The 144179-nt window shown below is 41.2% G+C and overlaps 2 protein-coding genes and 1 pseudogene across 2 annotated transcripts; 2 read left to right on the forward strand and 1 right to left on the reverse strand.

Annotated features, from left to right (window-relative positions):
* Window positions 1-24867: 24867 nt before the first annotated feature.
* Window positions 24868-28371, forward strand: SPMIP9 (sperm microtubule inner protein 9). The gene is given in 4 exon segments (XM_025994665.2): window positions 24868-24929; window positions 25847-25939; window positions 27844-28099; window positions 28102-28371. Coding segments are annotated over 4 exon segments (540 nt in total). The 5' UTR covers window positions 24868-24902; the 3' UTR covers window positions 28266-28371.
* Window positions 28372-48731: 20360 nt separating this feature from the next.
* EIF2AK3 (eukaryotic translation initiation factor 2 alpha kinase 3) lies at window positions 48732-112369 on the reverse strand. The gene is made up of 17 exons (XM_025994384.2): window positions 111841-112369; window positions 100786-100915; window positions 79839-80033; window positions 78709-78839; window positions 76822-77056; window positions 75396-75558; window positions 74257-74397; window positions 73266-73388; window positions 71260-71480; window positions 70791-70903; window positions 68893-69015; window positions 66197-66346; window positions 64402-65179; window positions 59985-60152; window positions 54874-54975; window positions 51708-51770; window positions 48732-49927 (listed from the first exon to the last, which is right to left on the reverse strand). Exons 1-17 carry the CDS (start codon window positions 112143-112145, stop codon window positions 49727-49729), a joined length of 3342 nt encoding a protein of 1113 aa, XP_025850169.1. The 5' UTR covers window positions 112146-112369; the 3' UTR covers window positions 48732-49726.
* A 10309-nt stretch (window positions 112370-122678) lies between these two features.
* Window positions 122679-124498, forward strand: LOC112916872 (eukaryotic translation initiation factor 4B pseudogene; annotated as a pseudogene).
* Window positions 124499-144179: the final 19681 nt, after the last annotated feature.

Consider the following 144179-nt stretch of genomic DNA (forward strand, 5'->3'; position numbering starts at 1 on the left):
CTTGATGCAAAAGGCCAGGTCTTACTCTGCTCGTCCGTCAGTGTGGGCAGGTAGCTGGTTAGTACCATGGTATTTACTTTCTGGGAGAGGTTCATGTTACCTAACAGCACAAAAGTGGGCCAATAACAGAAAATCTTGGACTTAATTATCCATTTTGGAATGATTGAACTAATGACTCATTTTGTAACCAACATAATGTCTTTTAAGCATATGAAATGTAGGCATTACACTCAATTTAGAATTTCGTGCTAGAGAACCTGAATAGACATTTTTCTAAAGACAGGCATATGGCCAACAGACACATGAAAAAAAATGTTCAACATTTCATCATCAAGGAAAAACGCATTAAAAACACGATGAGGGGTGCCTGGGTGGCTCAGGAGGCTAAGCACCTGCCTTCGGCTCAGGTCATGATCCTGGGGTCCCAGTATTGAGCTCCAAGCAGGGCTCTCTGCTCGGCAGGGAACCTGCTTCCCCTCTCCGCTGCCTATTGCTCTCTCTCCTTGTGTTCTCTTGTTCGCTTGCTCTCTCTCAAATAAATAAATAAATGAAATCTTTAAAAATAAAATAATAAAATCACAGTGAGATATCAGAATGGCTAAAATAAGAAACACAATAAATAACAAGTGTTGGCAAGAAAGTGGAGAAAAAGGAACTCTTGTGTACTGTTGTTAAGAATGCAAATTGGTGCAGCTACTGTGGAAAATAGTGTGGACGTCCCTCAAAAAATTAAAAATAAAATTATCATATGATCCAGTAATTCCACTACCAGGTATTAACCCAAAGAAAATGAAAACAGTAATTTGGAAAGGTATATGCTCTCCAAGATTTATTGTAGCATTATTTACAATAGCCAGGATAGTCAAGATAGGACCAAGTGTCCATCCATAGATAAGTGGATAAAGAAGATATGGTACAATGGAATATTATGCAGTCATAAAAAGAATGAAATCTTGCCCTTTGCAACAACAGGGGTATAATGCTAAGTGAAAGAAGTCAGAGAAAAACAAATACCATATGATATCACTCATATGTGGAATTTAAAAAACAAATGAACAGCAAAGAAAAAAAAAGAGATAAACAAAAAACCAGACTCAAATACAGAGAACAAACATGTTTGCCAGAGGGGAGGGTGGGCTTAAATAGATAAAAGGGATTAAGAGTACACTTATAGTGATGAGCACTGAGAAATGTATAGAATTGTTGAATCCTTCTATTGTGCACCTGAAACTAATATTACACTGTTAATTATACTTGAATTTTAAAAATTTACTGAGACACACCAAAAAAATAGAATTTGATGCTAACTGTATGCTTAGGCTTAAAAAAAGGTCTATAATTAAATTGTCAAATTCCTTACTTACTCTGACATGAAACTAAAATATTCTCTGCTAGTTCTGTTTGAGCATCAATCCACTTTCTTTGTCTCAGCTTCGAGTTTTAGGAACATGAGGAGTTTCAGTAACGGCAGCTCTGTTTAAGGATAAAGTCACAACATTTCTGCTTGTAAGGGCAGGAGGATACTTTATAAATAGCAGTCCAAGTCCAAACTGAGGCCTAAGAGGCAATGTAATAGCTGAAAAAGAGTGGACTTTTAAGCCAACAAATGGGTTACTTTCCAGCTTTGTGATCTTGGGTTTCAGTTTCCTTATCTGTAAAACTGGTGTTCTGATAGATTACAGGATTGTTATGAGGATTATTCATGGGGTAGGAAGTACATGATCACTTTCTAATGGCCTTGGGTAAAGATTATAACAATGGCATATTAAAGTTGTATCATATTATACCATATTATGGTTTACCCATTAGTACGCTAATTATAAAATGCAACTCCAGTAAATTTAGGAATTATAAGAGTTGTGCTTTCAAGTCAAATTTTGACCTACCGATTAGATATTTTGTTGGAAGTGACGTGTGTATGAAGCACTTTTAAATTCAAAGTCCCCTGCAAACAGTAACCAGAAGAAATGACTGTATTGTTAACCATTTGTATTTCCCTTGGAAGAACAGGTGGACAGCTTTTGTAATAAAAGTATAACCTATCCCAACTGCCCCCTCCAATGGATCTGGTTTTTAGAGCTCTGGAACTGTAGCAATACTGAAGGAGCACTGCAGGACATCTACAAACCAGTTCAAAGGCAGGTTCAGATTGAAAATTAAAGGTCTTCACATTAGCGGCAGCATCAGTTCAGCCAAAAGACATTGCTAAAATTTTATGTTTTGTGAGATTGAAGGGTTGGTTATAGTAACATTTTTTTTTTTTTTTTTGAAACGCAGAATGTAAAAAAGGAAAAACTGCTCTGTGATTCAAAAAAAAAGGTAATGGTGCAAGCTCATGAGACAATATATCATAATATGTGTGTGTGTAGGAAGGGAGAGACAGAGCAGAGAGCACAGCAGTTATAAAATGCATGTCAGAGGAAGAATATTTGCTTCATAAAAGATTCTCTGTTTAAATCCAAAAAAACAGCTTATCACTGGAGTCTGTGGATTGCCCCCCAAGGCTCTGGGAATTCCTCAAAGGTGTAGGTATGATTTTTTTGCATGTGAATAAATTTCCACCTTTCTGAAGAAAACGTCCATGGCTTTCATCTGATTATTTTAATAATAATAATAATAATAATAATAATAATAATAATAAAGAAATGTGGAGGGTGGCAATATAGTTGCTTTAAATATTGAAATTTAAAAAAATAAAATAAAAAATATTGAAATTTTATTTTTTATGTCTTTAAAGATAAAAAAAAATTTTTTTAAAGTAATCTCTACACCCAACATCGGGCTCAAACTCACAGCCCTGAGATCAACAGTTACATGCTCTACCGACTGAGCCAGCCAGGTGCACCTAAATATTGAAATTTTAGAAACATTTCAAGTGAGTTTCATTACCTATTTATGGGAAATGTTAAAACTGACTATAAATAGCCCTTGTATTATGATTCACCAATGAACACCTTAATTTTAAATGCAAGTCAAGGGAACTTGGGGACCATAAGAGTTGTGATTTCTTTCTTTCTCTCTTTTCTTTTCTTTTCTTTCTCTCTTTCTTTCTTTCTTTCTTTCTTTCTTTCTTTCTTTCTTCTTTCTTTCTTTTTCTTTCCTTCTTTCTTTCTTCTTTCTTTCTTTCTTTCTTTCTTCTTTCTTTTTTTCTTTCTTTTCTAAGATTTTATTTATTTATTCATGAGAGACACAGAGAGGCAGAGACATAGGCAGAGGGAGAAGCAGGCTCCCTGTGGGAAGCCCGATATGAGACTCGATCCCAGGACCCCAGGATCATGACCTGAGCCAAAGGCACTCAACCACAAGCCACCCAGGTACCCCAGGCATTTTCCTATTAATATCTCCTATCAACATCAGGATCTGTTAAGCTGGACGCTATTGGTTGTTTTAGGTTGAACAAATAAAATTCACTAAGTTGTGTGTAAAATATAAATGCCCCTGTTGGAATGGATACAGCCATCGGTGGATCTGGAAATGTGCCTCATGGCTGGGTTACAGGGGCTCCTGACTAACCAGCAGGGAGCAGTGCCCGGAACCAGCACAGAGTGGATTATCTATACCAGCTAGCAGGACCCTGTAACTGAACTGAATTCCGTAGTGGTGGTGGAAGCCCCAAAGCAGAGGGAAGTCAACTGAGTTTGACACTCAGTGTGGCATTTCATTACCTTTGTAACTTAGGGCAAGTTTCTTAACACTCTGGGCCTCAATGTCCTTATCTATAGGATGGGCTTGATAATGGGAGCTCCCCCTTAGTGCTATAACAAGGATAAAAAGGAGGTAAGCCTTTTTAGGGTATTTTGCATAGTACCTAATACTACATAGTAGATACTAAGTTGTGTGAGTTAAGAAGTACTTACTGCAAAAAAAAAAAAAAAAAAAAAAAAGTACTTACTGCATGTCTGACTTGATGCTGAATTTGAAAATCTGAATTAGCTCTTATAAAAGTATCTCTGAGGTAGGTGCTAGTAATATCCCTGTTTTATACAGAAGAAATCTGGGCATAAAGCATTTGAGAAAGTTGCCCAGAGTCAAGCAGCTAGAGAAGGAGGAAGGCAGATTCGTCAGGATCTGCTGGATCCCAGCCATGGTCACCGCACTGTCAGCCAGGTCTTTGTTAGATCAGGATTCCTCTATGCATGGCACTGGCCTTGAGGTTCCAAATCCCTCCACACCCAAAGTGGTGGCAAAGGAGGACAGAGAGTAAATCCCTTAGCCCAGAAAACTGTCCCTAGATCACTCAGATCCCACAAAATGTACCAAATGGACACACAAACAATTATGCATTAGGTTTGTCTAGCATCTTCTCTATGTGGGGACAAAAAAAATCTGTGCCTAAGGAGTTTATGTGTTGGAGGAATCTGGAGGAAAGCTAAGCTTTAAGTAGTAGTGGGGGCTCTGGTGAAAGGGTCAGAGCACTCAGAGAAAAAGGATCAGCAGCAGCAGTTAGGGGTTTGCCTCCTTCAATGTATGATTTGCCTAAGGCGAGGTCTGAAGGAAGTTTTCAAGAAGTGCCTCCTAATTGCAGGATGACTCCCCACCCTCTTCTGCAGCCACACAGGCTCTACTTTGCCTTTTTGGCCCAATCAGTATCCTCGGAGTTAACAGTAGGGAGCCTGGCCTTTGTGACTACCCAGCCCCCAGCCCAACAATCCTATCTTTCTGGCTATTAGTGGCAATATCAGTGTGAAGGCCTTCCCTAGATGGAGCCCTTCATTTGGCCACATGGGTGGGCCTTGTCATTTTAATGAGATCGAGTCACTCAGAAGGGGAGACAGGCTGTCTCAGGGCAGCCCAGGTTGAAACAGCATTCCTTTTAGCCGATCACGTCTCCTGGTTTTAAGAAGCAGAACTTATACTTCTGCAGAAATAGATGTTCTGCACACCCACTGATGGATTGAATCATGTTCAAGTTATTTTTCTGGAAATATGTATGGAAATACACTTGATATTTCAGATTTCATAAGTGGTCAAATGAAGCAAAACAGAAAGGACATCTGTGCAGCAAGAAGATGGTAAAATCGTCTTCAAATATTTATAATATTGAAGTGTACATAATGGTGTTATGGATGTCCCTCCTTACAGCCTCAAGAAGGGATTGGGTTTAAAGGATGTGAAGAACTGGCTGTATTCAAAAGCTGAAATCTTTGAATTCAGCAGTTCACTTGGATGTGTCATACCTCATCAGACTGACCATGTTTAATGCATACTTGGAGGATAAACTAGAAAGAAAATCAAGGAGGCAATATGCTGTAATCAGGGTATCAAAAATAATAAAATAAAATAAATAAAATCAGGGTATCAATTACCTTGGTGGGAGGGATGTTTGGGATCAAGAAGAACCTTGGAAGATCTGGTGATTTGCAGGGTTCTATTTCTTGACTTGGGTAGAGGTTATATACATACAATGTGTTAGAATAATTCATTAAATGGTACATGTATATCTTAAGCATTTTTCTTTACATGGACTTTTTCACAATGACCAAAAAAGAAAGATGTTACCCATATAAGACTAGGCCTCCCTCCATTCTCTACCATTTCAGTCATCGGTGGCACCACCATTAAGGATCTAAGGCCTGAGCATTATTCTTGACTCTTTCCTTCCATGCCTCCATCCATTCCATCAACAGCCCAGAAAGTTCTCTCCTCGCTTCAGGCCTCAGCATCTCCAACTGCTCCCACACTGTTCAACCTCAGCCATGTCTTGCCTGGATAGCTGGTCTCCTCTTATCCACCTGTTCTCCCCACACAAACCATGAACTTATAAAAATACTGTCTATTTGAAATGATTATAGGTTCACAGGAAGTTGTAAACATAGTAGAAAGAGGTCTCATGGGCCTCCAGTTGTTCTGAGTGTTAAGGTCTTCTGTAACTATACTGTACCATCAACACAGGAAGGTGATATAGGTATAATCCCTGGAGCTTGTTTGGATTTTATCAGTCTCACTTGCTCTTGTGTGTGTGGAGTATGTGTGAGTGGGCAGGTGGGTCTCAGTCTTTAATTTTATCACAAGTGTGGTTTCATGTAAGTACACCACAATCAAGACATAGCCTAATGCCCTGGAGATCCGTTCACGCTGCTGTATTGGTAGTTGGCTCCTTTTCAACGCTGAGTAGTATTCCATGATACGGATGTGGAGTAATTTTTTTTAAAAGATCTTATATATTTATTTGAGAGAGAAAGAAAGAGAGAGACAGCACAGAGAATGAGTGAGAGACAGACTGCTCGCTGAGCAGGGAACCCGATATGTGACTTGATCCCAGGACCCTGGAATCATGACCCGAGCTGAAGGCAGACACTAAATGGACTGAGTCACCCAGGTGCCCCTAGAGTAATTTTTTAAAAAAGGATTTTGGCTCAGGTCATGATCTTGGAGTTGTGAGATCGAGCCCCATGTTGGGCTCTGCACTGGGTATGGAGCCTGCTAGGGATTCTCTCTCCTTCTCCTCCTGCCCCTCCTGTGCCTCTGGAAAAAAAAAAGAGAGAGAGAGCACAGTCTTACATCATTGCAAGATGCCTACCAGTAGTATCTGCAGCCACTTGCTTTATATTCAGGGAGGGGCCACCATAAATCTGCGCTCCCATCCCTGACTCAGTTGTAAGGCAAAGGAAATAATATACCCTGACTAGTATAGACCTGTGCTTCTCTATGTCTGGTCTTTGGGCCAGCAGCATAAGGATTTGCCGAAAATACAAATCCTTGGGATCAGAATCTGAATGAAGGACTCAGGGGTATGGTCCAGCAATCTGCACTTAACAAGCCCTCTAGGTAATCCTGATGCATAGTCAAGTTCGAGAACTGTGCTTGGAAGTATCAGATCCCATCTGTGGAGCTGGTGGTGGAGTTTTTCTACCCAAACTACATAACCATTACACAGTGGCAGAAGGACAGAATGGATAATGTGGAAGCAACCCTAGTGGCCACTACCTTTAGTGGTTATGACAACTATCATGATAGCCAGCTTTTACTGAATATCTATCATATGCCAGGTCACTCTGATGAACACTTCATGTGCAGGATCTCATTTGATCCTCACCACAACCCTGTGAGTTAGGTACTATTATTATCTGTGACCATTGAAGAAACTGAGGCCCAGTGCAGTTGAGTAAAGTTATTTAGGGTTGCACAGCTAAGTATCAGGGCTGTAGTTTGAGGCTATGTGCTAATAAAGAGCCAGTTGCCACGATGTGAAGTGAACAAAACAATAGAGGAAGTTCCGGGTGTGTTAGGAGCACTATGGAGGCACCTAACATGCTCTAGTGGGGGTCACAGAGGACTTGCTGAAGGAAGTGACAAGCTGAAGAGGAGTTTGCTGGCTGGGTAAAGAGGAGGAGGAGGAAGAGTATGCAGGGATGTGGAGTCCAGAGATGTGCTTGCCATGCTTGAGGGACTGGCTGGCTTCAGTGTGATGTTGGAGGTGGGAGGCAGGGAGGGGGGAGAGAGGCGGGCAGAGGCTACACCTAGAAGGGCCCTGTGGACCAAGTGAAGAGGTTCAGCTTTGTCCTAAGTAGGAATAGTAGGGAACACAGGGAGTTCTAACCCTGGGGGGATGAATACTTGGGACAAGATCTCTAAAAAGATTATCCTGCAGGGTAGAGAATTGAGCAAAGACAGAAAAGCTGCCCCTTTGCAGGCAGGGGTCCATCTCCATAAAAATGATGGTGGCTGGAAGAAGGGTATGGAGAAAAACTGACACATTGAGGACTTGGTAATTAACTGGGTAGCTCTTGATTGTCTGGCTTGGGCTGATGGGTGACCTTCTTCACAAAGACCTCATCACAAAGATAAGAAAGAGAAGATTTGGGAGAGTGAAGCTCAGTTTTTGACCTGATAGATTTAACAAAAATTGCAATGAATTATATATGTAGGATTTTTATTAGTAGTATTCAGTATAATTGACATACAGTGTTGTATTAGTTTCAAGTGCACAATAGAACGATTCAATAATTCTGTATATTTCTCAGTACTTAAGATAAGTGTATCCCTTTTATCTATTTCACCCTCTCTGGCAACCCCCAGTTGTTCTCTGTATTTAAGAGTCTGGTTTTTTGTTTATGTCTTTTTTCTTTGTTCATTTGTTTTGTTTCTTAAATTCCACACATGAGTTAAATCATATGGTATTTGTCTTTCTCTGACTGATTTCTTTCACTTAGCATTATACCCTTTCGGTCTGTCCAGGTTGTTGGAAATGGCAAGATCTCATTCTTTTTATGACTGCATAATATTCCATTATACCATATATTCCATTATGCCATATTTTATCTGCTCACCTATAGATGGACACTTGGTCCTACCTTGGCTATCTTGGCTATTGTAGATAATGTTGCAATAAGTATAGGTGTGCACATAACTTTTTCAATTAGTGTTTTTATTTTCTTTGGGTAGATACCCAGTAGTGGAATTACTGGATCATATGGTAATTTTATGTTTAATTTTTTTTTTAATTTTTATTTATTTATGATAGTCACAGAGAGAGAGAGAGAGAGAGGCAGAGACACAGGCAGAGGGAGAAGCAGGCTCCATGCACCGGGAGCCCGATGTGGGATTCGATCCCGGATCTCCAGTATCGCGCCCTGGGCCAAAGGCAGGCGCCAAACCGCTGCGCCACCCAGGGATCCCTTATGTTTAATTTTTGGAGAGACATCCATACTGTGTTCCAGTGGCTGCATCAATTTGCATTCCTACCAACATTGCATGAGGATTCCTTTTTTCTCCACATCCCTGCCAACATTTGTTATTTGTCATGTTTTTTATTTTAGCCATTCTGATAGGTATAAAGTGATATCTCATTGTGCTTTTAATCTGCATCTCTCTAATGATTAGTAATGCTGAGCATTTTTCATGTGTCTGTTGGTCATCTGCATGGCTTCTTTGGGAAAATGTCTATTGAGGCCCTCTGTCCATTTTTAATTAGATTATTTATCTTTATATATTTTAGATATTAATCCTGTTTCAGATATATCATTTGCAAATATCCTTGGAGAAAAAAATTTGAAGATTACACAAACAAATGGAAAGACATTCTATGCTCCTGGATTGGAAAAACCAATATTGTTAAAATGTCCATACTACCCAAAGCAATCTACAGATTTAATGCAATCTCTATCAAAATATCAATAGCATTTTTCACAGAACCAGAACAAATAATCTTAACATTGCATGGAACCACAGAAGCCCTGAATAGCCAAAGCTATCTTAAAAAAGAAGAACAAAGCTGGAGGTATCACAATCCCAGATTTCTAGGTATACTAACAAAGCTGTCATAAGAATCAGAATAGTATGGTACTGGCACTAAAATAGACACATAGATCAATGGAACAGAATAAATAACCCAGAAATAAACCCAGATTATATGGACAATCGATCTTCTATAATGGAGGCAAGAATATGCAATGGGAGAAAATCTCTTCAACAAATGGCAAAACTGGGAAGCTACATGCAAAAGAATGAAACTGGACCACTTTATTACATCATACACAAAAAACAAATTCAAAATGGATTAAAGACCCAAAAGTGAGGCATGAAACCATAGAATTCCTAGAAGAAAACATAGGCAGAAATTTTTCTGATACTACTATAGAAAAATTTTTCTAGATATGTCTCCTCTGGCAAGGGAAATGGAAGTAAAATACATATTTTTTAAAAAATATATAGAGGGACACCTGGGTGGCTCAGCAGTTGAGCATTCTTAGGGCATGATCACAGAATTCCAGGATCGAGTCCCCCAGGATCTTAAAAAATAATAATAATAAAAAATAATAAAAATAATTTAAAAAATAATAATAAATACATAGAGTTGAGGATTTTTTGGGGGGATAACTATCAGTTGGTGAGTTTTTACTGTTCAGCAGATGCTTTATATATACATATATATGTATGTATATATATATAATTTTGAATGCATTCAACTATTCTACAAGGCAGATATTCTTTTAAAAAAATGTTTATTTAAATTCATTTAACACATAGTGTATTATTAGTTTCAGAGGCAGAATTTAGTGATTCATCAATTGCATATAACACCCAGTGCTCTTTACATCAGGTGCCCTCCTTAATGTCCATTCCCCACCCTCCTCTTGCAACCTTCAGTTTGTTTTCTTTTTTTTTTTTTTTAAGATTTTATTTATTTATTCATGAGTGATACAGAGAAAGAGGCAGACACATAGGCAGAGGGAGAAGAAGCAGGCTCCACGCAGGGAGCCAGATGTGGAACTCAATCCCGGGACTCCAAGATCACGCCTCAGGCCAAAGGCAGGCGCCTAACCGCTGAGCCACCCAGGGATCCCCTATATCCACATTTTCTTTATCCATTTATCTGTCTTTGGACTTCTGGGCTCTTTCCATATTTTGGCAGTTGTGGACATTGCTGCTACAAACATTGGGGTACATGTGTCACTTCCTATCACTATGTTTGTATCCTTTGGATAAACACTGAGTAGAACAATTGCTGAGTCGTAGGGTAGCTCTTTTTTTTTTTTTTTAAGATTTTATTTATTTATTCATGAGAGATACAGAGAGAGAGGCAGAGACACAGGCAGAGAGAGAGGCAGAGAGAGAGAAGCAGGCTCCATGCAGGGAGCCTGGCATGGGACTTGATCCTGGGTCTCTAGGATCACGCCCTGGGCCGAAGGCAGGTGCCAAACCACTGAGCCACTATCCACTAGCTAGTTGCTAGATAACCACTAGCTATCCCCATGGGTAGCTCTATTTTTAACTTTTTGAGGAAACTTCATTCTGTTTTCCAGAGTGGCTGCACCAGTTGATGTAGGCATTCTTATCTGCATTTTCTGTAAGAGGAAGCAGAGATAAATTATCTTCCCTGGGAATCACACTCAAGTGGTGGGACAGCTGAGTTGAACCTAAGTCTTCATCCCATGCAGGGAATCATGCTGCCTCCCCAAACCACAACCATCACTAAAGCCTTCTATGGATCAGGTATATTCATGAGTTATTTCTAATCATTTCTATAATTATACTTACATGATTAGTTATGTCTATAAAACCCACTCCAGAAAGTGAAAGGGTGGGACATGTCCCTTGTTCACTAATACATGTCCAATGCCAGGCATATATTGGGTGCTCAATAAATATTTGTGAAAAAAAAAAAGAATAAAGGTAGGAAGGAGAGAGGGAGGAAATGGTGAAGGTTCCGGGCATGTTACACCTAGGTGGTTAATCAGTTTTAACCAGTGAAAAGGTTACATTCAAGGTTTCGATTGAAAGAGTAGGGAAAAACAAAATTCTTACCTGTGTATACTACATGTTACAAATGAATACAAATAGAAACTCTCTGGGAACTGAAGATAGGTTTTTTTTTTTTTTTTTTTTCCCACCAAGCTTTAAAACTTTTGTTTTATTTTATTGTATAAACAAATTCTTGTTTACAGCTGTGAGCTGTTTAATGTTTACTAATTAAGTGAGTCAATAAATGGCATGTATCTACACAATATGACTTGATGTCTTCTTATTTTTTGTTCTAAATTTTTTTTTATTATGTCTGATATTGCTGGACTATAACAGAGGTGCCACTTAAATCAGGGTTCATTTATTTTTAAATATTCTCTACACCAGGGGAATGGAGTACTTGACTAGGGTCACTAGACTACTTGCAAAAATGCTTCACACCAAGATATGATCAGTCGTAATGGGATTTTGAAATACTTACCTATGGACAAAATATCATTAAGGCCTTCCTCGGTTGTCCCCGAACTTCAGGGCACAAAGGAATTCCCTGAGAGCAAGTTTAACATGTTGATTCCCATACCTGACCCCAGTCCCCCATCAGATTCTGATTTGGAAGATACGTAGTAAAGTCTTGAAACTGTGTTCTTAGCAGTCACTTCGGGAGGTCCGAGGACCACACTTTAAGATCGACCAGATCTTAAATACTAGAAAGTATTTGTAACCGGAAGAGTTACAAAAAGTATTTGTAGCCCACTGCCAGGTTGCGTTATGAGGTGCGAAGGGGCTGACCTCAAATTGACTGGCCAATCTGTCAGCGCAATTCCTAGGAGAGATGCTCCTCTCGGCACTTCATTCCAATGTGATGGCATGAAGGGAGATCCCCTCACAGATTACACCACTGGTGCCAGGTCAAGCAGGGAGGGACAGAGGTGTGACTTACTGGTCACCTTACCCTTTCAACATCTAAATGGCCCGACCCACCACTGACCCCAGATTCATGGCCCAAAAGGCATTTGGAAGGACTTAGGAAAGTTGACAGAGGCACAAGGAGAAAAATTACACGATGCTAATATGTTGCTGTAACTGCTAGGCAGAGTAAGATCTCTAAGGGATAATATTCTTCTAATTCTTTTGGGCATTGAATCTTCACCATTACCATCTTCATCTTCATCATCATCATCATCAAAAACAATTACAATAATCAATTGTTACTGAATACCTATAGAATGCATCTTAGATTTATTATGGGCAAGAGATCCTGAGGGTTATGAATTTCCATTCCATTTCCAGACCTTTGAGCCAAAGCATCTTATCCAGCCATCTCCAGGGACAATGAATCATTCTTTAGTATCTTCACAGAAATGGTTTTCTTCTTCTCAAGAACATGGACATCCTTCCATTTCAGTTCACCTGAAGATCTATCTTTTTTTTTTTTTTAATTTATTCATAAGAGAGAGAGAGAGAGAGAGGCAGAGACACAGGCATAGGGAGGAGCAGGCTCCATGCGGGGAGCCTGATGTGGGACTCGATCCCGGGTCTCCAGGATCACGCCCTGAAGGTGGCGCTAAACCACTGAGCCACCGGGGCTGCCCAAGATCTATCTTATTTTCTTTAAAGAACACTAGTATTTCATAGTGTGGGTGGACCCATATCTATTTAATCAGTTCCTGCTGATATAGATTTAGCTTGTTGCAGGTATTTGTTATTTCAAGCAATGCCATATGAACATGTCATGCCTATCTTTGTACATGTGAATGAGTGATCATTGATGTAAGAGCAACATCTAGAAGCATAATTGCCAAAGGTCAAAAGGTACAGCCATTTCAATTTTTGGCAGGTACCTCCTGTTGCCTTCAAAAAGATTATGGCAGCCTATATTCATAACAATAGTGTGTGAGACAGGGCAGCCTGGGTGGCTCAGCGGTCTAGCGCCCCCTTTGGCCCAGGGTGTGATCCTGGAGACCTAGGATCAAGTCCCATGTCGGGCTCCCAGCATGGAGCCTGCTTCTCCCTCTGCCTGTGTCTCTGTCTGCCTCTCTCTCTGTGTCTCTCATAAATAAATAAATAAAATCCTAAAAAAAAAAATAGTGTGTGAGGCAGTGCCTGTTTTCTTCACACCAGGACTGGATATTATATTTAAAACGTTTTTGGCGCTCTGATAGATGGGAAATTGCCTGTTTGTTTGCATTCCTTTTGATTTGTGATGATGTGGTTATCAGTCATTTGAGTATTTTAATTCTGAGAAATGCCTGATCTTCTACTAAACATTTGAAAAATTATTAAACAAGTTAATTTTTTGGAAATATGTCATTTTAAAAATCATAAGCTTCACTTAATGAGAAAATGTATGCTATAAGGCCACTGAACACCTCACCCCTCACCTTCAGCACATATTTTGAGCTTTATTGTAATAGAAGAGAGAAGCTGATCATCTGAATGGATTTTTTTAAAATTTTATTTATTTATTCATGAGAGAGAGAGAGAGGCACAGACACAGGCAGAGGGAGAAGCAGGCTCCATTCCATGCAGGCAGTGGGACTCGATCCCCCACTGAACCCCCCGGGCTGCCCTGGATGGATTTTTTTTAAAAGGTTTTTGGTTTTTATTTTTTTAAAGATTTTATTTATTTATTCATGAGAGACACAGAGAGAGAAAGAGAGGCAGAAACACCAGGGCTGCCCTAAAGTGTTTTTGAACATTACTGAAACAACAGTAAAATAAAACAAATTATGGGCAGGCCGGGTGGCTCAGCGGTTTAGCACCACCTTCAGCCCAGGACGTGATCCTGGAGACCAGGGATGGAGTCCAATGTTGGGCTCCCTGCATGGAGCCTGCTTCTCCTTCTGCCTCTCTCTCTCTCTCTCTCTCTCTCTCTTTCTCTCTCTCGTGAATAAATAAATAAAATCTTTAAAAATTAAAAAAAAAAAACAAATTAAGAATTGTAAGGGTGCCTGGGTGGCTCAGTCGATTAAGTACCTGACTCCACTCAGATCCTGATCCTGGAGTCCTAGGATAGAGCCCCTCATTGGGCTCACTGCTCAGAGGGGAGTCTGTTTCTCCCTCTCCCTCTGGCCCTCCCCACTGCTAGTGTTCTTTCTCTCAAATGAGTAAATAAAAATCTTAAAAAAAAAAAAAAAAAAAGAATTGTAGTCTGAGTTCTCTCTGCCAGTCGCCATGGCCTCATGTCCTAGTACTAAATCTTCTTAACAGTTCTTTGATGTTGGTAGGATTCTCATCCTCACTTCAATAGAAAATTCGTCCCCCCTTTCTACAGAAGAGATTAGAGAAACACAAAAATGAAGCAACCAAAGATGAGGACTGTGAGGCTTTCCAAGGCCCCAGCCATGGATAGGACAGTGTTTGGTCATTTTTTGTGTCTAGGACAATGTTCCTGGCTTATGTGTGTTCAAACATAATTATCCAGTTGTCTTGTTTTTGTCATGATCCATCTTGATCACAGTGGTCTTGTCTGACATGGGTATTGTGGGAAATTGTTTGTGTTCAACTGGAGAACACCACATCCTCAGTATGGGTGCCAGCTTCCAGGATCAGGGGCTGCTTTTCACTTTGTGAGGGAATTCAGGACATTGTTTGAAATGAAGACTATCCCCCAAATTCCAGCATATAACTTGTCCTCTTTAGAACCCCATCCTGGGACGCCTGGGTGGTTCAGTGGTTTAGCGCCTGCCTTCGGTCCAGGGCATGATCCTGGAGTCCCGGGATCAAGTCCTGCATCAGGCTCCCTACATGGAGCCTGCTTCTCCCTCTGCCTGAGTTTCTGCCTCTGCCTCTCTCTCTGTGTATCTCTCATGAATAAATAAAATCTTTAAAAAAAAAAAAAAAGGAAAGAAAAGAAAAGATAGGACCCCATCCTATTTCTGTCCAGGGCTACAGAGGCCATAGGGCCCAGTGATTGAAGACATGAACTCTGGCTGCAGACAGTTGGGGCTGAAATCCTGCCTCTGTCACTTACTAAATGTGGGGGACCCTAAGCAAGTCATCTATCCTTTCTGTGCTTCATTTTCCTCATTTACAAAATGGGGAGAGTAAGGAGAATCTACATTGTAGGGTTATGGTCAAGCTGTCGGGACAGAACCCAGCACAGAGATGTGCTCTGTTGTTACCACTATCACCAAATGTCCATTCAACTCTCAAGTGCCTGGCCGAGTGTAGGAGCCTCTGGCTGCTATCATTTCTTCTGTTGCCTTCCCCCTTCTCTGTCTGTGTTGTGCACCTCCCCCACACTGATCTTCTTTTAAAAGTCCCTTTCGTCATGTTCTTTTCTTTTCTTTCTTTTTTTTTTTTTTTGTAAAGATTTTATTGATTTGAGGGAAAGAAAGTGAGCAAGAGAGAGCACCAGCAGGGGAAGGGCCAGAGGGGGGGGGGGGAGAAGCAGACTCCCCACTGAGCAGGGAGCCTGATGCAGGGCTTGATCCCAGGAGACCGGGATCAGGACCTAAGCCCAAGACAGACATTTAACCAACTGAGCCACCCAGATGTCCCCTTTTTCATTATGTTCTGTTGAGTCATATGTTCCATACTCTTGTTTATTGAGCATGTGCTAGGTAGGGGCCAGATGTGGGGCTTGAGCAGGGCATTTACAGCATTCTCATCCATTCCCCTGAAAGGTAGGGGCTTTTAATCCCTTTTACCCCGGAGAAGGAAACTGAGAAGATACTATAAGGAACTTACCCAGGGACACCTGGTTTGTAAGCGGCAGAGCTGGGTTAAAATGCAAAATCATCTGACTCTCAAAACTCTTTGCTATCTATACTAAGCCTCCCCGCTGAAAGTCCCCACCTCTTTGCCCTGCATGGAAGGTGTTTGGTGTGCAGCCCCAGCCTGACTGTTAAAAAGCCCCCAAACAACCAAAGAACACTCTTGGAGGGTCTAGCATTTATGAGTCTAGTCTGGCATGCTCAAGAGAGGCAAAAGGCAGTTAAATCTTTTGGGGCAGTAAGAAATGCATACCTAAATAAAGACATGGAAATGGCATCAATTAAATGAGAGATATCTCCCGGAGTATTATGTTTAGAGACAAGGGATGTGGATGAGCATGAGCAGGCAGGAAGGGATTCTCTCCAGAGAGAGGGGGTTGCCTGAACCTTCAGAGATGAGCCAGATTTGGACAAAAGGAGGCTTTTATTTAACACTTGATTTCATCCCATCGTTTCTGCCACGTGTCTCTCTTATACCAGATGGCCATCACTCACTTCTGGCCCCCCTCCCTGGGCCTACTCACTCTCACTTTGGGCACTTCCTCCCCCCTCCCCATCACCAGTTTGTAAAGTTCTTGATGGCAGGAACCTTTTCTTTTCCATCTTTCTTTATCACGGTGCCCCTTCCTACTTCTACCCATCCATCCTCCAGGGACACACATAGCATCTGACATCATGCCTTGCTCACCTAAGGGAGACAACAGTTGCATTTGTTGTTGCTGTTTTTTAAAGATTTTATTTATTTATTCATGAGAGACACACAGAAGAAGAGACATAGGCAGAGGGAGAAGTAGGCTTCCCCCGGGGAACCCACTGGGGACTTGATCACAAGACTCTGGGATCACGACCTGAGCCCAAGGCAGATGCTCAACCACTGAGCTGCTCAGGCGTCCCCAACAGTTGCATTTTGAACAAATGAAGCAGAAGACCCTAAGTTCTTAGCCCAGTGTAACAATTTTCCAGGCTTTTTCTGTATCACTTCTGGCTTCCTGTGTGCATCTACCACCCTGCATGCCCCCCAGGTTGGGCCCTGATTGGCTTTCTGCACTGGTACAAGTCCTTGGAAGACTGTGGTCCTCACCTCCATCCTCTATAAAGAGCTAGGATGGCCCGGCCATAGTTTGCTTGTAGGTGAGTTTAAGAATCAGAAGAATCTCCTATGAAGCTCCTTAAAAGGTAGACTCTGGGGAACACCTGGGTGGCTCAGTAGTTGAGCGTCTGCCTTCCCCTCAGGTCCTGATTCCGGGGGTCCTGGGATCGAGTCCTGTATCAGGCTCCCTGAAGGAGCCTGCTTCCCCCTCTGCCTATGTCTCTGCCTCTCTCTGTGTCTCTCATGAATAAATAAATAAATAAATAAATAAATAAATAATCCCAGAGCCAAGACTCTGGGCTTGGCTCCTTCTCCCAGAGTTTCTGACATGGAAGGTAGCAGCAGAAATCTAGGTTTTAATGCGTATCCAAGGGACTCTGAAACAGGTGGCCACTGGGGGGCCTTTGGAGAGCGCCTACACTAGGTGACTCAGCTAGGGCCTATGAATCCAGAATGAAAAAAGTTGGCAGACCCTGTGTTTGGGGCCGATGAAGGCATCTGTGGGAGGACAGACCTCTCCGAAGCACAAACGGGTCTTAATTTTCAGAGCTGTCCACTTGAAAGCTAATGAGCTGGTTGTGTGAGTCCCCAGGGGAAATCTAGAAGAGCTGAACTGTGGGCCCATCTAGCGTCCGGCCCCCTCTGGAAGACACGGTCCTTCCGCTTGGCCTCTTGCCGCCTGAGCTGCGTGGCAGGGGCTGATCTAAGACCACGGATCTGTTTTTGTTTGTTTGTTTGTTCTCCACGGGAAGAGGTGTCCATTTCTGCGGAGGGCCCTCCCGGCTAAGGCACCCTGTTTGGGAAAGGCGACGTTGGCTAAGCCCTTTGGAGGCTCCTGGCTCCCGGAGAGGGATCAGTATCCCCATCCCTCTGGGAGGAGGCCTTTGTAGTGTCGACTTGCTGTTTGTGTTTCAGGCTCTAAGGGAAGGTTTGCTCCTAATTAAAGGCGTAAATGCTTTAATCCCTGGCCTGAGGGCTTCCCATAGCGCATTAGCCGTATTAGGAAGGAAATGGATTGTAATCCCTTTAATATAAGCCTGGAGGAACTCGAAGGCTTCTGGTTTGGGAAAAGAATTTCCTCCTGTGATTTAACAATATTAACATGCTGAATTTGCATAGACAGAAACCTGAGGCCCAGCTTTCCCTCCAGAAAGAGCCAAGCTGATTCTCTCGCAGATGAATGAATACTACAGTAATTGAGCTCCTACAGCATACCAGACCCGATGCCAAGGCACATATTTTTCTCCTTTAGTTTTGTCATCCAACCCTGTACATATGTATTTTGTCAATAAGGAAATGAATGAAGATAGAGAAGTGAATATTCTCACAGGAGGAAGGGGAGGAGGATCTCCGTGAGAGCCTTTGGTGTGCCCTGTGCTTTTTGTATACACTGCTTATGGATTGCTGTCCACACGATGTTTTTTATTTATTCATGAAAGACAGAGAGAGAGAGAGAGAGGCAGAGACACAGGCAGAGGGAGAAGTAGGCTCCACGCAGGAAGCCTGACATGGGACTCAATCCTGGGTCTCCAGGATCCTGCTGGATGGAAGACGGCGCTAAACCACTGGGCCACCCAGGCTGCCCTGTGTGTGCTTTTAAACAATGTTTACTTCACCCTGACCATGCTTTTAGAAATACATTCATGTCGGGATCCCTGGGTGGCTCAGCGGTTGAGCATCTACCTTTGGCCCAGGGCATGATCCTGGAGTTCCGGAATGGAGTCCCGCATCGGGCTCCCTGCATGGAGCCTGCTTCTCCTTCTGCCTCTCTCTCTCTCTGTGTGTCTCTCATGAATAAATAAATAAAATCTAAAAAAAAAAAAAAAAAAACACTCATGTCAGTTTCATTTGTGCAATTTAATTTGTCTTACCCTACACAGTTTGAACCCAACACTTGTATTCAGGTTTAAAAAAAACAACAACAGGATTTGTTGTCTGGCTTATTTTTCAGCCCTGACAAATGCTGAAAAGATCCCTTTTGCGTGCTGCTAAAGGAGACAGCAAGGACCATGAGAAACTTACCTGTGTTATTTCAGAGAAAGAACACGGGTCATACTACGAAAACTTAAACGTTGGTACATGGCGATTTTGCCAGGCTTCAGGATGAGCTTACAAAAGTCCCTAACTCTGTCGTAGTGTGGATGGAGGAAGTCTCGGTGCTTCAGTTCTCAGTGAAGAAACGAGGATACAGGCTCTCCGAGGGGACCTGCCCACCGTTACAGGATTCGTGATGCCTTAGCACTCCTGGTTCTTGGTCACACCGCTTCAAAGGATGAAGACCAGAGTGATGGGCAGCAAAGCAAAGTTTATCGAGCAAGGTTATAAAGCTCGAGGAGAGGGAAGGGGATCCGAGTAGGTTGCCCTCGGAGTTTCTAAGTTTGGGGGTTTTTATGGGGTCTTTTGAGGAACTCTTTTAAGCAATCAGGGTGTGATGAGTCGTGCCAATCAGGGCTTTGGTCACATATCTGCCTAACTGTTAGGTTAATGTCCGTGTGCTGATGGTCCTTTTTTTGCTGATGTCTGGGGGCTTACGTCTTAATTGCCCCTTGCCCGTAATATTGACAAAAGGTTTGGTGGTTGTCTTATTTTAGGACAGTTTGCAGAAGTCATTTCTGCAAAGGCTGCAAAGCAGGATGCCAGTGTGGTCCTGTCTAAGCTGCAGAACAGGATGTCAGTGCAGTTTTCTTTTAGCTGTCCTGACTCCATATTTCCTTGTAGGGGACCCCAGCCCTGACTTCCTCACTGTCCAACTAACCCCTATCACCATGGACCGGTGGCCTCAAGTGGCCCAACTGAGGCCCCGCCCAGCTCCTGCAGGTTGTCACATTGATGCTGCTGTATTAACTCTGAAGCCCAGAGATTCTGCAGAAACCTGACCACAGTGAAATCGGCAAACACCGGAAACCAGAGAGAAGACTGAGTACTGGACCCCTCTCCATCTCTTCACTCCCGTGGCCTGATTTCCTGTCCTGCTGCCCTTAAGGAGGGCAGCAGAGAGTTCTTCAGGGCAGCCTTGCACTGCGGGGCCACGTGGGAGGGAGGCTATGCGCCCCAAAATGCGGCAGATCCTCTCTGTTCACTTCAAATGCTGCCTATATCACCAGCAGTTCCAGAATGTCTGGAGCTTTCTTCCCAGGGCTATAGATTCTCTTACCCAGGTGTTCACCCCATTTCTCCACTCGGAAGCCACGGAGGCTGCACAAATGCAGTCAGTGGTCTTACTCCCAGGCTGGCTCCTCTGCCGGCATTTCCTACCTTACCAAAGGGCAATCAACCCCTAACAGCTCATTTCAGAAATCTGAGAATCATCTCTAATACCTCTCTCTGTCTTGCCCTTGCCAATTCGATAAAGATGATATTCTATAGAGTTTACTTCCAAAATTTCTCTCCAATCTACCCCATTCTCCATACCACTGCATCTCCTCCAACCTGTCCCAGCCACCATTGTCCATCAGCCAGTCGCCTAATCACCAGGATCCTGTCTCATCCTCCTCCCAGCCCATTGTTCACCAGTGATGTTTTTGATAAGTTGCTTCATCCTTCTGCTTAAACTCCCCAGTACTTCCCACTATTTTCAGGATAAAACCCACTGATCCTCCCGTACCCCACTGGAGGAACCACCCCCACCCCTAGCCGCATCTGGAGCCACACGTGGCCTAGCAGAGCAGCCTCCATCTTCCACATAGGACCAGGCTCCCCTTAGCTCTAGAGTGGTCACACAGGCCAGAGCATCCCTCTTCCTCCCTAGGACTGAGTTATAAAGTCACTACTTGACGCGGGTCTTCCCTCCAAGACTGGGTCAGGTCCCCTCACCCCACTTCTCTTCCATGGCATTGTCACAGTTATAATTAAAGACTCACTTGCATAAGATCTATCATCACAGTGTAACTTCATGAAGGCAGAGGCCTCTTCTGGCTTACTTCACTCCTCTGATTATAGGCCCTATACAATGCCTGGCAGAGAGCAGAAACTCAGACAATGTGGGTGAACCCTAACATGAAGAATCCCAAGGACCACCAAGGACCATCACAGACACATCCATTTGACTTTCTACATTCATTTCCGGTGGAGATTACACCCCTGTTTCACAGATGATCACACTGACTTCTATTGAACTTACATGATTTGCCCAAGGGTGTGAAGATAGCAAGTATCAGGGTTTATTATTTTTTTAAAGATTTTGTTTATTCATGAGAGACACAGAGAGAGGCAGAGACATAGGCAGAGGGAGAAGCAGGCTCCCCACTTGGAGCCCCATGTGAGACCTGATCCCAGACCCCGAGATCACGCCCTGAGCCGAAGGCAGCAGACGCTTAACCTCTGAGCCACCCAGGCATCCCGCAAGTACCAGGATTAAAGGCAGAACTCCAAAATCAACTTGGTAATATTTTCCTGAAAATGTCCTTGAGGCACAAAAATCCCTTGCTGTGGCCCAGTTGTCCCCTCCACTTTCACCTCTGCAGCCTTTCTGTTCTTCACTCTGTCCTTTGTTTTTTTTTTTTTTTTTAAGATTTTATTTATTTAGTCATAGAGACAGAGAGAGAGAGGCAGAGACACAGGCAGAGGGAGAAGCAGGCTCCATACAGAGAGCCTGACGTGGGGCTGGCTCCCAGGTCTCCAGGATCACGCCCTGGGCTGCAGGCGGCGCTAAACCGCTGTGCCACCGGGGCTGCCCTGTTCTTTGTCACTTTCTTCAGTATTCTGTTCACACAAGCACTTCGTAAATCCCTACAAGTCAGTAGCAGTGCACCATGGGATGAAAAGGTGACTAAGACCAAGTTCTTTACCTGAAGGATACTACAGTTTGTTAGGGGGATTAACTACTTCAGCTCTCCAACCTTGAATTTGTTGGAACTGCTTCAGTTGTTAGCTACGTAAACTCAACTAAAACGGGCCTCAGCAGGAAAAGGAACCCAATGGCTCACGTAAATGCAAAGTCCAAATGTAGTTAGGCTTCAGGCATGTTGTATCCAGGGACTTAGTGTCCTCATGATGCAGTCACTCTCTGCCTTCATCCCTTGGGTCTTCTTTTCTGTGCTGATTTTATTCTTGACCAGGCTCTCTCCACTTGGTGACAAAGATGGCCCCAGACAGCTCCCGGGTTCCCACAGTTCCTAGTACCCACTGTCTCAGAGAGAGACAGACTCTGCCAGGAGCTGGGGGTGATGCTTCTCAGCCCACCTTGGGTCACGAGCCTGTCCTTGAACCAATCACGGTGGCCTAGGAAATGGAATATTCTAGGGACAGCACACCCGTTTAGAGCTGGAGAAGAATCAGTATCATACAAACATGATCCCGATAGGGAAGAAAAATAGTTCTCCAAAAGGAAACCGGCATGCCATTACAGAAAGCGGAAAATCAGAGATTCACAACACCCTTGCTCTTGGCCTCTTGCCCTCACCCACTCCTCTCCTGGGCCCTTCTCATTCCACTTTGTTCCTGTCTTACAGGCTTTGCACTCACTGACCTGTGCTGAGAAGCCCTATCCTCCAGATCTTTCCATGACTGGTTCTTAAGCTTCCGATCTCTTCTCTAATGCCACTGTCTCCGAGAGGCCTTCTCAGATCCCCCTGAAGTGCCACTCATGAATTCTCTCACACTTCTTTTTTTTTTAATTTGCTGGATCTAAAGGAGCAGTTAAGCAATTATTATTTTGTTTGCTCTGTGTTTTGCTCTCATCAGAATGTAAACTCTGTGCAATCAAGGGGGTTCCCATCTATTTTGTTCACTTGTTGTATCTGCACAGTTCAGAACAGTGCCTGACACCAAACAGCGCTCAGTAAATATTGGTTGGATAAACGAAAAGAATCTAGTGGCATCTAGTGAGAGACCAAGGAGAGCTTCCTGGAAAAGGTGACCCTTAAAGAGAATGAATAATTTTTATTGTCTTAAATACATAAAACAGGGCAGCCCGGGTAGCTCAGTGGTTTAGTGCCACCTTCAGCCCAGGGCCTGATTCTGGAGACCCAGAATCGAGTCCCACATTGGGCTCCCTGCATGGAGCCTGCTTCGTCCTCTGCCTGTGTCTCTGCCTCTGTGTGTGTGTGTGTGTGTGTGTGTGTGTGTGTGATGAATAAATAAATAAAATCTTTTTTTTTAAAGATTTTATTTATTTATTCATGAGAGACACAGAGACAAAGAGAGGCAGAGGGAGAAGTAGGCTCCATGCAGGGAGCTCGACGTGGGACTTGATCCCAGGTCTCCAGGATCAGGCCCTGGGCTGAAGGCGGCGCTAAATCGCAGAGCCACCCAGGCTGCCCAAGTCCCTTCTTTCAATTCTTTGGGTCACACACTCAAAGGAGGAATTGCAAGATCGTACGGTAATTCTATGTTAATATGTAAGTTTTTGAGGAACCACCATACTGTCTACCATAGTGCTGCACTAATTTCCATTCCCAGCAGCAACACACAAAGGATCCAACTTCTCCATATTCTCAACAATGCTTATTTTTTCTTTTTTGGATCACAGCCAGCCTAAAGGTGTGAAAGAGGGTGAAATTTTGATGGAGGAGGGACAAGCCAGCTTTTCAGGCCCTGGAGGGGCCATGGTATGCAGTGGATGGATTCGCACACGATCTGATGTGCAAAAAGCCATGTGGAGTTCTGTTTACCTCCCTCTCCTGGAAATGACTGATTCTGTAGAGTATTGGGTAGCCGGGGTCTCCCCGGTACCTTCTAATGCTGCTGCCAGAGTTCACATGGGATCAGGCCTTCTGGAACACCAGCAGCTTGCCGTGGGAGGGTGAGCCAGGAACAGAGGAACTGACACCCAAGAGGTTAGCCAATCACCCATCACAATGACCAGGGACTATGACCAAAGCAACCTGCATTACATAGGTGGGGGTTCATCTCAAAGACAGGTGTGGCAGTGGGACACAGTGGCAGCGCTCTTCATGCAGCAGGGGCACCTGGAGTTGCAGGGGCAGGAGCATCGTCGTCCCCCTGAGAGAAGGAGTGGTAGGTGCTGTTTGCACTGAAGCTGGCCCCCAGCCCCAGGAAAGGAGCTGTCTGTGCACCAAAATAATGGGACACGGGGACTATTTGAGGTCTGGCAAAACCACCGTGCTGAGCCACAGCCCACTGAATGGAGTGAGGCTCAGGGACCTGTTCCGCGGGACTGAAGCAGAGTACCCATCAAGAACCTAGGGGTCTGTGCACACTGGATAGGATGAGCTCAGATTGCTCCCCTGTGCCCAGCTGTAAGGCTCCCCACTAGGACTTCAGGGCTGGGGGCAGTGAGGGGCAGGATTGGACCTATCTGCTGCTATTGTTCAACTGGGAATGCGGAGCCCTGCAACTTTTTTCAACCTGGTTATCCCCAATCCCTGCTAGAAAACATAATTTGTGTTTCTGAATCAGGCAGGGCGCCTCTAAGTCCTGGGTCTGCAGCCTGCTTCCTCAGGCCAGACCAGAGCCCTGATTCGGTGGGACCATCCTGGCTCTGGGAGCCCGTTCTGTGTTTATCTTTGTGACTGGGCATTAGTGACATTATGCTGATGGCTTGAAATGGGCCAAGGTCAGAGCATTTACACCTCAGGAACTGGTAAATGCTATCAATCAGTGTTTATTCATTTTCCTAAAAAAAAAAAAAAGTGGTTGTTAAAGATTTTACCAGCACACTAACTGCCCTGCTTGAGAGGTGAATCTGATGTTCTCATCAGCTCTGATTCCTGCTGGGCCTTCTCCTGCCCCTTTGTCCCAGGACCCCTGTCCACCTGCCCATTTATCCTTGCTGCTGCCATTAACCCTTGGATGACTGTGTAATGTGCAGGGTGGCGCTAGGAGGATTGGGGTGGTTGTGCTTGGTGGCACAGCTTTGGGGATGATGGCAGTTTTCCCCGACCTTTCCTGATAAGAGACCTGTGGCAGAAGCAGGGCTAACCAATTTGTCTGTGTCTAGGTTATCTGCTATGGCAGGTGTGGTGTACCCCAGACAGGTGAGTATTGTGGATTTCTGTCCCCTGTGACCACATCAACATTGAGCAGCTTTAGCAAACAGGCCCTGGCATCTTGGGGCTCCTTCTGGTCATCATTCTGGAATGGTGTGTGTGTGTGTGTGTGTGTGTGTGTGAGGAGGGATGCCGGGGTGGCTCAGCCGTTACGCATCTGCCTTTGGCTCAGGGCATGATCCTGGAGGCCCCTGGATCGAGTCTCACATCGGGCTCCCTGCATGGAGCTTGCTTCTCCCTCTGCCTATGTTTCTGCCTCTCTCTGTGTGTGTTTCTCATGAATAAATAAATAAAATATTTTTTTAAAAATAGGCAGAGGAAAGTAAGGATTTACAATTTTCTGGGAGTTAATTTATGTATTCAGCATGCATTTATTAGCACCCTCAGTGTGTCAGGCTCCATGCTAGGCTTTGAGGCTGCAGAGATGAAAAAGATTAGGTCCTAATCTAGTATACTTCATTTAATCAATTACAATTACCATAGTAAGTGCTGTAATGAGAGATGCTAAATGTGCTACAAAAGCAGAGGAGAAAGAGTTCAATTTGGGGGGTGATAAGGAATAAAAATGTGGGATAGCTGTTTTGGGGGAGAAATTTCATCCGGGTTTTGGAGGCTATGTAGGAGTTTGCCAGGCCTTGAGGAATACAACTAGCATTTCCAGCAGGAGATAAGAGCATGTGCACCTGTGAAAAGTGGAAAGTAGTGAGATTGGAGAACAGAAGGCATGGAGGGGAGCCAAGCAGGGCAAGATGGTAAAGGTCAGTAGAAGCCAGATGATAAAGGCTCCAAATGCCAGTCCCAAAACTTGGTCTTGGTCCTATAGACAATGAGAAGCCGTTGAATGCTTTTGGGTGGAAGAATAGCAGGATGGGATCTCCTGTCTTATACTCTCCCTTGCTCTGCAGGCCCCTGTGGATTTAGACATATACCAAAGCTCCTACATGGTTGACTATCAACCCTACGGGAAAGACAAATACTCCAGGGTCACACCACAAGAGGTAAGAAGTCACCCAATCTTATCTTCTTTTCAATGGCCCACTGAAATTATCTTTACTTCATTTTTATTATGTGTGGATATTGGGGGCACTGATTTAGAACAGTATCTGTTGCCAGGAGATCTAAAGAAGTCTTTTATGGGTATGCTTTGGGTATATGTTTTAAAATGTACATCAACGCTAAGTCATGCACATGAGAGGTAAATAATATACATTCACAGTTTAAATAACATTGACAAAACAAACACTAGTATACGCATTATCAGCCAGCTGAAAACAGCACATTAGAAGTCCCCTATATGGGACCCCTGGGTGGCTCAGCAGTTGGGTGTCTGCCTTTGGCTCAGGGCATGATCTGGGAATCCCAGGATCGAGTCCCACATCGGGCTCCTGCATGGAGCCTGCTTCTTCCTCTGCCTGTGTCTCTGCCCCCCTCTCTCTATGTCTCTCATGAATAAATAAATAAAATCTTTAAAAAAAAAAAAAGAAGTCCTCTAGAGCTGCCATGGCTCCTCCCTTTTCCCACCTCCCGAGGTAGCCACTATACTGACTTTTGCATTAATCATTCCCTTGTGTGTCTTTTAAAAAATCACCTAAATCTGTATGTATGTATCTCTTTAAACAAATATTGAGGTTTGCCTTTGAGCTCTATTATATACTGGATCATACTATTTGTACTTTTCTGTGACTTTTACTTTTTGCTGAACATTATATTACACATAATACATTATTCATTTTTTGCTGTGTAGTATCACATTGCATGAATGTGCCACCATACATTTGTCCCCTCTCCTGTTGGACATCAGAGTTTTTACTTTTTTGCTGCTCCTCCCACTGCCCCATGCCACAAGGCAGTTTGCACAGCCCAAGGCTCAAGAGTCCACCGCCCCAGGAAGGGCAATTGCCTGTCACAGGGAACATCCCTATTTGTCAAAGTGGCTGTGTCGATGCAGTAGAGGCAGCCTGTTCTGTAGTTCTCCAACCTTGCTGCCAACTCAGTATTAAAAGCCTTTCCAATTTTGACTCATTTGGTGGGTTTGAAATGATATTTTTCTTGTGCTCATAATTCTCATTTCACTGCTTATTAATGAGGTTTGGCATCTTTTTGTTTGCTTACGGATATTTATTGTTCTGTGAGATATCATGTCTTTTGCCCATTTTTTTTAATTGGGATGCTTGTCTTTTTCTTCTTAATTTGTAGGAGTTCTTTAAATATTCTAGACATGTTCCATTTGTCAGTTATACATGTGGCAACACTTTCCATGAATGGAAATTTTCACTTTTACATAGTCAGCTGTTGCCATCTTTCCCTTTATCAGGTGTTCTTCTTAAGCCTCGTTCAAAAAATCCTTTCCTGTCTCAGATAACTCCATTGAAAATAAGAAGAAAATCTGTATAAACATGGAACAATTTCTGGAATATATTATTTAGTGGAAACAAAATGCAGAGCGGGATTATAACATGCATGATTTGTGTACAAACTGGGGTGTGTGGAGGAGGGGTGAGAAAGAGACTTCTTTTTCACTAGAAACCCTTTTCTATTATTTCAGTATTTCCCTGGATCATAGTATATATCACCATTCAAAAACCAATTTAATTAAATTAAATTAATTAATTTATTTAAAGATTTTATTTATTTATTCATGAGAGACACAGAGAGAGAGGCAGAGACACAGGCAGAGGGAGAAGCAGTCTCCATGGCAGGAGCCCAACGTGGATCTCGATCCTGGGACTCCAGGATCACACCCTGGGCCAAAGGCAGGTGCTAAAACCACTGAGCCACCCAGGAATCTCCTAATTTTTTTTTTTTTTTTAAATAAAGAGAAGTGTGCTCTGTCTCAGATGAGGCCAAGGAAGCTTCACCTCTCACCTCTCTCAGCCCTCCATGCATGTGATTTATTTCACAGCAGGTGAAGCTGGATGCCCAACTCCGGGACAAAGAATTGTATAGGCCCATCCCCAGCTCCAAGCCCAAGCTAGAGGATGGGTACCCCGCCTTCAAAACACTCCACATGACCGCCAGAGACCTGGGGCAGCCCGGCTTCTTCCCCCCGCAGGACCATGGGACCGCAGCAGAGGACGAATGCAGGTTCACCAGTATCTGCCGTTCCGTGTACCCCGCTTCCCACACCCTGTACCTGGCCCAAGGTGATCCCAACCGGGCCGCCAGAGCACCGGCTTCCCATGCCTCCTGGAGCCTGAGCGCCAGCCTGCGGCGGATGTGGGCAAAGGCTACTTTCTACTGCCTGGCTGTCTCTGTCCTTATCACCACAAAGTCAAGTTCCCCATCTTGAACCGATGGGGCCCCTTGATGCCATTTTACCAGTAGGAAGGGCAAGAGCCCCTTTGGGGGTGCCGTGGCAATCCTCCCTCTCCCAAGGAAGCCCCCCACCCCGCCGTGGCCCTGGGAGAACTGAAAATAAAACCCTGCAAAGGTGTCACCTTGTTCGCTGGCCAGCCCTGGGACGGCATCCCCACCGTGGCACCACTTGCAGAAGGAGGGGGAAGGGAAAGCTGGTGCATGGAGCCTGGAATTTGGGTAGCACCTCATTACAATGAAGAGCCGTGCTGAAAAGGTTCTTGCTGTTTTAGACATTTTCTTACAAAGTGGGAAAAATCGTGCTTCCCGTAGTTGTCTACACGTCGAGTGTGATTGTAAAATGCTGCTGGGTCACTTTCCCTGGGTATGCTTAGTTTGCTCACCGCCCCCACCCCTCAATGATCAGTGTAACCATTTCCAGGGCATCATTTTATACTTTCCTTCTTGGTCAGTGGAGCTTTTGTAAACATATCCCTGTGTGCGTCGGTGAGGAAGCCAGTGAAGCCACCGAACAAAGAGCTGAAGAGCCGTGGCTTGAACAACATACTAGCTTCTCCCCGGTCTAAGAGTTCAAAGGGAGGCCAATGAGCAGGGCGGGGCATCACTGCTGTGGCCCCCATCTCTGGGTCGATGGTGACTGCCATAGACTAAATTGTGTCCCTCTCCAAATTCATAGGTTGAAGCCCTAACCTCTCATGTAACTGTATTTGGAGATAGGGCCTTTAGGAAGTAATTAAGGTCAAATGAGGTCATAAGAGTGCGACCCTGTTCTGATACGATTGGCAGCCTTCGGAAAAGAGGAAGAGGAAGAGCTCTCTCTCTCTCTCTCTCTCTCTCAGCACACACACACACACACACACAGACACACACACACTCTAAGGAAAAGCCATGAGAGGACAGACATAGCAGGGAAGGCAGCCATCTGCAAACCAGGAAGAGAAGCCGCACCAGAGACCACCTCTGTCAGACTTTGATCTCAGACTTTCAGCCGCCAGAAGTATGGGAAAATAAATTTCTGTTGCTGAAGCCCCCTGGCCTGTGATATTTTGTAATGGTAGCCCCCAAGCTAAGACAGTGACTCATTCAGGTATTGACATTTTCCTGTTAGCAGAAAGTGAGAAATACCCAGAGGAATACAGGTGTATTCCCTTTTAGGGCCACAAGGCAGAAATGATATTCTTCACTTCCAATCCTGTCCTCTTGGCCAGAGTTCAGCTCATGGTCCCATCAAACTGCAAGGCAGGCTGGGAGATCTACCTATATCCTGGGTAGCCATATGCCCAGCAAAAAATGAGAAGTTAGCAGAATAGAAGGAGAGGATTATTTGGATGGATGACTATCCATTTTTGCCACAACACATGAGAAGGCTTTCCCATTGGAATCACCTTATACATCAGTGCTTCCCTAGTGGATCTTGTTAAAATGGAAATTGGGAGTTGGTTGACCTTGGGTGAGGGCAAGATTCTGCATTTGCAACAAGCTCTCAGGTGTGCGGTGCTAGACAGGAGACCATACCTGAGTAATGAGGGTCTACACAATACTCTGCATCTTCCTTTTCTCTCAAGTCATTATTTATGGGTCTAGTTATTTTTAATGGCTGCCCGATATTCTATTGAATTGATGGATCTTGATTTATTAAACTGCTTCCTTATTGGGGGGCAGTCATGCTTTTCCAATTTGCTTCCTACAAATTATGCAGCAATAACAATTCCTGAACATATATCCTTACAAATGATGCTTTTATTTTTCCTGTAAGACAGAGTCTCACAAGTGCTGGGTTTGCGCTGGGTGGGGTGGGTGTATGGTGTTAACAGATACCACCAGAACGGTCCCCTTCCTCCCAGCCCCTTATTCCCATCTCCTCACCAGCGTATGGATATTAGCAATCTTTTTTATTTTTGCCAATCTAATGAATAGTAAATGGTATCTCATCATGCCTTTAATTTGCAATAACTTGGCCACTAGTGAGATACAGGATCTATTTTATATCATTAGCCATTGGGCTTCCGGGTCACATCTTTTGTCCTGAATTATCTTTTTCCTTATCAACTTATAGGAGTTTTTATGCACATTGCCCACGTTAGCCTGTTATCTAGCACATGTTCCAAACATGTTCAGTCTTAACTTTTAAATATACAATTTTAAATATGTAATCTGAACATATTTTTTTCTAACATAAAATTAATACCTTCAGTAGAAAATGTTGCAAAGTGAAGAAAGGTGTGAAGGAGAAAAAGAAATCACCTCTAATCCCACTGCTCAGTCAGTGACAACTACTGTTAACATTTTGATGCCCAGGGCGGCAGATAATGGTTAGATCCTTGGGCTGTTGAGCCAGACAAATCTCAATTCACCTCTGAGTTTACTCTGTGCAGCTGAAGGGTATTCTGGAAAGTTATTTCATGTCTCTGAACAGCAATGTGCTCACCTGTAAGAGGCATTAATTAATTAATTAATTAAATCCTACCTTCTGAGTAAATTTGCACAGCATCTGAGATAAAGTCAGTGTTCAGAGAGACCTTTTATAGACATTTTTACAAATCTCATTACTGAATACATAATTTTAAATCCTGCTTGGTCTTCATTGTACTAACTATAAGCATTGCTTCTCAACCTTAAAACTTTATAAATATCCTTGCACGAACATACCATAATTACTAATGTTAAACATTCAAGTTGTTTCCAGTTATGTATTTTTCTCTACAAAATAATCTTTTTTCTGGAATTAGGTAGAAAAAGAAACGAAATTACTGTGTCAAAGTGTATGGATATATCCTCAGTGAGTATTACCAAGCTGCTTTCTAAACAGGTGTATCTTTAATATTAAGGTATCAGGGATCCCTGGGTGGCGCAGCGGTTTAGCGCCTGCCTTTGCCCCAGGGCGCGATCCTGGAGACCCAGGATCGAATCCCACGTCGGGCCCCCGGTGCATGGAGCCTGCTTCTCCCTCTGCCTGTGTCTCTGCCTCTCTCTCTCTCTCTGTGTGTGTGACTATCATAAATAAATAAAAAAAATTTTTTTTAAATATTAAGGAATCATGTGTTAGGTGCCATGGTCGCATTGTGGTTATGTTAGAGAGATTTCATTTTTAAATATTTACAGAAGAGTTTATTTATTTTTTTTTGAAGTTTACTTTAAAATGCTATAACAGGGATCCCTGGGTGGTGCAGCGGTTTGGCGCCTGCCTTTGGCCCAGGGCGCGATCCTGGAGACCCGGGATCGAATCCCACATCGGGCTCCCGGTGCATGGAGCCTGCTTCTCCCTCTGCCTGTGTCTCTGCCTCTCTCTCTCTCTCTCTCTGTGACTATCATAAATAAATAAATAAATAAAATTTAAAAAATAAAAAAATAAAAAAAATAAAATGCTATAACAAGGGCATCTGGGTAGCTCAGTCCGTTGAGCGGTTGAGCATATGCCTTGGGCTCAGATCATGATCCCAGAGACCTGGGATCAAACCCTGAAAGGTGGGAGGGGGCTCCTTGATCAGCAGGGAGTCTCCTTCTCCCTTGCCTTCTGCCCCTCCTCCCTGCTTGTGTGTTCTCTCTCTCAATTAAATAAATAAAATCTTTTTTAAAAAAATGCTGTAACAGAGCAGTTTTATAAGAACAAGGGAATAAGTAAAACAAGATCAGTGACAAAATAAAAGCTGTAGCTGATGATGGATGCTCAGAAGTCCATTGTCCTATTCTCTCCACTTTTGTGTGCATTTGAAATTTCCCATCACAGACATTAAAAACAGGAGGAAATGAGGAAGGGAGGGAAGGGAAGGAAGGGAGAAAAAAAAGAAATATGCACCCCTTTAGACTACTGCTAGCCATTTGTAAGCATATCTAATTCATAATATTCTTGTTATCATTGCATCTTTCAGCAAGAAAGAAAAACACGAAGGAAGGTAGGAAAGGAGGGAAAGATGAAGGAAAGGAAGGGAGGGAAGGGGGAAGGAAGGAGGGAGGGAAGGGAGGAGGGGAGGGAGGGAGGGAGGGAGGGAGGGAGGGAAGGGAGATGGAGACTCCCTGCTGATCAAGGAGCCCCTAGACAGTTTTAACACATAGTTATTTACACAAAATGATTTAGGTGAGGTGAAAACATTCCTAACAATAGCCACCCTTTAGGGAGCAGGCTCTGTGCTGCACACATCACACACATTATTTTGTCCTCACATAACGGTGAAGAAACAGAGGTTCAGGGAAGTTAAGTGACACTTGGGAGGCACACATGGTAAAGCCAGAATTTGAATCCTAGATTTATCTGATTCTAGCCCCAATGGCCCAGTCATTTTTAGAATGTTGCATGCCATTTTTATTCTAAACAAATGATGGAAAGCCCTTCAGTATGATAGCTGTCTTGCTCCCTAATGTCCAAGTTTCCGGGATTAACCACCCATTGGGGGAACAATCATTCAACCAAGATGGACAGATGCAGAGCTGCCTCTGGATTCTAAGTCTGAGGTGTTCAGGAGGTCATAATCCCCATCAGATTCATGAGGGCTGTGACTCCCTGTGCTTAAGATCTGAAATGGACCACAGAGACATGCCCGAGGGCTCCCTGGGAGGGGACATGCCCTAGGGCTCCCTGGGAGGGGTCATGGGCAGACCAGGGTTCTGGGCCTACAGGTGAGGGCAGGAGAGCATAGGGAGGGACTGGCTCCAGTGACCAGGATGACTGGAGACCCCAACACGCCACACTTGAGACGCTGGCCACACAGTCCCACGGGGAGGCTTCATGGTGACCCTGAGCTGTGTCTGGGCAAGAGCCACTGAAGTCCAGAGAGCCCCCCTCAGCAATCTCTTTCCGACTGGGCCGTTGTCCCCACCACACGCACTCAGGAGCACCTCCTGCAGGTCCTCCCCATATCCCCCCCCACCCCCACCCCAGCGATCTGAAGGCACAGGTCATTATTCCTCATCTCCTGCCTAACCTGGCTCCATGGCCCTCCACCTGCACATGACCCTTCCCACCCCAGGTCCCCGCTTTCCCCAGGCGCACACTGCCCACCTCTGTGCCTGTGCACTTGCTGTTTCTTTCTGTCTGCTAGAAACACGCCCCCCCCACCCCCCCGCCACCTGTGCTGAGTTATTGTCTCCTTGGAAAAGCCTGTCTTGACAATCCCCTGTCCCTAACAGTTTGCCTTTCCTTCGAGAGTTCCCAAGTCCTGTGAGTTCCCATGTCTCTCAGAGGGGTGCTGTAAGGCCAAACACCTAGGGCCCAGCAGAGAAGCTCAATCATTGCTAGAACTTTTTAATTTGTCTTTTTATTGGTCTTTAGAATTATTACGGTTTTATTTATCTCTGAGAGTGTTTTATTTATTTTTGTTGCTCCTGGAACTTGGCATACAGTAGAGGCTCAATAAATATTGAAGGAATGTAGGGGGTAGGAAGGAGGAGGGGCTTTCCAACGGGAAGCCCAGCAATAAGGTGGCCCCAGGCCTGACCTCCGGGCACTTTCTCCAGCAGCTCTCCTGGCTCTTGCCTCTAGAAGCTTCAGGCTCCCTGCAGGGTTGTGAATCCACCTTCAGCCAAGGAAGCTCTCAGTACCTGGTGATGTCAGGTGAAGTTACCTGAGTGACATTCCTCAGGATGGCCCACAGCTTTGCCCACTGAATTCTACTCTTTACCAGATGGAGTTGTCTTTGGGAAGACAGCAGGACTGTGGGAACTCCACACTGGCTTTGGGCCACCCTCATACATTTCCCAGTCCCTACTTTGGCCCTAGTGCAATAGCTATGTTTAATTAATAGATTCAGGAGAAACCTGCTTTGCTCAGCAACATTCTAATACTCGCAGAAGAAGATTCCCAGGTCCTGGTTCAGTTTACTCCTGGGGCAGAACACGGCTGCACACCAGCAGCCATCCCGGCCGTCTTTATTCCTCATGCATTTTTTAGAGCCCCCAGAAGTACCTCAACATAAGTGAGAAAGCACATAGTGCCACTGGGTGTGCCAGCCCATGTCAGGCACAGCACAGATCTTACCCTATTACAAACCTACTATAAGCATCACTTAATACAGCTGTCAACCCTATTTGATAGCTGCGGAAACCGAGGGCTCAGGCAATTTGGTCAAAAGTTACAGGATTTGGAGTTAGGCTTCTTTCTTCCATGAAATCTCACTTCCATAAAAGCCTTCACTTTTGGGGGTACCTTGGCTCAGGGCATGACCCCAGGGTCCTGGGATCAAGTCCCACATTGGGCTTCCTGCATGGAGCCTGCTTCTCCCTCTGCCTGTGTCTCTGCCTCTCTCTCTGTGTCTCTCATGAATAAATAAACAAAATCTTTAAAAACCAAACCAAACCAAACCAAACCAAAAAACCCCTTCAGTTTTATCATCTATAAAAAGAGAGTAATTATGTTCCTTTCACAAGGTACAAACATGAGTGAACTAAAAAAATTTTTTTTCAGGTTAATAAAGTGCCCCTTTCAACTATTAACATAAAAGACAAGGAGCTGACACCTGTTTTGCTGCCCTTGCTTGGAGATTTGCCTGGCCCAGCACCGTGCCCCACCCCCAGCATGAAGTCAACCTGAAGGGATGTTTTTGTCATTCCTTGGCCTGGGGAGGAGCCCTGATTCTGATGCTGCAGAAACAGGATTGGGAGGCTCCAAGATAATGCTAACAGCCCTTACATGTGTATATTCTTCTGAGTTTACAAAACACAGCCATAGATGGTATCTCCCTTCAATCTCATTTCATCTCAGTGACATAGGAAATCTTACTCCCATTTCACAGAGGGTACCAGTAGCTAAAGGCTGAGTGGGGATGCAGACCCCCGCTTGTTTGTACTGTGCCTTTTCTAGATCAAGCAGCCATTCACCACTGATCCTTAGCTCTGAAAGAGTGCCTTGTATTTGAGCACCTCGGTAAAATGCTGATTCCTCAGTTCCACCAGGTCTGGATGGAGGGTCACCAGGTCTGAAGCAAACTCCAAAAATCTGTATTTTTATCCAGGTTATGTGAAGGTTGGGTCGCTGGTGCTATGTGGGTCACACTTTGAGAAGCAGCAGAGGAGGATGCGGAATTCTTGGAAGTCTCCGGGCAGACACTAGTAAATCTCGGCTGGTGATAAACATAACTGGAGTGGGTGTGGGAGTGGTGGGCGGGAGGGCTGGAGGAAGATCAGAGCAGGTGTGCATATTGAAGTATCTCAAGAATGTTTGGACCAAGCACCATGCCGGAATGTGTTCATTTATTTCCAAACATTAAATATATATTTTGCTTCTATGAGGTACCTAGAGTAGCCAAACCTGCAGAGACGGAGGGTAGAATGTTGGTTGCCCATGGCTAGGAGGAGAGGGGATGGGAGGCACAACAGTGTGATTGTACTTACTGCCACTGAACTATACACTTAAAAATGGGTGAAATTGGGTACCTGGGTGGCACAGTGGTTGAGCGTCTGCCTTCAGCTCAGGTTGTGATCCTGGGGTCCTGAGATGGAGTCCCGCATCAGGCTCCCGTGAGGTACCTGCTTCTCCCTCTGCCTCTTTCTCTGTGTCTCTCATGAATAAATAAATAAAATCTTTTTAAAAAAATGGGTGAAATGTACCTTTTATGTTAGGTGTATATTTTATCACCATATATATATATGTGTGTGTGTATCTATGTATGTGTATATATGTGTGTATATATATGTGTGTGTGTATATCTATCTGTCTATCTATCTGTCTATCTATCTATCTATCATCTATCTATCTATCTATATATTCCCCATAGGAAAGGGAGCTTCTCTAAGTATGACCTAATATCTGGAAGCTATAAATTAAAAAAAAAATAATACATTGCCTACATAATAATAAAAATTTCTGCATGGAAAAAATTACACAAAATCAAAATACTCAAAATCAAAAGGCAAGAACAAACTGAGAAAATATTTGCAATACAAATGACAAAAGCATCTGAGTCCCTTGTATACCAAGAAGAAAAAGACCAACAATGCAAGGGAAAAAATTCCTTTTTAAATTCAATTATTTGTGCTTTTAGCAAATATTTGTTTAACACATGTGTGGCTGACAGAGTTCTAAGTGCTGGGAACCTAGCAAGAAATAAATAAACAAATAAAAATAATATTCAGATGAGGAGATTCCATACCAGTTGGGGAAAATGACAATAAACTAAATCAGGAAAGTATATAATAGGTTGGAAAGTAATGAGTGATAGGGAGGAAAGGAGAGCAGGCGTGGAGGACAAGACAGCTGGGCTGAGGGGCATAGGTTAAGTGGTTCATCAGAGCAGGTCTCACTGTGAAGGTGATATTTGAGCAAAGCCCCGAGGGGGAGAGAGATATTCTCACGGTGATGAGTGGGGCCAAATGACCAGGAAAGACCCTGAAGGGTCAGGCCTGGGAGGCGTCAGGGCAGCACAGTGAGGTCAGGGAAGTCACAGGGTCCAGCACAATTGTCTACAGATGGGTGAGCGGGTGCAAAGGCTCTTAGTATTCTTTCACATGAGATGGGAGCCACTGGCAGGTAATGAGCAGAGAGATGACATAACCCAATTTTTGTTTTTGTTTTTGTTTTTTTAAAGATTTTACTTATTTCAGAGAGTGACAGAAAGAGAGCACACATGGGGGGAGGAGGAAGGACAGAAGGAGAGGGAGAGGCAGACTCCCTGCTGAGGGACTCTATCCCAGGACCCTTGGATCATGACCTGAACCAAAGTCAGATGCTTAACCAACTGAGCCACCCAGGTGCCCCCCTAAATTTTTCCCAATTTTTAAAGAAAGATCTTGGCCACTGGATTACAAAAAGTCTCAGAGGGACAAAGGCAGAGGCAGAAAAATGGATTAGGAGAATCCAGGCAGGAGATGCTCGTGACCGGGACCAAAGCATCAGCCATGGAGAGAGTAAGTGGCTGGCTTTGGGATGTCTTTGAAGGGACAGCCAGTGGAATTTATTAAGAGATTGGCTGGGAGGCACGGGAGAGAAAGAAAGGTGTCAAGATGACTCCATGTTTTGGGCTTGTGCAAAGGGGAAAGGTGAGCTGCTTTTCTTTGAATTGGAGACTGATGACAATTGAAATGGGTTTTGGAGGGAGATCAGTTTGAATCAGGCAATATTAAATCCAAAATGCCTCTAGAACATCCAAGTGCAGATTTGAAGAGGCAGTTGGCTACACAGGAGAGGTCAAGACCAGCTGGAGATCGGAACTTGGCAGTCAACAGCTTATGGGTGGTATCGAAAACCAGGAGACCTGACGCCATTGCCAAGGTGAGGAAGTGGTCCAAGGCCTGACGTCTGGGGCAGGTCAAAGTTGAGAAGTCAGGGAGATGGGGAGGAGCTGTTAGGTGGGAAGAGAACCAGGGGAATGTGATGTTCTGGAAACCAGGTGAAGAGAGGTGTCAGGGAGGAAGGAGTCATCGTAGGATCTGTGGGGTCAGTTGCTGCTTCAGGGCCAGCAGGTGAGAGCACTGAGGATTCCTGCCGGATGCAGAAAGTTGTTGACAGCCTGGCAAGGAGCCTGGGGTGGGGCTGGGGGAAGAAGCCTGGCAGGAGAGATTGAGACAGAAGAAATGGGAGCACTGAGAACAGAGAACAGTTGAGAAGCTTTGAAGTAAAGGGTGGTGGGGGGAGGGGAACAGAAAAATGGGCAAGGATGTGCAAAGATCACAAAAAAAGAAATACATATGGCTTTTAAACACATGAAAAGATGCTGGACTTCATAATCAAATAAACCCCTGAGATGTCATTTTACACCTAGTATTAAGAGAAGTTAATACTATATCGTTGGGAGGGCAGAGAATCCAACCATCATTCCTTGTTTTAGGACTTTTAAATTAGTACAGCCTTTCTGCTAGGTAAAAATGCATTTACTCTTTAACTGGGTAATTCTACTCCTTGGAATGTCCCAGTGCATAAAGTCACACAGATATTCAATGACTGTGTACAGGTATATGCACAGCATCATTATTTATAATATTTATAATAAAACCCTGGAAGAAATCCAGATGTCCATCAACTAGCCTCACGGCGCAGCCATATATGGAACACAAGCAACTATACATAGATGTGACAGGATCGTTCTGGACCAGTAAACAAGGAAAGCAAGTGTGTATCATCTCTCATTTGTGATGAAAGGCGACACCTACATACATGCCTGTGCAAGTCTGGGAGGCTTCTAGGAACACACACAAGAAACTGAAGACAGGGGTGACCCTGACCCTGGAAAGGTAGACTGGGGTTCAAAGGTGGAGACATATTTTCCTTTTGCACTGTTGGAAATTTTACCCACAAACATGTACTGTGTTAAGAGTTCATTTTAAAATAAAAACTTCCGGGGCACCTAGGTGGCTCAGTGGTTGAGCGTCTGCCTTTGGCTCAGGGCGTGATCCCGGGTCTTGGGATTGAGTCCTGCACTGAGTTCCCTGTGGGGAGCCCTCTGCCTATGTCTCTGCTTCTCTCTCTGGGTCTCTCATGAATAAATAAATTACAAAATAAAATAAAAAAAACTTCTATAGTGAGGTCATACCATGCAGAGTTGGAGAAGACTTTCGGGTGATCTAACCCAATGGTTCCCACACCCCAGTCCATGGTCGGGGCTGCATCAGAATCACCGGGGGGCTGTGAGGACACCAAGCTGATGTGCAGAGTCGCATCTTGAGGCCCTGTCTAATTGTGTAGGTAACCGCTCCTCAGGCCATTCTGCAATAAGGCAGAAGAATTTGGTGGGCACTGTGCTCACCACAGCATGTCAAGCATGTTAAGTGTCAAACACTGCTCTGGGGGCTGTCCTCCACCCCCAACCCCAGGAACAGTCAGGTAAGAAGACCCCAGAGAGCATCCCTATTGATAAGAAGAGACCGTTGATAAAGCAATATAATAGCTTGCATGAACTATTTTACAGAAGATAACTCATGCCTTTAGCAACCCTATGAGGGCGGGCACTCTTACTATCCCTGTTTTATAGATGAGGAAACAGAGGCATAGAAAAGTCACAAGCTAGCGGCAAGCAGTTGAGGTAGGATTTGAATCTCAGCAGTCTCGCTCTTAAGATTATAAATATGATGAGGGGCGCCTGGGTGGCTCCAGTAAGTTAAGCATCTGCCTTCAGCTCCGGTCATGATCCCAGGGTCCTGGGATTGAGCCCTGATGGGGCTCCCTGCTCAGCGGGAGTCTGCTTCTCTCTCTCCTCCCAGCTTGTGTGCTCTCTTTCACATAAACAAGTAAAATATTAGGAAAAAAAGATTATAAACATGATGAAAAGAAAAAAGAAAAGGATTTGGCCTGACAGAGTGGAAGAGCCCCTCCGGTAGGTGGTGAGAGCAGATCTCCTTGCTAACCCGAGAGACAAAGACTGCAGGGGGACAGACTCGTGGCAAACACTGGGTCCTCTGATGGAGCCGATGGCTGGCTGCACTCATGGGACAGGAAGAAGGCCAGCATGACTGGCTGTGCCAATTGAGAAGGACAGACTGAGTGAATATCTGATCACTTTAAAGCAGCATGTCTCTCTGGTGTGAACTTCCTTAGGTGGCGGGGAATACCTGCATTGCCTATTCCATTACATGCCAGTCCTGTTCTTTAGGAAAGTCTTCCTTGGCTTGAGTTTTGCTGACTTCCCCCAACAGCCACTCTCTCTTCTGGATTAAGAGAACCTCTAAGTTCTTTAGGGGGCCATGGCCACCTGGACTAAAAGCCTACATTTCCCAGTTCCCCTTGCATAAAATGTGGCCATCTAAGTTTCAGCTGAGGGGCCATAAGTAGAAGTGACGTGTGCATCTTCCCCTCCTCCATCTAGTAGCTTAGACAAATTGTGAGCCAGATGAACCTTGTGGATGGCAAGACAAGAGAGAAGGAGGCTGGATGTCTGAGTGGTACCCAGCAGTCATATAAGCTCTGGAATGTCCCGTGGGAGAGAAACAAACTACCAAAGGTTCTCAACCTTGACCAAACATTAGACTTACCTGAAGGAGCTTAAAAAAAAAAAGTTTATTAATTGTCCCCTCCTCCTCAATTTCTGATTTAATCAGTCTGGGGTACAGCTTGAGCATTAGATATTTTAAAAGTTTCCAGCCATGGTTGAGAACCGATGGTTTGGGTGCCTGGGTGGCTCTATTGTTAAGCATCTGCGTTCGAGTGAGGTCATGATCCTGGGGTCCTGGGATGGAGCCCTGTATCAGGCTCCCTGCTCAGTGGGGAATCTGCTTTTCCCTCTTCCCTTCACCCCACTTGTGCTCACTCTCTCGCTCATTCTGTCTCTCAAATAAATACATAAAACCTAAAAAAAAAAAAGAACCTGGGATGCCTGGGTGGCTCAGTGGTTGAGCGTCTGCCTTTGGCTCAGGGTGTGATCCTGGGGTCCCGGAATCGAGTCCCACATTGGGTCCCCAGGATCACATCCTGGGCTGAAGGCAGCCCTCAACCACTGAGCCACCCAGGCTGCCCTCTCCTTAGTTTAAAAGTCAAATTCATGGGACACCTGGGTGGCTCAGTGGTCGAGCATCTGCCTTCGGCTCAGGGCATGATTCCAGGATCCAGGATCAAGTTCCACATGGAGCTCCTTGCAGGGAGCCTGCTTCTCCCTCTGCCTGTGTCTCTGCTTCTCTCTGTGTGTGTCTCTCGGGAATGAATAAATAAAATTAAAAGTAAATAAAAATTTGAAAAAAGGTTGAATTCATGAGCTTGGCATTGGAGGCCCTGCACCAGGTTACCAGCTAAGCCTCAATTCTGAATAATCACCCTGTGCTTGCTCAGCTCAGGAATAATGACTGAACCTCAGTCTTCCCTCAAGCTGCCTAGCTCCTCAGCTTCTCTTTTTGTCACCTCTTTTCTCCTCCCTCTATCCACATGAACCCTCCCCTCCTCCAAAATCCCTGCTTCCTAGATTAGATCTCAAGATTACAATCTCTGACTCTCTTCCTGATCAGCCTTCATCCCAATGATGGCAGAAGGAGGAGGCATGTCACCTGACGTCAGATTTAAAGAACCGTCCAGCAAGAGCAATGGGACTATTTGCTGGGCACAGCTTTTTAAAAGCCAAAACTCATCAGAGCCAGGACTAGTTAGGATACAGGTTTAGGTGTGTATAACACAAGCCCAAATCAACAGTGCCATAAACCATAGGTTCTTTTTTTTTTAAAAAAAAGATTTTATTTATTTATGAGAGACACAGAGAGACAGAGACACAGGCAGAGGGAGAAGCAGGCTTCCTGCAAGGAGCTTGATGTGGGACTTGATCCTGGATCCTGTGATCATGCCCTGAGCCGAAGGCAGATGCTTAACCACTGAGCCACCCAGGTGTCCCATGAATTTGACTTTTAAACTAAGGAGAGGGCAGCCTGGGTGGCTCAGCAGTTTAGCGCTGCCTTCGGCTCAGGGTGTGATCCTGGGGACCCGGGTCAAGTCCTACATCTGGCTCCCTGCATGGAATGGAGCCTGCTTCTCCCTCTGCCCGTGTCTGTGTTTTCCATGAATAAATAAAATCTTAAAAAAAAAATTAAGGAAGACTAGGAGCTTTCAGAGGATAGTAAGTAGGGAATAAATCACATGGCCAGATTTGTGCTGTCATATCAGTATGAAAATTGGAGGGGGGGGGGCAGTTTTGAGGTCCAGTGAAAGGTAATATATAGACACAACTTACTTGAGTCTTAAGTTTTACTAGATGCCTCACGTTGATTTACTTGAAGCTTTAATCACCCTAGAGTTCTGGCTGAATGCACTTGTATTGCTTCCAGGTTGCTTTTTCCCCAACCTGCATTGGTCCAGATTTTAGTGATCTGGAGGAAGGTTAGAGCTCCGTTCCCCACAGGGGTTGCTTGGGAGATACTAGCAGAATTATTTGTGGCCCTACCGCTTTTTACTGATGCAGCCCAGAGTTCCAGCCCACTCTCTCAGCAGCTGAGGCTACAGGAGGAAGATTGAAATATAGCTAAAGCCTCACATACAATCTATTGCAAATATTAATGTGCATATGGATCACTTGGGGCTCCTCCTGAAATGTGGGATTCTGACCCAGCAGGTCTGGGATTGAACCCGATTCTGCATTTCTGCCAATGTTCCCAGTCCAGCAGCCACACTGCAAGTGGCAAGGCCTACGCTTCTCAGCCTTGACTGCACCTGGGAATCACCTGGGAGCTTTAAAAACTCCCAATACCTGGGCCAGACACCCAGTGCTTATGTTAGAGGGCTGGAGCCTAGCCTGGCTGTCGGCATTATTTTTAGAGGACCCAGCTTTTTAAACTGCCTTCAAGATCAAGAAGAGTGCTTTAGAATTATCTAGGAGCTTTTTTTTTTTTTTTTTTAAATGTAGGTTCTAGGGCAACCATTTTATTTAAGTGCCCCCGGAGATACTGCTGCAGGTGAATGATACTTAGACTTGGAAGCTTTCCCCTATGAAGATGCCTGAGGGCAGTAATTCCCGAGAAAAAGGCTGGCAGGGGGGTGGGGTGGGTGGTAGTGGGGGGCGCTGATTCTCAGAATTAGCAAGTGCCCATTAGACTCCGGGCCTCTACAGCAGCAAGGCAACAAGGAGTAAATCACGTTTAAAGAAACAATCCCTTGACTTGCCTTTCCCACTAAGGTTAACACATCTGTGTGACTGTTTCTGTAGAACAGATCCCAGAAGTACAATCGCTGCATGATGAAGAATCAGCTTTCAGATACGACAGATACGTACCCAAAAAAATTCACTGAAACGCGCCCAGGTGAATCTTTCTGCCACGTAGGGAGGACGTGGCTTTCACTTGCAGCTCCCGGGTGAGTAGCGAGGTTGAGCTCTTGTCACTCGCTGACTTACTTACGACCCGCCTGGTTTGCGGGACTGTACTCTTGGGGGAGAAGTCCCTGCACTTAGTACCCCCCGGTGCCCCTCCGTCAGGTGGGGGCGGTAACCTCTCCCGCGAGCCTAAGGCTGAGCTCGCCTCGGCGCAGGGCCGGCCAGGCCTGGGTGTGCGGCGGGCGGCCGAGGGCCGCGCAAGCCGGGGGTGGGGGGTGGGGTGACCCTCCCCGGCCCGCGGAGGGCCCGCGGCTCCCGCCACCTCCTGCGGCCCCGCGCAGCCCGTCCCCCGCCGCAGTTCCCCTTCCCGCCGCGGCTCCGGGAACCGGCCCCAAACCCGAGCCTTCCCTCGGTGTCTTGTCGCCCCCTCGTGGCCAGTGTGAGCTCCGCTTCCCTCCCGGGGCCGGTTCCTCGCGAGCCTTTCCCGGCGCCGCTCCCGGCTGCGCGGGCGCTCGGCCCGACCCGGGGAATCCGGGGGCGCATCCACACACATCTGGGATCTCCAAACCCTCTGGCCACACTGCGCCCGGCTCCCCGCGGGGACCATCGAGGGTAGACTCCCAGGCTGCCCTGTTGACCGGCAGCTTGGGGTCACAGTCCTGGAAGAAAGCAGGAATTAGCAAACTCGAACCCCTCGCCCTGCCCCGCGGGCAGCCCTAGACCCCTCCGGATAACCACGGACGCTCCTTGGTTGCTCTAATCATAACCATGTTTTCACATCAGCATCACACGTTATCCTCACGCGATCAAACGCCAGCCTCTCCAGACCTTTGTCACAGGCATATCCAGTATCTACATTTTTGCAGAGTCATTTTAATGCTGCATATTTTACTGTGCGATGGTTTTTCTTTCCTTCTTCACCTCCCGGTTTCCTTCCTTTCTGCTCCTTGAGTGCCCAACAGTAACAGCCGGCACTTCTCTCCGTATCTTTCCCTCTGGTCTTATAATCCTAGAATTGCACATAGGCACCTATTCGTGTCACTCTAACCCCTACTGCTGTCATCTGGTCCTCGCAATAAGTCTTGCCCAAATATGGCCATTTTGGAGTTCAGGAACCTGACGTTATGACTTCATTGATCTATTTGCTGAGTGCTTACTACTTATCAGGTTCTGTGCTAAATATCACTCTTAGCTGAATCTTCACAGCGTGTTATTTGCAGTTGAGGGAATAGCACAAAGAAAACTGTAAAGCAGTAAATAGTAACCTGGCCAACAGTGATGCCAAAGCCCAGTGAGGTCTTGTCACCTGTCACTCCTCTAAATGCCCTCTGGATTGAAGGGAACTCAGTGAAGTGGAATTGTTATGCTAAGAGGGTGGTGGGATGATGAGGGCATTATTACCAGTTTCCTGCTGTGTTTCTCCGGTTATTTTAATAATTGCGTTCCTTCCTCACATGCAAAACAGCAATCAAAAGGTCTGGGTTGCAGAGGTCCTAGTAGAATTAAATGAGATCCTCTTAAATCTTTCTAAAGACAGAGCAGGATACAAAGATGAGATCAATGGACATATTGCAAATGCGGCTTATTGGTTTCCTTTTTTCTCGTCTTGTTAATATTATCAATCCTGAAAGTAGTGTATTCATTGGAAGAAGTCAGACAATACTGAAATTAAGTTAATTGAAGTTAATACTCTCCTCCTCATTCCCCTCCCCCAACTCTAGTCTCCTGAGGTAACCAGCGTGGTATCATGTAGTGTGTAGATACTTCTAAACTCTATGCCTGCAGAAATATTTCATTTAAACAGATGCAGAAGCTGTTGCATCTGGACTATTCACACTCCTCTGCTACTTGCAGATTTGTCACTTATCTGCTTAATAGACAGTTGATAATCCCACTCATGCTGCTGACTCTTGCATGATATCCATAGTATGAATGCATCCTTACTTATTTAGCCATTACCCCGAGTATTTCTTCAAATTTTTAAAAATATTTTATTTATTGATGATAGACATAGAGAGGCAGAGACACAGGCAGAGGGCGAGACAGGCTCCATGCCGGGAGCCCAACATGGGACCCGGGATCGCGCCCTGGGCCAAAGACAGGCGCTAAACCCCTGAGCCACCCAGGGATCCCCCGAGTATTTCTTCAAATGGAGACAGAACATCCTTTCCCCTTCATTACTTCCCAGCATCAGACCCTCTCCTCTCCCTGCCTCTGGGCAGGCTTGTGACCTTTCTGCATAGGGAATATTGTCCCAGGCTGTTTCTGGAGGCACCCAAGCTCTGTGCCGGCAAACCACATTATTCTTTCTCCTCTTCCCACCCACATTCTTGCTGCTGGCAAGATAGGAACTGATCCCAAAAATGCTGTCATCCCAACAATGTTCTCTGGGTGCTCTTTACAAGCTCATGTCATTTCAGCCGGAGGCAGCTAGGGAGCCACACACTGATGCCCCGCCTTTGGAGAAATCCTTCAGAACGCAGCAGCACAGAGCAGTGGAGGAGGATCCTCCTCTGGCCGGTTGGGGACCCGCGTCTGTAAGGCTTGCCAAGGGAGCTCTCTGGGCTGCTACTGCCCTGGCTTGGGCGGGGCCTCTTACTCCCTCTGCATAAAGGCCTCCTGCCTGGTTCTCCAGCTCCAGCTCCTTCTCCTCCAGCCAACCCTCCTCCTCACTTACCGTAGTGATCTTGGCGATCTTCAAATATTGTTACATCATTTTATAGCTCAGCCACTTTCAATGGCTTCCCATTTTCTCCAGAATAAAGCCCTAACTTTTTACCACAGAGTCCTAGGACTCTGGGAAACTCCTCATTTTTCAAAGGGCACTTCTGTCCCCAAACCACATCCTTGTTCTTCTGGATTCTATCCAAGTTCCTGCACCCGAAATTGGGGAGCCAGCTTCTTCACCTATGGTCAGTTCATTCCAGGGTCCTGGCCTTTCTGCCTCAAAAATCATCCTCAAATTCACCTATTCTTTCCACTCCCACTACTGAGGGCTGTCTTCCTCATTCCTCCTCTTCCCCACAAGCCTTCCCCTGGGCTGTCCCTGCTATCTTCCCCAGTCTTGTCTTTTTTTTTTCTTTTGTTTGTTCCCTTCCCCTCCCTTTTAAAAAAGTATTTATTGGGATCCCTGGGTGGCTTAGCGGTTTAGTGCCTGCCTTTGGCCTGGGGTGTGACCCTGGAGACCCGAGATCGAGTCCCACATAAGGCTCCCTGCATAGAGCCTGCTTCTCCCTCTGCCTGTGTCTCTGCCTTTCTCTCTCTCTGTGTCTCTCTCTGTGTATCTCATGAATAAATAAAATTTAAAAATAAAAATAAAAAAGTATTTATTTGTGAGAGAGAAAGATAGCAAGAGCAAGCATAAGTGGGGGTAGGAAAAACCAGACTTCTTACAGAGCAGGGAGCCCGATACAGGGATCCCAGGACCCTGGAAACATGACCTGAGTTGAAGGCAGATGCTTAACTGACTGAGTCACCCAGGCACTCCGTCCACTTGAATTTAAAAGCAGCTTATGGCAAAAGCATTCTGAGACATCCTGTGGTCGAATTTTATCATATCTGGTATGTTTATGTCAGTCATGTGTGGATACACGGGTCTCATAATGAGTTGTTTGGAGGAGGGAAAAGAGCTCTACCTCAACCATTTCCTTCTTGGTGGGGAAAGAGCTGAAAACGAGCCCCCTGGTGGCAGCTACTGTAGTTGCATGGGTAGAATCTGGAGGGGGATGTCTCCTTAAGCAGTGCCGCGCAAATCTAGTTATGGAAAGATCGAATGTCCCCAGAAGTGGACCAGAAAGCATTCAGAGTTTTTGCTTAGCCCTTGACTTATGCAGGAGTAGGGCCGAGTCACTCTATGGCCCGTGGTTAGGTTGGAAACTTGTTCTGTCTCCACTTTCTCATAGAAATGTAATTGCTTTTAGTGCAAATGCAACCAGAGAAAAGTTATCTGTGAGAAACCATATGGACAAGAAGACCACCCCCCCAAAATCACAATGTCTGTTTCTCAGTCTAATACTGGAAGGCAGAGGGCAGGGTAGGTAGCTCGTTTTTGAAGTTCTCACAATCCTCCTGACCTCCAGACCAGCACTCACTTCAAGACTGTGGCCTCCCAGGAAGGTGGAACCTGAAACCTGGAAGATGTGCCTGTGCTTTCTTTCCCCTGGCACCGTGTCAGTAGGCATGCGTAGGAAGCTGAGGAAAGAGCTACAGGGGGCCTGTACTGGGCAGAGCCACACGGTGCCAAGTGTCCCAGCCATTTCTTTTTGTTTAAATGAAAGCAGAAAGCCCCCATCCTTTAGGACACTTCCAGGGTTTGAGACTTCTGTTTTTAGCATTAGGATTGTTCAACCATCTTTTCTCCATTTTTGCCAAATATTTATTGCAGTGACGGGTACGTGTCTTTCCCTCCTCATCTAGCCACTTCTGGAGGGCTGCAGCTGTGCCAGACATACCGGACGTTCTCCCAATCCAACCGCACAGCTGTCATCAGGCACCAAGCTTTATGCTTGATTTGTTGGGATGATGAGAAGGTGCACACCTGCTCCCTGGGCCTTGGCTATTAAGAAGGCTGATCTGCAGCAGAGGACTGGCTCATCTGCGGCTTGACAATGATGAGTGATATTAAGTACAAAGTGCTAGAGGGAGAGGCAAAGTGTGGAGGCAGGGAGCTCAGAAGAGTGCTAGAAAAGCAACAGTTGGAAGGGAGGGGTAGGGTGTGGAGTCAGGAAAAAGGGTTTTTGTGTGTTTTTAAAAAAGGTTTTATTTATTTAATTCATGAGAGACACAGAGAGAGAGAGGCAGAGAGACCTACGTAGAGGGAGAAGCAGACTCCTTAAGAGGAGCCCAATGTGGGCCTTGGTCCCGGGACTCTGAGATCACACCCTGAGCCAAAGGCAGATACTCAACTGCTGAGCCACTCAGGTGTCCCTGGAAAAAGGGTTCTGAGTGAGAATACAGGAGACTTTGTCCTGGCTACACTGAGGACTTACTAGGTCCTGCTGGCCCAGCCCCTGAACTCCCCATGCCTGCTCTCCCACACAGAATTAAAATGAGGGCAGCCCGGGTGGCTCAGCAGTTTAGCGCTACCTTCTGCCCAGGGGGTGATCCCGGGTCCCACGTCGGGCTTCCTGCATGGGGCCTGCTTCTCCTTCTGCCTATGTCTCTGCCTCTGTCTCTGTGTCTCTCATGAATAAATAAATAAAATCTTTAAAAAAAAATTAAAATGAAAGTAGGCCTGGAGTGCCTGAATGGCTCGGTTGGCTAAGCAGCTGATTCTTGGTTTCGGCTCAGGTCAGTCATGATCTCAGGGTCGGGGCATCAAGTCCTGGATTAGGCTCCAGGCTCAGTGGGGAGTTTGCTTGAGATTCTCTCTCCCTCTCCCTCTGCCCCTCCCCTGCTCATATTCTCACTCTCTAAAATCAATATTTTTAAAAAAGGCTTGGTTTTGTCATAAATGAAAGGAGTCCCAGTGACTTTTGAAACAGACTTTGGGAAAGAGCAGAGAAGACCTGCTTGGAATAGATTAGGTAAACTTTTCTTGAAAGTAGGGTTATGGGGCACCTGCCGGCTCAGTCTGTTAAGTGTCTGCCTTCAGCTCAGCTCATGATCCCGGGGTCCTGGGACTGAGTCCTGAATCACGCTCCCTGCTCAGTGGGAGCCTGCTTCTTCCTCTCCCTCGGCTGTTCCCTCTCTCAAATAAATAATAAAATCTTAGAGAAAAAAAAAAAAAAAAAGAAAATAGGGTTATGACCCTCCTAGACCTATGATTCCATTTTATAAATTTGAAAAGCGACCACTTGGGGGCTAATTCCCCAAAATAAGAGTCAACTATAAATAATTTTTTAAAGTTTTATTAAATCATTTAGACTTGAAAGAAGTCACAATACTTAACACACTTAAGTGCGTCTGTACACCACCAACCCAAATGGATTGAGTTCAGAATTTTTATAAATAAAATATAAACATATTTACAGTGAAAAATAAAAACATGTTAGCAAGTTAGATGATGAAACTGTTACCTATAATCAGTTTTGGGAAAGTACCAACCTACAGGATTACACATAAAACATTTAAGATTTCATTAGGTTTTTAAAAGTCCATAATTGAAGAAGTTAGTTGTAATATATGATTCATATCTTACTACAGCTTTTTACTTCCCCAAACCAGAACTTTTGGCCAATTTACACAAAAAGCTTCATTTTCCCTTTATTGGAGGTAAAAGTACAAAAAGCTCTTAAACTCTCCCTAGAACCATCTAAGGAATAAAGCTATGTAATGCTACAAATATCACTATAAAACTAGCTATGGACATAAACCATTATACAATTTGTGCTACTTGTCCTCCAAAATAGTGCAATTTCCTCATTTACACACCAGGACAAAAATGGAGTCAGCTTTTTTGGAAATTAGTTTCAAAATCATCATCTTATCTCTAGAAAGCATATTTCTAGAACAATATAGTTACCACATGTAGAACTCTCTTCTGTACTATAAAAATATTTCCCTTTTAATTCTCTCTCTGTATTTTAGGGATTGTTTCTACCTTCCCAGGCAAAGGTGAGGGCTATAAAGCTTGGCAGTCACTTTCAAGAGACCAACGAAGAAGAAGGACCACACGTGATTTACTGATAGCCCTCTCCTAGAGTTTAGCAGTATAGAGTTGGCTCAAATTAGGTTATGCCCCCAAATCCAGTTTAAATATGACTTAGAAAAAGCAGTCCAAAGTAAAATTGAGCAAAGAACAGAATTTTCAAGTTCATAATTTTGGAAAGCCACATTCCTAAGAGGCTATTCTGTGCCACCTGATAGGGGTGCGAGCATACATTAAGGCTAATTGCTTGGCAAAGGGCTCCGGGAGTTGCTGGACTGTCTTGAATGCTTTGTTCCCGATGAGCTCATGGAGCGAGACCTCTGTCTGAGAACTGTTTTTCCCGGAAGCTCCAAGTCTTCAAATACAGCATTTTCAATGATGTTGGTGGCTTCAGGCCGTTCCATGGGGGATGGAGAAAGCATGTCTTGAACCATCACATGCTGAAATATAAAAATCATTTTATAACAAAGGGCCAGGTTTAGACCATGAAACAGTCTATGAAATCAGGAGTTAGAGAACTTTTTCTGTAAATATATTAAGTTTGCAGGCCAGTTTCTGATGCAAGTTCTCAACTTTGCAGTTAAAATACAAATGCAGCCACAGATAATAAGTAAACAAATGGGTACGGGTGTGTCCCAATAAAACTTTATTACAAAATTAGCAGACTGCATTTGGCCTGTGGGACATAGTTTGCTCACCCCTGCTCCAAATAGACACAGCCCATTTTGTGGTAATTGTCTGTTTTCTAACATATAATAAAGGGTCTTAAATCATATCCTTGAAATACAGACATAATCTGACTTTAAAAATAATTCCATCTTATAACGGCATGTGAATGTACAATTGTCTTAATAAAAATTTCAATTAAAAATAACCATGCCAGAGATCAGTACTTAATCCCTTTCCTCAATTTTTTTTGAGTCCTTCTTAATGTAATCTTATCCTTATAAGCCACCTTGGAGGGATGCCTGGGTGGCTCAGTGGTTTAGGGCCTGCCTTCAGCCCAGGGCGTGATCTCAGGGTCCCAGAATCAAGTTCCACATCGGCCTCCCTGCATGGAGCCTGCTTCTCCCTCTGCCTGTGCCTCTGCCTCTCTCTCTATGTCTCTCATGAATAAATGAATAAAATCTTTTTTTTTTTAAGATTTTTATTTGTTTATTCATGAGAGACACACAGGGAGAGAGAGGCAGAGACACAGGCAGACGGAGAAGCAGGCTCCATGCAGGGAGCCCCATGTGGGACTCCATCCTGGTCACCAGGATCATGCCCTGGGCTGAAGGCAGGCACTAAACTGCTGAGCCACCCAGGCTGCCCTAAATGAATAAAATCTTAAAAAAAAAAAAAAAAAAAAAAAGCCACCTTGGAAATTGATTCTTTGACTTTGCAAAATATTTAACAAAATAAATTTTAGTAAAACATATTTCATCTTAGCTTAGTGTATCTTTATATTATAAAGTCTCTTTTTAAAATGTTTTATTTTATTTTATCTTTCAATGCAATCCTTCATTATGCTTACAATACTGACAGGTAAATTTAGATTCTTCCTAATTTGATAATTAACAGTTTAATTTACTTCAATTTAATTATTTAAGAAAATTCAAGATATATCAATGTGTAAATATTTTAAATGATGTGTTTGTGGACCAAACATGGTATGGGATGAAAATAACAGAGGCAGCACAAAACAAACTTCAAAGATTCATTACACACAATTTTCAACATTAGGACCAGTTTAATTTCTACTTCCTATTCTTCTGAACCATTTTACTGTGTCACTCTGAGTGCTTGAACTCCAAACACATAATCAATGTGCCCCCCCCCCTTTAAAGAAAGAAGCCAGTTTTTAAGTTCTCTCCCAAATTCACTAAAATAAATTAATGGCACAGTCAGAGCAGCAGCTCTATTCCCTAGAGTGCGTTAGGAGTTCAGCCTTACTGAAGCAAGAGGATGCTACAGTGCACACACAGGAAATCACCCAGTGGGGAAAACAGAACACCCAGTGGGGAAAACAGAATCACCCAGTGGGGAAAACAGAACACCCAGCTCAAGTTCCTGTCTGTGATTTTTAATAAGTTGTATGCTCTTTGGGATCAGGTCCTTTTTCTCTCTACACCTTGGCTTCCTTGTCTGTAAAATGGGAAACTGAAGAATTAATTGCTAAGAACCCTTTAGGTTCTAAATTTGATTCTCAAGAAAAGAAAAGATTATAATTATACAAACCTCACGAGGATATTTCTGAGTAAATAGTGGTGGAAATTTGAGATTTCTTACATCAGTTAAGACCTAAAAAGAGAAAACTGTTACTTGTTTTTAAATGTTTCAATACATGTTATTTATTTAAACATATTTTTGATGCTCTACTGGAGTGACAAAGGGGAAAGGTTGAATATTAAACAGATGGAAAACTTATCAACAGCTTTTCTTGACCTGATGATAATCTACACGTTAATGCTTCCTGACCACAGATGTACATGCCATCAAATTACTGAAATCTAGGAAACAACTCAGATATAATTATGTTTGAATTGTACATATTATACTGATACCTGAATTCAATGGAGAATGGACTGATTTGTGTAAAAAATAACTCATTTATGAGTACACATTTGTGACTTAAGTGGGTAACCTTTTCTATTAGTATCTAGCCTCTTTGTATATGATATGAAAGAGTACATTCTTTCTTCCTCTTCTTCTTTCTTTTTTTTAGTAATCTCTACACCCAACATGGGGCTTGAACTCATGATCCCAAGATCAAGAGTCACCAGCCAGGTACCCCCTTCTTTTTTTTTTTTTTGAGTGAAAGAAACCCACTAAACCCAAGTCGATTGTGCTAAATTCTGAGTATAAAACTAAGCTTTTGAAATCTTACTGGAAAGTTTTCATATATATTATCATTCTCTTTATGTTCCAGAAGAGACAATATTTAAAGCATATAAATATATATAACTGAGATTCTCAAAGAGAAGATACTGAGTCCATGTAAAAAGAATGAAATGTCATAAAAAGGAACAATCTTGGACATTTAAAAACTGGATTGTCAAAATACAAAATTAGGAAATTAGAATAACAAATTAAGGAACTCTTGCAAAGAACAGTATATGAAGAGACAAACAGATGGGAGGTAGGAGAAAAAATTAGGCATTTATAGGAGTAAGTCAGGAGTTCCAGAAAAAGAAAACAGAAAAAGTGGAGAAGAACTTATCAAAAACACAAGAAATTTACTAGAACTGAAGGAGTCCCATCTTGTAACTGAAGAAACCTACCAGTTCAAAAATATTCAATAGGGCAGCCCGGTGGCTCAGCGGTATAGCGTCGCCTTCAACCCAGGGCATGATCCTGGAGACCCAGCATCAAGTCCCACGTCAGGCTCCCTGCATGGAGCCTGCTTCTCCCTCTGCCAGTGTCTCTGCCTCTCTCACTCCCTCTCTCTCTCTCTCTGTGTGTGTGTGTGTGTCTCTCATGAATAAATAAATAAAATCTTAAAAAAAATAATAATAATAAATGAGAGGGAAAAAAGGATCAGTGAAAGGGCTAAATGTCATAACAGCACTGATAAAGGAAGAGCCCTAAGAGTTTCCAGAAAGGAAAATAAAACAGTTCCAAAGATCTCACGTCCAAGTGGCACCAGCTCTTCAGCAGCAGTGCTGGGACTATAAGGCAGTACCCTTAAGGTTCTGAGGGATATTATTTCCAATCTAGGATTAGAACCTGGCCAATTTATCAACAGGTTGAAGAATATAAAATATATTTTAGAAACCTGCAGATGCTAAAAATTTCTCTCTCATATGTTCTTTCTGAGGAATTTACTGCAGAATGTGCTCTAGCAAGGGGCAACATGAACTCTAGGAAACAAGGGATCCATGCTGGGAGCAGGAAGTATGTCCTGGGAAGACAACTTATAAAAGGTCTAGAAAGTAATCACTTCACACTGGAGGACAAAAGCTTTGGCAAGAAAAGACTCCAGGAAAGGAAAAAAACAAAACAAAAAAAACCCAGATATACAAGCTATACTGAAGCATGGGGGAAAACATTTTGGACATGTGACAGAACATGCTAAAAATTACAACAAAGGTTCATAGAAAACTCAGCAATTGAGAAAAGGAGATTCTGGAAAAAAAAAAGTTGTATCAGAAAGAAAAGCAAGCCAGAGTACATTTGCTTTAGCACAGAATCATTTTCATGGTCAAGATAAATACTGACTTCATTTAACCAAAATTTTTTTTACACAACTATACTTTTTAGTCATTTTTTATTGAAAAGAAAATTCACTGTTTCAGTCACTTCAATGCCCTATTCAGTGATTCTTATTCTATCCACAATGTTGTATAACCACCACCACTATCTCATTACAGAATATTTTCATCACCCTGAAAAGCAGCTTATTAAGCAGCCACTCTTCATTCCCTGGCAACCACTGATATACTTTGCCTCTGTAGATTTGTATATTCTAGATATTTCATATAAATGGAATCAGACAATATGTGGCCTTTTGTGTGTGGCTTCTTTCACTTAGAGTAACATTTTCAAGGTTCATCTGTGTCATAGCGTGTGCCAGTATTTCATTTCTTTTCATGGCTAAGTAATATTCCATGGCACAGGCATACCACCTTTTGTTTTTCCTTTCATCAGCTGATTGACATTTGGGTTGTTTCTACTTGCTGGTTATTATGAAGATGCTATTATGAACACTTGTTTGTATATGGACCTATGTTTTCATTACTGTTGGGGAAATCCTAGGAGTGGGACTACTGAATCATGTGTGACTATGTTTGATTTTCTGAGTAACGGTTGAGTTGTTTTCCATACCAGCTGCACCATTTTACATTCCTGCTGGCAAAATATGGGACTTCCAGTTCTCTGCATCCTTGCCAACACTTATTTTCTGTTTTGTTTTGTTTTGTTTATTACAGCTGTCCTAAATTCTGTAAAGTGTATCTCATTGTGGTTTTGATTTGGATTTCCCTAATGAATAATAATGTTGTATTATTACATTTGTGTATTTTCTTTGGAGAAACGTCTACTCAAAGCCTTTGCTCATTTTTTAATTGGGTTATTTGTCTTTTTGTTGAGTCATAATAGTTCTTTGTATGCTCTGGTTTACTAGAGTTTTACCAACTATATGGCTTACAAATATTTTCTCCCATTCTGCAGGTTATATTTTTACTTACTTTTTTTTTTTTAAGGTTTTATTTATTTATTTATTCATGAGACACACACACACACTGAGGCAGAGACACAGGCAAAGGGAGAAGCAGTTACCCTGCAGGGAGCCCAATGCGGGACTGGATCCCAGGATCACGACCTAAGCCAAAGGCAGATGGCTCAGCCACTGAGCCACCCAGATGCCCCTATTTTTCCACTTTTTTTGAGCAGAGGGGGAACTTACCCTGACTCTCTCCATTTGAGTGCCGAATGGGTACAGCAATTCAAACAGAATGAGGCCTAAAGAAAAGATGTCCACTTTATGAGAGTAGTTGTTCCCATGAATCTGAAATACCATATAAGGAATAAATATTAGAAAAAAATTAACAGAGATCATACAACTGATACTTTGGCATTTGTGAATCCCAAAGCTGACCTAGTCACTCCTTGGTTTACATATAAATGTATGGGTAAAAACGTGAGAAAAAAAAAAACAAAAACATGAGCAAAGAGTTAATAATCTCCGCAGCCTCTTTTCTTCAACTCACTACAGCAAGAGTAATTAAACTACTCAGCATTACAGAAGGAAAGCCCAGGTACTGCTCTGAGATATGCATCAGTAAAATAGGCCCCAAGAAACCTGGAGCCTTGCAATGCTAAAAAAAGTTTGTGGGAGCCAGTAAAAGCTACTCAACTACCCCTGAGGTGAAGATTTTCAAAGCCAACACTATCTAAAGCAGATCTCTCATTTCTAATCATCTTAGACCTCACCCATTTTTATGAGAAAATCTTCATTACTCCAAACCACTAATCAACTGCGGTTAGCCCTCATTACGGCACTTAATTATGGACTACTTTGCATTCTTAGTTGTATTTTACGTGTGCATATTTCTTATTGTTCACAACTAGATTATAAAGTCCTGGAGGGAAGGAACTGCCTCTTTTGTGTTCCATCATCCGGCACTGGGCTAAGTATAGAGAAGGCCCTCAATAAAAACTTATTTGTTAAAATGAACAGACGAATTACAGCCCAACTACTCTATTAAACAAAGCCTCATTCAAATTAAAAGTGACCTCCTGGGACTTAGAAGAACCCTTTTATTTGTGAAAATTACCCTAGGCACAGAACTTCATATTTGGCAAACATTAGCAGAAGGGCTTCACTTTGAAACTGCTCCATACAGGCATTTCTTTTCTTTTTAAGGATTTTATTTACTTATTCATGACAGACCCAGAGAGAGAGAGAGAGAAACTAGGCAGAGGGAGAAGCAGGCTCCATGCAGGGAGCCTGATGTGGGACTAGGTCCCTGGACTCTAGGATCATGCCCTGAGCGAAGGCAGACACTCAACCACTGAGCCACCTAGGCATCCCCATAGAAGCATTTCTTAATGAGGGGACTCCAAGCCCTCCACCACCTCCTGTCTACACTGCAGTTGACATTCATCAACCTGGCTCCTTTCACCAGCCAGCCCACCTCTGCGTGCAGGGTGTATTAGATAGAATGTTTCAATGAAAGTTTCAATGACCCCATCAGTGGCATAACCTTCCCCTTTTCCCCTTACCTTTATCTTATCCTTGGGGTTTGGGAAGTGTTCAAAGACAGTATGTTCAAAAAGAGAGCTTACAGAGGTGCTGTGATAAGAACACACCTTCTGCACTATTTGGAAAATATAAACTAACACACTTTCATGAAAAGCAACTCAGAAATAAACGATTCCGTTTAGTAGTCCTCTTTAATCTTGTTGCCCAAAGACAGTGAAAAGTGGACAGAGATTTGTACACTGGGATAGTTACACGGCAAAATCTTTAAGTAACTAAAATGTCCAAAATGTTGAATGAATTGTTTACCAGAATACTATAGACTATTCTCTAAAAACATTTAATAATGTTGGAAATGCTTGATTTTAATATTTTATCCAAAATTTTATGGATGAGAATCCCAATTTTGTTTTCCAAAATAAGATACGTATAAATACACGTTGTAAGGCGTGTGTGTGTGTGTGTGCACACACACATATATGGAAATATAACCACTGTTAATGTTTTAGAAAAGTAAGTGATTTTTATTTTTTCCTTACACATTCCTGTATTCCCTCTATAGAGAATAGATTCATATATAATGAAGGGGGGAAAGTATTATTAAATACACTTAGAAAAAAAAAATGTAGTTTCATGAATACAAAGTGGTCTTTACAAAATATCTAAAAAATAAGGAATTAAGTTGAAAAACACAGGGGGTAGGATATAACATACCCTCTGAAGGTTTAAATTGATTGCTTTATCACTGTGCAATACTAGAATGAACTATATTTCTTGGTAATTTCAACCAAGTAAAAATTAGCTGCTCTGTGCTCATTTTCTCCTAGTAGGATAAGAAAATTAAGAGCTTTGATAAAATATATTTTAAAACAATGTTTTAGTACAGCTTCTGAAGTTTGAGTAAGACAATTCTTAACCAACTGAGCCACCCAGGCACCCTCTTGAGAGACTTTTAAAGGGACATTTTATAAAGTGACAATTTCTATATTTAAGAATGTAAAGTTTAAGAATGTAGAAGAATAGAGAAGAATAAGGAAATTATTAAGAGAATTATGGCTGTCCATTTTTAACTACCATATTTTCACTATTGTGTATTGTCTATGGCAACATTTCCCTAGCTATCCTTGTTTTTTAGTATCATCAACAACATAGTATCACTTATCAACATAGTACCACTTATCATGAATCTCTTCCTTTCTCAGAATGGCAACCCTTTCCTCCAACAAACACATACCCACATGTGTGCACATGCACACATCAGCCGCAAGCCATGATCCAGTCAACACAGCAGTGTGTGGGGTGGCCAAGACCACCTAGTGTTTATGTTCTTACTGACATTCACATTCATTCATCGACCAAACATTTCTGCACACCTGCTGAATTCTAGTACCATTGCAGGTGTTGGGAATAAAGTAAAACAAGAGAAAAAGCAAGGTCTCCCTTCTTTCAGAGTGTTAAAAATGCTTACTGAGTTTTGATGTACCATCATAGACAAATACCCACAATTACCTGAAAATGTTATTAAATATTCCTCTCTTTCCAACCATCTATCTGTGTGAGGTCAGATTGTCTTCATTTATTTTAGCCAAAATAACAGAGCAACAGATTAAATACAAAAGCAGATATGAGACTCCAGCTCATTTTGTTGTTGTTTTAAGTAGACTTATACCCAGAGTGGACCCCAACATAGGGCTTGGACTCATGGCCTGAGATCAAGAACTGAGCTGATAATCAGAGTCGGATGCTTAACCAACTGAGACACCCAGGCCTCCAGAGAATCTAGCTTTTTCTTTTTTTTATAAATTTATTTTTTATTGGAGTTCAATTTGCCAACATATAGAAGAACACCCAGTGCTCATCCCATCAAGTGCCCCCCTCAGTGCCCGTCACCCAGTCACCCCCACCCCCTGCCCACCTCCCCTTCCGCCAACCCTAGTTCGTTTCCCAGAGTTAGGAGTCTCTCATGTTCTGTCTCCCCCTCTGATATTTGCCACTCATTTTTTCTCCTTTCCCCTTTATTCCCTTTCACTATTTTTTATATTCCCCAAATGAATGAGACCATATAATGTTTGTCTTTCTTCGATTGACTTATTTCACTCAGCATAATTCCCTCCAGTTCCATCCATGTCGAAGCAAATGGTGGGTATTTGTCGTTTCTAATGGCTGAGTAATATTCCATTGTATACATAGACCACATCTTCTTTATCCATTCATCTTTCGATGGACACTGAGGCTCCTTCCACAGTTTGGCTATTGTGGACATTGGAATCTAGCTTTTTTTAAGTCAGATATTAAAGAGATCTGCAAAAATCTTTTTTTTTTTTTTTAAAGATTTTATTTATTTACTCATGAGAAATACACAGAGAGAAAGAGAGGCAGAGACACAGGCAGAGAGAGAAGCAGGCTCCATGCAGGGAGCCTGACGTGGGACTTGATCCAGGGTCTCCAGGATCATGCCCTAGGCTGGAGGCGGTGCTAAACTGCTGAGCCACCCGGGCTGCCCAGATCTGCAAAAATCTAAATAAATGTCACTCTTCTTGCTAATTTGTTTTTGTTTTACAGAATATTTATTTTTCATAAAAATACTTTTAAGATGTGATAGGTTTAATATTGCTAGTTTTAATAAATAACGTTTTTATAAATTTCTCAATTTTATCCTCTAATATAGAAAATATCGATAGATAAAATCCAATAAGAAAAACTCTTAAAGGACGACTGGGTGGCTCAGCAATTGAGCTTCTGCCTTCAGCTCAGTACATAATTCTGGAGTTGCAGGATTGAGTCCTGCATCGGGCTCCTGCATTGAGCCTGCTTCTCCTTCTGCCTATGTCTCTGCCTCTCTCTCTGTGTGCCTCTCATGAATAAATAAATAAAATCTTTTAAAAAATTAAATTAAAGAGAAAAGAAAAACTCTTGGGTTTTTAATCACGTTTACAAGTATAAACAGGTACTGAGACCAAAAAGTTTGAGAACCACTGATGTAGAAGCATATATAAGCTTGTGAGTATCATTAGCTGGACTGGGCATGCTTCTCTGATGATCCCAGAATGCCCTGTTCCCACCACTCTTCCAGGCTGTGTCCTGTTCACAGTGCTTTTCCTTTGGTAACTAAGCATTCCACAAGGCAATAAATCCCAGCCCATCTATCTCTATTTTCTGCCATGGTACATTCTAGAAGTTGCTTGTGAATTACCAGAATGAGCAGCTCAGGACAGTACCTCTGGCTCTAGCTGGTTCTGAAACAAGTTTCTACACAGCTTACACAAGAAGAACTGGAGTGACATTTGGGAGAGAGGCATTCAAAGTCTTTTTCTAAATTTCTGGTTACTATCAGGTTCTTTTTTTTTTTTTTTAAATATTTTATTTATTTATTCATTAGAGACAGAGAGAGAGAGAGAGAGAGAGAGGGGCAGAGACATAGGCAGAGGGAGAGGCAGGCTCCCCTCTGGGAGCCTGATATGGGACTTGATCCCTGAATTCCAGGATCACTCCAAGATGAAAGCAGAGCTTAACTGCTGAGCCATCCAGGTATCCCGTATCCGGTTCTGATTCAGGGGTAAGCAATGGTTTTATGCGTAGCGTTTTTCTTAAGCCAGCCCTAACTCAGGTTGTAGAAATTGCACCTTACCTCTGCTGCCTGTGAACACTACTACCAGTTCTCATAATTTTCAGATTTTATTTTATTGGGTATTTTAAAAAGAATGTGGATAGAGATTCATGGGGCACAACTAGCTTGCAGCCATGCTAACTAAAAATCCATTTTTAATTCATTTTTTTTTTCCATTTTTAATTCAGAAGGAAAAGGGAAAACTTGCCTGTTCTGGGCTCATATACAGTTTGGTCCCCACTTGTCCTGTATGTCTGGCATACGCTGGCATTGGGGTCAGAACCGTCTGCTCTTCTTCATCCTGGTCCATTGCAGTCACTAATCCAAAGTCTCCAACCTTGACCACATCATCCACTGTAAAGAATATATTGGAAGGCTGGAAAAAAGCAGACAAAAAGTATGATTAAGTGTGTATGGAGAAGTAGAGAAAGTGAAGAGAGATTTATTTATTTATCTATTTATTTATGACTTTATTTGAGAGAGAGACAGAGCATGAGCATGAGCAGAGGGGAGGAGGCAGAGGGAGAGAGGAGCGGACTCCCCGTGGAGCAGGGAGCCCAACATAGGACTTGATCCCAGGACCCTGGAGCCTAACACAGACCAGACACTTAACTGACTGAGCACCCAGGTGCCTGTGAAGAGAGTAATTTAAGTGACTATAGAAGATAAATACAAGAAACTAGGTACTCTCAAGCATTAAACAGAGTAATATGAAAATAAAAGCAATCCTTTCGATGCTAAGCAAGTACCTCTGAGTAAGGAAAAGGGAAGGGTAGCAAAAGTAGTGAGTATTTATTGAACATCTATTTAAATTCTTAAAGGTTCACATTCTCTAGGGCCCAGTCCTCAATCTCAGTATTCTATATAATCTCCTTTGGCTAGCTTTTTATGTTTATGACTTAAGCCATGATAATAATAGTAGTAATACCAGCAAATGCATATATAGCACTGGTAATGCACCGGGAGCTGTTCTAAGCAGTTTACTACTATTAATTCATGTAATACTTAACAACCCTATTAGTCCTCTTAGACCCTCATTTTAGGATATGAAAACTCATGCCGAGAAGTTAAGTGCCCAAGGTTTTCCTCCTAGCAAGTGGTGGAGCAGAGATTCAAATCCAAGCAGTCTGGCTCCATAAGAAAAAGACTTCTGGTTCACTGCCACATGACCAGCATTCAGTACAGTCCATACCCTATGGTAGCTAATCACTTCTATTTGATGAATGAATGAAACAGACTGACCTTTCATTTGTGTCTGAGCGGGGGAAGTAGGCTACAGAGGAGAATAAGAGCTCTTCACTAGCACCCTCTTCTAATAGGTGCTACCTCTTCTAATACCCATATGCTCCCATTTACTCCCAGACCGGTCTTGAGTTCTAAACTCTGATATGTAACTGTTTATAGGACATATCCAACCAGATGTCTCATAGCCTCCTCAAACTTCCCTGTGTGAAATATATCATCCTTCCTTCAGCACCTTCTCTAATTCCGGCTAACATAATCAAAATTCAGAGCCCTGAAAACAAGGAAAAAGGAAGCCATTTAGTTCATGAAACTGAATTGCACTGGGCTTCAAATACTGCAGGACAATTAACATTTTATTCCTGAACTTCAAAATATGATTCTACAGTGTTGACTTTGAAACAATTAAAATTATTGCATACAACCAAAGTCTATAGTAATAACCTCCTGCTCTCCCACAAATGACCTTATGTGAGAGACAATGCAGACTGTGATGCCTTAAATTTCATGTTTCCTCCTCCTCTCTCCTACCTTCTAGTGTCAGTTGTTATTTACTAAACACTATAATAGACTTTTTTGGGGAAGAGGGGTTTCCCAGTATCTATCCCCTGTGCTTCCACCAGAAATACCATGACTTGATTTTGGGAACTCCCTTTTTCCCAAATGTGCAGCAATCCCATGGTTCAGGTGGAAGCTATTCTGAGGTTACACCCAGAGGTTATATAAATCAATCAGCAGGATTCCATCTCCTGGCCAGGAAACTGACTTAGGGATGGATATGTGTCTTTGGCTTATCAATTAGAAGGAAACCAAGGACTTCTGATCAGTACTGGGGAAAAGAGATACTTTCTCTCACACCCTATCCAACCATCTCTAAAGATTTATATAACATGTAGTCCTGAGAATTGTTGGCTGCTATCCTGGGACAGTGAAGGGAGAGCATGCCTGAAAATGGAAAAAGAAATGGCGATGGGACAGGGGCAGGTTCTGGCTGCATCACTTGATCCTAGATAAAGCTTTACCTGAATCTTGGACAGTTCAACTACATGGGCCAATAAACTTCCTTTTGGCTGCAGACAAAAAGACTATTCAGAATAAAATGATAAGAGAATATAGAATGTGTCAGGCACTGTGCTAAGGATGTAACAGCTGAACAAAACAGACAGGAAACCAAAGGATAAATGATAAAATTGTGATGAGAATTTAAATGAGAAATACCAGGCTCTATGAGGCCAAGATGTATTTACGGAACTGGGAAAAGCCCAGCATGAAGCCTAGCTAGAGTGAAGAGAAGAGACTGGAAAGAAGTCTGGAGAATCAGGGTGCTGGAGAGTGCCAATGACAAAAACAAATGTGGGGATGGTCCGAAGGTTAAACATGGAACTCAAAGACATGGGTCAGAGTGAACAGAATGTAGAGCTATTTAAACTGGGAATAGAGGGATCCCTGGGTGGCTCAGTGGTTTAGAGCCTGCCTTCGGCCCCAGGCGTGATCCTGGAGTCCCGGGATCGAGTCCCACGTCAGGTACCCTGCGTGGAGCCTGCTTCTCCCTCTGCCTATGTCTTTGCGTCTCTCTCTCTCTGTGTCTCTCATGAATAAAAAAGTAAAATCCTTAAAAATAAATAAACTGGGAATAGAAATTTTGGAGGTAATTTTTTTGGCACCCTAGAATTCCTTAAAAACAATGTACCTTTACAAAGGAATAAACTTTTTGATTTCTAGAAAAACTAAGGGGAAATGAATTTTCTTCCTGGAATTTTTTGGTGCACAGATAAGCATGAAAAGAAATCTTTAGACAACACTGTAGCATTTAACAACTCTTCACTAATATCTCATTAACATTATAAAATCAGCAGAAGAGTACTCATTGTTAGTGACAACATAATTACATTGTCTTTCTTTTTTTTTATACATTGCCCTTCAACATAGCATCTTGTGTGTATAGTAAGTAGTAAGTACAAAAGGAATGTGTATACCACTTAATTGTTTCTCACCAAATGAAAAATGTTTACTATATTCAAATAGCCAACACTCTCTCAAGTTAGGGGTATCTGGCTTCCTGGAAGTTGGTTGTCTTCTCCTTTCCAACCAAAAGAAATAATCTCTGAACTATTCATTCAGTGCAGAATAATTCCTGTCAGTCTGTTTGGGCCCATATCGAAACCACTGAAGCACAGTGATAATATATAATTCAATAATAATTACTTGGGAAAATAGGAACTAATTCTAATTCTTGTCTCCCTTTATTCCAAACTCTTAAGATATATTCAAGGATTAAAACACATACTGCCAATAGGAGTAGAAAATAACTTGTCCAAGTAGCTACTTTGGTGCCTGAAACAAAAGTTTTTGGTTACATGACACAAAACTGAAAATACTTCAATAATTGAAGCTACTTCCATCAGAAAAGTACTTATATATTCACGACACATTTACTGATGATCATTCTGAGCATATGAAATACAGCAGAAATTAGCCAAGTAAGAGTTTCATATAGTTATTTCAGAAACACATATCTAGGAAATATTGAGTATTTCATGTAAGAATCTTATATAATTTAGCATATCACATTGGTACAATATTCAATATCATACTTAATGAAAACAGAATCAAAGGCTTTAGAACTGCAAACAATAACCTGGCTAACTATTTGCTTTCTTTCTCCATCTAGTTTTTCTTTGTCCTTCCCCAAAGCCTAAATGGTTTAGGAATAGGGGCAAAAAACCTGGAGATGTGCCCCAACTCGGAGCTGGCTAATGAAGGAAACTATGTCTCTCTTTCCACTTGGGTCCCTTTTCACCATGCTACCTTGGGGCTTTCAGGAACTTACATCAGAGTTACCCAAAGCCATAGGAAAAACAGGATAGATCTGTTCATGGTAGATTTGTCTTTTTCAGTAGGAGGACTGGGAATTCTCTTTATAGTAAAACGAACCTAAACACATAGTGGAAAAGAAAAAGAACACATGCTCTCCCTGAAATTTTCTTTCTTTCTTTTTTAAAAAAAATTTTATTTATTTATTTATTCATGAGAGACACAGAGAGAGTGAGGCAGAGACACAGGCAGAGGGAGAAGCAGGCTCCCTGTAGGGAGCCCGATGCGGGACTCGATCCTGCGACCCCCGGATCACGCCCTGAGCCAAAGGCAGACACTCAACCACGGAGCCACCCAGGCGACCTTCCCTGAAGTTTTCAAAATACAAGACTTCTTTCTCCAGCAGGTTCCTCAGGCTACTTCCCAGGCCTCTCCTCCCCTATCTGATACCTTTCATGTCCTTTGCCCTTAAGGGCATTTCAGTTAAAAACTGACAAATCCTGAAAGTACTGTTCTCAATCACACAAAATCAGACTGAAACCCAGGGCTGATGTTCCATGAATACAGACCTTGAGATCCCTGTGCATGAGCCCTTTACTGTGCAAAAACTCTACTGCCTCTGCGATCTGTAGGAAGATGTGCAGACACACGCTCCTCTCTCGCTCCTCTATGGTACACCGGCTGTTCATCCAGTCTTTGAGGTTTTCCTTTCTGCAGAGCTGCATCTGGATGTAAAGATATACCTTCGGGGAACTGGGCTGGAGTTTTTCTGCAGTGTTTTTGCTGAGATCTAAACTTAAAGTGGTCGGTCTTGGAGGAGAAACAGAGAAAGTAGGTTCAGAAGAAGATTTGCTACTGGAATGCTTGAAAGCAGTTTGTTTATTAGCACAATGGTTGCCAATATGCAGTCGCTTAGTTTTGAGCTCTTCTTTGCTGGATGCGTTATCACAGCCGGAATCTTCAAACACTATGGAAGAGGATGTTCTCTCCCTTGATCTTTCATAAGGAGAAGCTCCAGAAGGACAAAGTTCAGAGGAGTGTCCTTCGACATTGCCATCCAGAGTACCATCTTCTATATCACAGTCTGTGACACAGCTGTCCTGGAGGTTGCATGCTGCATCCACTGACTCACTGGTATCTCCATGGTCTGTTCCCAAAAATTCCAGTGGAGAGAACTGGCTTTCAGAGGAACTTGTCTGGCCACAGGAAATCCCTACTGAAAAAGACCTCCTTTGTGAAGAAGGAGCTATGATTTCAATATGTTCCTTTGTAGAGAAAGGATCCATTCTGCGTATTTTAACTGATGGTGCGTCCATTGGACTAGGAGAGCTGAGTGGCCAGTCTGTGCTACAAGTGGGACAGATACAAAGGCAAGAGAGGGAATTTGTGATTAACTGATCTGAACTACAATCTTTATTCTAAAAGCTTTATCTATAAGAAAGCCAGTTATCAAGTGACAAACACAGATTAAATAAAAACTTGCTATATGAGACAAAGAACATTATGTCCCATTCATTTCTTTCAAAAAATTTAAATTGGAAAGCTTAATTTTATAGCTGAAACAGTTACCTGGGATTGTCATGCCAAAGCAGCCAGGGCCTTTGTGCAAAACACAAAGCACTGAGGGACCACCAAGGTCAGGATTCTTCAGTGGCCACAATTCTGAAGCCCTAGTCTGAATTAGGGCAGCAGCTCACAGTGCCTTGACCATGGGGCCACCTCACTTGGTCCTTCCGTGGTTTGGCTACTGACTGCATCTATAAATGTTGCCTTAACAAGTTACTTCATGTGGATGTAGGGCTATATTTGGTACTTTTAGGCAGGAATTTTACTGCCAACTATTTGGTAAACAGTCTATACACAGCTTGCTTTCTCTTTGTTCGCATTTAGTCATTTTTAAAAGAGCCTTCCTTCCTATTGCAGAGCATATGTAATATGGGAATTATCTTCATGTTGCCTAAGTTTAAGTATTTTTAACTGCCAATAGCTTTAAACTAGTTTAATAGTTTCAAAGGAGTTGTAAATTTTTAACTACTGAGAAACTAAAAATCTAAAATAAAAATGGTGACAAAAGTAGACAATATCTCTTAATGAGAAAAGCCACTGTACTGTAAATCCCTTAGTGACTTATAATTCATAGAGCCCTATCTAAAAGTTATTTTTAAAATTCATGTTCTTAAAAAATAAACTTTTCAATTAATAAGTGACTAGAGAACATTTTAAAAGATGATGACAGAGAATAGCATTTTTTCCTAAAACAAACAAAACTCCTCTCTAGTTATGGAAATGTATTTTATTCACAGAAGCAAAAAAACTAGCCTAAGAGAAAGTACTAGTTTTTAAGTCTATGACTAGCCAAGTTACCTTTCATCTTTTACCCAAATTTCATCCATTTTTTCTTGCCACTTCTCTGGTGGTGCTTCCAACCAAGCATTGAAATATCTAACAATCCCTGGATGGTCAAGCTTGGCTAGGGCTTTAACTTCTCGCATTACCTTTTCCCGAGCCAACTCTCTGAAAGAAAGAAGACAACACTGAAGGTTGCTCTTACCTGAAAAAAGTCATCATATCTAACAGTGAGAAGTAAGAAAATAAAACTCTCTCTTGAATCTAAAAGCCACATAGTAGGTTTTATAGTTTAAAAGATACACATATATTTTAGGGTTTTCTTTTCCTTCTAGAAAGAAGTGCTATGAATACATTGCCTCATTGAAATAAAGCTTTCTTGGGTGACTAAAAATGAATGACTATAGACCATTAAAGATTATTGCTTAATGTCTGTTAAATCTATAGGACAATGAATAGGTATAAATGAAGTATTCAGAAAAGAGCTCAGGATGGCTGCTTAGGAGGATGGGGAATGACCATACTGGTATAAACATAATTGGTACATATTGCAATCCAAAAAACCTATATTAGAATGTTTGTTTTTTTAAAACAAGTCTCAAATACCGAATATCACAGGCAATGCAGTTTAATTAGAAAAGCATTTGGATTTGATTTTCTGCTTTGATAGCTTTTCTGGTAGAACTAATCTTACATTTCTAGGCCTCCCACTATCACTGAAGCAACATCATAAATACAAGTTACATCCTCCTCCCTCTCCAGGAGATGGTCAGCTCCTTCCACTTTGCCCTGTGCGCTTGGCTGTTGGTCAATGCCCCCACTCTCCCAATCTAAGAATTCTTGGATTTTTGAATTCTTTAACTTCTAGGTGCCCACATTCAGTATCCAAGTCCTATCAGCTGCTCCTTTTCAATTCATTATACTCATTCCTTTCTCACCCATCCCCACTTCTCCTCACAAATGTTCTGTATCTTGGGACTAAACTTCTGGAAAAAAAAAAAAAACTAACATTCTTGTCTCTGACCCTTTGCTCATGTCAGCCATCCACACACACCACCTCCAGAGCTACCCTCACTTTGATCACATCATTGCTCTTCTCAAAGACCTGACTGTCTACAAAATAAAATCTGAACTCCCTTGCTTGGCATTTAAGGCTCTGTAACTCTTCTCCTCCATACTCCCCCATCCTTATCCTTTATTTCACCCATGTCAGAACACATATCGTGCTCTACACCACCTCCAAGTGTTTTGCCTAGAGCCTTTCTTAGGCCATTTCACATAGTCGGCCATCCCTTCCTTACACATCTGTCTACTACGCAACAGGCTACTTTTGAATACCCAGAACAAATATCACCACCTCCATAAAGTTTGTCTTCCTTGATTTCAGTTACATCTGTACTTTTTTCATCAGAAGCTATTTACTAATCTGTCACCAGGTCACAACCTTCCTCGCATTGTAGTTATTTGAATATATATGCAAAAGCCTCAGATTTTTTGGTTCTTGGGGGTAGAAGCTTTGCTTAATTTCATATCCTATGTGGTGCCTTGCACATATGAATATTTAAACTACTCAAAAATTATATACCAAGGAAAATAATTAGTTCCATAGTACACAAATCCCTCCTAGTCCTGTGTCCCTAACTGTTGGACAGAATGTTTAACTACTAATTACAAGGACAACACAGCAATTAGTGCACATTTAATCAAGAATCAACAGGAGCTTTCCAAAATAGATGGAAAAGAAGGCATTATTCAAAGCCCATCATCTTAAGCATAACACTGTTCTGAGTCAGAAATGCTACTTCTAGCTCTATCTTATGGAAACAGATGTGGTCAAAAATTTATATAAAAGATGGACATGGGACTTCTGAGTGGCTCAGTGGGTTAAGCATCTGCCTTTGGCTCAGGTCATGATCCCAGGATCCTGGGATTGAGTCCCATATCAGGCTGCCTGCTCGAGGGGAACCTGCTTCTGCTTCTCCCTTGCCCTCTCCTCCTCCTTCCCCTGATTGTGCTCTCTCTCTCTCTGTCAAGTGAATAAACAAAACCTTTTGTTTTTTTTTTTAATTTGGACACTGCAAAGTTGTTTTTAACTCCAACAAATTTGAAACCCAAATGTTTAACAATAAGAAATAGTTAAAATATTTCACATGTATCAATTGGAGTGTTATCTAGCCATAAAATACTTTAAGTTTATTTTAGCATTTTAATAAAATACTCTTAAAAACATGGAAAATGCCAAGGATATAATAAAGGAAGCAATAGATACAACTGCACTGTAATGGTAAGTATGCTACTAACTGGATGAATTTATGATCAGATAAAAAATTATCAAGGGGAAAACCCTAACATGGTAACAGTGAGGATTATCGGGAAGAGAAGACACAGATAATTTTTGTTTTAATACTTTTCCCTTTTCCACAATAAACAGATTATTTTTAAATGGTGCTATGTAGTAAATATGATAGTCATCATAATTCACTGTGGAAAAGTCCTGATTAAGAATCAAAAACAAGGGCAGATTTTTTTTTAAGTTGAGGCAAAGCAATCTAAAGAGATTACCCCTTTTAGGACAGCTGGTTACTTGGTGGCACTTAGAGGCTAAGATTCAGGAGGTTGGAAACTGTTTTTGGAGTATAGCAAGAAGGACATATTGCCTATGGGATGAGCAAGATGGTGCTAGGTCCAAGCCCACTAACAATGCCTTCCCTTACCTGTTGGGGAGGCGGATTCTCTTGATAGCATAATTGCAGTCATCTACTTTGTTTTTGGCTTCAAAGACTACTCCAAACCCGCCACGACCCATACACTGAACTGGTTCAAAATCTGTCAGATAGCTTAAAAAAAAAAAAAAAAAGGAAAATTTAATAATAATTTATGATTTGCACACTCATATTAATTTAGTAGTTGGCTCAGCTGATTAAAGCATGGAGTTAGGAGGAGAGGCAATTGATCCCAATCTTCCATGGGCCAATTACCTTCACAGAGAATGAAGAACAATAATCTATACCCCTAAAAATAGCTAGTCAAGGCACTTTGGTACAAATTCACATCTCCCCAACTATAAAGCTCATGAAACTCACATCCTATTCCTACTATCTACTTTGTTTTTGGCTTAAACTGAATTACTGTCCTAAAGAAAATAAATGTATCTTCTGAAACAAGAGATATCTTATGTATGATTATAGATTCTATAAAATATAAGTATCATCTTGCCTAAGATCCTAAGTGACAAATGATGAAGTTGGGACTTGAACCCAGAGCGCAGGTTCTTCATAATGCCTACAATATAGCAGGCCTTCAGTAAACATTAGCTATTATTATTATTATAGAGCTTCCTGTCTTTGAAAAACAATCAGTTGTACTCTCCATATTGAATAAAATTAAATCTAATTCAATTTCAGAGTACACAACACATATTCTGGTTCTCTTCTCAATGGCCTTATAGATGTATGTTTACTCACTCTACCCTACTCCTCTTGTCTTTACCTAACTCTTCCTTATTCATAATTTACAGTTCAATGAAAATGCAACCTCATTTATAATGCCTTCTGGAATCATTGCAACCAGACTGAGTCACTTAGAGTTCATGGCTTTTTTTCTTAGATGTTTGTTTTGCCCAGTATTGTCTTCTCTCAGCCCCTCCAGGATAGGCCCAGTCATTTTATTTGTCACAAAGCTGAAAATACCGCCCTGCATTCAGTTTTTCAGAGTAAATGTTGAGTGAACAATGAATGGCTTCAGTAGTGGATTACCTCGTGAGAGCCGTCACATCCCTAGTTCTCTTCCCTCTCTGCCTGCTGGTATTGCCGGCCACTGACATATTAGTCAGCATCCTTATCAGAAGGGTACTAAAACTTCTGCCATTTCTAGTCACCTAGGTAAGTTCTGCTTTGGAAAACTTGTAGCTAAAACAAACTGATTATAGTCAATTTTCAACTTGTGATAATACAGTATGAAGGCAGCTTAGATAAATTAGGTCCACACATAATCCAAGCGTCACACATTTTAGCTGTAATTTTCATTTGGTTCCGTCATACCCTAGATGTTATGCAGTAAGGTTATGTATAAGTTCCTTGTCCCTATATCACCAAGTGCTAAGTATGATATCAAAACAAAGGGGAAATGTAGGAATAAACCATGTAATATGAAAAATGAACCACAGCACCATTCTATATCAAAAAGCATAAAAACCCCTATACTTGATAGCTGCTGATTCCCTACTTTTACGTTACCTTCAAATTATCTGAATTGCCTACTTTTTAGGTGACTCACCTCCCTCTTCTAGTTTTAAAATGACCTATTGGTGTATTTCCCTCCATTTTTCTACTTCTCATTCTAGATATAGACGAAATAAATAATGAAGTCATCTCAATATGAACTTAATTCTGAACTTCTATAACACTCTATTTTTATCCTTCTTGGGGTACATATCATTTTGAATAAATTCAAGTCACTTGAGGGTTAAGTTTATGTCATATTTACCTGGATATTCACACATTAAAAAAAAAGTTAAACAAGACCTTAGAGGTCATTTCTTCCTTGATTCAAACAGTTGCCACCAGAAGCTGCAGCACACATGTATATACTTTATGTATGACAAGACTCTTACCGTGATACATATCCAGAATTTTTTATGTCATTCCAGCTGCTGTCCTTAGCTTCTCCACTTACAGAATCATATTTACTTTCAGTTTGACACTGAGTTTCAGATTCCTTCCTTTGCTGATAAGGTGGGGGGAAAAAATCAGTTTCAAAGCTGACTTGAAATTAGCTAACAATCTTAAGCTATAAAATAACATTAAAAAAATAAATAATATGGACAAAAATAAAAGTATTATAAGAACACAGAAGATAGCATTTCCCTTGATAATGGGAAGTGAAATGGGAGGGGTGAAAGCCAGATTGCAGCAGGCTGAGGAGTGAAGGAATATTAAGTTAGGAGAAATGAAAGGATGGGCAACAATGATTTCATGGTGAAACTTAAGTAAATGGCTTCTTGCCCCTGCATTCCCCGCACCCCGCACACACACTATTCTCCCGACACTCTGAAATATATTAGATTCTAAAAAATGTCTTACTCTGTGAGGATGAGGATGGAAAAGTCTACGGACAATAAAAGTTGTTGCTATGATACAAAACAGAATCGTTCCAACTATTTCTTTCCACCAGTGTAAGAGGAGAACAGGATCCTTTTTGCGAATGTTCTTGTTGTAATTTGGGTTATCAAGAAATCGGACTGTGATATGTGTGCTCCGTTTGCTTCTCTCCCTCTTGTAGTATGGTAGATAATAACCATTATCTTCAAAAACAAACATTAAAAGTTTTTTTTAAAAAAAGATAAAGCAATACAGATCCACCTTTGTTAAAAATTATTTTCCTATCACTTCTATTACTAATTCATTTTATTAAAATTTCATCTCCTCTTTAACACTTTTCGATAGCCTCATTACCCTTTTTTATTTTTTCTACACTAACATATTTTCCTTTGTTCCATAAGCATCACAGATTTTCTTTGTACAAATAATAAAACTAGAAAAAAACCCCATAAGGGCCATCCTATTCATGACCTTCTTGATAATCCAATTATTTAAATATATAAGGGGGATCCCTGGGTGGCGCAGCGGTTTGGCGCCTGCCTTTGGCCCAGGGCGCGATCCTGGAGACCCGGGATCAAATCCCACGTCGGGCTCCCGGTGCATGGAGCCTGCTTCTCCCTCTGCCTGTGTCTCTGCCTCTCTCTATCTCTCTGTGACTATCATAAATAAATAAAAATTTAAAAAAAAAAATTAAAAAAAAATAAATATATAAGGAAGATTCAGCAGTATTCTATCTTCCTTCAAAGACTTTAAACTTTAGTCTCATTTGGCATCAATTAAATACACATTTTATTGTAAATCATTCTTTGTAAACTCAGAAGAAAACATCTCTAACGGTCTCCTTGGTTCATTTCAAGCTGTCAAAATGAGGCTATCCTAGAAAGCATACTGCCTGTTTGTCTTCTATTTTGTACCATGTGGACAGATAATTCTCTCTTAACCTGTATTTTAATTGACATCAGATAAAGACTGCTACCTCTAGGTTAGAACCTTCTGTGTTTGTCAGTTTTTTATTTTTTATTTATTTTTTATTTTTTTTTAAGAAAATCAGTTTTTTATAATTTTTTAATTTATTATTTATGATAGTCATACACAGAGAGAGAGAGAGAGAGGCAGAGACACAGGCAGAGGGAGAAGCAGGCTCCATGCACTGGGAGCCTGACATGGGACTCGATCCCGGGTCTCCAGGATCGTGCCCTGGGCCAAAGGCAGGCGCTAAACCGCTGCGCCACCCAGGGATCCCTGTTTGTCAATTTAAATTTTACAATAACTTCCCAGTTCTAGCATCTAGGTGATTGATGAGGCGTTTGTTTTGTCTAATGCAGATTTGACAATTTTGTTTAATATCTAACTGTTGAAAATATTTTCATATCTGAATACACCCTAACTTCAAATACCCAGGAATGTATTTCATGGCAAATTTTACCTACTCTTGACTTTTGCACTAATTTCCCTTATCAGAGGACAAAGTTAAAATCCCCTCATTTTATAGCATTTTCATATAGCAGTATGGGAAACACCTATTTTCTTCATTATACACGCTGATATCATATAGATTATATTAAATAGGTTAATAACCTACATGAAAGCTAATCATAAGAATTAATGCTTACTGAACACTTACAATTTGTGAGACACAGCGTTAGTTAAGACTATATGTGCATGATCTCATTTAGACCTCCTAACAACCCAATAAATAAATATTATAATTACTATCCTTGCTTTACAGATGAAGGAACCAAGATGCAGGTAACTTAGGTGTGCCCAACCTAGTATGTGGCAAAACTGGGTTTTGAACACTGGCAATCTAACTCTGGAACCTGCACCCTTGACCACCATTCCTACTATTCCTCTGAAGGTATTTTATATTTTCTACCTTCCAATTAACTACCTTTCATTTGAATCCTACTAATTAATTTCAAACTAATAAATAAACTAAAACAAAAAATAAAACTTGATATTTTCAACACAAGCTTCATCACACTTACCATATGGGTATTGCAAGATTGAAAGTGCACCATTACTGTACTCTTCGTGAGAGAACTTATCATTACTAAGACATTTGTCAAATTCGTCAGACCCTACCAAGACAGGAGTTCTGGAAGGAGAATCTAAAAGAAAATGGTAAAATCTTAATTGTTAAGATGTCAGTGAAAATGCACATATCATATTCATTCAAAAAACAGATATTTAACCATAGTTCTGCTCAAATATGTTGTCAAACAAATGGCTCACGGTTCTTTAACAAGCATAGTCTTGTAGAGAAGATAAGTCACTTAAAACAAGTAACTAAAATAGGATGTGATATATGTGATATAAAACATACAAGCTATGGAAAGATAACTGAAGGAATTAGATGGCCTAGTATTTGGATTCAATTCATTTAAGTGTTCAAAGAACATGACATAATAACCAGATAATGTTTCACAAATACTCTTTAAATTTTTTATTAGATACTGAGAGAGAAAAAGCATGAGTGAGGGGTGTGGGGGGTGGGGGAGGGAGAGAGGGAGAGAGAGAGAGAGAGAGAGAGAGAGAGAGAGAGAGAGAATATCAAGCAGGCTCCACCGTCAGTGCAGAGCCGGATGGGGGGCTTGATCCCACAACCCTGAGATCATGACCCGAGCTGAAATCAAAAGTTAGATGCTTAACTGATTGAACCACCCAGTGCCTATTTCATAAATATTCTTAATATGTTAAGACCTAAATGATACTTAGTCATGGTCAGTGAATGGTTAAGGAAGTTTCTATGTTGTCTAGAAATATTTTTTAAGACTGATTTCTTTAGAAGCAGCTTCTGTTTCAATGAAATCATGTTGTAAAGGATAATTAAAATTCACTGACTTCTGAAATACCAGTTTGTCAGAAAATAAAGAGGACATAACAGTTGTAATCTCTGTAGTATCCATACTAGGACAAAGAAGATGATAAGGCCTCTGAACACTTCAATAATATTACAAAAGTTTATAATTTACTTACGAATTAAGGGTTTCCACTTGATGGTTGGCAAAGGCATAATTGCATATTCATTATTGACAGATTCCAAAGCCTTGGGACTTGTAGGAAACTTTTCTGAAATTCTGACTGATGACTGGAGATACAGCTGACCTCTGTACATTCCTGAATCAACGAGAACACTGTCAATTATATTTGGAATCAAGCACCAATGATTTTTTTCAAAATTATTCATTTTGATTTAGTAAAATTAGATTAATCTGTTATTTCTTCCTGTGGTACATAACTCTTTTCAAAGAAGAATCAAGCCTGAAGTACTCCAATGTGACCCAAAGGTTATTTAATAAAAACAGAAGAGGAAAGTTACACACAAATTACAATGTTTCTCACTGAATAATAATTTCCAGCAATTACTGAAACATTTCCAGTAGGAAAGTTCAAAGAAAAAAAAATCACTATATACTTATAATAAAACTCATAGCTCGGATGAAGTAACTTTCTTTTTAAGGAAACCAAAACATCTGTAATTTCAGACACTGCTAACACACCAGTTAAATACTATCATGGTACATGTGTAACATGTTATTCTTTCAAAGTCTTGCATTCCATTGAGATTGAGGAGCAGACAGCACATTCATTGAGCTTAAAAAATTTTATAAGTACTTGACCACCAACACTAGTACAAATAGTTAGACTCAAAGATTTGCAAATTTTATTTTGCAGAGGCCTTCAACCACCCAGTAGCACACCAGAATTCTGTTATTATTTCTCAGATAAGTTTTAAAGACAAATAGAAACAAACCTAATCTTTGGGAGAGGGGGCCAAATTGACATAGATGCTGATATAAATGTAGAAAGTTTCAGCCTCTGAGGATATAGGAGTAACAGGATACAGCATGCTGTATGTTGACATATTCCTAACCTTTCTAATATAGGTCTCAGAAGAAAAGAATATGCCACAGTATTTGGAAGTTTCAGAATTGGATAAATGGGAAAAAAACAGCAGGGATGGAAACCAAACTATAAATCTTAAGGGCAACCTAAGCCAGAGAATGTATTTAGGAATTAAAACTACTACAGGCACATGTGAAGTAGGCAGGAACAACGTGCGAATAAACCTTAAATATTAATGTCTTATCACTAGATGAGACACGTCTACTCACCCAGGTAAACACTGCTTTCTGTGGCTCCTCGAGCAGCTTCTACAATGTCTTCTTCATCTTCTAAAACTTCATCATTAGATGCATAACTTGTATCATCAAAAAGACTGATGGGAATGACTTTTCCATCTTTAACCAACCAAGCAGATGCAATGGGAGTACAAAACTAAACAAAAATGTAAAAGAAATTTCACATTATTTCAAGCAGTATTTATGTAATTCAACTCCTAACATGACATTTAAAAATCACATTTTACAATTTCTCCAGCTTTACGAGGTATGATTGACAAATAAAAATGAATATGTTTACAAAATGCCATGTTTTGACATATGTACACATTATGAAATGATTAGCACAATCAAGCTAATTAACATATCCATCACCTCGCAGTTATTTTTTGTGTGTGGCAAGAACATTTAAGATCTACCTCTCTCATTTCACAATGTATATGCATATCAAATCATCATGCTGTACACTTCAAATGTATATAGTTTTTATTCATCAATTGTGCCCCAACAGACAAAAAAAATTTTTTTTTAAAGATTTACCCTTGGGGTGCCTGGGTAGCTCAATCGGTTAAGCATTCGACTTTTGATCTCAGCTCAGGTCTTGATCTCAGAGGGGTCATGAGTTCAAGCCCTGCATTGAGATCTACTCTCAACAAATATTAAGTATACAATATAGTATTATTAACCTTCGTCACCGCATTGTACATTACATCTCCAGAACTTATTCATCCTGCATTACTGAAATCTTGTACCCTTTGACCAACATGTCTCCTATCTCCCAGCCCCTGGCAATTACCATTCCACTCTGTTCTAGGATTCCAATTTTTTAAAATTCCACACATACGTAAGATCATGCACTATTTCTCTCTCTGTGCCTGGCTTATTTCACTTAGCATGTCCTCCAGTTTCATACACGTTTTTGCAAATGACAGCATTTCCCTCTTTAAGGCTAGATAATATTCCACCATGTACATATACACATTCCATTTTCTTTAACCATTTACTTACTGAAGGACACTTAGATTCCTCCTACATCCTGGCTACTGTGAATAATGATGCACTGAACACGGCAGTGTAGATATCTCTTCGAGATACTGAGTTCACTTCCTATGACTATCTTCCCAGAAGTGGGACTGCTGGATCATATGGTAGTTCTATTATTAATTTTTTGAAGCACCTCCATACTGTCTTCCATAGTGGCTGCACCAATTTACAACCCCACCAGCAGGGCACAAAGATAGAAAACAATCTCACCAGCACTTGTTTTCTGTCGTCTTTTTCAGAAGAGCCACTCTAACAAGATGTGGAACTACAAATTTCTTAAAGCATATAGAACAGGCTGAGGATCCCAAGTGACAGTTATTTCCCTCTACCTGATACATCTGATCAAACAGGGAAAGGAAAAGATGTTTTCAGGTACCTGGTATTCCCATTCCAGCTGTCCTCCTTTCTTACTGAACGCCATAACCTTCCAGTCAGCAACTGAGACCTTTATCACTGTGTCCAACATGGCAGCTTCCTGTTCTTCCACATCTGAAATAATTTTAGACCCTTCTTTGTTCCCACTGGGCTTTAAGGTGCTTTCAATAAATCCAGCTCTAGTTTCCATGTCTGGAATATACCGAAGTTCAAAGTGGCCAACACTGAAATTCCACCTTAAATTTACAAAGGTTTGTTTTAGAAATATACACTTAAGTAAAGGGACCAAATAATAAAGAATCATCCTAGATTCGAGAAGCAAACACTAAAATTTTGTCAGGAGGAAAAAACAGAATTTTCTGGGAGTGCTCTGCTGACTTATGCCACAAGAGGGCATCACTTTGTCCTGATCCTTTAGAAACAATGGTTCTGCGTTGTAAACTGACAATGGCTATGGGACAGATTTTCTCTCAAAAATTAACAAATGTTCCTATGTCCAAATCAGAGCGATTTTCTCTAGACACATCAAAGTTACCTTAAAATGAGGGTAGCAGCAGTCTGCTTTCTTTATTACAGTCTGGGCACATTTCATTCAAGTGCAGAAAAATTAATTTAAAAAAATAGTGCAGAAAAATTAATATATCCTGATAAACCAATGTACACAGTAAGATGAATGCATTGATTTTATATTTATATGAAAACAGCCCCAAAAGGCAATGAGACCCAGTGTACCAAGCCTGAAGGTCATACCACCTCAGCTCCAGATCTCAGATCCTGAGATCTCCTGAGATCTGGCAAGTCATTGAACCTTTCCTGAGTTTCACTGTCTTCATCCACAGAGTGACAGTAATAATGTTTCCCTTATAATTAATATACAGAAAAATCACTTAACTATTAATAATATAATAACCTGTCACTTAGATATAAAATGGCTTGATAAGTCTGAAATCTATTGCAAAATATACTTAAGGAACATGACTCTTCTTATTCTGGTAACTCTTAGATCCCAGACTCTTCCTATTTTGGTAACTTAAGTTGGTAAATTAAGATGGTTATCTGTTCCTATTGGTGGCTGGACACCCAGCAAGCACTGAAATACTTAAGGAAATAAAATCCCATCAGGATAAGAAGGTCAGGTTGCCAGCAGATGCAAAGCCCTATTCACAGTCCAGTGAACATAGAAATACTTTCTTAACTGAGTTTGAGAAAACAGGAAAGGAAACTGAATTATATTGCATCAGATTAGACAAAATCGGAAAGTCTGGTTCACTTTCAAAAGATAAAGATGAGATCTCAAATGATTTTTACTACAGAGACAAGTTAAAATTTAAAAAAGCTTTAAAAAAATCAAGCATGTCATTTAGGACCAGCCATTATCTTACTTGTTAACCACATATTTAAATGTAGAAATTACATAAAGAATTCATTATTTGAAAAGGGAAACAAACAGATGTTTGACCAAATAAATTACACTTTAACACTTTAAGAAAATAAACTAAAATGTATTTTAAAATTGGGGTTGTCAAAGATACTAAGAAACTATTTATTGGAGAGAACCAGAGTCAGAGGCCCTAGCTGAAATAAAGCACATTAACTTTGTCCTAAGAGTGTTCTGAATTCCAAGAACTGTGATCAGTGAGGCTGCTATAGTCATTGTATGGACCTCCTCCTCCTGCTAATCACCTCCAGAGCACATGGTGGGAGTTTCAACCCAGATATGTTAATAATCAGGTGACTATTTTTATTTTGGGGCCTACATTTCTCTTCAAAGAGTTGTATGATTTTAGGACAAGAAAATAGTTCAGGAAATCTCCATAAAGAAAAATCTGAAAAATCTGGGTTTCGCTGAACTTGTCTTTTCAACAGCAACATTTCTCTGAATACATACTTCTCATTGCCACTGCGAGGTCCGACAGCTCTAACGGTTTTCTGGGAGCGTTGCAGAAGTAGGATGTCTTCTTGTTCTATGTCATCGTTATCCCACTGGCGACAACCCAAAGCTGAACAGATGTACCTCACCTGAAGAGAGATACAAGTTTTGCGAAGAATACAAGTTACAGGAGATTAGAGACATTAAAAGAATCTATGTGATTTATTAAAAAATGAGGAAATCTGCAAGAAATACCCAAGTATTAAGAAGTATCAGTTAGACTACCAAATCCTAAAATAAGTTACTTAGAACCATAAAAGAAACAATACATATTTATTTCAGGGAATGGTTTTTAAGGATTTAGATAATTTTATTTGGAGGGTTTCCATGGAATATACAAAAAGAAACAGATAACTAGTTGTGATCTCCTAGCAATAATATCATTAATAAAATTCCAGGTGAATTTTTAAAAATTAGCCTCAGAGTTCCTATTTGAATGGAGTATTAAGTTTTTAGACTTAAACCTTTACTAATAGCTATAGTATGTAAAAGTGCCTCCGTCAAATCTTCATTAGAAAGAAAAAGGACTCTTAGCATGATGAACTAAAATCCTCACAGAAAGAAACATACCTGCTAGAATATCAGAATTTTGTAGCAGCACAACAAATCACAGAACCAGATGATTGGGTTCAATCCCACTGTTTTACAGACGAGAATACTGAAGGCAACTGAGGATCACAAGGCCTCCCCAGTACAGTGCAGATGCAGGGAGTGGGGAAGGCAGAAACATATCAGCAAGAACGAGACGGGGCTATGAGCCTCACACTTAGATAAGGAATCGTTAGTGTTTGAAAAATTCAAAGGTCTAAAGGTCATTTTTCTATTCTTCTTCATTTTAGTCTTACGTCTATATATAAAATATTCACATATCAAGCTTAAGGGATTAAAAAAAGATAAAGTCTAGTGTGTATCAGTTGCATTTTACATGTTATTTTGAAATCTTCACAATATTCCTAAAGGTCATACATTTTTGTTGCCATTTGGACAGATGAGGATTCCTCCAAATATTTGTAAATTATTAATAAATTAATTCTTCTATCCCTATTTACTCTGATTTCTCCTCCAGACAATTCAACATTTTCACTCACCTTGCCACTATATGCACTGAGTCCATATGTAGTGAGAGACTTTCCTCCAACCAAAACAACATCATCTCCAAATTTATAAGAAGATTCAAGAAGTGATTCAACTGTAAAAGGAACTGTTTCCATGCTCTCACGGTCCCGGTCCCACTGGAAGAGGTCTCCATCCAGGGAAGGAATGATCATCTTATTCCCAAATACCTAAAACAAAAGCTAACTTTTAAAGGGATAATAACTTTAGTAACTAAGAGCTGGAGTCTTGAGCCTGATGTTCTCTAGCCTCCTTCTGAGCAGCATGTGAAGTGGTACAGTTCATCAACCAAAAAGCAATTTGAAAGAACTGCCAGTCTCTCCTGGGGCCGACACATAATATTCTAGTATGGCTTTTCTCAAACTCTGTTATTGATGTGCCATAATGATAAGTGAGCTACGAAAAGAAAGTTTTGTGATCAAGTGAGTTCAAGAAGAGGTTACAGGAGTTCTTATAGCAATTAATATGCTAATATACAGGGGCACCTGAGTGGTTCAGTTGGTTAAGCATCTTATTGATGATTTCAGCTCAGATCATGATCTCAGGGTCTTGAGATCCAGACTCTGCTCTGGGTGTGGATTCTGCTTAAGATTCTCTCTCTCTCTTTCTCTCTGCCCTTCCCCTCCCCATCTCCCTGTGTTCTATTAAAAAAATGATAATGTACAATATGACTTTCTAGTAAAGGTCTAGTAAAGAGATAGTATATGCAGTATCTTCCAGACCTAATTACTGTCCAGGGTAATTACTGTCACAGGCTCAGATCCATGGAATACAGGTTGATTAAAGCAATATCCCAACCTTTATTTACTTTCTCAAATCTGCTATAAGCTGCAAGCCTGGTAACAAAGCTCCCTGATTTTAGGCTCTTAGTTGTCCTTCCTTCTTTTACCAATGTGTATTGAGGGCCTACTATGTGCCAGGCATAAGTATACTGCTTGGAAGAGACCACTCAGCAAAAACAAAACAAAATAAAACCAAACAAACAAACAAAAATCCAAAACAAAACAAACCAAAATAATTGCCCTGTGGAGTTCAAACTCTGGTGTTGAGACACAAACATAATGAATAATCACAGAGTATGTGAGGTTATACATACCATAGGAAAAAATAGAACAAGATAAAGTAGGACAAGAAAACGTGCATATGGAGGGGGAGTATCAATAGGGAGGCTCAGGGTAGGCCCCACTGAGAAAGTAACATTTGCGCAAAACTTGAATCTGGGGGAGTTAACCATGCTTACATCTGGGGAAGAGGCTTGGCAAAGGCCATAAGATGCAGGAGTGAAATGTTGGAGGAAGCACAAAAAACACAATCAGGCTATAAGAGGCAAGAGTGGAGGCATGAAGAGCAAAAGGTGATGATGGATTCGATTAGGTTGACAGTACTGGAAGTGTTGTAGGTGGTCAGATTTGGGATATAATTGGAAGGCAAAGCCAACAGGGTATCATGGTGGATTCTATATAGTATAAGCAAAAGAAAAGAGTTCAGGGGTTTTTGGCCATAAACATCTTGTTTCTTGAGAAAGGGTTTTAGTACATGACTTTGTGATATTGGCCTTTTGGCATTTAAAAATATATACAACTTGACTCGGGTGCCTGGGTGGCTCAGGTGTTAAGTATCTGCCTTTGGGTAAGGTCATGATCTCAGGGCCCTGGGATCGAGCCCCCCATCGGGTTCCCTACCCAGCATAGAACCTGCTTCTTCCTCTCCTCTCTGCTTGTGCTCTCTCTCTCAAATAAATAGATAAAATCTTAAAAAAAACAACAAACTTCAGTATCATTTAAAAAAAAAATAAAAATCTATACAACTTGAGTTACTTCAGCTAAGGCACAAATACTTCCCTGACCAGGCTCAAAACTTCAGAAAAAGGGAATATAAAAGGGAATATAAATAATATATTTATGATGAGTTTAATAAACAAAAACAAAGGGCACCTGGGTGGCTCAGTCATTTAAATGCCTGGATTCTTGATTTCAGCTCAGGTCGTGATCTCAGGGTTGTGAGACTGAGTCCCACATTACGCTCTGGGTGCAGCAGGGAATCTGCTTGAGATTCTCTCTCTCTCTCCTTCTGCCCCTCCCCCCACCAGCTCGCTCTCTCTAAATAAATAAACAAATAAATAAATAAATCTTTGAAAAATAAGCAAAAAACAAATCTCCAAACAAATGTTGATCTTAACTTTTTTTTTTTTTTAAAGATTTTATTTATTTACTCATGAGAGACACAGAGAGAGAGAGGCAGCACAGGCAGAGGGAGAAGCAGGCTCCATGCAGGGAGCCCGATGTGGGACTCGATCCCGGGTCTCCAGGATCAGGCCCTGGGCTGAAGGCGGCGCTAAATCATTGAGCCACCGGGGCTGCCCGATCTTAACTTTTTTATAGCAATATTTCTCTATGTACTTCTCTGTTCCTCAAGAAGACTCTTATCTTTAAAGGGATATTTACCTGAAACTGTCCTTATAGTCACTGAAAGTGCTTACACAGCCTCCCTCCCTCTAGCTGGCCCCCACACTTTGGGATTCTCTTCTCATCCACTTTTTTCGTTTTCTAGTTCAAATCCTTATATCTCCTGCCTGAACTATTATAATAGCCTCTTTACAGTTCTTACCTGGCAATTTCCTCAAACTAAACTCTATATATCTTTTAGATTAATCTCTGAGTCAGAGTTAAGCTTGTTATGACATACTTCAAAAATTTTCAACAGTTCTCTATTATCTTCTTATTAAAGACCCCAATCCTAAATCTGATATTCAAAGTCCTCTACACATGACCTCAAACAACATTTTCTTCCTTGTCTTCCACTTTTCCCCACATGGGCAGAAATTGGGCATCACCACTTACATATATGTAGTGCTACTGTTATTGTCCTGTTATGTCATTGTCAATGTCACTTCTCCCTGGAACACCCTCCCATACCAACACTGCCTACAGACACCTCATCTGGCCTCCAAGTTAGCAGCACTTATGCTTTTGCTTTGAAATCCAATAAAATGATAGCAGTGTAAGATTACTAAGATCTTCCCATTCCTTAACACTGTACTTTACCTTTTGCTGTAACTATAAACTGAGATAGCATTATATTCTCAAAAATTGTTTGTACCTCTTAAGAAATACTTATCACATACACTAATGTTTCTATATTTCTGCCTATACAATGTTTATACAGTGGTTGTAAAAGTAATGCACCTAAACCTGGTGCCAAGGTTTTGTTATCCAACTCCACCGCCTACCAAAGGACCAAGGCTCCTCAGAGAAATGTCTGATTCTAGGGCTGGGGCAGGGAAGGGACAAGATGAGATTGAACATTTTATTATTTTAAAGAGTAAGGATGTGCACAAAAAAGAAGTATACCACTGACCACATCTGGGACAACTTAAGTACCAGAATAATTAAGTACTGAGTTATAAAGTACTGAAGAAAAAAAAGAATTCATGAGTTCAAATAGATAAATAATACAGGGGAGAAGGGAGGGCTCTTCCTGCAATGAAATGCCAAATGTCTACTGGTAAATATGAAGCGAGGGGTGAAGTTGGAAAAATAAAAATTTTGCTACCATCATAGTAAAGACTGCATTAAGAAAAAATCAGCAATAGTGTTAAAACTAGGGATGGAAATTTTGATGAGGAGTAGGATCTTAAAGTGTCTCCCTGTGGGCTGCTTATTAGTTAAAGAAACTAAAAACAGAAACAAAACCAAAAAAACCTAGTAATTATATAGTGGAGAATTCAGATAAGACCTTGACCAGATGATCAAAATTAACATCATCGATGAGTGACAGATGTGACACCATGAGAGAGGGCACTTCCCCCATGCAGGATTTTAAGCCAAGAATGCACAACCTAGATCTAATCACCAGGAAACACTAGACAAGCATATAATGAAATTTCTTTTTTCCTTTTGAGAGAGAGAGAGAGAGAACAAGACACAAGCGGGCAGAGGGGGGGTAAGGGGGGGAAGAAGGAGGGGCAGAGGGAGAAGGAGAGAGAGAATCTTAAGCAGGCTCCATGCTCAGCACTGAGCCTGTTGCTGAGCTCGATCTCAGGACTCTGAGATCATGACGCAAGCTGAAATCAAGAGTTGGACTGAGTTACCCAGGGGCTTCAAAATGAAGAAATTTCTATACTTTTTAAATAAAACGGCAGAGAGACTGTATTCTTCAAAATGTCAATATCATAAAAGACAAAGTCTGGGAAAATCTAGATAGAGCAGCCCAGATGGTTCAGTGGTTTAGCGCCACCTTCAGCCTGGGGCGTGATCCTGGAGACCCAGGATCAAGTCCCGTGTCGGGCTCCTTGCATGGAGCCTGCTTCTCCCTCTGCCTGTGTCTCTGCCTCTCTGTGTGTCTCTGATGAATAAATAAAATCTTAAAAAAAAATCTAGATAAAAGAATCTAACGAGAAAAATAAATGTACTACCTGTCCCTAGACCACAGGGTATACTGGAGGTAAAGGACACTATAAGAGATATCATGGCACCCTTTGTAGATATTGTGGGTTTGGTTCCAGACCACCTCAATAAAACGAGTCAAATTTTTGTTTTCTCAGTGCCTATAAAAGTTATATTTATGCTATATTGTAGTCTATTAAGTGTGCACTAGCATTCTGTCTACAAAATAATGTACATATCCGAATTTAAAAAATACATATTGAAGTATTTAGGAGTAAAGGGCCATGATGGATGGATAGCTGATTCATCTCCAATTGTTTTAAAGATAAGGAAATGTGTAGGAGGGGTAGGGGGAGAGAAAGGGTAAGAAAGAGAGACAACTCAAATGATAAAGCAAACAAGGCTTGGGGTAGGTAAATCTGGGTGCATAAAGATTGGTCCTTTTGGGGTTTTTGGTATAATTTTTAAGGATTCTATTTATTTATTCATGAGAGACAGAGAGAGAGGCAGAGATATAAGCAGAGGTAGAAGCAGGCTCCCTCACTGCACGGAGCCCAATGTGAGACCTGATTCCAGAACTCCCAGATCACACCCTGAACCAGAGGCAGATGCTCAACCGCTGAGCCACCCAGGTGACCCAGTAACATTTTGATTTGTGCAACTTTTTGTAGTTTGAAATTATTTCCAAAGAAGAGGTTGAAAAGAAAAGAATGGTACTCAAGAGCCTTGTAGAAGCTTGGCCATACCATTAAAACAAAGGTTCATCATAATCCCGGGTATTGCAAGATCACTATCACTCTTTATTGAAAAAACATTTGATTTTTAATAAACTCTCAAATGGCATCAGCATGTATACAACCTCATATTACCTTAGAGTTTTCCCATTATCATTTTACTCTTTGCTTTCTTATTTTTTAAAAATTAAATCTTTTTATCTTTCATTAAAGATACATTAGTCATTAGTATACATACCCTATGTAAGCAATGTGTAGCCAATAGGACATCCCATTTTGAGTTATATATCAGTTAGAAACTCAAGTATTTACTATTCTCTACCTCTGATATTATGTTAGGTATTCTTTCTTATATTCACTAGAATAATAAATTCCAATGACAAGGGACACCTGGGTGGCTCAGCAGTTGAGCATCTACCTTCAGCTCAGGGCGTGATCCTGAAATTCCAGGATCAGGATCAGGTCCCACATCAGGCTCCCTGCAGGGAGCCTGCTTCTCCCTCTGCCTATGTCTCTGCCTCTCTCTGTGTCTCTCCTGAATAAATAAATAAAACCTTAAAAAAAAAATTCCAATGATGCTAAAGTGAAAAAATAGGTATTTCAGTCATTGGCTCATATCAACAGTAGTAGTAGTTAAGTACAAACAAGGAAACCAGGTGTCCATCACTGAAAAACAGAGGAAGAGGGGTTAGGGAGTCTAGAGTAAATATGTATTTTGACTTTCCTTTTCCACTAACCATGTCTTTTCTCCTAAAGCAATAACAGATCCTTAAGAAACACAGTGACTCCTAAGTGCTGCACAAAAACCCCCAAAACTAAAAAACAAACAAAAAACTGTCAAACTAAATATGGACTAAAATTAATCTCTGCTCTAAGATTGATCTATATGCCTTCAAATGTAAAAGGAAACAAACTCTTCCACAATTAAAAACAAGGTTTAGTGTTTGCTTCGGCAGCACATATGCTAAAGAGAAATTGTATACATACATACATACATATATATATATGTGTATATATATATATATACACATATATATATATATGGTTTAAACAACCAAGAAGATTTGAGATGATGGACCATATTGAGAAAAACTGACTTATTTTACAAGTGAAATCTTTAACAGCATCAACTCAGTGAGAAAAGTGCAAACTCCAAAACAACAAAAAAGCATTATGATTCAATACTTAATCATCATGTCGTATTTTTGGATTATGATTTTAACAGCTCACTTTGAAATAGCTGCTCTTCGCTAATTGGCTGCTTATGAGTCATCCACACGGCTGCTAACCTTTGCACCAATCTTTGTGAAGTCTTTCAGGCTGCATATGTGAAAGCAGATGGTGCTTTTCCTTGAGAGCCACAAGAAATGCTATATGCATGCAGTTCAGGTAGTATATGAGATGACATCAGCCCTCACCAGAGCATTACCTCACCCTCCCAGCACAGGAATGAGTCACTCAGAGAGTCAGCTGCAAATCTCTTGGTAGAAAAAAATGTAGGTTACGGTGATGTGATGCATTTTCACATTCCACTGATTCGTCTCTGCAAGCAGCTGTTTGTTCTGATTTGCTGCTCTGCCTCTCAGACTAATTGCGTGACTCGCTTCCTCTCTCATTTTTTAAAAATATAAATTCTTGTTATTTTACGTTTTTTTCCTTCTCTATTTGTTTTTTCCTGTTCATAATTTAAAAATAAAAGGTTGTCACATTGGTCGGCAAACTCAGTACCAAGAGCCAATCAAGATCTTTATCCATGCAATCACAAAGCAGTATGGTAAAATAATTTAATTTCTATTTCTAAACCAAACTTAAATGGTATAATGAATACCAGTGACACATGTAATAAGGGGGTGCTATTTGAAATTAGAATGTGAAAATGAGAATTCTATTTCTAAGTGACAGAAAGAACTTCAACTGAGAAAACGTAGGATGTGCTACTATTACTAAAATGAATATAAGAAGCAGCAAAAACGAAATTTTTCTAACTACATAAAATAAAATTTTTAAATGTGTTTTTTTTTTCTATGTGCCCCTACCCTACCATTGACAGGTATACTTTTTTGGGGGTAGATTCAACTTTAACTTATTCTGAACATTTTGAAACACATAAAGTATAAAGAGACTAATGAACCCCATGTATCTATCACTCACTTTCAACAATAATCAGATTTTGCTAATTCTTTCATCTGTTCTGCATCCACCCACTACATATATTTGTTTACTAGAACGTTTTAAAGTAAATCCCAGCCATCATCTCATCTCACCTATAAATACTTCAGTATTCATCATTGAGAAGTAACTGCCATGCCAATATCACATCTAACAGAATTGAGAGTAATTCCTTAACATCATCTAATATTTAAACTTCCCTTATTGTCTTAAAGACATACAACTGGTTTGCTCCAACAAGGAATTCCAGCTCCATGTATTACATTGGATTCTTTTGCCCCTCATAGGAGCCCCTTTAATTCCTCTTCTTATGCACTGATTTGCTTGAGAAACCAGATTATTATTTATCCTATAGAATGTCCTGCAGTCTGGATTTTGCATGTCATTTAAATTGTTCTTTTGTCCCCTGTATTTTCTGAAAAGTGTGTAATTAAACCTGGAGCTTTGATATGATGCAGGTTTGGACTTCATAGGTGGCGCTACACACTTCCTTTTACATTGAAGGTCAGAAACTATAGCTTATAAACCAAACGTGACCCACTGCCTGTTTTTGTAAGAAAAGCTTTATAGGGCCATAGTCACACCCATTATTGTATTATCTGTGATGGCTTTCCCACTACAACTACATAGACCATCTGGCCCTCAAAGCCCAAGATATTTACTGTGTAGCCCTTTATAGAAAAAGTTCGCCAACCCCTGTGTTTATGTCGTATCAGTAGATTTGGCGGGGGGGTCATTCCCCGTTTTAAAGTGTTCCATCAACTTTTCACCATCTCTGTATCAATTCATTACCTACTATTTTAATAAAGGGAATAAAACAATGAATTCTAATTCTATATTCTTTCTGCATTTATTGGTGAGAGTTTTTCTATAAACAAGAACTTTCCCTTCTGTAGTTTTGAAAGCTAGATTTACATACTCTATTATTTTCTCAAGTAGTGACTTAGGCATTAAACACTTTCAAATCCAAAGAGTTGGATCCAATGTGTTCCCTAACCAAGAAGGAGGAGAAAAGAATACACTGGCCCTGAGAGCTACAAAAGCCAAGTCCCAAGTACAAGTTAAGAAGCAATAAAGTTAAAAAGGAGGAGAGGGTGAACAAAAAGGGTTATAAAAAGTGTGTGGTAAGACTCAGACTTGTCAAGAGTACAGATAAGGAAGAATGAACACAGACTATAAGGGGAAAGGGCAGAAAAGAATTATTCTAGAATATTCACTGAAGGGGGGCACACATCTCTGTCTCACCTCAAGAACTCCAAGCATCTTTATCATAATACAATAGCTGATGCTTCCAATTGTGATCTCAAGGAATACAAAGATAAAATTCACAAAGTCTGGGAAGATGTAAAATGCATGAAAAACACTCCATTGGAAGTGTTAAATTACTGACTTTTTTATTATATGGAAATCCCCTTTTCCCTGAACAATTATTTTCTGGCCCTGCTAGCTGTTTTGCTAACATGGGGCACTAGCAGGCATTCAACATATGTAATGGAGCCAGGTGCACAAGGTGACGAGTATACCTTACCAGCCTCATTCCTGGGTCCCTGACTCTGCATGTCACTTGCTACATGACCTTGGATGAAAACTAACATTCCTGTTTTACAAAACTCCTCATATTAGCATACTGTACTTTTCCCTCAAATTCAGTCTCCACGGCTATTTTTTTTTTAAATATTTTATTTATTTATTTATGAGAGATACAGAGAGAGGCAGAGACATAGGCAGAGGGAGATGCGGGACTTGATCGCGACCTGAGCCAAAGGCAGACCCTCAATCACTGGGCCACGCAGGCATTCACTGGATTTTTTTTTTTTAAGATTTTATTTATCTGAAAGAGAGAGAGAGCATGACTAGAGAGAAGGGGAAGAAGGAGAGGGAGGAGCTTAGTATGGAGCCTAACACAGGGCCCAATCCCAGGACCCTGAGATCAGGACCTGAGCCAAAGTCAGACACTTAACTGACTGACCCACCCAGATACCCCTCTGTGGCTATTTTAAAAGATGCATCTTTGGTCCCTAGGCTACTACTGAAGTTTCTACCAGGCTGAGGGTTGTTAGGCCTCCTACTTTTCTCCACTCCTATCCCTGTTCCCCAAAATTCCTCCATAGTCAAAACAGAAAGGGATTTAATTCTCTGGAATTAAATTAAGACCAAAGGAAGATTTGGGAGTGAATGAGGAATAGGTACAGAGAAGGAATAGAAGTTTACCTATTGTGGGTTCTGAGTGACTGAGAGAGCTCTCCAGGCAGAGATGGTGAGGAGGCATTTGCCTGTACAGGTCTGCTGCTCAGAGGGGAGGTCTGGGCTGAAGAGAAAATTAGAACTGCTGCTGTCATAGGAACAGAGACACACAACCCCCTTGAAAAAGAATAGGGTGAGAAAGTGACCTATACTTAAACTTCTAGAATTCCAACATTTAAAAATTCTGGCAGAGTGATGAGTCAGAGGAAACCAAGAGAAAAAAGTGCTTCAAGAGATTGGCTTTAGTAAAATTCTAGAAATTTTCTTGTTTTTTCCAGGTTTCTCCAACTGCTAGTTGGTGTGAATACTTTATGAATGTTTATAAATACTTCCACAATTAGAGATAACTGGCTTGTAATACAAAGGACTCACTGAGACAACCCTTTGATTCATCAGAGGTTCAGTGAAAGTTTCAGAGCAAAAAAAAGAATGTCAAGGAACCCTTTCCATTTTGAATGTGGAAGAATCTTTTCCACTTCAAATCCCTCATTGGTTTCAGATGGCTCAGGAGAAAATCCAAAATGCTCAACACAGCTGACTAGACCCTGTATAACCTGGCTCTGGCCTCCCTTAATAGCCTCATCTCTACTACTCTCCCCTAGGCTCACCTTTGTTGCCATCCTCCCCTTCCACCAGCGTCTTGAGCACACCATGGTGGTTCCCATTGCAAGCCTTCCACACAGGCCATCCCCCCCACCCGCCCCCGGCAGTCTTTCCCCACTGCTCCCTGGGCAGCTCCTTCCCAGGGCAGCTCCTTCTCCTCATGAGACCTCAGTCATAAACATCCTCTCTTCTGAGAAAGCTTCTCTGGCTTCCTTATCTAGGTAGGTCAGGCATCCTTGCTAAGTCTTAGTTTCACCATTCCATGTGGCTGCTACCACCACTCAATTCCATGATTTATGCTATAATTACTCTGTATCTGTCTTCTCAGCTAGCTCCACAGAGTGCCACATGAGTTCCACAGGGTAAGGATCTCATGTGTCCTGCTGTACCCCAGTGCACAGTCCTGCCAGACTCCCATCCCACTAAAGAGGAGTTCTGGTTGGGATGTGGTAAGGTCACATACCCCCAACTCTCCCAGTAAGGATGTTTAATAGATATAAAGTACTTAAAATAGGCTAAGCAGCATGCTAAGTCTGCTATATACATGATATCTTTCAGCAATTATTCTGGATGAAGCACATCAAGAATAATAATTATTAGTACAGAATGCAGATACGTTGCTAAGTACTGAAGTATTTCAAAAGTAGGAAGTGGGACACCTGGGTAGCTCAGTGGCTGGGCATCCACCTTCAGCTTAGGGCATGGTCTCAGGGTCCTGGTATCGAGTCCTGCATTGGGCTTCCCGCAGGAAGCCTATGTTTCCGCCTCTCTCTCTCTGTGTCTCTCATGAATAAATAGATAAAATATTAAAAAAAAAAAAAAGAAAAAGAAAAAGGCATGAAGCATTGCTGTTTAAGACACTGAATGAGGCTGCTCTGGCCAGCTCCTGTAGGACCCAGCAGAGAATGGTAAGGAAGTTGAACCTTACTTTATGTGTAACGCGGAACCATTGCAGGGCTTTAGGCAGAGGAGGAACAGGTAGATGTGTCAACATCATTCAGATGGCAGCATGAAGAGTGACGACAACAGATAACAGAGGAAACAGGTGAGCATTGGGAGACCTGGGCAGTTCATTATCATAGAGATATGATGCCAGCCATCAGCTCTATCAGCAGAGACTTGTATTTTGGGATGTCAACAGCACACAAGTTCTGTTTAAAACCAAGAGCCCAGAGATCATAACTTATTAACCAGCATCCTTTTTAGGACCATACAGCTTGTTTCTAATTTTTAAAATTATGAAAAATGTTATGATGAACATATTTTGTATTTCAGATTCTTTCTTTAGGAAAGACTGCCAGAAAAGGAACTCTTAGAAGTTTTCCCCAATGCACAGATTTCTTAAAAGTATAATTTGAAATAATTTGATTGACAGAAATGTTGCAAAAATAGTATGAAGAATTTCTATAAACGATTCTTTTTTTTAAAAATGATTTTATTTATTTATTCATGAGAGAGAGAGAGAGAGAGAGAGAGAGGGAGAGACACAGGCAGAGGGAGAAGCAGGCTCCATGCAGGGAACCCAACGCAGGACTTGATCCTTGGGTATCCAGGATCACATCCTGGGCTAAAGGCGGCATTAAACTGCTGAGCCACCCGGGCTGCCCTCTATAAATCTTTCATTTAGCTTCACTTAAGTTACTATCTTGAATTGAAGGAATGCTATTGACTAAATTATAGACTTTATTCAAATTTCCTGAATATTTTCACTAATGTCCTTTTTCTGGTCCAGGATCAAGTCTAAGGTGACATACTGTATTCATTTATCATATTTTTCTGTTTCCTTCAATCTGTGACCGTGCCTTAGTTTTGCTTTGTTGTTCAAAGCCTCAGACCTTATTAGGGCTTTTGAAGAAAACTAATCAGGTATTTTATAGAATGTCTCTAAATGTGAGTTTGCCCGATGGTTTCTTGTGATTGGATTGAGAGTATGTATTTTTGGCAAGAAAACCAGAGAAGTGATGTTGTGCCCTTCTCAGTGCATTATATCAGGCAGCTCTTAAGGCTGATAAGTCTTATTTTTGTTGTTAACCTTGATCACTTCATTAAGGTGATGTCTGGTGTCTGTCGGGTTTCCCCACTGTACAGTTATACTATTTTTCCTTTTGTAATGAATAAATATTTGGATGATAGGAGATTTTTTAAGACTATGTTTAAAAAAAAAAAAAAAAGCATGAAACACTGGAAAGAGGGCACAGGCTAAGTCCAAAAACCTAGGGTTGAGTCTCAACTCTCCTACACCAGACAGAACTCTGACCCATTTTGAGCCCCAATTTTGTCACATGAAGAACATAGTATTTATTTTACAAGGCACCTGTGTGGCTCAGTCGGTTAAGCATTTGACTCTTGATTTTGGCTCAGGTCATGATCTCAGAATTGTGAGATCAAGCCTTGAATTGGGCTCCAGGCTGGGCTGGAGCCTGCTTAGGATTACCATCCTCCACCTCACATGCAGTCTCTCTTGAAAAAAAATTTTTTACAGAATATTTATTTTACAAGGTTATGCAAGGATTAAATAAGAATACGTTTGGTACCACTTTGCACACTGTATGTTACTAATCAAACAAGAGTTGTTAGGTATATGTAGTGCTACTTTGAACCTCTCATATAATTCATGTGTATATACATATATATGTACATTTATTAAAGAAAAATGTTTAAAACAAAAACATAAACTCTTCATCTTGGTATCTGTAAATTCATCATGAACCTTCCTTTATTCTCTGTAAGATAACTTCAGAAAGTAACTACAGTTCATGAACACCAAACTTCAAAAATCGCAAAAAACCTTTTAGAATTTATTTATTTATTATTTATTTATTTATTTAAAGATTTTATTTGTTTATTCATGAGAGACAGAGAGAGAGAGAGAGGCAGAGACATAGGCAGAGAGAGAAGCAGGCTCCATGCAGGAGCCCAATGTGGGACTCAATCCCAGCACTCGATCCCGGGACTCCAGGACCATGCCCTGGGCCAAAGACAGGCACTAAACCGCTGAGCCATCCAGGGGTCCCCAGCTTTTAGAATTTAAATAGCTGCTCCAAAAGTAAAGTCAAAGAGAAAGTAGAAAGCTTAATTATGTCATGTCAATGATTTCTTCCCCAACTGTGGATTCATAACACCCATTTAAAAACAAAGCCTCAAAGCTAAATAAGATGAATTCAATGTAAGAATTAAAAATATCAAACTGTTATCAGTTTTGATTACCAGAAATCTCTATCAACCCTAAAATTCTCCTTTATTATATGGAAATTCTGAAGGATTATGAACTATTGATTACAAAGATGAACAATATTAAAGAAAAGTTAACAGGTGTATTTTTGTGTATTTTATTTCTTCAAAAATGATACACTGTGTATGGAACATAAAATGGTAACTTTTAATAAGCTAAAACAAGCAAGTGACTAGATGACTAGATGCTAGAATTGACTATTTGTGATGTTAAGAGAAAAAAAATGTCCCAGCCCTTTGTGAAGCAGACTTTTTTTATTTCCCTGAAAACATTGAAATTACCATGATGCGGAGAATAAAGAGAGCCTTTTTGCTGAAAGTAAAGTGTTCCTGGGAATCATACCTCACAGACTAAGGAAGGAGGCAAGGTTAACAACTAGTTAGATGATCTAACATAAGGGGTTATGAAATCTTACAGTATAGAGAAGGGATCACACGTGACATGCTTAGGAGGAAATGTAGGTTTTTGTTTTTTTTTTTTCAAAGGAAATGCTGAAGAAAAAACAAATCTTAAAGCAATTTTGTTACTTATTATCATTAAAGATTGTGAATTAACACCCAAGAGCAGTGAAATGCCAAGGAGATACTAACTATTCCATTCTTTCTTTTTTCAACCTACAGTCACCTTATAGAACAAAATAAGGAAAACTATTAGACTAACTTTTAAAAAAATATTTTATTTATTTGAGAGAGAGAGAAAGCACAAGCAGGGGGATCAGCAAAAGGAGAGGGAGAAGTAGGCTCCCTGCTGAGGCAGGGAACCCGAACTCCATGGGGCTCGATCCCAGGACCCCAAAGTCATGACCTGAGCTGAAGGCAGATGCTCAACCGACTGAGCCACCCAGGCATCCCCTAAGCATACTTTTCATATTCATGGTGGAAAACACAGATTTTTAGTAACTATTTCTCCCTTCAGTTAGGTCATTATACATTCATGAAGTAGATAATGTGCATGTGAAGTCAATTTCCTAAAAAATAAGGTCAAATCAATTTCTCACTTGGCAACATGCATGCTGGAGTAAACTGGTTTAGGTCACAGCAAAGCTTTCAGCCATGCTAAGAGATTAATAAAACAAAATTAAATCAAAGCACTCTTTCATTTCTATAATTAAAAGAAAAGCAATTAACCTAAGCAATTATTTACACATTGGCTTGCTACATGACTGAATTGACAGTGACTTTTCCCAACACACTGTGATCTTCAATGACGGATGAGGCTCAAAACGTGCTAGTTTATGGACAAATGAAAAAAAAATGCAAAATGACCAGACATATTTCAGTGCAAATAAGAGAATCTTTAAAAGAGATTACAGATCCTCTCTTAATAAAGCACTACTCAAAGGCTCTACTGTGGGCTCTTTGTGAATAAATCAAGTTAACTATTAAGAATCTCCCCCACCTATAAAGAATGAATGCAGTCTGATGAGGGGTGAGGAGGAGGCTGGAAAGCTCTAGCATCATAGTTGCCTGTTTCTGCACCTGTCTGAAACAGAAAGGCGGTGTCCCATGGGGAGAAACATGCCGAAAATAAAACAAAACCCCAAACTCTAGCTATAGACTTATAATAGAGTTGTTTGTTCTTTTTAAAGGCGGAAGAAAAAGGCATTTTAACAGAAAACTGAAACAAAAAATAAATATGGTATCTCTAAGTAAAGAAAAGCCAAAGGTATTATCTAAGACAAATTAGTATGTTTACAATTATAACATGCATTCTAAATAAACATTAGGAGGGCCTCTATGTGTTTATGAATGTGTTCCAAGACACAGAAAAGTAGACAGTTCAAGGATATTATATCTACTTAGATTTGGTGAAATGTGATCCAAATGTCACCCAGAGACTTCAAAGAAAACTCATGCTAACATGTTACAAAACAAAATGTTAAGACAACCAATGAGGAACCACAGCAAAATCTCCTCAGTGTTTTTTCAAGGTTTAATGTGCATATAAATTACCAGAGGAAAGCAAATCAGATTTTATCTCAGGTAGTCTTTTGGAAAATTAAAAAATAATTCTTAGCTACTATTATGTAAGTATTAGACCCTAGGGCACATCTGTTACAGTTAATGGAGTGAACTTAGGTTTATCATTTATTCTCTCTCTCTCTCTCTTTCTCTCTCTCTCTCACACACACCTATACACAACAGTTTTAGCTTGGTTTATTATCAGTATTCTTTTGAGGAAGTTTGTAAATACCTAGTCAAGAGTAGAGTGGCAAATCAGATCTATGTCTCAAGATGCCTCAACCTTCCTGCAGCACACCGTTCTGAATGTAATGTAAAATCCTTGTTTAATGGAACTGTCAATCTCTCTTATCCTCTAGGAACTTATTTTTCATTGACATAATCAAAACACCAATAAAATGACATAATATACTATTTTATATGCCTTTTGGATCAGAGAAGGTTAAGGACATTTTAGAGTAGCCCCAGAGGCAATGACATACACACCTAATGGTAATTTCTAATGAATTTGTGCTTTATTTTTTAAAGAATCCTTAAATGTAGTTTTTAAAAAAGGGGGAAGTTGAAAACTCCCTCTAGATCATTTATTTGGGTGTTTCATGTATCTGATGGTACCTGATTCCTGAAGCTACAAAGATCTTTAGGATTTAGTGCAATCTCATAATTTTACAGAGGAGGAGATTAAAGCTCTACTGAACTAAAGAATCTAGCCAGGCCATCTAGTCAGTTAATGGGACAATCCTGACTAGAACTCAAGTCTCTGAATCCCAGCTTCTCCTCCACAATCCCACACAGTGCAATCAGTTCCTGCATGGCTTTACGTTATTATTGCAGCAGAAGTACATGTGATTCATCACCAACTGCTCTATCATTAATAATTTAAAAATGTTTATATAGTGGATCAGTCAGTACACCACCCACCTCTTGATCTTGGGGTTGTGAGTTCGAGACCCATATGGGGGGGGTAGAGATTAATAAAAGTTTAAAAAAAATTATTACATACTCTATCAAATCTTCTTCATTAGATTAATGAGTTGCTTTACCAATTGCTTCACAGGGAATACATCTTCCCTGGCATTATAGGTTTTATCTGTCTCATCTTCATACCACTCTCAATGAAAGCGTGGAGAAACTGACATTTAATACAGGAGTGCCTGCAAGGAGCCACGGATCTTCCCCCCATCATCTGGGTGGCTTCAGCTTTATCTCCATGCCAGTTCCTTCTGCCTGCTGCACTTGCCCCTCCTCCCTGCACTACCCTTTTCTACCAAATGCTGGGCTTCAGACAGAGCAAATTAACTATTTCTCACAAAAAGTTAGAGACTTTCATTCAAATAGCAGTTTTAAATCCTCTTTCTGTGGTATTTTGTCCAACTTCTGAACACAACTTGCAGATGCAACGCACACCTTGCCAAGGAATAGATGGCTCAAGCTCACAATACATCCCTGTTTCTCTTACAAATATTCTTATAATATTTCTATCATATACTAGATCAGCAATTCTCAAACTGTGGTCTGTGGATGCTTTTAGAGGTGCAGAGTCAAAAGGCTTTGCTACTAAGGTGTTATTTGCTTTCTTACTGTGGTGATATTTGCACTGATGGCATATAAGCAATGGTGACTAGGGGCATCTGGGTGGCTCAGTCCCTTAAGTGTTTGACTTGTGATCTCAGTTCAGGTCTTAACCACAGAGTCATGAGTTTGAGCCCTGTACTGGGTTTCATGGCCTACTTTAAAAAAAAAAAAAAAAAGAAAAGAAAAGAAAGAAAGAAAGCAATGGTGACTAAAACTGCTAGTGCCTTAGACGAGAATCAAGAGAATCAAACACCAAAATAGCAGTCATTGTATTCTTCACTGGTACACACTCATAGTAAAATGAAAAAAAGAAAAAAGAAAAAAGAAAAGAACAAAAGGAAAAGAAAAGTTTCACTCAAGAATATTCTGATGAAGCAATAAAAAGCATTCATTTCATTCATTTAGGACCTAAGTACACATCTTTTTACTCTTTTTGCATGACTACCAAGGAAGTATGCACCAGCACTTCTGCTAAATACCCAATGAAACACGTCTTGAGGAAAAGCACTTGTGTGATTGAGCTGTGAACTGTCTGTTCACAGAGTTCCATTTCTACCTAAAAAACTGAGGGGAAAATGAAACTTATAAGGCTTGGGTATCTGTCAGACATTTTCTCAAAAATACATACACAAAGTGAACCTCTTACTTCAAAGAAAACAACTGACCATAACTGTGATAAAATTTCAAGTAAAGATTAGAATTTTGGAGAACCTGTCTCTACCAATGTGAGCTCAACAGTTTCCCAGGACTAAAAGACTTTTCTGATGAGATCAGTGGTGATAATAGCAAATCTGATCTTTAAAATAATTCTGTTAGGAAATATGTCAACAGCTGGAGGATCGGTATAACTCACTGAATTTGTCAAATGATGTTAGAACATCATGCATGAGTAAAGGGCAAGACAGACAGATGGATGTTAATATAACAGAGTACAAAATGTTCACTGATACGGTTTCAGATTCTACAGTGCAACTAACCTTTAAGAAACTTCCACTTGTTTTGGTATAGTATCAAAAAAGAATGACCCAACCATCTGAAAAGGCTTCAAAAATACATCTCCCTTTTCTAACTACATATATGTATGTGCCCAGATTTTCTTTTTCATATAGTTCAACCAAAACAACAATGCAACGCATTAAATGCAGAAGCAGATACAAAAATCCAGTTATCTATTAGACCAGAACTTAAAGAGATTTATAAAAATATAAAACAATGCCACCACTCCTCTCACTGAAATATTTTTAAACTAGAAAATATTCTTCATAACAACATGTTTTTATGCTATCATCAATGGGTTCATTTTTAAAATTATTTAATAACAAGTCTTTAAAGTTTCTTTTTAAATTTCTAACATAGTTTAAGTCTAGGTAGACATAACCCATGAAGAAAGTTCTTTGGAGCCCTCCTCAATTTTTAAGAATATAAAGGGTCCTGGGACAATACAGTCTGAGACCTGCTGTACTAGAGGAGCAGCCTGAGTTTGTAATGGGGAGGTGCACCCACATGGGGAAATGGCTCCAGCAAGCAGAATGGGGTATGGTTAGGCCAGCCTGGGTTCAGTCCCAGCTTTATCATCTAGTTGGTCTGCAATTTCAAGCAAGTAACTTCTCTGAGCTTCAGTTTCCTCTTCTACAAAATGACATCAACCTCAGGAGGATCTGTGTGAAGATTACAACATGTGTAGAGTACGTAACATGTATACTACAACCCCAGAAACATGTTGTTTCAAGAAATGGTCTCAAGAACTTGTGGGGGCAGTAAAGTCTAGTAAACCTACTGTGTTATCCCAGATGGTCAGTACTTTAGATTTTTTTTCTTTTCTTTCCATAAAATAGAAAATGAAAATCTAGATAATGCAAAGAGGTCTCCTGCAAGCTTGGTGGCCAATGAGCTTTTCATTTATTGTAAGGGTGACACAGAGAAACTTTGCAATATACTTGAGATTTAACATTTCAAAAGCATGCTATCCAAAGGATCTAGGGTTTGCAGTGGGTAGGAAGGAGGGCACTTAAAACAAGAAAGCCTTAATAAACCACAGAAAATGGTGTGGACTGGGGACGAGAAAGTTGAACTGTACTTAAAATGGCTAACATAATTTAAACACACTCAATAGCACTCAGGGTATTACAACTATTTGCATTCTACTTTGTCATACCATGCAACTTATCTTTTGTTCATGTGTAACACACACATGCTTTGTACCACTATGACATGCCATAATATTACCTCAGATGTAAACAGCTCAGTCTTCTGATTTTGCTGATCATCTTTTTATATCTAGTTTAAAAATAAAGCAAAACATGCATACCCAAGCATAATCCCAGCAGAACACAAATCAATGAATGTTTAGACTGAATAATAATTCATTTCAATATTACATCTGATTCAAATTTATTAGTGTAATTTACCAGAGAGTTGCTATTTATATCAATAATTCACAATATAACAGAAGTTCAGTATTCTTGACAGATATTTTTTAGCAAACTGTACCATTTGATAAATAGTAAGCACTAGGAAAGCCTAGTCAGGGCTTAGCACACACAAATGTGGAGACTGAGCACTGCCATTTCCCTTAGCACCTGCGTGGATGCTCCAGGAAAGCATCCCGGCTGGGTTTATAGAAGACCAGATGGGGCACTGGCAGCAGTATTCCCATCAGAAAATCTCGTCACCACTAATTACGTCATCCTTAAGCCTCTCATGATAGGGTTTTCAAATCTGATACCAGCTGGAAAGCTTTTGGTCTGGTTTGATTTTTAAGTAGGCTCTACACATAGTGTAGAGCCCAATGCAGGGCTTGAACTGGCAATCCTAAGATCAAGACCTGAGCTGAGATCAAGAGTCGGCTGCTAGGGCAGCCCTGGTGGCCCAGCGGTTTAGCGCCGCCTGCAGCCCAGGGCGTGATCCTGGAGACCTGGGATCAAGTCCCACGTCAGGCTCCTGCATGGGGCCTGCCCTGCTTCTCCCTCCTCCTGTGTCTCTGCCCCTCTCTCTCTCTCTCTCTCTCTCTCTATGTCTATCATAAATAAATAAATAAATAAATAAATCTTAAAAAAAAAATCTTAAAGAGAAAAAAAGAGTCGGCAGCTTAACTGACTGAGCCACTTAGGTGCTCCTAGCTTTCTAAAAGGGATGAAATTAAAAAAGAGCATTCAGAAAGAGTGTCCCAGAGGAACATAGCTTGGTTAGATATATCGGAGACTGAAGGTATTCAGGAAAAGAGGTGACAGCTTCCATGTCAGCAGTCTCAATTCAAATGAGGGACTTACTTTAAATGATTTAAACAAAAGAATAAAGCTCTAGAATTGGACAGAGATTTAATCTATCAGAGTCAAGACAAAAGCTGAGAAAAATAAACTTCCCTCATTTAACCCGCCCCCTGCCTCAAGTAAGTAGGTAGTGTCCTTACTTATTGCTGAGAATATTACAGCTCTGAGGAGCTAAGTCACTGATTAAGTCTTGGAGTCATGTGTCTTAGGAGTTTTAGAAGCACCATCTCTCTTTTTGTTTTTGCAAATAATCAAATTTGTCTAAAATTACATTCTAAAAAAATTCCATGCTTATAATTAGGATGTAAGCTTTAGGTAAGGTGTAGGGAATAATTCATGGGATTTTGCAGCATGTGTTTCTAACTATTAGGATACAGTTATTTATATTTGTTTTATTATTCTTAGGCACCTTGTGGTAATAATAAGGGGGAAGAAATGATGATCATTTTATAGTTCAGGTAATGAGCTATGCTGATGGATACAGCACATAGTATTCACAGTTACTCATGTATATGATTAACTCATTTAACGTTCAAAACAATTCTAAGAAGTAGGTGACACTAGCCACTTGTTTTAAAGGAGGAGAACTGAGAACAGAAAAGTTAAATAGTTGCCAGAAGGAGACACAGCTTGTAAGAGGCAGACAGGTCTCACGCCTAGGCCATTGGGTGCTGGACAAATACATACTACTGGTATCAGTAATTGCTCATTATAGCTATTTCCAATCAACATTTAATAGAAAATTCTTACCTCTGGTTTGCTGAGGCTGGATGAAACCAAGGAACCAGATCCTACGTCCAAATCCCACTGTTTTTTACCACGGTTCTCAGGATCCAAGGCAGCAATTCGCCCATCTAAAGTGCTGATAATCACTAATGATCTATAAATTTAAAAAATAATAAGACAAAGTTTAAAAGGTATTTACGATATTGGGCACCTCACTGCATACACTGGAAAGAAAACCAGACCATCCCCAAGGACGTTGTCTATTGCAAGAGGGAGGGCCCACCTCCTCACAACACTTACAGTCTTGCTATCACTATTTGTCTAAGGCCTACCAAGACCACTGCAATATACTCTTCAGGTCACTTATGAAAAGCCCCAGACTCCTCCATCATTCCTCATTCCCACACTGTAATCCCTCAACATTCTCAGTGCTGTCCTCGTCTTCCTTCCCTAATCCCTGAAAGCCTTGACCCTGAAACACACTTTTTCCTGAATGTCCACTTGCCTTCTTGCTTGAGTAGAAACCTGGCTCTTCCTGAGAACATCACTTTTGAAGCAAAGAGGATTCTTTGCTCTAAAACCCTTGACCACTCGGTCCCATGACAGGGTGGGAGTACTTCTTGCATCTCATTGCTGTTTCTAGATTACTTTCTCTCCTGTCTAAAAATCCTCAGGATCAGATTGCTCCATCCACTATCCCCTCTAGGTATTGTCTTCTGATGCTTGGGTTACTAGTCTCACTCCTTGAGGATTTTAGCTCTTGGTTTAACAGTCACTATTAACACATTCTTTGGGTTTTTATGACCTGTTTACTTTGCCTCAACCACTGCCCCATATAGTGAGACTCTAGCCCTTGGCATTACCAATCACCACAACTCCCCTGCCTCACTGAAATTTCAAGCATTCCAGCCCCCACCACCAAGCCCTTTCTGGTTCATTTCCTCTGCTTCCCTCACTCCCACTAATCTCTGACCCCACTAGAGCCTACATGTCATTGATTCTGTCACTTTTACCCTGAGCTTCAATACTATTAGGCCCTCACTTCTTTCATACCCAGTTTAAATCCCATAGTCCTTCATTTGGAGCACTTCCTGGCCCCTGACATGTCACACTTGACTAGCACAATTCTAACCCTAGTTTAATCCAATGCTCTGCTTTTTCTCACTCTCACTTCTGTGCTGTTGAATGTGGCCAAAGAAAAACATAATCATGCTGACTGGACTCACTTTAATCATGACCACCAACATGAAAAGGGCTATTAATGCTGCTCCACCATCACAGCATACTACCGTGGTCTATTTACTCACCTGCTGTCCGAGGTTAAACTATATTATTTCTCTTTCCTCCTCAACTTCCAACACTAGCTTTTCCAAGCTCATGTATCTCAGGGATAGATATAATCAAAAGGAATCCCACCATCACATCTCTCTCTTTATCACCACCTGGACCCATGATTCTATCTTCCCTCCTGTTACTGCAGGTGAATTGTTCATGGTCCCATCCACTACCAACACTTCTGCTTAGACAACAGATCTCTATTTGCCAGTCCTCACATCTCTCTTCTTGCTCTTACATCAATTATTTCTCCTCTACCAGAGCATTCCTCTCAGCTTTCAAACCTATTATTCCCCCAATTAAAAACCAAACCAGTTAAACAAAATGAACCATTCTACTCCCTCTAAGCTTTCAATCCACTCCTTGTCTGCCTCTGGAACAAAACTCCTTGAAAGAATTCTTACACATTGTCTCCAGATCTTCTCCCCTTCTTCCATCTTGAACTATTCCTAATCAAGATTTTGCTTCTGTCACTTCACTTGAAAGGTTCTTATTGGGGTCCTCAATGACCTTCATACTGAAAAATCCCATGGTCAGGTGTCAGTTCACATGACCTCGCAGCACCTGACCAGAGATTTCTCCTGCCCTTCATGAGACACACTCTTCATGTGGCTTCCAGGATACTGTACTCTCCAGATTTTTTTTCTTACTTGCAGGTTACTCTTTCTCAGCCTCATTTTCTGATTCCTCCTCATCTCTTCTTTCAAAGTGTTCTTTACCTACATGTACTTTTTTTGACGGTCTCATCCATCCAGTCTCATAGCTTAAAATACCATCTATATGCCGGCAACTCTCAAATTTTTCCCTCTCCCTGAACTTTGGACTTATATATACCTAACTGCCTACCAGATTTATATGGTAGAATGACTTCTCCAAAACGACTTCTCCAATTCCCTCAGGTCCTTTGCAGCTACTGTTCCGTCTGCCTGGAACATATACTCTCAAATATATAAAAGGTCCTCAATAAATATTTGTTGAATGAAAGAATATGTTATATAGTTGTTCTACAAATTTGTTACGTATATTTGTCTGCTTTAAAGACCATGCAAATTCCAAGAACACATGATGTTCCACTTTAGGATTATAAAATACAACTTTTATCTGTTCTAATCCACCTGAAGTACATTGTATACAAATTCAAAGTGAAGCTATAAAATGATCAAGACAAACAGTTCAATAAACTCAGTTGAAACCTTTCAAAGAACTTAATGTTTCTCAAATGAATAAATTTATCAAGGGGATAAATAAAATTGTCAATCTAGTTTCCAAACTATACACTAATTCTCATTTTGAATTTTTCAAATGGCAACTCTTAGTCTAATTTGTGAAAATAAAGATTTGTCACTTACAAACTCTAGTAATTTTAGATAACCAAAAGAAAGGAAACAACTCAACTCCCCTCCCTACACATTAACCTGCTTTCTAAAGAGATCTACCAGGAATTAGGGGAACAGACAGATACTCTGAGAAAGAAAATTATTTTATAATGAAGGGTATAAAAAATTCATACCTTATATGTGTCAATTTACAAATAAAAGAACAGAATCTAATAGTGATCCAGGGTTCAGAACCAAGTTAACTCTTCCCTAGTACCATTGTAGAAATGTCTAATTATTCTGGAATCATTAACCACAAATAGATGGTTGAATGAAAACCACTCTAATTGAAACAAAATTTAGTATAAACAAACAGTGATAACCATGAGAAATTAAGGAGATCACTGCAACATTTCAGATACTATTTTTTGTTTTTAATTAAGAACGAACATTGTTTATCACCCTAGACATTCTACTTATAACAACGACAACAACAACAAATCCTGTAATTTTTCTGAGTATGTAGGTATTTGGGCTAGAGGTATGCAGAGAAGAATGGTAAAATTCTAGGTCTCATTTTCAAAACAAGGAAAAAATCCAACAATAAAATATGCATGTGTATCTTATGTGTATACAAAAATATTTTAATAAGTCACTTGGAGTTTAATACCTATCTATTTTTTCACTGACAACTTATCATATAGGGTGCATTTAACTGAGTCAAAGATTTTGTTTTTTTTAAACAAGATAGTTTCAGATTTTGTACTATATCTAGAAAATAAGTGTAAATTTGGGTAATAATTAAAAGAAATAAAAACGTGGGCAGGAACAATTAAGTATATCATTCTCTTAACTGCTTTTTTTTTTTTTTAAGATTTATTTATTCATGAGAGACACACAGAAAGAGGCAGAGGCATAGGCACAGGGAGAAGCAGGCTCCCTATAGGGAGTCCGATGTGGGACTCAATCCCAGGACTCTGGTGATGCAGGCACTCAACCACTGAGCCACCCAGGCGTCCCTTAACTGCTTTTGATATTTAATGTAATCTGGTTCTTAGGTTTGAATGGGGTACCTTAATTATTTTTACCCTCTTAATGGGAATAACAGTAAATCCCCTACAACTCTGTAAAATGTTAAAAACAAACAAACAAAACCATTTTCTTATCTGCTACAAACTAGCCATAATATTAAGTGTGGGCTCCTTCCCAAATACGTCTCTGGAAGGAAGTACCCCTGCTGTGGCTGAAATGAGCAGCACTACAGTGCAAAAAAGGGATGCTACAATTTAGACTATTGTGTCTAATCACATTCTAAGAGAGAGATGCTCATGGACATACTATGGATTGAGAAAAGCATCAAGTAGATAGATAATGCTGAATGCAGGGATAAACAGAGGACAGTCATAAGCGTTTAGAATAAACATCAGAGATAAAAAATGAACATCTCTCCCCAAATAGGGAGACTATAATGCCATTTCTACCCACAATCCATTCACTCTATTTTCAGGTTTCTATGAACAAGATGAAAAGCCCTTAACTTATTTAAAAATTGAAGGGACCACAGAGGCAGCATTTCCAGTGGAAAGAACTGGAGCATTTTCTTTTTCTTTTTAAGAACTAGAGCTTTGAAGTCAGACCTGTATACACATCCCTATGGCTCTTCTCCTCTTCAGCATAACTCAAACTTGCCTGATCATAAAAATAATCTGGAGTGCTTGTTAAAAGCCAGTAAACATTCATGGGTCCCATCCCACCAGAGGGGGCTTGGGAGCTAGCCCCTGACAAGTAACCCCGGTGAGCCTTGCAATAAGACCAGCTTGGCAAATATTGACTTACCTCAAAGCGCTGTTTCTTTGGAGTAAAGAAATAATCTATTACCCTGATTGAAGAAGGCCTATTGGTCAACTCTGTCAATGAACTCTTCAGAAATTTCTATCTCTCACACCTTGCTTTAGTTTACAAAGGCATTTGTTTGGATTACTCAACAGCAAGCGCTGTTCTCTTACGCATGATCCAATGCTTCAAAGCTATTCTCAAGGTTTTCCACAATCTCCTCCTGCCAGATCCATTCTCATCAAGTCTGTCCCGCAGCAGCAGCTGAAAGAGTGGCTGGCTCCTCATTCTGGACCTTCTCCTTTCCCCGACTTCTACAAGGACACTTCTCTTCACCCCATTATTCCTAGTGCTCTCAAACTCCAGCACACAGGTCATGGAGTTCTAACTTTGCCAATGGCCACAGCTTTGCCTTTACCTGTAAAGTGAGAGCTCCCAAACCTATACAATGTTTACTGTTCACTGTCTCTCTCCCTGCTCTACTTCTGCATTTTCATCAGGGCATGCTTCTTACCCCCACAGTGTGTTCAGCTAAATCTTTTCTCCCACATCCTTCTCCATCTACCTTGTCACTTAACATTTGCATCAGACATCAAGTCTACCTTCTCCCTCATGCTCTACATTTAGACAATAGTGATGTACTACTGATTCTATTTCTGAAGCTTTTGAATCTTTTCCTTCCTTTGTTACCACTGCCCTTGTCCTAGAGCCAATTCTCACTTCTCATCAGAACATTTTCAAAAGCCTTTCTGACATATTTTCCTGCCTCACATCTCTGTCCCTTCTGCAGTTCCAACAGTTTTGTTTCTGTAATAGAGATCTGATAAACTTCTGAAGCTTCCCATGCTCACAGAATAAAGGGCATACTGCTTGCTATAGCACATTGAGCCTTTCGTAATCAGCATAATCCCCCACTCCACTGCCGCATGTGCACGCGCACGCACGGGCGCACACACGTTTCTTAACTTTTCAACAAAGTTCCCTTTTAATTTATTCTTTATTTCACATCTTAAATGATTTCATTTAAGCAACAAACATTTCTTTCTAATGAACTCCCCCATTTTTTAGAGGAAATATTTAATACCAATCAAAATACTGAAGATTTCTGAAAAGACATAGCTAAGAATACTATATTGTTTGATACAATTCTAGTTCAAAACCAAAAAACTTGACTGTTTAATTAGCCTTCTCCACACTGGATATCTAATTCCATTTTGTTATTTAAAAATACTGACAATCTCATGGATCCCCATTCTTACCTTTGCAGATCTATAGATGTCCAGGAGCCCTGGCTTGGGAATCACTGCTCTGGACTCTGCAGCCTAGACTAGCCCTGACACTTCACATTCAAAGACTCACTCACTTGATACTTCCATTGTCTTTACTCTCAAATTCCTCTTATGTCACTCACTATCCATTCTAGTATAGTTAATTCTTTAACACAATGATCTCCCTGTCAAGACTTAGGGCTCAAGGGCTAGCTCAGCTGCCCATCTATCTATCCGTGGCATGTAACAGTTAAATGCAGTAAATGTTTGCGAAACGAATATAATGAACTAAATAAAACATCTTAGTTGGGCAGATACTATTATACATATAAAATAAAACAGAAACCGAGAAAGATGTGACTTGCCTCAGGTCACATACCAAATAACAGGTTTTGAACAGACAGAAGAATGAATTTAGGTTTTTAAACTCTATCATTCTGTTAACAATAAGTTTTCATTATGTAGCCACTACTGTATTACTACAATGTGCAGCTTTTATTCATCACAGAAATCTCATCAAGATACCATTTATCCTGTTACTGCTCTGATTTGCCCTCTATTGAGCAGAAATGACCTTATGACACAGTGAAGATCCTATTTAAAAAAACTGTTTGCTCTGACTTAAGTCATCCAGAATACCTGCTTACTTACAATACAGTTTATCAGAGTCTGAGAGTAGATCCTGAATTCTTTCATATAATAATTCTAAAGGAGGCTTACTACTTGTAGAAATTTCCTATGTGGGAAAAAGAAGCAGGTGACAAGAGAACATTATATGTAGTGAATAGTTTCTACATTAACAAGTGCTTATTTTTTAATTGCACATTTTCTTTCTTTGAGAGGAGGGGAAAAGGGAAAACAAAACTCTACAAAATTAAAAATGTGATTTGGTTCAATCTGTTTTTTGATGTAGCCAAGAATCCTCCACCTAAACACATGCTCTCATTCAAGAAAGCATATGTTCTTGTTCAAAAACAAACTAGTATTAATTGGACTATACTTCTTAGTCCTCACCTACTAAGTAAATCTTCAAATCAAACTTCCTTTATTTAAACATATCACAAGACTAGCCCTGCACCCAATCACAACAAACATGTCAAAAATTACCAACTGTACTTTATAACTGACATATCAGCTACACCTTAAAGAAATATCATTTGAGTTTTCAATATTATAGACAACATGAATGACAGATATCCTTTCTCTATTAGGTTAAAGCATTTTTGGACACACTTTCTACTTTGCTCTAGGAAACATTTTTAATCAAAATATTTTAATCAAATTTCCCCCTTCACATTTAGTTCTGCAACCTACCAGCTCTCCTCTTTGTATTTCAAAATATTTTGCAGTAAAAATGTTCAGCAGCCTGTCTCTTACAAAAAGAGGAAAAAACCAGATGGGAGTTCCCAGGCAGTATTTAGGAAGTGAAGAGGCATGCTGGAGCTACAGCTCACAGAAGCTGATGAAGACCCAGTCCCTTTCTGCAAAATGCCTCAGTGTGTAAAGGCTTCATACTTTAAATAAAGAACAGAGTATCCTCAGTCCTCTCACATATCATATCTAGAGCCCAGGTGTCAATAAGCTAAAAAGACAACTTAGACAGGAAGGATAATTCATTACTTGTCTAAAGTATGTTTATTTTGGCTTACAACTTGCCATGCAAGTTATGCATAAATTCTTCTTTAAATAGGATTTCTAGTTAACTTAAAAAGTCTGGGGTCAGAAAAGTGAGCAGTATTGGGACCAGATGACTGAGTTCCCTTTTAACACTGTATTCTGAGATTCTATTATTCATTGGTTATATTAGCTTAAAAAAAAAAAAAAAACCAACAAACTTAATTATGAGTCTGAAAATCTGAGGAACACCAGATTTTGTACCATGATTCACATCAGATCAGTTTGTGAAAGGACAGACAAGAGAGAAAGAAAAAATGAAATCATCTTAAATTTGCAAAATATTTTCATGTTATCTCATTAAATACAAAGAACTTAGTTTACAGATGACAAAGGAGCATCATAGATTAACATCAAATTTAGTATACTGTTGTTAGAGGGGAATTAGAGGGGGGGGGAGGAGGCAGAAATATGTTACAAATTAGTGTGATAGTTAAGATAAAATTAGTTCTTAACAGCTCTTGAGGTCCTTGGAGGCCCTCACTATGAGGATGCCTATTCCATCCTCCAAACCCCGAGTAACACTTAGCAATTTGCCATTTGTGTTGGAGTCAGGAAACTGGTAACTCCTAACTATGCCAATGTGCACAAAAACGAGCAGTGAGGCGGGATTGCAACCTTCTTCCCAGCTTTCCTTAGTGAGCATCCCATTTAAATTTCAACTAAATTTAATGTTTAACAGAAGCACTGACAAGGCTGCTGTCAGAAAGACAAGTTATTTTAGTTACTTTTTAAAGAAAAAAAAAAGTTTATTCCCTAATTCACATGCTCTTGAGATGTAAAGTAAGCAGTTAAGATAAAACCAATGAGAACTCCACTGAGGAAAGAAAAACGAACCAGAGCGTCTCCTATTGCTTCCTGGGCATCGAAAGACAGCATGCAAAAATAGCGACCTCAATTCCCCACCTCCCTCTTTTTAAAAACAGTTTTGCAAGTACCATAGCTCTTCACAGTTGTTTGTAATAAACATTTAGTTAATTCAAATCTGTTCCCCTAACCCTCCTCCTTTAAACAAAGAGGATATTGGTCTATTATTATGGAACACTGACTGGTATTCTCCGGCTTTTCACTTTTTTAAGGAGCACTTAGGAAGAAGTTTTATAAACCCTGCATACATATCTTTTGTTGGCACTATCAATTTACTTATCCAAGGCTTCTCAAACTTTCTACACTACCTCAAGCTACCTGGCAGGCCCCTAAACACTGGTCTATCTCTTCCTAGACAATTCTGTTAGCGGAAGATCACCTACTCTCCGCCAGGCACAGTCTCCTTGTTTCCACTCTCCTGTTTCTGAGAAGGAAGTAGTCCTCCTGTTTGCCAAGTAGATCCTCTCCAACTACCTCCACCTCTATTCCTTTCTTTTTCAACCTTGTTTACACAGGCTCCTTCCTCTGAATGTATAAATGTTTCTAGAACTTGTCTGCTGTCAGGCTGAACAATGCCATAAAGAGGTGTGGGGCTTTAAAAGGATGAATCCTTACCATCTAGCAATCTGAGCACCCCGTCTCAATCTGTGGACAGGAGCTTCATGGGAGGAGAAATCAATTCTTATTCGCCAGGAACCAAGATCCTGTCTCAAATCTCTCAAATTTATCCCTTCCGTTCTAGGGATATAGAACAACATACATATAAAGTTTATTGTTAAAAACAATAAACTTTAATCAAACCTGACATTCAAGTTACCCTACACAACACTTCTCAAATGGTAAGTCTCAAACTATCATGTGCATGGGAATCATCTGGTGATCTTGTCAAAAATGCATTTACTCTTTCAGTGGATGTTGCCTGATTCTGATTTCTAACACGCTCCTGGGTTGATGACGATGCCACTCATGTTAGACTCTACATATAGAATCTGGTCCCAACATATTTTCTAGCCTCATCTTCCACAACTCCCTGCACACACGTGTGCATGTCTGTATCTCCCTCATACACAGAGCACGCATGCACACACACAGGTATACAGACACAGAGCATGCCCAGACATGTACGTGCACACACACACACAGGTATACAGCAAAAACGTTCCCTAAACATACTTTCCAGCTTTTGTGCCTCTTGCTATTTCCTCAAGTCCAGTATCTGCTCATCATGATCCTACTCATATTTCATAAACCAACTCATTCTGCCACAGCCTTCTCTTTTTACCTACTTCATCCCCATACCCCACCCACTGAACACCACAGAAACCTTGGGACAGTCAGGGCATTTCATTTGCACTGGTTCTGCTCTATAATGTCATCATGGGTCTCTTCATTCAATCCTCACTACGAGGCAACACTCACCTCCTGGAAGACAGACTATCTGCATAACCCTTAACCCTAGGGCATCTTGTGGGTTGTAAGTGCTAATAAGTACCTGCTGCGGAACATCTGTACTCTAAGAAAAATGAAACATCTCACTTTACTTCACATAACTTACTTTGGGCAGGTGCTTCAGAAGTTTAAGATAAACAAAAAGACTCTCTCTTCCAGGAAAGTTCATCCATTAGCAAAATCTATGAAAATATTGTCAAATATGTGCTACTTAAAAGGAAAAAAATCTACATATAAACATTTAAATAGTGCCTAGAAAATTTTAGTACTTATCCCATTTTAGTAGTTTCCAGATATACAGATCAAGGTTCTGATATTTAACTGAAAATTAAATCTAACTTGTTAGGATCTAGCAATTGCTACATTCAAAGCTTACAATACTTTCTAATCCAGATTCCAGCCTTCTCTGGTTTAATTTACCTAATGCTCTTTCTATCACTCCATTTGTTAGATGGGACATCACTTTCTCCCCAGTCGTGCTGAGATTGGCTGCCCGCAAAATGTTTTACCATTAAAACACTGACGTTTGTGTTAAGATTTCGAAGTGCTTAAAAACATGTATTTGCAGTAACATTTTAAAGGAAGTTAACCAATCAACCAAGACAATCCAATTTCAAATGTTTACGTATCTTAAAACCCTCTAAATATCAAAGAACTGCCCAAATTCAAGACCTACCCGCAGCTCTTAAACTTCAGTGTGTTCAAGAATTACCTGGAGCTCTGGTTAAACTTGCCCAGATTCCAGGTTCTTGCCCCAAGACAGTCTAATTCAGTGCAACTGGGATGGGGCCTGAAAAAACTGTACAGTTAACCAGCATCCCCAGGTGATTCTGATGCAGATGTTCTGTGGATCTCAGTTCACGAAATACTGACCTCACCCCTGGCCCAGGGGCCACTACAGGGTTGTGTTTAAAGGGAAAGGTAGAAATGTCTTTGTGAAGTCCTTTTCCCTAACAGTTGTCAACCCAGCAGAGATACGGAGTGACTCATCAAAGAAGTAAAAGGGGAGGGAGTCCTTGCAACACGAAAAAAGTTCGAAAACAAGAACAGAGGGAAAGTGATGTTTCTTCCCCACCTTTGCGCTCTATTCTCTCAGCATCCCCCAGACACCTTCAAGGATGCTGCTTTGGCCTGCGAGCAGGGATAAAGGCCTGTCGCTGGCCCGGGGGATGGGAACGCGGCCCCGCGCTCGCTCCCGGGTCACCCACCGGTGGTCCTTCCTCCGAGAGAGGCCACCGCCTACAGGGGACCCAGACCCCGGATCCTCCGCGGCACACGTGCCGTAAACAAGTGGCCTCCCGGGTCGCCGGTGCCGGCGCTCAGCCTGAGCCACTCACCTGCCGCGCGGCCGTAGCTCGGCCTCGTCGTCAGGTTCCGGGTCCCGGGGCTCCTGCTCAACCGCGGCCGCCGGCACTGCCTCGGCGTCCTCCACCGTCACTTCGGCCGTGGCCACGGCCCCCGCCGCCGGCAGCCGCGCTGCAGAAGTGGGGGCGGCCGCCGCGCCTAGGCCGAACGCCGCCTCCGCCTTGGGCGCGGGGAGGTCGGGGGCGCGCCCTGCGGCCACCTTGCTCGCCGCCAGCCCCAGCAACAGCGGCAGCAGCAGCGTCCGCGCGAGCCGCCCCGGGAGGGTGGCGCGCTCCATCAGCGGCCCGCCCCGCTTACGGGCATGGAGGTGCAGCCGCCGGCGCCTGCCTCTCCCGCCACTGGAAGCGCCCGACCGGGACCACAACGCGCCAGGCACCCCGCCGCCGCCCCGACGGCCCGGACAGCCGAGCGGAGATCCACCGGCCACGTCTTAGCCCGGCCTCCGCCACCGCCACCTGAGTGACAGCCTCCCTCAGTCATCGCCCATTGAACAAACTTTCCGCGCGTCTCCCCGCTGATTGGCCGCAGCCACCGCCACTCTGGAGCTGCAGGCTGGTCCGCTTGGAGAAGGTGGACTTTCCCCGGATGTCAACAGCAAGCCGGCCAATCAAATCGTACTGCTCTCTCCCGAGGCCCGGCCCCCTTCCGGGCGCGGTTACCAATGAGAAACGCCCCTCCCCGCAATCTTCTCACCTGATTGGTAGGCCCCGCAGCACCCGGAATACATTTCCCCGGAGCAGATTGGCCAGCGCTGAGTTGGCCTCGCCCCCTCGAAATGAGGCGCTAGAGAAGACGTGCAGATCATTGGTAGAAGTCGATGCTCCTCCAGAGGTCTGAGGTAACTTCTTCTTGATTGGTTGGAAGCGGCACTTAATACGTGGCCGATTCTGACTGTGGAGCGCATGGTCCCAAGTGAAATCTATCTAGAGTGGGAGGCGAGTCCCCGGTGGCGGGGAGGCGGCCGACCTTAAAGGAGCTGCCGCTGTGGTTCTTCTAGAGCCTGGCCTGTTTGGAAAGGCAAAAGCGAAGCAGGGAAAATAAGTGACTGTACGGGACGTGTTGGTCCCCAGAAGTGGAAGGGACAGGGCAGGCTCCTCCGGAGGGTATCCTGCCTGTGGCCACGATGATGCTCATAATTACAGCCTGCTAGAGATGCTGGTGACCCACAGAGGAGCCAGGCCACCTGACACGCCCCCTTCCTCGTTCTAAAGGGGAAGGAGCCCAGGCCCAGCGCACTGCCCCCGAATTTGTCTAAAGTCACATACCTAGTATTTACAGAACTGTGACTTCATCCGAGCTTTCGGACCCTGGTCTGACATGCTTTGTGCCTCACTCCAGGGCTCTGACGAAGAAAGATAAAACCGCAGAAGGCCAAACTGCAGAAAATTTGAACGTCCAACTAAGGCATTGGAACTTTTCCTACAGCAGCCAAAGAGACCCTGAACATTTTTTGAGCAGATGGATGAGACGGTAAAATGTGTCCATCTGCAGTGTATCCAAAAGAATACCGTCAAAGATGAGGAAGCTAGCTGGGAGGCTCCTGCCTCCTCAAAACTGAAAATGTTTTTTAAAGACATTGGCATATAAACATGCTCTAATTTCCTCCCTCCAAAAGCAAAACAAACAGCCCCACTTCCTCCTCCACCTCCTGCCACATTTTCCTGCTCTTCAATACAGCAAAGCTCTCCAGTGTTCTATCTCCTTGTCTTCAATTTCTCTTCCCTCCCTCTCAAACACACTACAGTCAAGCTTTCAAGCTCACAATTCTACCAAGACTGCTCTCACTTTAGCCATCGCTAAAAAGACAATTCTGTCTTCACCTTATCAGCTATATTTAACCCAGTCTTTCAGTCTTTCTTGTATAGAATGCTTTTCACTGGTTTCCTAGCCCCACAGGCCAGCCAGGTCATAACCCTCATTAGGTGTCATTTTACTTGAATCACCTTAAGGGCCTTATCTCCAGATACAGTTAGGTTCAGAGGTACTGGAGGCAAGGACTTTATAGGAATTTGGAAATGGGGGGGAGCGGGGGTGGATACACAGTTCAGCACCTAATACCCAGATACCTTCACTTCTTTCAAGGCTCTGTTACCTTCCCAGTGCAGCCTCTCCTGCCCACCCTTTTTAAAATTGAAACCTTCCCACAGATCACTTCCTAAATTCCCCCCTGCCCTGCCCTGCTTTATTTCTCTCCTTAGACCTTAAATACTGTAATAAATGTATTTGTTTTGTTTATTGTCTGTCTCCTTCCACTCCTATATAAGTTATTTTTTTTTGAAGATTTTATTTATTTATTCATGAGAGTGAGAAAGATATAGGCAGAGGGAGAAGCAGAGTCCATGCAGGGAAACCGATGTGGGACTCCATCCCAGGTCTCCAAGATCAGGTCCTGGGCCAAAGGCAGCGCTAAACCGCTGAGCCACCCAGGCTGCTCCCCTATGTAAGTTCTAATGAGAATTTGCTCATTGATATCTTCCCAAATAGAGCCTAAAACAATGCAAGGTATTTAGTGTTTGATAAATATTTGTTGAATGAATGAACAAATTCGTCCAACAGGACAGAAGAGAAAGAGACAATTATAAGGGGAGATTGTCGTTGGTGTAGAGAGAAGAGGGTGATTAAGGAAGCAAGATCCCAGAGTATCAGGGGAAGCAGAGGCATGCCTTCCATGTTGAAAGTTGAAGAAGTACCCCTAAAAAATAACCTACTTTGAAAGAAAAAATAGAGAGTTCAAACTAGCTGATCATGATTTATAAAACGGGAAATAAGATTTCCTGCCAAAGTGATATTTAATAGATAATATAAGAAAAGTGTCAAAAAATTAACATGAGCTAAAAATGATTGTTGACTATTTGTAATGGCCCATTTGAAATTAGGTAGTGTGTATATTTTAGTGAACCTAGTCTTCACGGTTTTTTAACTTTTTCAAAAAATGATCATGGCATGAACAGTAATCTGAGCTAATGAATTAGAAATCTGCTTGCTACCTGCAATTGATGTGGAGGTTTGGTTCATTTATTCTTCATTACCATATAGGGAGTACCATAGGAATAAGGATGTGAATAAAAGAGGCATGGTCTCTGCCCTTCTGAAGCTTAACATTTCTTTAAAGAGACTGACACTACTTTAATAATCACACATATATTTATATTATGAAAACAAAGATAAGTGCCATGAGGAAAAGTCACAGAGAGAAGAGCACAGTGGCGGAAAATGCCAGTAAGGACAGTCAAAGTTTACACTCAGAAAAAAACATGTGAATATTTCCATTTAGGAAAAAGAAGAGTCATAGTCATGAATCATGGTCAGCTGACTGGGAAAATAACTTGGAGAAGACAGAACCTGTCAGTTTGGGGACAGCATGGCGAGTCATGGTGGCTGCATGGGACCCCTAGACTATGAAAGTGAGTTCCATAGGGAAGTGTAAAAGTAGTTGAGACCAGGCAGGATAGCTGATCAATGACCCTGAGCCAGGAAAAGAAACTACTGCTTAGGTATCTGAGCCAGGGTTGCTCAGTTTAGAATTGAGATTCTAAAACTGAGCATGGTCTGGAAGGTGAGCAAAAGAGGTCAGTGATTTAGAATCATGGGCTCAGTCTATTAGCAGAGAAAGTCTGTACCTGGTGCTGCCTGAATTTGCCCTCTGCCAAGAGCTTTCCTAAAATCCCCATGAAGGGGCCTCTGCTTACCTTTCACAGGCCAAGACCATGTCAAATAATCATCCAGAACTAAATAATCATCCAGAACTAAAAAGGAAGCATACTGCTATTGTGAACAAAACTAGGGTTCTGCTGGTGAGGATGAAGGAGAGAATTTGTAATCTACACTATTGCAATTTAATATGTGTACCTATAGAAAGTGCCTGCTTGGATAAGGTTCAACAAATATATACCAGCCAAGATCTCTTGGCTGATCGTATATACCAGCCTTGAATCTCCTTACAGGTCCTTCTTCCACCCCAGGCTCTGGGTAATCATCGATTTGTCTTCTGCCACAACAGATTTTCTAGAATTTTTTTTAAAGATTTTATTTATTTATTCATGAGAGACAGAGAGAAAGAGGCAGTGACACAGGCAGAGGGAGAAGCAGGCTCCATGCAGGGAGCCTGACACAGGACTCCATCCCAGGTCTCCAGGACACAGGACTCCATCCCAGGTCTCCAGGACCACACCCTGGGCCAAAGGCAGTGCCAAACTGCTGAGCCACCCGGGCTGCCCAGATTTTCTAGAATTTTTAATGTAATTATATGGTATATACTCTCTTTTTGTCTGGTTTCTTTTGCTCAATATAAGTTTAAAAATTATATTTTATGTTCTTGTATGTAGCAATACTTTCTTCATTTTTATTGCTGCATTGTATTCCATTGCAAATCAGTGTACATTGAGATATTTCCAATTTGGGGCTATTCAAGATAAAGCTGCTAGGAACCTACATGTACAAGTCTCTGTGTAGATGTGGGCTTTTATTTCTCTTGAGTAAATCCCCAGAAATGAAATTATTGGCTCATGTAGTTGATATATTTTAACTTTATATGAATTTGCCAAAAAGTATTCGTGCTCTGGCTAGGTCAGTTAATCCCCAGGTGAAGGGTGTGAGAGTATATATTTCTGTTGTTTTAAGCCATTGCATTTGGGGATGGTTTTTTACACAGCATTATTATGGCAATAGTCAACAGATACAGCACTGTATATTTCACTGTGTGGCAAACTCTGTTGGGTGCCTACCCATATAAATTCTTCCCTTTGTAGATGCTTTAGATCTTCCCTTTGTAGATGCTTTAGATAACAATCTCACTGAAGAAAATATATAAATGTCCAATAAGCCAAACCGTGTTCCAAGGTGGTTTCATTTTACACTAGTACCAGTGGCATATGAGAGTTCCAGTTGTTCCACATCCTCAACAACCTTTGTATCGTTAGTCTTTTAATTTTTGCTTTTCTAGTGAGTGTGCAGTGGTATTTCACTGTGATTTTGGTTTGCATTTACCTGATGACTAATGATTTTGAGATTCTTTTGATGTGCTTGTGTAACATTTATACTATATGGAACTCATACCCTTCATCTTGGCGGGCTGGGGGAGGGGGTTGATCTAGCCAGAACAAGTCTTTTTTTTTTTTTTTTTTCAGAGACAGAGAAAAGAGAATGTGAGAGAGCAAGAGCATGAGGTGGTGGGGGGAGGGGCAGAAGGAGAGAGAAAAAGAAAATCTTTTTTAAAAGATTATTTATTTATTTATTTATTTATTTATTTATTTATAGAGCAAGCAGAGCAGGAGGAGGGGCAGAGAAAGAGGGAGAAAGTCTCAAGCAGACTCCACATTCAGTGCAGAGCCTGACCCTGGGGCTTGATCCCATGATCCTTAGATCATGACCTGAGCCAAAAGCAAGAATGGGACACTTAGCTAACTGTGCCACCTGCAGAGCACATCTTTCTTATGGCAATGGCAGAAACACAAGAGAAATGAGTGGAAATTCACAGGGCCTCTTAAAACTGGATCCAGAAGTGCAGTACTGTCACCTTCACTCACATGCCATTGGCCAAGGCGAGCATATGACCAGGCCCAACATCAATGAAGCCGGAAAATATGCCTTGCCTCTAGTGAAACTGCAAAGCCACATGACAAAGGACATAGGTCTAGGATTTCAGAGAGAAAAAACTCCAGTCTAACACAAGTGCTATGAGAATAATCAATTATATCTGTGCCTGAGTCTAGCATGAACAATTGTTTCAAAGTTGTATACACAATGAGATCATTCCATGTCTACTAGAACAGCTCTTTGAACAAAAAGTAGCAAGTGCTGGCAAGGATGTGGAACAGTTAGAACTCTCATATATTGTTGGTCTGAAGGCAAAATGGTAAAACTATTTTGGAAACACTTTGGCTGCTTTTTATACAATTAGACATACACCTATCATATGACCTTACAATCCCATTCCTAGTTTTTTACCTAAGAGAAATCAAAACATATCTTCATACAAAGATGTATATGTTTATAGCAGCTTTCCTAAGAATTGCCCAAACCGAAAACACTGATATCTATCAACTAGTGAATGGATAAACAAATTGCAGTATAGCCATGTGATGGAATACTACTTAGCAATAAAGAAGAACACCACACATGCCTATTTTCAAACCTCTGCTTTTTTTTTATGGTGAAAAAAATTAGATTTATAGCCTGCTGGAATCAGTTTTTTTTTTTTTTTTAAGATTTTATTTATTTATTCATGAGAGATGCAGAGAGAGAGAGGCAGAGAAACAGACAGAGGGAGAAGCAGGTTCCATGCAGGGAGCCCGATGCGGGACCCGATCCCGGGAGGCCAGGATCATGCCCCGGGCCAAAGGCAGGCACTAAACTGCCAAGCCACCGAGGGATCCCCTGGAATCAGTTTAGATGATCCCAATTTTGTTGGCAACATCCAAAGTATCATAGTCAGGAGCCAGTCGAATGTATGCTTTCTTCTCTCCATCAGGCCTGATCAAGGTGTTGACCTTGGCCACATCAATGTCATAGAGCTTCTTCACAGCCTGTTTGATCTGGTGCTTAGTGGCCTTGACATCCACAATGAACACAAGTGTGTTGTCTTCTATTTTCTTCATGGCTGACTCAGTAGTCAGGGGGAACTTGATGGTGGCATAGTGATCAAGCTTGTTTCTCATGGGGGCGCTCTTTCGAGGATATTTGGGCTGCCTTCAGAGACGCAGGGTCTTGCTTGGGTCGTCGGAATGTACAGGACATACGTTATCTTCTTATTTTTCTGACTGTGCATGCCTTTCAACACCGCTTTCTTAGTTTTCAAAGCCTTTGCTTTGACTGGGAGGGGCAGGGGCTTCCTTCTTCGCCTTCGTGCCATCTTTGTGAAAGGGCCAAACCTCTGCTTTTATATTTCTGCTAACATCTCTGTAGCCCAAGTATGCCACACAACCAAGTCCAAAGTGAAAGGGCAGGGAAACAGCCATTACACCAAGAGGCCATGGCTACAGTGGGATGTGAGTGTTTTATTATTTTTTAAAATTTATTTGAGAGTGAGAGAGTATGAGCGGGCAGGGGTGGGGGTTGGGGGGGTAGGAGCAGACTCCCTGCTGAGTGGGAACTGATGTGGGGCTCTATCCCAGGACCCTGGGATCATGACTTGAGCCAAAGGCAGCCCCTTAACTGACTGAGCCACTTAGGCACCCCTACAGTGGTGATGTGTGTTATTATCACAAGGGAGAGAGATTTGTGACCATACGTTATTCCACCACACCCATTATGAGTATTTATTCCCTTATCTGAGTGACTTAGTCTAAAGAAATGCCTTGAGGCTTCACCAGGATAGTAACTGATAATTATCAACTTCTGAATTTACATAGTTTGGTCTTGTCCTGGACAGGTATAGATGATTCTTTCTGGTCCAGGTGGAGATCTCTCTAAAAGTTGGATCTTTGGCACGTATGCATAAGTGCAGAAACGAATCCCTAAGTATATACCCACACATGCAAAAATACATGGACTGACTGTGTGCATGTGTTCTGGTCCAGTTATACATGGCCTTTCTCCAAAAGAAGTTGAGTCTCAAGAGATTTTCAGAGGCAGAACTTTTGAGTAGAAAAGGATTTTTCCTAACTGCTTTATAAATTGCAAAGAATTCTATTTCATAATTGTATCAAGATTTTACATTATGCTGAGAAATATCAGTGCCTTTTCTTCAGTCTTACCTTTTCAAGATCAAACTCATGTGAGCCTGCCAGGAATAGGAAAGCAGCCAACATTCCCTTAAATGCACGAAGACCCTTGCATTGGAAAATTCTTACTCAAGGGCTACATTGCTTTTATTTTCTATCTGAAGGAAAAGGAGGGGCTAGTTTTGTTCTTCCAGTTGTATGTAATTCTTGCAATTCAGGGCAAAATATAAACATTAATCAGCACTAATTTTGGAATGCCAAGTAACTTGCTGTGTGCTCTGGGACAATCTGCTTCTTCCTGAATCTCATAGTGTCTTCTGTGGTAATTTGAACCAGGCACTCCTTGGTCACTTGTGTCAGGGGCTCTCTTTGGTTACTTAGTTCCATTTTTCTTTCTTTCTTTTTTAAATATTTTATTTATTTATTTGAGACAAACAGAAAAAGAGAGCATGAACAGAGGGGGGGACAAAGGGAGAGGGAGAAGCAGACTCCCCGCTGAGCAGGGAGCCAGCACAGGGCTTGATCCCAGGACCCTGAAATCAGGACCTGAACAGAAGGCAGACACCTAACGGACTGAGCCACTCAGGCATCCAAGTTCCATTTTTCTTTTTTTTCTTTTTAAAGATTTTATGTATTTATTCATGAGAGATACAGAGAGAGAGGCAGAGACATAGGCAGAGGGAGCCTCATGTGGGACTCGATCCCCGGATTACTACCTGAGCAGAAGGCAGAGGCTCAACCACTGAGCTACCCAGTCATGCCTCCAGTTCCATTTTTCATATAAAAAAATCTAAACAACCAGGTAGCAATAAGTAAACATAAATGCAAAGTAGCACTTTATATCACTAATCATAGATAAAATTATTTCTCTCATGGGATCACAAATATATTCTTAAAATGGTCAACACGTACAGAGTAAAATATTTTAAATTTGTGTTTTTATTTAGGTGATAATTTTTTTAAAAGATGTATTTTATTTATTTTAGAGAGGAGGGGAGCGGAGGGACACAGGGACTCTTATGACCCTGAGGTCACAACCTGAGCAGAACCAAGAGTTGGATGCTGAACTGACCACACCACCCAGGTGCCCTGATAATTAAAAAAAAAAAAAAAATTAAATATAATTATTGGCTCATCTGGCTAAACCTCTTCAACATTTTGGGCCTAAGCTTTCATTTGTGTTTATTGAATTAGCACCAAATAATACTATTTTAATTCTCATAAGCAACAGAGAAAAAATAAGCTACATATTTATATATGAAAGATTCATTACTGTCAAATAAAAAACAAAAGACACAGTGTCTCTGAGAGCAAGGGTTCTACATAATTCAAATAAAGAAAAGGGTTGGGAGAATCAGATCCTTACACCACACATAATTTTATAAGGGATCCAGACTGAAAACTGTATCTTAGCTATCAATATTTGAGAAACTACTTCTAGCTCTGATGTAAGAGCTGGTTTTAGACCAAATATCTCACCAAAAATGATGGTAAATTAGATTTTTTTAAAAAACAAAACTTTAAACGTATCAGAAAGCAACCACGACATCTAGGACACAATGGGCTACAAATAGGAAAGAAAGAATATAAAAGGAGATCAGGGTAACATTCTCCATCATTTCCCACCTAAGATATTTGCTGAATTATAAGCAAAAAAGTACAGGGCCTTAAAAAAAAAAATGCAGGTCCTAGAGCCCAAGCAAAGAGGTGCCTCCTAAAGGAGATTTTAGGAGTCTCGGGGCTACCAGAACAATATATGGAGTTCAGGGCTAGCAAGACAGCCAGGATTGGAAGGGCTCCAATCCCAGAGAAAAGAGAATTATTGAAAAGTGAACTGATATTCCAGCTCCTTTTCCCACCAAGGTATTTGCTGATTCCTTAGCCATGCACCAAGTATATAAGAGATTAGAAGCCTAAGCAGAAAGAACAGAAAGAAGCAGATAACAGGTTGACAAGTGAAACAGTTTCATTGGGCTGGAGACTCAAAAAGTGGAAATGAAGTCCCAGCAAGGAGTTGGAGCTCTGAAAAACACCTCCAGTTGAGACTCTGGACACACTATGAATGGAAATAAGGACAAAGTGGAAATAAATTTACCTCAAATAGCCTCAAAATACCATATTCCTTAATTGGGTTAGGGTGACCTGCCCCTACTCTTTCTGCTAGAAGAAAGTTAAATTATCTCTGGAGAAGGAAAGCATTATTTAGAGCCTCCATAATTATTTATATACAGTGCTTAGCATTTGAACAAAAATCTACAAGTTATATCAATAAATAGAACCAAGTGACAGAAAATCAGAAGAAAAACACAGAAATAGATCAGATCCACAGGAAATTGAGATATTGATGATGTCAGATACAGGCTATAAAATAATTATGATTAATATCCTAAGTGCATTTGCTTCCTCTATGTCATTTCATGGTTTGATAAATAGTTCATTTCTTTTTTAGCACTGAGTAATTCTCCTTGTCTGGATGGACCTCAGTTTATTTATCCATTCACCTATTGAAAAACATCTTGGTTGCACCCAGGTTTTGGCAATCATGAATAAAGCTGCTATTAACATGCACGTGCAAGTTTTTGTGTGGACATAAGTTTTGAAGTTCATTAGGTAAAAGGTAAGAGTTTATTTAGTTCTGTAATAAGTCAACTGTCTTCCAAAGTGGCTATACCGTTTTGCATTCTCACCAGCAATGATTTACAGTTTCTGTTGTTCCACATTCTTGCCAGAATTTGGTATTGTCAGTGTTTTGGATGTTAGCTGTTGTAATAGATGTGTAGTGTATCTTTGTTTAATTTGCATTTCCTTAATGACACATAGTTTGAGCATGTTTTTCTATGCTTACTTGCTATCTATATATCTTCTTTAGTGAAGTGTTTGTTCAGGTCTTTTGTGGGTTTTTGTTTTATTTTTACTGAATTGTTCTTTTTCTTATTTTTGAGATTTAAGAGTTCTTTGTATATTTTGGATAACAGTCCTTTATCAGATATGTCTTTCACAAATATTTTCTCCCAGTCTGTGAGGAAGTCAACTTTAAGGTAAGAAAGATTACTGGAAATATAGGGGGACATTTCCTAATCATAAATGGGTTAATCACTCTCCTTCTCCCAACATGGTAGCTCCAGCCAAAAAAAAATAATAATAATAATATGAAGGGGAAGACTATCTCCCTAACATACTTTCTGGCTGAGGATGGGGGAATTGATAGAGGAAGCATCTGTGTCCCTAAACCAGTCAGCTGGGCTGATGAAACAGATAACCTGGAAGATGTTTCAGCCACTTGGCACAGTACTGATGACTATGTGTATAGGACTCCTCCAATTGACCATTCTATCCTGCCTACTGCTCCATGGGCTGCTCAGAAACCCAATATCAAGCAGACCCATCTTCCCAAATTGCCACCCACACTGCTTTTCTAGGGAATGTGCCCTGTGCTGTGACAGAAGACTCTGTGAGGAATTCTTTGAAGGATTAAATATCAGTGCAGTACATTTACCATGTGAACCCAGCAACCCAGAAAGGTTGAAAGATTTGGTTTATGCTAAGTTTGCGGACCTGAGTTTGAAGTCCTTTGCTTAGTGCCCCGAGCCTCAAATGAAGAGTCTCTAGGCAACAGGAGAATCTGAGTGGATCTTGCTTCTTAAACACAGAACAAAAGCAGGAATGATCATTCCTCTGGTGGAGATAGAAATCAGAATTCTGACAAAACAGATACACACTGGAGGGCCCATCTTGCAACAGATAGCTTTGATGACTATCTGCCTAGAAGAGGCAATGATAGCTTTGGAGACAAAGGCAAGATTGTTATGATTTCAGCCAATATCATAATGGGCATTAGGATGTGGTACCATGATGGCCACATCAGGATATGGATTGATATGGGGGCTCTGATCACTATGATGACTGAAGCAGCAGAGACTATGACAGAGGCTGATTCCAGGATAGGCAGTGGCGTTTGGTAGTGGGTACCATAGGGATGATGTCTATAGAGGAGGGAAGGGACTGCTATGAAGACAGATATGACAGAAGAGATGATTGGTCATGGAACTCCAGAGATGATTACGCTCAGGATGATTATAGAAATGATGATAGAGATGCCCCCAACCAACCAAGTCTGAAGCCTTGGAGTACTTACAAGAAGAATGATTCCTCTGCTAGCACCTCACAGCCCATTCGAACTGCCTGTCTGTGGAGGGACAAAGCTTGTTGACCCAGGTGCTAGAGAAGAAGTAGGGGAACAGCTACAGAAGGGGCAGAAGAAAGAAGGAACAGAGAAGTGTCAGCTGGATGCGCAAAACTATAATGTCAGCCTCAGGAGAGATTCCAAGCCAGCAAAGTGAAGAAACTCAAGAAAGGGAATGGTTAAAGACAGGAAGTGAGTCATCACAGACTGAGACCTCAGCCCCATCTGGCAGAAGTGCACCAAGGAGAGAGCATGAGAAGTCTCTAGAAAATGAAACACTCCATTAAGAGGAAGATTGTCACTCTCCAACTTCCAAACTTCCCAAACCTGAACAGCCTCTAAAGGTAATACCAGCCCCTCCACCAAAGCCAAATGTTTGGGTGCACTGAAGTTCTAGCCCTCCTGTTGGATCTCAGAGCTCAGACACAGAGCAGCAACTCCACTCTACAAGGTCTGGGGTAGTTCCTGTTCAACGGTCTGAGAAAGGACCATCATAGAAAGATGAAAATAAAGTATGTGGGATGAATGTCCCCAAAGGTCAAAGTGGGAACTCTAGCTGGGGTTCAGGAGATGAGGGAAAAAGACTACTGAAAGGAGTCACATAGGAAAGATTGCAAAAAAGTTCAAGTACTCCAATCGGTACCTGAGCCAAAGAAACTTTAAGAAAATCTGGCCTACAAGTTCCATTCTGCAAGCAAGTATGCTGCTTTCTCTGTTGATGGTGGAGATGAGAATGAGGGAGAAGATTACATGGAAAAGATCTCTACATCCTGTGCTTCCTCCTAGTCTCTCACAACCCTGGAACATTCGAGAGCAAAGCAAGCCTCTATACAGAAAAGATAAAATAAAACTCACCATCTCCTAGGGAGAAAAAAGAAAGGGGATCAATCTACTAGGATGATTTAATAGTTCTGGAAATGGGGGATTTTCTGGAACTTGTTTTAAAGCAGAAAGTCCTGTGCACACTGGGATATGTTTGTCACCATTTAATTAATTAGCAATATAGTGGCAAAAGGCAAGGGAACCTGGGTGTCAAGCTAGGTGAAGTCTTCCTTGCAGTCTCTGGTTTGCTGCATCTCCCACCCTTCCACCAACACACCCGCAACTCCTCTCACCCTGCCTAGTAACCCAGTTACAGCTCTGGTGCGCCTGCCTGTGCCTTCTTTCTGTGGCCACATGGCCAGTACATCTACCATCCTGGCAGTCAGACTCTATCTTTCTCAATGATTTTGTACTTAAAAGAGGGAGAAAATACAGCCTTTTCCTGCTTAAAAGGGGGGATGTTTAAGAAAGAAAGAAATATACATATTTCTATATCTTTGCTTCTATATCTCTGGAAGAGGAAAATAGAGTTGCTCTGGTAAAACAAACAGGGTGGCCAAGACACAAGGGTGAGAGGATAGGAGGGAGACTTTTCCCTTTTTTATCAGCTTTATTAATATACAATTCATATACCATTCACCTGTTTAAAGTGTACAATTCAATAGTTTCTAATATATTGACAGATATGTGCCACCAGGAAGCTTTTAAATATTAAGAAGTCTTTTGTTTGTGTCTTTGGATCAGGAACCATAGAGTATATCAATAACTACCACTGAAATTAATTATTAGTTATTATTAGTAAGCAGTTATTACTAATTATTAATCAGTTATTATTAGTTATTAATTAATAAAAAAGGTTTATATTACCCTTGGGTTCTGTGCCAAGCATGGATCCTGCTTGAGATTCTCTGGGGTAGCTCACAAACTGACTTCAGTGTTTTCTCCTTGTTTCATACATTCATTCAATTTTCAACACATATTTTAAATTTCTAAGCTGTGGCTAATCCCATAGGCACTGAGATTTCATACTAAGACAGAAAGTAATCTTGTTCTCAGGAACATGCAGTATTCATTTAATATGTTCCTAGCAAAATTGGTATCCCTATGGAGGAACAGCTGATTAATATCCCCTTTTGCATTCTGAGCCTCTCAATAGTTGGGGACACACGTTTGGTGCTTATGGGATACATGCAATAAAAAATGAAATAGAGTGCAAGGCATAACCCAAACAGAAGGATCTCTCAATATTTTAATGAAAACATTAGACGGGTAACTTTTGTTGCCGGCAATTAGAGAATGAAGGGAAGCTTCTCTAAAGACTAAGATCCAGGTCTTCCCACCCCTTGCCTCTCCAGGGACCTACCTCTTGCTGAGCATTGATTTCAGAATAGCACTTGGTACTGTTTCAGGTACATTTTCAGGTGCTTGTCACCAAGCATGGATAGCACCATGTACAATGGGTGATCATACATTTGGTCTCATAAGTCCCCCCAACTTGACACAAGTTAGAACATTTTCAAAAAGGTGTTTATGGGCAGCCTGGGTGGCTCAGTGGTTTAACACTGCCTTCAGCCCAGGGCGTGATCCTAGAGACCCGGGATCAAGTCCCATGTTGGGCTCCCTGCATGGAGCCTGCTTCTCCCTCTGCCTGTGTCTCTGCCTCTGTGTGTGTGTGTTTCTCATGAATAAATAAACAAAATCTATCTATCTATCTATCTATCTATCTATCTATCTATCTATCATCTATCTATCTATCTATAAAAGGTGTTTATGTTCATCTTCAGTGTTCTTTCTTCACTCTGATTTACTACAATGAATCTATATTACATGGGTGGTTTTGTTTTTTTGTTTTTTTTGTTTTTTTAGAGAGAAGCTGGGCAGTGAGCAGAGGGAAAGGGAAAGAGAATCTCAAGCAGGATCCATGCTTGGCACAGAACCCAACATGGAGCTTGATCTCCCAACCCTGAGTTTATGACCTGAGCCAAAATCAAGAGTCAGACACTTAACCAACTGAGCCACCCAGGCGCCCCTACCTGTGTATTTTTTAAGTTAAAAATAAGTTAAAACTTAAGACCTCCTACAAGAAGCCTTCCCTGACTCCTCCCTCACCTCCCCATGATAGGTTTTGTTCCCTTAGTGTCCATAAAACTGATACTCACCTCTAGCACAGAATTTACTATAAGTACTGTATAAATATTGAAAGGTATTTTTAATCACCTGGTTAATTACCTAGGTCCCCTTTAGACTGTGATTTCCTAAGGGTAAGTGCTGTGCCTTTCATAACTGAGTCTCTAGGGTCTTGCATGGAGACTGGTGCACAGAAGCTTTCATATTTCTACCTTCCCTAAGTATCCTGCTTTTCACACCCAACTCAGTCAACAACTAACTCCACACTTACTCTCAAACAGCCCAAAGAAGACTTCTTCTCTTCAATAGGCTGACGTGTCTTACTAAGCCCTGAGTACCCAACCATGAGTGATGAATATGAGAAAATAAGGATTCCAGATGGACTTGATGGGCACACCTATCTCAGGAATGCTAGAAGTTAAGGCAGCTCCCCAGACATGTGATTTAGGTGAGAACTATATTCATTCATATATTCATACTTATGGAATGAAAGGTAAAGAAAGGGAAGCGGATGGTGAGTTAGGGACTGGAACTAGATCTTGAGACAAGATATAAATTGGGGGCTGGAAAGGCAAGGAAGGCATGAATTTCTGCTTTGGAAGATAACTTGATGGAGGACAGATAGCATCATACAAACATTGAACTTACACAAATTCAATTAGGTATACTTGGCAGAAAGGGAGGCCGGAAGAGGGAAAGTACTAAAGGGGGAGGGGTAGAAAAAAGATACAAGAGAAATAATCAATTAAATAATACAGGTTTTTATTTTTTAAAAAGATTTATTTATTTATTTATTTGAGAGAGAAAAAGAGAGAGCTGAGGGGGGGTGAGGCACAGAGGGAGAGGGAAAGAAATCCTGAAGCCGACTCCCCCTGAGCGCAGAGCACAATTGTAGGGCTCCATCCCAGAACCCTGATATCAGATAACCTGAGCTAATGAAGAGTCAGACACTTATGAGCTACCCACATGCCTCAGTAATAAGGATTTTTATGTTTTTTTTTTTTTAATGTACAGGTGATTTTACACATTTCACACAGTGTTGTTCCTAAAGAGCTTGAGAAGGGAGAAGTGACATCGACTCTACCTAAAGGTGTGCAGGGATTCAACTTTAACCACTTGGATTATTAGAGGAGCTTAGAAAAAATACAGATGCCTGGATCCTACCCTCAGAAAATCTGGTATAATTTATTGGTCAGAGGTGCAGCCTGGGCTTCAGGTTAAGAGCTCCCAAGTGTTTTTTTTCCAATTAAAAAAATTGAGGTAAAATACACATAACATAAAATTTACGATCTTAACCACTTTTAAGGCTATAGTTCAGTGGTATTCAATATATTCATAATGTTGTGCAATCATCACCACCATCCATCTCTAAAATTCTTTTCATCTATAAAACTAAAAATCTATACCCGTGAAACGACAACTCTCACCCTTTACCCCAGCCCCAGGAAACCATCATTTTACTTCCTGTCTCTACGATTTTGAATCTTCTAAGTACCTCATATAAGTAGAATAACTTGTCTTTTATTACTGGCTTTTTAAAAAAGATTTTGTTTATTTATTCATGAGAGACCCAGAGAGAGAGGCAGAGACATAGGCAGAGGGAGAAGCGGGCTCCATGCAGGAAGCCTAATGTGGGACTCGATCCCAGGACTCCAGGATCATGCCCTGAGCCAAAGGCAGACTCTCAACCGCTAAGCCACCCAGGAAATCCCTGGCTTATTTCGATTAGCATAATATCCTCAAGGTTCATCCATGTGGTTAGCATGTGCCAGAATCCTTTTCCTTCTTAAGGCTGAATAATGCTCCATTATATGTATATAACATATTTTGCTTATCCAGTCATCTGTCATTGGACACTTGGGTTGCTTTCACATTTTAGCTATAGTGAATAATGCTTCTATGAACCTGGGTGTACTAAAATCTCTTTGAGACCCTGCTTCCAGTTCTTTTGCATATGTAGCCAGAAGTGGAATTGCTGGATCGTATGGTAATTCTATTTTAATTTCTGGAGGAAAGTCCATACTGTTTTCCTTATGGCTACACCAATTTACATTTTCATTGATAGTACATAAGGGTTCTAATTTCTCCTCATCCTTGTCAACACTCATTATTTTCTGGGTTTTTGGTAGTAGCCATATTAATGGGTATGAGGTGATATCCTATTGTAGTTTTGGTTTGCATTTCTCTAATGATAGTGATGTCAACCATCTTTTGATGTGCTTACTGGGCATTTGTCTATCGTTTCAGGAAAAATATCTATTCAAATCCTTTGCTCATTTTTTAGTCAGGTTGTTTGGTTTTGGCTGTTGAATTTTAAAGGTCTCTATATACTCTGTATAATAACTCTTTGTCAGTTATGGGATTTGCACATATTTTCTCCCATTTTGTGGGTTGTCTTTTTATTCTCTTGATGGTATTTTTTGATGCATCAGAAACCATTTAACAACATATGAAAGAGTTTATTTCTGGGCTGCCTATTCTGTTCTGTTGGTCTATATGTCTATCATTATTTGAGTACCATATTGTTTTTATTACTGTAGCTTTGTAGTAAGTTTTGAAATCAAGAAGTGTGAGTAATCCAGCTTTGTACTTCTTTTTCAAGATTGTTTTGACTTTTCATGATTGCTTGAGATTCCATATGAATTTTAGGATGGGTTTTTCTATTTTTGCACAAACTGTCACTGGAATTTTTTTTAAAGATTTTATTCACTTATTCATGAGAGAGAGAGAGAGAGAGAGAGAATGGCAGAGACATAGGCTGAGGGAGAAGCAGGTTCCATGCAGGGAGCCCGATGCGGGACTCAATCCTGGGTCTCCAGGATCACACCCTGGGTGGAAGGCAGACGCCAAACCACTGAACCACCCAGGGATCCCCCATATCACTGGAATTTTGATAGAGATTACATTGAATATGTGGATCACTTTGGGTAGTATTGACATTTTAACATTTTAAGTCTTCCAATCCATGAACATGGATGTGTTTCTATCTGTGTCTTCTTTACTTTCTTTCAATAATGTTTTGTAGCTTTTAAAAAGATTTAATTAATTTATTTATTTGAGAGAGAGGGAGAGAGAATGAGTAGTGGGGAGGGGCAAAAGGAGAGAAAGAGAGAGAGGGAGAAGCAGACTCCCTGCTGGGCAGGAAGCCAGATGTGGGGCTGGATCCCAGGACCCAGAGATCATAACCTGAGCCAAAGGCAGACACTTAACCACCTGAGCCACCGAGGTGCCTCTATAGTTTTTACCACACAAGTATTTAACTTCCTTAGTTAACTCCTAAATATTGTATTCTTTTCATGCTATTTAAGTAGAATTTTTAAATAATTTTCTTTTCAGATTATTTACTGTGTGTATAGAAATGCAACTGTGTTGACTTCATATCTTGCTACTTTGATTCATTTAGGTCTAACAGGTGTGTGTGTGTGCGTGTGTGTGTGTGTGTGCACGCGAGTGTGCACTAATCTTAAGGCTTTGCTACATATAAGATCATATCATGATCATATCATCTGCAAACAGAGATTGTTTTACTTCTTACTCAAGTGATTTCACTGTGTAGTGAGGGTTGAGAATCTTTGCGGTCGGTCTTGATCCCTGATCACTATTCTTAGTTGAGACTTCCTGCTGTGTTGAGTGTGATGCTAGTATTTAAAGACATGTATTTGTCACTCAAAATGATCCCCCCAACTCAGGCCTATAATTTCATCTGATGTTTGTCAGAGGAGAAAGTAACCTGTTTCAGTGTTGACTGTATCTGACTTATGAACAGTTTATACATCTGTATTCTCTTTGTGGTATTTAAAAGTTTCAAATGGGATTTTTAAAAAAATCTTCCCATCACCCCCTCCTTCAACCCCTCAAAGATACCACTTTTATTAGTTCCTTATAAATTATTCCAGAGCTTCGTTATGCAAATTCAGCTAATAAAAATATTTATTATTTTCCCACTTTTAAAACATACCGTGCTCGCTCTATTTTGCGTCTTTTTAAAAAAAATGTATTTATTCATTTTTGAGAGAGAGAGAGAGAGAGAAAGTGCACACATGCACAAGTCAGGGGAGGAGCAGAGGGACAAAGAGAAAGAGAATCCTCAAGCAGACTCCCCACCAAGCGTGGAGCTGGGATGTAGAGCTTGATCCCAGCACCCTGAGGTCATGGCCTGAGAAGAAACCAAGAGTCAGATGCTTAACAGACTGAATTCCCAGCCACCCTTACATCTTTATTTTAAATTTAAGAATATTTTGGTACCCTAGCACTCACATCTTTAAATATCAATTTTCACTTAAAGGAACTAGGCATTCTTGGAAAAACAACTCATTCCAGATTTGGGCAAGATATGTGCAAATATGATCTTAGAATAACTTGTTCTATAAGAAAATAAGATAGCTCTCAAAGACTAGTAGAGGCTGCAGAGGCTACCTCTGGGAAAACTTGGGACAGTAAGAACATTAACAGGATTGAAAATCATCAAATGTATTTAAATCCATAATTGCAAAAGATATCTCAAAGATATGTTCATTGGAGGATTTTAGAGAACCTTAGTTTAAAACTGCAAAAAGCAAAATAAATAAATAAATAAATAAAAATAAAATAAAACTGTAAAAAGTGAGAGAACGAATCAAGCATTTCATTACAAATTATGCCATTTCAGTACAAACATGATGAGAGAGGCTTCTCTTTATAGAAGTATTCTACTAATGAAGAAGTAATGATAGAATTCAAATTCTGCCATTTTGTACCTGTGATAAATTAATGGACGTAAAGCCTTGAGCCAAGGCAGTGGCATGACAATAGACAGCCAGCCAGATGTAATATACCACCTCATAGAAGTACACACTACTACCTATTGAGTCACCCAGTTACCAAAGAAATGTTAAAAATCAAACTAAGTGGGATCAAACTTACAGATAGAACTACCAGTTCATGGGAAAGGCAAGGGGCAGAGGAATATTTCAATAACTCCACAAGGATGCAATAAGCATAATCTCAACTATGAGAAACAACAAATAAATTACAAAAAGTAAAAAGAGATGGAGGGAATCCTGTAGATTGAAAGAGATTTAAGAGATATTGACCAGTTGCAATGTATGTAACTGTGGAGACAGAAGTTAACTTAGCAGGCCTAAGATTGCTACCCTTACAAAGGCCTACTTACAAGGATGGCCGTTGACTGGCATCTGGGAACTTGCTAGGGAGGGTTCGCACCATTCCCTAATTAATAAGAATGGCTCACTGTGTGTAAACTATAAAAACAATGTAATTTGTGCTAAATACCTGCTTTCCTATTGGGAGTCCAAAATTTTGGTATATGCTAGGCACTGGGTTCCTATATGATTAGCCCTGAGTAAAAACCATGGACACGGAGTCTCTAATGAGTTTCCCTGGCAGATAACACTTCACATGTGTTGTTATAATTTGATGCTAGAGGAATGAAATGCATTGTGGGTGACTCCTTGGAGAAAGGACTTTTGAAAGCTTCCTTCTGATTTCCTCTGGACTTCATATGCCTTTTCCCTTTGTTGATTTTGCTTTGTGTCTTTTCTTTGTAATAAATCATAGCTATGAGTATGACCATATGCTGAGTCCTGTGAGTCCTCCTAATGAATCACTGAACCCAAGAGTGGTCTTGGGGACCCTAGACATCATACCTTATTTGGATATTGTTAAAACATACAAACAAAAAAATTGGGAAGGGGTTGAGAAATCAGGGAAATCTGAATTCAATGTAATGATACTGAGGAATTAGTTTTTAGATGCAATAATAATAGTATTATAGTTCTGTTTAAGAGATGCGCACATACATTGAAATATTTGTGGGTGGAATACTATAAAGTCTGAAATTTGCTTCAAAGTAATCTGGCAGGAAAGGCTGGAATTGGGTAAAGGTATAGTTGGAAAAAGATTGACCATGAGTTAAAGGCTGTTGAAGCTGGAGCATGTGAGTCTGGGGCTTCATTGTGCTATTTTGTCTACCTTTGTATGTGTTTGAAATTTTATGTAATAAAAAGCAAAAAAACCCACCCCATATCTTGGGGTTTTTAAAATTTCAGCTCAAAGACAGCTTCCTTGGTTTCATTTGTTTTTGTTTTTGTTTTTCTACTGATGCCGAATATCCTACTATATAGGGTGGTCTCAGGTCTATGTGATTTGCCTTGCCACTCTCTTTAGGACCTGACCCTCATATCACATGCAAGCACTCTTAGAATTGCTTCTCATGTGAGCTCTTAGAGGCTTGTCCCAAATCCCCCAAAGACATAACCATTAACCTGAAAGAGCTGTAGGGTCGGTCATTCTAGAGGTGAAAAATACAGTGATTCTTAGAGTACATCCTACTTGAGGCAATGTGAACAAGGACAATCAGTGCAGTAGACAGTGATTGTTCCCACAGGAGACCCAGGGGTTAGAAGTGTCCAGAAGTATCAGAGTCTGGAGTGGAGCAAATGTGAGTCTGCAGCATTACCCTGGTAGGGTCTCCAGGTCTTTGAGAAACTAGAGGAGGTGCAATGTATGGCCAGAGAATGATAGATCTGTCTTTCCAGGGTCTCTAGATTTCATGGCTTGTGCTATCTTAGGGTCACTGATCCCAAGGTGTTGGGAGAATATATCAGTCAGGATTCTTCTGTGGTAAGCTGCGGGAACCAACTCTAATCATTTTAGGAGAAATTCTTAAAAGCTGTACTATTGTTGGAAGGCTCACAGAATTAAAGGAAAAGTTGAGCAATTTAGTCTCTGAAAGTACAGGAGCTGCCAACAGCTTTGGGGAAATCTAGAAAGCAGGCCCCTGTGGATAGTCTTTTAGAGGTAAGTCATCAGGACAGAACCACCTCTATCATTGATTTTCCTGGAGTTACACTGTCAAAGTTGAGAAAGGGATCTTTGACCTAGCTTGGATTATGAGTCCATTCTCAGCTAGAGAAGGGCAGGGCCTCCCTGGTCAACAGGCCTCCAAGACAGCTTGAGTGGATGGGAGAGGGGTGAGATCATAGGGGAAATTAGAATTCTCTATCAGCTGATGAGAGGATGGATCCTTGGCAAACAAAACAACAAATTTGTAATACTGAAGAGAGGAAGAACTCTGGGCCTTAGCATGGCCAACAGTGGAGCTGGAGTTCCAGGAAGACTGGGTGGGCTTTAGCAGGTCAATTTCTTGGGCTATATGTACCCAGGGCCATTAACTTTCTCTTTATTGGTGTAGCCTGAGAAGCAAAGGCTGCACTAGAGAAAAAGATGGCCTGTGACTGTCTTGCCCTTTCCTGTTCAACAGAGGTTTTAAAACACCCTGGACATTAAAAATATAGTGCAGCAGCACCTGAGTGGCTCAGTAGGTTAAGTGTCTACCTTCAGATCAGGTCATGATCTCAGGGTCCTGGGATTGAGCCCCACATTGGGCTCCCTGCTCAGGGGGAGTCTGCTTCTCTGTCTCACTCTGCCCCTGCCCCACCTCATACACACACACTCTCTCATACACACACTCTCTCTCTCTCTGTCTCTCTCTCTCAAATAATAAATAAAATATTTTTAAAAATACAGTGCAAACTAATAAAAGAGAAGAAACAACATGAAAGATTCCTGAACAGGAGGACTCACTATAGCTCAAGGCAAGAGTTCTGCTATGTGCTGTTGACAAAGACAGTTCCACCCACTGGCTCAGTTAGCCAGCATTGTGTCAAGTCCCTTCCCAGATTTCACCTGTACCACCAAATCCTGCAAATTCCACTGCTTGAGAGGCTTGTGTTGCCAATTGAGGGCTGTTACACCTTGATGCTGAACTGTGAAAATAATGTAGCACTCCTGATCACAAAGTCAGAGCATATAAATAAACTCAGGAGAGCAGATTTAGGGAAAGTTAAGGAGGTTATTGAACAATGAGGTGATTGATCCAGGAAGCTGTGGAATTTCCTTCCTAGGATATCTTTAAATATACAATAAAAGAAATTTCTAGCTTAATGCCAATTTTAAGATGGCTGTTCTGGAGCCTCCAGTTCTAAGGCTTTTTATTCTCTCAAGGGCCAAAGTGTAAAAATAGAAAATATAATGTCTTTCAGTTATAATTTTGATAACCTCTTTGGGCATGTTGCATAATTCCTGGCTTCCACATTCTGATGCTTGGTTGCTTAGATTTGGGAAACAAGTGGCTATTATCTTTACTCAGCTGTTTTCAGAAAGATTTATAACCTTTGGCACAGTGGTTATGAGAGGCCTAGGAGACAGCATTAGTAAATGCTAATCTTGCTTTACCCACAATCACACTGAATCACTCTGGCAAGCTCCTGACTTCTCTCTTCATAAACTCCATTTCTTTTTCCTCTTCCTCCCTACCCCTTCTCTTTCTATCACTTGTACATTTCTTTTGATCCAGCCAAGGCACTAATGGTATCAGGGACATTATTAAATTCTTGCTTATCTTTGCATGTGCACAGCAGGAAAAATAAACACCCTCTCTGCTTCCATTTTATGATTATAGGCTAATTCCCATTAATTTTCTTTAAAATTAATGCAGTCGGCCATAGATAGGGCTGGTGAAAAGGGGTTGAATCAGTGCTGATCCAGAACTAGAAAAATAATTCAGTGTTCACACTTTCCATCATGAGTCAGTCAGTGCATTTTCCTGAGTATGATAGAAACAGCATTGGTACTCAGAATATGAAGAAGTCAAGGGATAATCTTGACAGTCCCTTCCAACCCCAAGGTCACTTGGTTCTCCATTTTCACCTCTTTGCGTCGCTAACCCTAGCGTGTTGACTCTTCCTTGGCAACGTCCTGTCTGGTCTCCTGTATCTCCATGGATGATGCTGTCCCCAACCCTGGGTGCAGGTCCTCTGGCTAGTGGCCATCCTCAGCACCTGTGTCCAGTCAGGTGCCCAGTCAAGGCTCTGGGTAAATATTGGTTAAGTGACAAGAAGTGAATAATCGAATGACTTGAGGGAGCAGTGTTCACTTGGACTTGTTCTCTGGCTGAGACCATAGGGACTTCTGCCCTCTGAGTGCTGAGTTTGGAGAATCTCAAGGGAAGGAGTTGCTGAGGGAAGGGCCAGTGCTATCCCACCTTTCTCTAACTCTTCCTCTAACAACTGCATGCATTCTGATGTGGATGGGCAGAGGTCATGGGAACACTGGCTTCCACTCCTGCGGCCACACTTGAAGGTTATAAGGTGTTTCCTTACTTGCCCTTTGCCAATGCTCTGCAGCTTCCTCCTTTTGCTTTGAAAGTAGCTTCATTGCAGGGCCTGAATTCCAGAAGCAGGTAGTGTGTGCTTATAATGAACTTCCTGTTGGCTTGGTGATTGTGTTTTCAAGAGAGTGGCAGTCACCTGACCATCCCCAGCTTCACTCAGAGAGGCCAATAGTTATTCTGATCTGTATCTGCTTTCCTGAAGGCAGATGTGGTTGTCACTTGGCTACAAGTGTGGGGGGTGGGGGCACGTGGAGGAACCATGCCTTTATTTATCAGTCTATTCTGGGAGAACTGGCAGGACTTGGAAAAGCCAGACTGCGAGATGGAGGAGTGTGGCTTTGGCCACCTCCTTGATGACCATCTCATTCTTTGTTAAATTAGGGCAGAAAAATGTTGGTTGTATTTTTAAAAAGGTTTTATTTATTTATTTGAGGGTTGGGGGTGGGGCGGGTAGAGCACAAAGAGAGTAAGAGGGAGAAGCAGACTCCCTGCTAAGCAGAGAACCTAATGTAGGACTTGATCCTAGGACCTGAGATCACGATCTGAGCGGATGGCAGACACTCAACTGCTTAACCAACTGAACCACTCCAGGTGTCTCAAGGAAAAGTGATGGTTAATAGCAAAACTTCGACTTTAGTTCTGAAAAATAAGGAAGGAAAAAGGGCATTTTTTATACATAGCTCTGGCCTCCCATAGGCCTCAGAATTTTTTTTTTTTTTTTTTTAGTTTAAAGGCCAAACACACCACGAACTTGAATGTGTAACAGCAGCTCAGCTCAGCTCAGCTCAGCTCAGCAGGGAGGAGCAGCTCAGCTCAGCAAGGAGGAGCAGAAACTACTCCCAACTAAGGGTTCTTAGAGGATGGCAGAGAGTGTTCTCTCCAGCAGGAGACTTTCGAACTGTAGAGCCGTAGTACCACATGGTACCATTCTGGACAGGCATTTGGGTGTATTTCTCAGCTTATGGAGAGACCAGAGACTCTTTTTTTTGTTTTGTTTTGTTTTATTTTGCTTTGCTTTGCTGTGTGGTTAAATGAGGAAACTATAATTGGTCCTCTGCATAACCAAAGCATATAAATAACCTAAACCATAAAGAGGGAAACTTTCAGAAAAATCCTTTCAATATAAACCCCAGCTCTTATAACTAGTTCTTAGTTCAGATTACATTTCTCGGGGGTGTAAGGGCCTCAAAGAACCTAGTGGTTCTCTGTATTTCTTATTTAAATCCAGAATGCTCTTTGTGCACACACACTAGGACAGGACCTGTGGACATAGGTCTTTATTGTCACAGCAACCCAACAAAGCCTTCTTTAGTGAATGAAAGATGGGCTGGGTCTTGATGGGTTCCAGAAATGGGGAGTTTGGCTACAGAAGGCCATCGCCACACAGAAAGTGTGGGAAACATGGAGGGTACTAGATCGCAAAGAGCCTTTCACATCAGAATAAGGGATTTGTTCTGTTAAGCAAAAGGGCAGAAAGCTGTGGGGTAATAGGAAAAGCATCTTTAAAAGGTGCTTTTAGCACAGCAGGGAGCCTGTTTCTCCCTCTGTCTATGTCTCTGCCTCTCTCATGAATAAATAAATAAAATATTTTTAAAAAATAAAAGGAGATCACTTTACAATTATCTCATGTGTTCTATGAAACACTATTTGCAAATGATTCTCCTTGAAGCTGAGAACAAGTAAATTTAGGAAACCCAGCTCGCTCTAGGCCTGGAATCTCCTAGAGGCTCATAAAGCACATTTGTTTTAAAGTCTCTGAGAAGTCACAAGAAACTGACGCAACTCTGCTTAACCCAGAGGGAGAGTGTATTGCTGAGAACCTGGGTCCATTTTTCTAGCCAATCTCACAACAATGAATTTGTAAGTAGCTCCTTTGTAGCAGAGTATTGTCAATCAGTATAGTACCAGATAGATATAATTCGCACATACAAACTCTCCTAGCAAGTGATCTCAGAGTAAAGTTCCATTGATGGTAGTGTTACAAGACTCAAGGCTCAATGCTGCTAACAAGAAGTTTTGGGCAAATGCTCCTGAGATGCTCACTGGTGTAGTCCCAACGCCCCCTAGGCGTGGCCAGTTTGTAGTTCTAGTTTTTTCTTTCCTGTCTAGCTTGAAGAATGAAAGGGCTAGAGGGACACTGGGCCCTGCTCAGACCCGCACCTGCTCACGCAGTCCTGCTCCATAGGCTGCTGCTGCTGCTGCCCACTGCCCACTCACTGCCTGCCCACATTCATGGAGACCTTCTAAATGACTCTTCATCATGTTTGTCTCCCTTCTAGACAGCAGGGAAACTCATTTCAGCAGGGTTGCTCCTAGGAGAGCTGCAGGGCCTCTGTGTCATGCTTTTCCCCTTAATGATCCATTTCTCCTTTTTTTAAAGCATAAAGCCCACTAGCATGCCAGATGTGTGTAATGAGGAAAACTGCATCTGGTGGGGGAGTCACCTCTTGTATCACCCAGAGTTCTCCAGAGAAACCGAACCAATAGGATGTGAGTGTGTATGTGTATGTAGAGATGGAGAGAGTGAGAGAGAGAGAGACTCAGATTTTAAGAACTGACACATGTGATGGTAGAGGCTGGCCAGTCTGAAATTTTTAGGGCAGGCTGGCAGGCTGGAGACTCAGGGAAGAATTGATCTTGCAGTCACAAGACAGTTTAGAGGTAGAATTCCTTCTTCCTTGGGAGACCTTGCTCTCAGTCTTTTCTCTTATGGCCTTTAATTGATTGGATGAGGACCATCCACATTATGAAGAATAATTTACTTTACTGAAAGTCTATTGCTTCAAATATTAATCTCATCTAAAATATATCTCACCATGACATCTAGGCTGGTGTTTGACAAAAAACTGGGTGCAATGGTGTAGCCATATTGACACATGAAATTAACCATGACACCCAGGTGTGCTGTGGAGCTGGGTCCACTCTGGCAGACTCCTGCGTCACTTGCAGTGGCCTTTCTCTCAGGCTGCTTGTCCCTCTGCAATCTGGGTCCCTGGGGCCAGACCCTAACTAAACACTTATCTCAGATAAAGCCATGGTAGTATGTCAAGTGGACAGAGCCCTTCTCTTAAATGCATACAGTAAACCAGCTTTAGTTTGCATGGCATTTTGTAGTTTTGTCTTTAAAGTCCCTTTTTCCAAAGAGTTTCTTCATTCTTCAAGCACTGAAAGCTTTAAGTTCAGTTATCTAAACACCAAATAGAATGACAATGGGGAACTGGAAAGTGAGTTGCTAGCTACCAGACCACAGCAGGAAGGCAACCACACCATCCAATACCTTGATGATCAAAAGACTGAACTCAGAGCACAGAAGGAGATTTGCAGATGTCAGTGTGTAATGGGGAAGGATGTGTTATACACAGTCAGGGAACCTGTGTGTGTCATGCTCTGTGGGTCCAGATGAGGGCAGAGAATATTTGCAGCCATTGGGATTTGGTTAGGTATGCCTAAGCTAGATTCTCAGCCTCAGATTCATTAAGACTATTTTTTTCTTTTTGCAGTTTTATGGTTTCATCTACTAACTATTCTCTAAGTTTCACTTTTCTCCCCTCTTCCCATTCTGAAATCTTACCCTTGCCTTTTTTATTTCTTTCCTCTTTAGAGATGCCAATGGTAGAACTTTTTGGAAACCAGGCTTCTGTCAGTAAATAGTACCTGGTAACTAGTCATCCAGAAGGATTTTGATACTATTTGTTCATTTTACCCAATAAACTAGCTTAGGTATCATAGTCCATTGTGAAATATTAACCCTTTTCCAATTCTTGCTACTAACAATGTATAAGAGCAGCTGGAGGGTGGTGGGGACACTCAAGTCTTGTCAAAAATAAAAAATTTTATCTAATCAAAAGTGGTCTCATTTTGGACTATAGAGGCCATGGCAATGTGAATGCCAGAAAGGTGGAGGAAGAATGCATATACGCTTTGGGAAATGAACAACACTATTCACTTCTGTAGCTCTACTTCTAGTCTTTGTAGGAGGGATCTATCCAGCTTTGAATGAAAAAGCAAATGTACCCAAAGCTGAAAAATATTTTTGAGCAAATAGCCTAGATAAGATCCTATGTCGATATACGTATCCTGTAACACATAATATTCTTGAATGCCATTATGTTTAAAATTTTTTGTTACAGTGTGGGTCTATCTTGAAGCTACATCAAGGGATTAACTGCTATAGAATACAGTGGACCACACTAGGCCCCAAGACATGGAGCCCAAGAGTGTCAACATAACAGAAATTGTTCTAATCCAATATGCATGTATATACACAATACATATTCTTTTTTGTTTTGTTTTGTTTTGTTTTTGCACAATACATATTCTTAGGAATATGACCAATCTGAAAGGCTTTGTATGCATGATGAAACAGTATGTCATAAATATCCAATTCATTACAGAGGCCACTTCATGGACATATGTAACGTTGGTGAGTATTGGGTTAAGTATCTAAGCAGGAGACTTTTAAAAAAAGGTGTAATCCAATTTGCAACTCCCTTGCCTTGGACTGTACTTCTCATGGCTATGTGGAAACTTTAGTATTTAGTACCATTCTCGTATTCATGGTCTAACTGAATAGTGAGTCTTTGGAAAGTAATATAGCTCTATAGATTGCTTGAGACCATTAGCAGGCTAAGAGAAGGGGTGTTAGCATCCAGTCTCTGTGAGACCAGTGCAAATGCTCAGTACTGTGACCAAAGCACAAAGTGTTTCTCTTTTCCTAGGTTAGTAGTTTTCTGGATTTTTTTTTTTACTGCATATTAGATTTTTAAAATCCTGGTGCTCTGACTGTACCCCAGACCAACAAAATCAGAATCACTGGGAGTGGGAAGCAGGGATCAGTGATTTTTAAATCTCCACCAATGATTACAATGTAGAGCCAAGTTAGAGAACCAGTGTCTGGCCAGTACTTCTCAAGCTTTAATACTCATGCAAATTACCTGGGGATTCTCATTAAATAGGAATAAGGTGTGAGATTTCTAAAAGCATTTCTAAAAGGTCTCAGGTAGTACTGATGAATCCACAGTTCACTGGATTAACAAGGTACCAGAAAATCTGGGTAGGATACTAAGATTTCCAGTGGAGGTAGAGTCAAGGTGAAGTGTGACCAGGTGCAATGGATGCTGTGCATTGTGTCCCTCTGTATCTGTTTCAGCCTCTTCTAGGGTGCCTCCTCGCACTGTAGAAGCAAGAAACCTAAAAACTCATTTCCCATGGCATCTAGGGCTCTGACTCTGATTCCCATCTGACCAATCGTAAATACGCAAGTGATATCTGAATTCAAAACTCAGTGGGGAAGGTGGCAGATTAAGAGGTCCCATCTTGCACTGTTGGTCTTAGCAAAAGTTCTAGAGCTGGGATGGGCTGGCAGCCTCCCAATGCAGCAGAGCCCCTGGTGGCCCATTTCCTCAGTGTGGATCTGGGAATTGTTCCTGAATGCTGAGTCTTCCAGATTCTGTCTCTCCAAGCCTTCCCACAGTGCTGTAAATTTTTAAATATTCTAAATTAAATACTTTCTGCATAAGCTAGCTAGGACGCATTCTGCTCTTTGAAACTAAACCTTGGCCAGGACACCAAGTGTTTAGAATAAGAGATACCAAGCCAGTAACATTGAATGGGCCAAGGGTAACATCTGGAATTTAAAATATATCAAAAAAGCTGGGTCAAAACAGATGCAGCTTCTAAGGAGACAAATGGTAGGTAGAGCCAAAAAGTTCTCATGGACATGCTTGATGACATCCAGGATTCTTTTAAGGACATGGAACTTTCCTATTTTTGAAAGTTTTCCATGTTTTGTTTTGTTTTCTAGTAGTCAAAGCCAAAGATCTTTGAACTCTGAGAACTACTAGAATTATTAAATGTTTATTTGGAGATTTTGAGAGAATGTCTTCCTAGGTTTGAGGGACTCAGAGCTGACACTGAAAGAAAAATTGAGAGCTTAAGAAAGGGAATCTCCTGAGCTGTGGGTCAAGCTGTACCTGGTGATCAAGCTACCTTCTCTTTTGTAGCATGTTGTATCCTAACCTTAGGGCAAGGAATCATTGCAAGGCTTCTGAAAACCCACATAATCACTAAGCCTTTGGCTGTAGGTTGAATAAACAATGTCACAGACAGATATGTGACGATCTAATAAACATAGAAATGACATGATTAATAAAATACAAATGTATTTAAAAATCGTTGGAGAAGGAGCGCCTGGATGGCTCAGTCAGTTAAGCCCTGCATCGGGCTCCTCACTCAGTGGGGAGTCTGCTACTCCCTCTGGCCCTCCCCGCTCTTGTGCTCTCTCTCTCTCTCTCTCTCTCACACACACACACACACACACTCTCTCTCTCTCTCTCTCTCTCTCAAATAAATAAATCTTTTAAAAAATCACTGGAGAATTTATAGTAGATTTTTATTTTTTTATTTTTTAAAGATTTTATTTATTTATCCATGAGAGACACACACAGAGAGAGAGGCAGAGACACAGGCAGAGGGAGAAGCAGGCTCCATGCAGGGAGCCCGATGTGGGACTCAATCTCGGAACTCTAGGATCACGCCCTGAGCCAAAGGCAGGCACTAAACCACTGAGCCACCTAGGGATCCCTACAGTAGATTTTTAATTATGAGTTTTGTTAGGTCAACAATACTAGAAAAACAACTACTAACTAATAGAAATCTACAAGATGTTTTTTTTTTTCTATAAGTGAAGAAAAGAGCACTCATACTCAAAGATTGGATATCCTTGCCCAGAATTTCATGAAGTAGAGATTGGATGTTCCGGCTGTGATACAGGTATAATAGGAAGAGTTTGTTCACAGCTGGGCAAGCAGAAGAAAAAGACCAAAAGGTCTGTACAAGGTACAAAGTCGTAGCCTGGCTGCCCAACTCTCACATAGAGATTCTTGGTCTACTGTTCAGTTTGGAGGCTCTAGGTTTTGTTTTTCTTAAGAATACTCTATTCTGGGCAGCCCTGGTGGTGCAGCGGTTTAGCATCGCCTGCAGCCCAGGGCATGATCCTGGAGACCCGGGATCGAGTCCCACATCAGGCTCCCTGCATGGAGCCTGCTTCTCCCTCTGCCTGTGTCTCTGCCTCTCTCTCTCTCTCTCTCTCTGTGTCTCTCATGAATAAATAAAATAAAATATTAAAAAAAAAAGAACACTCTATTCTGTCTTTGATTCAGGGTCAAGTTGGGAGAGAAATTCTGCTTGGAAGCAGTCTGTAGTAGCAGCATAAAGGTGAAAAACCTGAGAAAATTCTGGACCAGAATACAGTTCATTCTATATTCATTCAATAACTTTGATTATCAACTATATGCCAGGTAAAGTACTAGGCTCAGCCTACCCTCAGGAAGCTCACAGTTGAGTGAGAGAGAGACATACAAACATTTGAGCAACCAAATACAATGATAAAAAGAGCAGGAAGGGGTGTTTTCACTTGGGACCATGCTGAAAGTGAGAGTGGCCTATAAACACAGAGAAGGATTCAGTCATTTATCTTTCATTTTACAGAAACTTCATCTCAGACTAACCCAAAAGTAAACAAGGGAAAGCTTATCTTTACAGACATCTACTCGTTACCTTAGGCCTCCGGTGTAGCCCACTGAGATTGGAGGAGAGAAAAATGCTGGCCGGCAATGCTTCGTGATTAGCCCAGACTAGGTTGAGGTACCCTCCAAGTTCACTTGCCCTCCCCCACTGCTGCCATTCTCAGGTGGCTCCATTCTCAGGCATGTCACTAGTGTAGCTATGAGTCATTATCACAGGATGTCTGTCTCTGCTCCCACCCTGATCCTGCCAGATGAAACATACTGGCCACAGAGGCAATTAGCCACGGAGCCCTGAGCCTTGTTTATCTTGAAAACTTGGCACAGTCAATGCAGCATATCCATTATTGATTTACGGATTGTGTACCATGCAACTCACTGGGCTGCATCCCAGATCCCTACTCCTCTGCCCCACTATCCCTCATTGTTCCCCAGTGCTCACCCAGGTGACAGCTTTCTCAGCCCAGGTGATCTACCTCCACACAATCCTCCTAGCTTATTTTAAACATTTATTTGATGGCTGCTCTTAGCCATACTTCACCAAATGCTCTTCATAGCAGAATGCAGAGCTGGGGGTGCCTGTGTAGCTTAGTCAATTAAGCATCTGACAGGGTCATGGTCTCCAGGTGGTGGGATGGAGTGTGGTATCAGGCTCTGGGCTGGGTGTGGAGCCTCCTTGGGGTTTTCTCTCTCTCCTCTCCCTCTGCCCCTCCTACCTTCTCTCTCTCATAAATAAATAAATGAATGAATAAATAAATAAATAGGCATATTCAATTTAATACAATAAACATTAAAAAGAAAAGAATGCAGAGCTATGTGATTC

Source organism: Vulpes vulpes, chromosome 8 (assembly GCF_048418805.1).
Source record: "Vulpes vulpes isolate BD-2025 chromosome 8, VulVul3, whole genome shotgun sequence".
Lineage (NCBI taxonomy): Eukaryota > Metazoa > Chordata > Mammalia > Carnivora > Canidae > Vulpes > Vulpes vulpes.

Excerpts from the sequence above, each read along its gene's own strand:
- EIF2AK3 (XM_025994384.2), bottom strand. The coding sequence starts at position 112,145 with ATGGAGCGCGCCACCCTCCCGGGGCGGCTCGCGCGGACGCTGCTGCTG. Across the intron at positions 65,180-66,196 it reads ATTTGGGTAAAAGATGAAAG|CACAGACTGGCCACTCAGCT; the intron begins GTAACTTGGCTA and ends TCCCACTTGTAG. Across the intron at positions 60,153-64,401 it reads TCATGCACAGGGATCTCAAG|CCTTCCAATATATTCTTTAC; the intron begins GTCTGTATTCAT and ends GCTTTTTTCCAG.